The 144,179-nt window shown below is 38.7% G+C and overlaps 2 protein-coding genes across 4 annotated transcripts; one reads left to right on the plus strand and one right to left on the minus strand.

Annotated features, from left to right (window-relative positions):
* Positions 1–3,448: 3,448 nt before the first annotated feature.
* On the plus strand, positions 3,449–45,671 carry DOK7 (docking protein 7). Of its 3 annotated transcripts, none has more exons than XM_053458232.1 (11): positions 3,449–3,578; positions 3,708–3,753; positions 7,957–8,187; positions 9,326–9,526; positions 24,371–24,490; positions 26,270–26,368; positions 28,753–29,609; positions 32,328–32,367; positions 33,025–33,093; positions 40,707–40,859; positions 44,493–45,671. In XM_053458232.1, the coding sequence occupies exons 1-11, from the start codon at positions 3,525–3,527 to the stop codon at positions 44,627–44,629; spliced, it is 2,007 nt and encodes a 668-aa protein (XP_053314207.1). In that variant the 5' UTR covers positions 3,449–3,524; the 3' UTR covers positions 44,630–45,671. The 3 variants fall into 3 exon arrangements, with proteins under 3 accessions (XP_053314207.1, XP_053314208.1, XP_053314210.1); XM_053458233.1 differs by having other exon boundaries at positions 40,710–40,859; XM_053458235.1 differs by lacking the exon at positions 40,707–40,859.
* Positions 45,672–54,770: 9,099 nt separating this feature from the next.
* On the minus strand, positions 54,771–65,951 carry LRPAP1 (LDL receptor related protein associated protein 1). Its single transcript, XM_053457596.1, has 8 exons — positions 65,700–65,951; positions 62,757–62,901; positions 60,226–60,347; positions 59,109–59,229; positions 56,501–56,656; positions 55,699–55,781; positions 55,342–55,518; positions 54,771–54,889 (listed from the first exon to the last, which is right to left on the minus strand). Exons 1-8 carry the CDS (start codon positions 65,871–65,873, stop codon positions 54,821–54,823), a joined length of 1,047 nt encoding a protein of 348 aa, XP_053313571.1. The 5' UTR covers positions 65,874–65,951; the 3' UTR covers positions 54,771–54,820.
* Between the last annotated feature and the right edge of the window lie 78,228 nt (positions 65,952–144,179).

The raw sequence follows: 144,179 nt of genomic DNA on the forward strand, positions 1-144,179 counted from the left end.
GTGGCACATCGATTGCTGTAGCGTGAACACATAATGTAACCTGTGGCCTCTCATACCCAGTCGCTGGCTGTTCTTACGACATTAGGCGTCTGCCAGCCTTAAAGTGCTAGGGCCACCTTGTTATCTATATTGAATCCACTAATGCCCTGTGATGGAGCTTTACAAGCCTAGGAAGAGACTGTGCACTACTATTGAGAATGTTTCCTCTTTAATACCATCTATAGCTGTAAAAAATATATTTTGTAAAAAATATGAAATGAGAGCAGAAAGTGTCATGAACACAGAATAGCTGGGACTGGTACCGTGTCTCCCTCTAGCTGGCACTGCAGAAAGCAGCCTGGACACCCATCCCTAGTATGGGAAAGTCTCAGGTTGTTTGCTGGTTCCTTTCTAGGCTTGCGCAGCCAGGGAAAAGCCAGGGAAAAGAGGCTGCATTACCCTGCCGCTCCGATGCTTTCCCAATGACCCAGTGGTTATCGCAAGATGTGGGGTAACAATTAGCTGATCTGTGTCTAGAATTTACCTAGACCTGAAGGGCCTCATTCATGTCACAGTAGGGGTCAGGTCCTCCGTTGCCCCCTATCATGATGCTCCTTCCTTATTACAATCAATGTTATATATATACAGTATATCGTTTTACCAAATACAGACAGGGCTTTCTTTTTATATGTAAAGTTCAAACACAAACATATTGTCATCACATAATGGTGCAAGTGTTAGAAACAAAATCATTTGTCATATATAGCAAGCCAAGTCATAAAAATAGCAGAAACCCCCCTTAGTAAATGTATCCCATGTGTGCATTACGTGGGAAGTTCCCATGGTGATCTACCTGTAGCTTTTACTGTTTTGGAGAAAGGGGGGTAGTCATATGTGGGGCGTGGCTAGCCACTGTCTGCCTCCAGTGGGTGGGACCAGCCACTGTCTGCCTCCAGTGGGTGGGGCTAGCACACAGCCAAACCCTCCCTTGTCTGGACCTTTTTTTTTAAAAAATGTTGCTCTAACATTTCGCCTCCCCGTTTCAGATATGCTCCCTTCCTGTATTTTGTTATATGCCCTCACTCTTCTTTCCTCCAAACGATACATATTAAGGTCACTGAGATTTTCCGTATAATTTATATGCTGTAAACCCCTTACCATCTTTGTAGCCCTCCTCTCCAATTGTTTGTAAATGATCATTGGTCAGTGACCAATTAGCAATATCTTTACCACTAGAGCCTCCACATCTAGTGGAAAGACATGGTTTCCATATACAGTCGGTCTTACATTTACACAATAGGGAGGCTCATGAGCGGTAGCCCCCTGCATGATTTTTTAAATCCCCTTGGCCATCTTTTGTGACCCTCCTCAATTTTGTGGTAGTGCTGGGCTATATTCCCTTGGTAAGACTTACAGCAGCACAAAACGTAGATACATAACTTATGTTTTGAATGAGCATGTGAGAGAGTGAGTGAATGAGGGTCCATGAATTTGGGATTCATATTCTGAGCTTTTTGCTTAGTTTTTGTCTGATTAGTGCCCCCCACACTTTTTTCAGGGCTTCATACAAGTAGCCAAATTAAAAAAAAATGGTAAAATTCCAATTTGTACGAATCCAAAAGCACAAGTCTAATAGTTTCACCATTATTGTACCAGTCTATTCCATGGCAGGACATGGTTAGCCAGCTATAATTTATAGAGGCAATCATCTATCCTTCAGTTTAATTATTTAAGTGTTTTTTAGTGAATCACTCCCAAGCTTTATAATCAGCAGCAATTGCTTTTAAGAGTGCGTTTAAAAGGACATGAATATACAAGAAATGAGAGAGGCTTTAGAAACAATACCCGCGGCTGCAGCATATCAATCCAGTCTTATGTACACTAGTATTTTATATTTTTTGTACTACTAACTGTTAGATATTCAGTACTGACTAGCATTTTATTTTTCTGCAAAAATTTTCCAATACAGATCTTCGGGGAGAATATAAATTTAACCCACGCCTTGCCGCCAGTGATAAAAGGCACCTGTCTTCCGCGTGCAACTCTTGTGAGCTTTGCCTTTCTCAGGCATCTTCAGATAACTATAATAAAAAGTCTACGCAGCTGCTCAGCTCACTAATCTGCACAAAGACCAGAGGAATGAGCTCAGACTGACAGACTGTGGGAGATTTCCCCTCTCAGGGGGCATGGAGATTATTTTCAATATAACACAGACATGAGATGGAAATATGAGATTTTCAGGCCACATAAAAATTGTTGGTGCATAAACATTCTGAATGCTTATTCATTTCTTAATGTGGTTTGAAAAAGGGAGAAAGATTTGAATGAATCATTCACTCTCAATAAATATGTCAAAAACACGGGTCCCTTCACTAGTATGAGTGCCTCCTCTTTCCTCACTTCATGTGTATTGCAACTCACATTTTCTAAACTCACAAGAATACCCAGGAACGTCTTATGGTAGGCTAGCTGGAGAACCTCTTCTTCTGGGGGGAATGCATCCATGTAGGGGTCCATTGGTGTGCAGAATCGTCATATTCATTTGCCTCATTCCTCACCCCCAGCTACTTGGGCTTCAAAAGATGTGTGTTGAAAGGGTTTAACTAAAAATGCATTTTAAAAAACAATGCTGGTCCCCTTCAAAGGTAGGGTGACAACCCAACGTCAACCTAGTTTTCATTTAACTCTCATACCCTCACCTGAAATTCGCAAGATTTAAAGTAGCATCCACTTGCATGTACTCGCAAACAACCTTTGAATTAATAATGTACCAGTTGCTTTGTGAGTGTTACTATTTGAGGGCATACCAGTGAATTTGAGTCTGTTAAGATGCATTGAATCTGAACTTGGCTTTCAAATGTATCACTTTTGAATTCACAAACAGCTTTCAATCACATTGCTCACATATTGTAATATATAACCTAATTTATATTTTATTTATTTTATTCAAAGAATAGCTTCCGCTGAACTTTGCCTCCTTCATACGCTTTGGATTTACAAAAGGATTTGCGGAGGAGAACACAATACCAACATTAAATCCCTTGCTCTAAATGCTGTTTCTGTTTTTCTCTCTCTTCTGTAGCCCAGAAAGTATAGTTTCTTCAACTTAACAGCCCACATAGCCACCTACACCAGTAAGCCCCACAGATAAAAGAGAGAGTAATTAAGATTTACAGGGTACGTGTCTCAACAACATCGTACGCCTACTTAGATCAGAGCTGCCGAGCGTTCTGGATATCAAATAAAAGTTTTTAATGCTTGCATAATTCTTATCCTTAAAGGGCCGCAGGAGAGGGTTCAGTCTCTGTGCCCACTGGAGTGTCGGAGAAGCTTGGTGAGAGCCGGTGGGTGGTGGCTGCAGAAGTTGGTGACGATTTGCTCAGCAAGCTACGTGTCACTAATGTACCCTGTTTGTGTCTCCTGCAAGGCCGAGCTATTAAAGCTATTTTGAAAGTGACCCTTCAGCTTAAGTAGATTCAGAAACAGAGGGGAGAGAGGGAGAGAGGGAGAGAGGAGGGAGCAGCTGTTTGGAACCATGACTGAAGATGACGGATTCGGTTGTGGTGGAGGGACAAGTCAGATTGAGAGATGGAAAAAAGGTCAGCGAATTGGACATTTTTCCCCCTGGTCTTTGTCTATCCCCCGGAAAACTTTTTGCCTCGGAATTTTAAGGAATCGCCCGGACGGTCTTGTAATAATTCTCTTTTGCTTTGCTTTTATGTTTTCAGTGGAAGAATAGGTGGGTGGTGTTCAGAAAACCTTCCCCTGTTGCAGGTACAGTATTTGCCAAACGCATGGTCTGCTTGAGTGTCACCGCCTGTGATAGAAAGACAGTAGAGCGGAAAATTAGGATATTTTGTCTTTAGAAGTATTTATGGTCTCATTAAGTAGCAGTGCTTCTATTAACTGGGGGTGGGGGGGCATATACTATATATAATGGCATTTTTGAAATGGGATTTCTAAGTATTTACTATGATTCATCTATCATGTATCTCGATCTATTGGCAAAATCAGAAGATAATATCTGTGATATCATCAAAAATAAATTAAAGGGTGTATGGAGATAACCACTGAAACTTTACAGTTGTAAAAGTTATCTAGAATGTTTTTTTTTCAGAATGTATTATTTGTTAAATAAAAAAAAAAGTATAATGTAAAAAAAAGTGTATAGTAAAAAGTTAACATGTTTCAGCTTCACAAGCATCATTCATTATTTGGCAAGGAGTTTTACTTTTTAATAAGTTGGGGTTTTTTAGTAACATTTTGCGTGTTGTGCTTTTTTAGTGGGGGGAAAGTCTCGATTTATCTTATTTATTTACTATTTGCTATTTATTTGCTGAGAGAATTTACCGCCGCTTTAACAGTTTCTCTCGCATTCTGTGGAACCCTTCAAGCTGTGTCAGGGGTCTTGATTTCTTTGCAGTCGTTTAACTTCTGATTTTTGCACTTAAGCCCTGTCTTTCTAAATATGTCAATGAATTCCTGGAGCCGTTCGGTTTCTTCGAAACACATTGATCTGGCAATTACCGAGAGGGGATATAAAATTCTCACTAACGTGTTGGAGACCTGTAGGAAAGGGGGGGGGGGTAGGGAGGGGGGGGCTGGCGAGGCTATATTAGAGCATTGCTGTAGGTTTAGGGTTTCTGTCAAGCCAGGTTGGGGGGAGAAAGAATAATGCAATCCCTTATTTAACCCTTTTGAGTGGGTTGGAGGCACTTAGCACCTTTCAGATTTAATATGAATTTAATGACTTTGAAATTCAATATTAAGTGAACACATTCATTATATGAAATTATTACAAAATAATTAATCGAAGTAATTTTCAGTAATTAAGGCTTTGCAAGGTGGAAAACTCAGTGGTTACCAGTTTTTGCAGATGGTGGATTTTTGAATCTAGACTCATAGAAAATGGGGCAGATCAGAGTGATTTGTCTCATCTTGCTTGTCCGTTTTACTCTCTGCTGTAAAAAATCACACCTTCGGTCCTTAGGCCCTTATATTCAGTATGGCCTTATGTCTATCCCCCTGCATGCTTCAATTCCTTCGCTGTATTAATCACTTCTGCTGGAAGGCTGCTCCATATCTCCACCATTTCTTTAGCAAAGTAATATTCTCTTGCGCAACAGTTAATCTTCTTGGTTCAGACTATTATCTCTTCTACCAGCATTCTATAATAGATATTATATACTCTAATATATAATGCGCATGTATAATATATATATGGTAGATGTAGAACTTCATGTTATTTTGTATATGTGTATAATAAGGTCCCCTTTTCTACGTGTCCTAAAGGGGAAATGTAAGCAAACGTGGGATTTTATAGTATTACTTAATACGGTACTTTATGTGTTAAATCAGCATAGGTGGGTTTTGTATAATGGATGTCCTCTTTTTAAGCATCAATTATGGGAGCAATAGTTGGTGTTTCTTCTCTTTATTCAAGTGAATGCAAGTTATTGTATTTTTATGTGAATATAGAAATGCATAAGGGAGGTCCAGTCTGAAGCATGCTGAGATGAATATTTGGTAATTCATCGCCTCGAAACAAAAATGAAGCCCAAAATCTCTAAGTGCTTTTATTTATAAAGGCAATATGCGTTCTGTGCATTCTAAAACAGTTCTGTTATTTTACATAGTTAACTTATTATTAATACATTTACTTTTTGCATTTTCATCTCCCAACCTGCTGTATTGCAGAAATGATTTAAATAGTAGCTGTTTGGCTGGATTTTTTTTTTACGATAGAATGTTCTTTCCAATTTGTACTAAATTCTGCAGATGATTTTGGAACAGCAAACATAAAAATTGGCTTGAAATCCTTTTTTTTTTTAGTGTCAATGTAGATTTCAAAGTGGTGGTAACTAGCATATAAACACAGCGCCCCTGACTAAAGGCCCCCCCACCAGTGAATGATGAAATCATGTCCAATTGGACAAAAACGGTCACATGCCAGAATAACCCTAATCCCACAGTATTTATTTATAAAGTATCAATTATTTTATTATTTATATTTAGAAGTAAAAATTGCCAACTCCATTCTCTGTTGAGACGCATTGAGAGCTTCTGTGCTACGTTGATGCCACAAATGCAAAATGTAATTACCTCCCTGATTTTTGTGATCATAGCTTTATAAATCAACCACTTGGTTATTATTAATAATATCGTGTGCTAGAGGCGCACACACATCTGCTACTTCTACTTGGATCACTACTTTCTTCGATTTGCATGCCATTCCATAACAATGCCTTTTGTTGGAAGTTATATCCGGTACATTTAACTCTTTATAACTTAAAAATGGACCTACAAATAAAAGCAATAGTAACCAGGGACACATAGTTTTCGGGGCTAATAGTGCTATGTCTTAAAATAACATGATTTCCAAAATTAAGAGTAATACAATAAAATGATTAATAGAAACAAAACAAAATATATTCATAAAATGAATTAGCATAGCTTGGGAGGGTTTTAAAACCTCGTTATAAACAACACCCCAGTTTCTGCATGGCAGTAACAGAAGAGATGCTTCCCATTGACCATGAATTGCGCTCTAAATGATCAATGACTGCAAAGCTTCCGAAAACTAATAAAAAAAAAAAAATAATTCAACTGAGGAAGTAACGCAGTTTCCAGAAAGCATATTCCTTTCGTAGGGTATTCATTTTATGGTGAAGTGATATGTTATAGTTTAATTTTCTGTTCTGTTTGTTCAGCAATGCAGCGAGTAATGCATATTGGTAAACAGCTTGTGTTATATGAACTGAAATTGTAACGCACACCAAGACGGTGACAGATATACGAGTCTGTAGGTTTGTATTATATATGTAACACGGCCAGCTGGTTCATAAAAGGACAGAGAAGTGTTAAATGTATCAGCATCTTGTGTGTGTATACATCAAGAGAATGTTCACTACTCTGCCAGATCTACAAGCAAGTTTATTAATTCATGTTTTCTATAATTATGCATGCTTTCCTGTATGTGTATCGTATATGTATTTTGGGGAGTTTGTTTCTTTTTTGGCCAAATGTTGGTATTTACCTTCTGGGTTTTTTGTCCTGACCCCCTCCCACCTCAGGACTCCTAGAAGCCATAACTATTTCTTCTCTTGTAGCCTTTCTGTTACACTCCAAGCTGTGTGCTCGCCACCTTCTGTGACCAAGCACTAACCCACCCTCTGTTCATTTTATTTATATATCCTCTTCTGAATCCAGAGAACACTTACTCCTAATCACCGCTACAAGAGAGCTACTACTCCCTCTTTTCACCCCTCCTTTTGTTTCACTTACCCCTACTACTCCATTAGATTGCAAGGGGTCAAGCGGGGCCCTCAAAAGCCCACCAATCCTGCCAGGAACTTTGTGTAAATTACCATAATGCTAGATGACAAGCTCACGGGCAGGGTTCTTATCTCCTGAAGTGTCTGTATGTATTAATGTACATTTGTTATGTACTGTATGTGTTAACTGCCACATTCAAATTGTACAGCTTTGTGTAATTTCTTGACGCTTAATAAATAAAAGATAATAATAATATATACCACCAAGTTGTGTAATAAATGTTACAGCTGTAAAACATTAATTATTGTGCTCTCTAATCATACTTGGGAACTGATTGGTTTAGATCCGGAGCCTCCAGGTGAAGCCCTGCGTCCCCGGATCTCTGGACTGCTTTCTTCTTCTTTCTCTGGGCGGGGTAGTGAGGTGTGGCCACACCCACTCACCGCCCCGGTTATGCCTACACTCCTCCCACTTTACCCTGCTCCTCATCCATTTCCTTCTCGCTAAAGGCCTTTTGAGGCTAGCTCCGCCCTGTGCGTGGTTAACTCAGCTGTGCGCACAGCTAGCCCCACCCCACCCCACACAAAGCCACTCCCCAGAAGTGGGAGAGCTCGGAATAGCCCACCCAGGGAAGTTCTAAGTGTATAATAAGGGAAGCCTTTCCTGTAACTGTCTATTGAGCTTCCATTCCTTTGTTTTCAGATTGTCTGTTAATGCTGGTGTACAAAGAAAAATCAGAAAGGACAAAGGGGCACAAGGAACGAAGCAGCGTAACGCTAGAGGATATCTGTGGCTTAGATCCGGGGCTCTCGTACGAGGGCATGAACCAGACGCTGGCCATCATCTGCTTCTCGCAAGTTGTTATGCTCGGTTTTGATAACAAGGAGATTATGAACGCCTGGGATGTACGACTACGTTACAGTTTGGGTGAAGGTAAATCACTTCCTTCTTCACTACAACCAACCAACAAACTCAGAGTCACGTGACAATAATCAAAACTATAGTGCAACTCATGTTTTTGTGGACCTTGGTCAACGTTGGTCAACCTGTTATTTTGTGCGTAATACAGGAGATATGCCCTTTAAAGTAAATAAAGTCGTATAATGTTTTTTATATCATGGTGCATTTACAAAAAAATATATATATTAAAATAAAAAGTTAATCACCTTTTTTTATTGATTTATATATTCTACATCACTGTGCAATGGGTTAACTTGACATAACTAGACAGAGGCACCGAATGCTATTCATCTGCTGTCTTCTATAACAGGTAGTGCATCACATAACAATATGACCCGCCGCTACAATTTAACAATCTAAATTGTAACTTGATAATAAAAAGTAGATGCGACCAACCATTTCATTAGCGACTGCATTGTGTAATCCTCTTCATGCTAGACGACAGCTGTGGACCTTTTCTTATGGAGTCACAAAAAGGAAATGGGAGAAAACAATATATTGTAGAAATAATAATAATAACAACCTGGAAAAATTGATGACTGGTATTTTTTCTGAAAATATTGCTACCCTGTATCCATGAAGTTATTGCCCCGCACAAGCCATAGCTTTTATTTTAGGACTTTAATCTGACCATTAATCTGACTGCCCTGGTCATTGGGCACTTGTTTCGAGCAGACAACAATTTTAGCCAATACGGGACAATGTATACTATGATTTACCGGTTTATTTAGCACCATCGTATTTCACAGTGCTGTACAATGGTATAGCAATATATTATAAGTAATAGAATAAGTGTAGGGATTGAACATAAACCGGCCATCACAGTTTTCAGCATATTTAAATTCATCTTTCAGAACTAACTATATATTTTGCTTTAATGCTTTGCTAATCAGTGGAATTGTTATGAGAGTATTTTGCGATATTCAACAACTTAACGATAGTGTAGAGGTAACTTTATGGGGGTTCTGAGAACAGTAAATGAAGCTGGCTATTCTTATGGCATATACATTACATTGGTGTATTGAACGTATAGTATTAATTAAAACATAGAATTTGGTGAAAGCAACAGATTTGTTTAAGAACTCAATTAAATAATAAATCACTTTCTCAGTTCACAGATTTCATGTCGGAGTCCTGCCGGGTACCAAACTGGAAAGTGGACCTGCCACCCTCCATTTGTGCAATGACATTCTAGTTCTAGCGAGAGACATCCCACCGGTGGTTATCGGACAGTGGAAGTTATCTGACCTGAGACGTTATGGAGCCGTAGCAAACGGGTTTGTGTTTGAGGGTGGAACGCGATGTGGCTACTGTAAGTAATACTCATTATCATAATATATTCTATCATGTAAAACAGCACACGTTTCTTACCAGAGAGTATTAATATACTGTTCCATTCTGCGAATTGCCTTCAGATATATGATTTGTTAAATGAATGCATAAGATATATTGCAGATGTGAAAGTTACCTTAATACCTTTTAATTGGTGATGCAGTAGTATCTTAATATGCTGTTCGGGTTCTGGTCCATTGTAGGGACAAAGTTAACTGGAGCAGTGGTCTTTTGCATCGCTATGATGTCACATAGGTCAAGTGACTATGAAAATGTCTGGGCTGGCTTTGGCCAATTTTACAATGTAATGGATGGTTTTAGCGTGGAAAAAACTGCAATTTGTAATGGGAACGTGTGAATCAAATTTTTAGACCCATGAATATTGTAACTGGTGCCCACAATGATGGGTTATAGGCTGTTGTGACCTAATACAGCCTGGTTGCTCTGCTGAGAAACCACAGTAAAGAGAAATTGCACCGGTCCCAAGTAGACCAAGAGGATTTGGATGGTTTGCCAAATATATTTTTTTGAGGACCAGAAATAATGAAGCTTTATGGTCCCAATGAGAAGTTTGGTTCTGTATGGACAATCATAAAATTATGATGGCTCTTCAGACCTTAGGTAACCAAAAGAACCTACAGTAGATCTAGATTGCCAATGTATCCCTTATGCAGATCCTGGGACATTAAATGTAATGAGTATATTGCATATGGATGTCTCAGCTTTTCCTGCAGCCTTTAGGTTACAGTGAAAAAACTGTTCACTGTAGTTTGTTTTTTTACTTTGGCCATGTTTGTAGTTTTTACTTCTGTGCAATCTGTAGTTGACCACATAGTGCTCTTGAATGAAAAATGTTTACATTTCGAATGGTAAGCAAAGTGTGTAGCACAATGTGGGTGGCAAACACGTCTAAGGCTCTCTGACTTTCTGATTACCAAGACAAATCTCTTATTCATCTGGGGTCAATGGGTTCTTTTATTATAAGGCTAAAAACCTAAACACTGTTTAATACAAACAAAGATAAGGTGTTAAAGCTTCTCATATTCGCCCATCGTCAGGTTTTCAAATACATTGTAGCTCTTCAAATAGCCTTCACAGCTGCACGCCATGCATTTTCTACATTGTCCATAAAGTATCCATTAAGGTCGGCTAAATTTAAACCAATAGGTGTCGGAAAGAGGTCACAGTAACTGATCTAGGATTTAAGTGTATGAATAAATGTATGGTCACATAACATAACGAAAACTCCTACGGATTTCCACAGTAAAGATCTGATTGATAATCAACATCTGAGTGCCGAAGTTTGATTTTATTCCATCTAGAATATCCGTAGAGCTGGGGTTGCTAACATGTGAAACATGGTGCATTGTCACAAGGGAGAATACATTTTGCAATGGAATTTGAAGATGGAATGTAAACTTAACATTTTGCTAGCAACCAGCAATATGTTTTTAATAACAAATAAAACTAATATTGTCCTGGTAATATATTGCATCAGGATAGTAAAAAAAACAATAATATAGCTTATACTTTCTGAGCTTATTGTCATAAAAACAAAAGTCCACCTACAGTGGCAAGAAAAAGTAAAGTAACCCTTTAGATTTACCTGATTTTTGCATTAATTGTCCATAAAATGTGATGTGATCTATATCTATCTGTGCTTAAGCTAAAAACACACACACAATGCTAACATTTCACGTCTTTATTGAACACACTTATTAAACATTCATAGCACTGGTGGAAAAAGTAGGTGAACCCTTGGATTTAATAACTAATCGAACCACCTTTAGCACATCAGGCCTTCACAATGTTCAGGAGGAAGTTTGGACCATTCTTCCTTACAGAACTGATTAAACTCAGCCATATTATTAGGATGCCTTGTGTGAACGGCTCTCTTGAGGTCATTCCACAGCATTTCTAACGGGTTAAGGTCTGGGTTTCCGGCTCTGCCTTCTCCAAAAGGTGGATTTTCTTTTTTGTGATTGTGATTTACTTTAATGTTTAGGGTCATATTTGAGTGGTTTGTTTTATGTCAAAGTAGCTCGAAAACACACCTCCTATTCTGTTACACTGATTGGGCTCCAGGTTTGCTAACTTCTGACTCCAATTAGCTTTTGTTGAAGTGATTAGCCTAGGGGTTTACATACTTTTTCCAACTCCTACTGTGAATGTTTGAATGATGTATTCAATATGGACAATAACAATTCAATAATTTGTGTGTAAAACAGATTGTGTTTGTTCTTTTTTTTTTGTTTGTTCATATCATATTTTAAGACACATTTATACTTAAATGCTGGCAATTCCAAATGGTTCACTTGCTTTTCCGTGCCACTCTAGTTGGTGTATACAGTTAAGTGTATAAATGTACATTCACTTGTCAGAGTCTAATTAAATGCAGAGTAAATATATTCAAGTGGCAAGTACTGGAATTGTATGTAAGTATTTTTTCAATAAAGTGTACTTAATATTCGACTGTATTACACTTTAACACTTCAGCTGGCTGTTACAATATATCCAGCATAATTAGTACTTAGTGCCTTCTATTTACAGCCAAGTGATTGGCTTTGATCTGCCATTTGTTCTTTTATTTAAGGCTAACTTTATTTGAGACAATTATAATAGATTAGTGAAATCAACCAAATACCAGAACAAAACAAGACATCCAAAGAGCCATTGTACACATCATCAGGAATAGCGTGACTCTTGACATTTATGCTGCATGTCCGATAATATTTTAAATCTCAATGTCACCCTGAAGCACATTGTCATTAATGGATGCAAGTTTCTGATCTTATGCTCTAATGGGTCACGTTTATGAATGTCCTCTGTATAGGACATTCAAACACATGTAAGCGCCCTGCTAGCACTGATGTGTGCATATAGGAAAAATAAAACGGATTTAAAAAAATAACCTCTGCTGTGTATCCCGAAATACTAATGAATAAATTATAGAAGCTTATTTTGATATGGAAACACGCAGCAATACCAAGATGGAAAAACATTAATAACATTCCATTGGTTGTCAGTGATAACATTTTTAGAATTGCTCTTCATAAACATGTCCCATTGAGTCATCAGGAGTCCCGGGACATCATGTCACGGTGGTTTGGTAAAACGACAGTGTACGGTTTTCATAGATATGGCAATGAGAACCCATATGCTCTGCAGAAGTGGTGTGACTTCATCCTATAAGATCCCTAATTATTATGTAGGTGACCCTACCACCGCCTATGCTCAGTGACATATTATTGTTCATGTAGGCTAGGTCATGGGTGGAACATATGTGTGTGGCAGCCCCGGCCTATAACTTCATGAGTCAACTGGGACGATAAGAGATCTTACTTGTAAGCAGCACCTTTATACTACAGAGGTCTGTGCTTTGACCAACACAAACCCCTTTGTTGGTTTCATTTGTCTTGCCCAACAAGAACTATGAGGGGCAATGTAAATAAATGAGTTGAAAGCAGTTGAAATTGTATTCCCTGCACAAAGTCTATTAGAGCTTATTCTCCATAGGTTTGTGGATGACAAGATGATTTTACAGGTGATATCCTCACCTTTTACAATTCCATTTGGCCTCAATATAACTTTTCTGGCCTGGCTTTGTGTTGGTGAAGGGATGCACCAAGGTCACTTGGAATTTAATAAGTGTAAATTGGGATACTTGACTGACTTTGTCCTACTTAATAATGAATCAATTATAATTCCATTCACTGTAATTCATGTAAGAATAAATTACTATTAATCTTTAAGAACCAATTAAGCAGCCGCTGTTAGATTACAGATAGAAATTGAAAGCCTTTAGAGACAAATATCTCAAAAGACTACGTATGCAGTAGTCAGTTATAATAAAGTATTATTTTCTTTATTTTTGATATTAAGATTGACAATGTAGTCAGGTACTGCAAAACCTGTGAATCGCGGGGGCAAATAGGTTGTGATCTAATACTGGAAAGAAAGTCTCATCCTTTGCTAACACATAATCTGAATAAGGACTTCCCGGGCTATTAGGGAGAGAGTTTCTAGTGACATTGGGGTTTCAAAATGTTTAATGCATGAAATAGAACGTTTTATAAAATGCCTAGGCAGTTTACAGAACGTCTAGAATTGTATTTACTTATAGAAATATGGGTATTCTGTTTTACAAGCAAATCTTTCTCATACTTTTTCATGAGAATAGAATAGTTGTATTTGTTCCAGAGATTATGGTATTTTGCAGTGGACCAACATATCCAGAGTACAATAACATGTTCTCAAGACCACATAGGCCGCTTCCTTGGAAATTAATTCAATGGAAATTTAATTTTTAGACTTAAGTTTACTGGAAAGTGATTTTTTTATATGCTTTACATAGAAAGATATGTTTTTGGATTGCAGCATGAACTGCAGAATACTTTTAAATATTAAAATCAATAGTTGATTTATAACATTGCATCACATAAATATAGCGGAGAAAACAGAAGCATGCTTCTCTTGCATGCCTCACAAGGTAAAATCCCCAATCATAGATATGTCTTTCCTTTACAAGAGTGGTCATTTGAGGTGTTTGTTATTAAGAATAAACTCTGGAATCTATTATTTTGGTGTCCTATTTTCTGTTGTTGGTTATGATGGACTGTGGCAGAGCCTCAAGTTAAAATTACCTCTTCCTCTATAGAAGGAGTGCATGGGATCAGTGAGTGGTCCACAGTCCCATTTTTGGGACATGCATCTATCTAGTTTGTGGATGTAGGTAAATAAAAAAAACCCCAAATGAAACAATCTTTCCCGGAGAGAGGGAGGTGGTATTTTTAGTATTTTCAGCACAACTTCCTTCTGAAGTTCTGTACTTAATACAACGCTGATATGGCCAAGCATGGGCTATTTCTATATTTTCTTGAAAGTGAGAAAGTGATAATTTATTGTCTCCTTGGGAATTCCAAATGAGAATTTTCACATTTACCTGATTGATATTATTCCCCATATATTTTAAAAAATCCATTGTAAGATGATCGTACAGCCAGGCTTTGCTAATGACGGGGATTAGTCTCTTAGCGTCTTTGGTTTGTGTAGATTGCGTTTCCAGCAGGCCCTCTACACATAGAAAGAGAGAGCCTTGTAACTAGTAAACAGCTGCTGGATATTACGGTGACGGATGACATATGGAACTGAACTGCCAAATATTTGTGGGATGAACTCAGCGCTAAGACATTACTGAGATATGGAATAGTCATGGTAGGATTTATCAAACGGGACGGGATATACTTTCAGCATTTGTAAGGAGAGAATACATTGATAAAATACAGCCCAGATCTTTAACGCTGCGCTGGTTATTACCGACACTTCAATGGAAAACAAGTTATAGAAATGAGTTGTTGTGTTGTGAGCTACAGTTTACTTCCCAAAAGGAGCACGATGGCAATTCGTATTTAAACAAATATTTTTAGCTCTTAAAACTACTAAAATGCACAGTGGATTAGATTTTGCATGGACTTTCGTCATTATATTGTTTTCAATCAGTGCCGTATTTCCCCTTGCAGCTGCTCTAGGCCTGACCCACGGCAGCTTTACCAGCCGCCCCCTCTGCGCTGCCGTTCTTACTGGTGAGTGTCGGAATATGATGTCATAACCTGCCATTCCACTAAGGCTATGCTGATTCAGCACAGTCCTCGATAGTGTTAAAGTCATCTCCCTTTTAACCGGTCTATTGAGCATTGGTGCTACAAATAAGCCTGTTATGTGGCGGAGGGGCTGTTGCTCCACTGGACTGCTGCCCTAGGCCTGAATCTGCCCCAGGGTAATGCCATTTCTCTCCTGGATAAACCCACTGAATCATGATTTTCTAAGATTTTGCAGTTCAATCTTTCTAATGTTGATCACAGACATTATATATATATAATATACATACATATAAAGGCCTTGTTACCGTGGAAACACACTAGGCAGTCCTGAAAGTGAAGCGTACTATGAATCATATGCTATGACCTTTCCTGTCCGCTCCGGCTGAGAATTTAGACCAATGATCTGCCAGTAATTGGGGGCCATAAAAATAAGGAAAGCAATAAAAGATACAACTAATATGAGGAACAAAAGCAATGTTCATTTTAATCTACATTCTGAGAAGCATTGCATGGTTTTCTTAATCATTATAAGACGGGACATTGAATATTTACTGGCAAACAGTTGGTGTCTTGCCGTATCTATACAAAGGCTCTAAATAGGATGTTATAAGTTGGTACACTACCAAATCTAACCGTATAGAACACCTGTGTATTTAAAATAATATTACATATATATATATATATATATATATATATATATATTGAGGAACCTGCTTAAAAATGAGAGTCTTATTCTGATATTTACAATGATATTTAATGATACGCAACCCCATTTTAGATTTTCCTGGTTTTAATAGCATCGGTCTGTCGAAGTTACATGTAATGACAATTAATATTACATAAATTCTGGCAAGACAGGAATGCTGGTTATTTGTAAGATCTATGGCGGCTTCCACTTTTGTGGGTTTAATGGAACATGTCACACAGTATTTATGGTTTGGCAAAAGCATGCCGTTGCATTGGAATTATTTGTAATAGGGCAAATGTTTTTAACCTTTTAATTCAGGGCATCATGCAGAGCTGCGATAATTTTAATAAAACCCAAGGGTATATTATTTCCGTAAGAACCCTAGTCAAAGGTGAATGATTGAGAACCCAGAAAAATGTGCCGGTCGATATGAATAATCTAAAAAATTTAAATAATAATCATACAAGGTATCTCTCAGCCCAGATCCTAAGAGAACACGTTAATTAATATGTAATCAAGTTCACACAAAGTGTACAATCCTATATATTTTTATTTTGTAATGAGCCTATCCTATCCGTTGTTTGAAGCCTACGAAACACTAAGAGAAGGTCCAAGGTTGGAATATTATAAGTCCTTAAAAGTTATGTGGCCCCACGGAGCTCATTCCTCTGGCCCAACATAGACAGGACCTTAAGGATTTAAAACATTTTGGGGGGGGGGGTTTACCTGCGAAGCCAGCCTACCCATACTTGCAGATTCTCTGGATTTCAGCCCAGTTTAGGTATAGACGAGGAGACTTTATTATATGTAAGAACTGATTTTGTTGTGGACTTTTAAAACAATCTTGTCAACATACCAACCAATTGAATGTTTCAACAATCTGGGACATTCTATTGGTTGCTATGGTAATAAGTCCAGTTTTGAAAAGTTGTAGAAGGGTCCTAACCTCCTGATTCTGTAAGTCAAATTGTTATGTGATGCACTACTTATTATGCCCTGTTTACCCATTGTACAGCTCTGTGGGATATGATGGAGCTATATAAAACAATAAATAATAATAATCATAATAATAATAATATAACCTACTCTGTGTTTCCTCCGGAATAGTCTCATTTCTTTATACGCAGTATATTGAAGACAAATATAATGTATCATAGAAGAGAATAACAGCACACAGTTAACTTTATATCGCCTAATAATCCCTTTATTTGTTGAGGGAGCTGCTTAATACCCAGCAGTGATGAGATCTGCTTGTGTAGAATAATTCTTTATTATGAAAGATACAGGCGTAGCACAAATAGCAGGAAATGTTTACGAGCACAAATAGGTTGTATCGATTAGGGTATTCTTCAGAGAAGTCTATATATAAACTATATATCACCTCACAATTATTCTTTTGGGGGTGACATTTCATCCATGTAACGTGTATGAACCAAGTGCTTCAACTTTCAAATTGCAGTAAGGAGCACTAATGAGCAGTTTGGTTTGTGAACATCATACCATCTAGGTGCAGATCTTTATTATTATTATTTTTATCCTTTATTAAGCGCTGTACAATTTAATGGCACGGTTAACACATACAGAACAAAATACATTAATACATACAGATACATCACCATACCTGGGAACTCTCCGGGTTTGACCTAGAGATTGCTGGGTGAAACAGACATAGCTCTATTGCTAGGCAGTCTCACTTTCTCCTGTTAGCCTTGGGCAGGCCAGGACTAACTTCAAAGACGATGGATTTTCAAGTTGGTAACACCTCTATGTACACAGCTCAGCAGCTTAAGTGGTTGGTGGTCCCAACAGCTGTCCCAAAGTCATTTAAAGGCTCATCCTAAACAGGCTATGAAATCGGCAGCAAAACTGTGTGGAATGTACAGGAAAAGTACCAAGGGCACACTTGACATCATCCTTTAGCCTTCTTTCTATGAAGTAGCTAGGTAGGGCTCATTAATATTAATTCAACTTTTATAGAAAGATCACTTAAAGGATTCAGTGATGGTGGAAATATGTGTAACTGCCTTAATGAGAATACAATTCAATAGCACCGCTCCTATGTAATTTAAAGTGTTGAATTTGGGCCGAGGTAGGGGAGCATGGGATGTAACCTTAGAATGACAGCTACACTGGTTCTGGATTTTAGCCTCTGTCCATAATAGTGTTTAACTTCACCATTATGTTTAATACAAACAAAATCAAATAAATAATATTAGTTTAAAAGCAATCGGCTCTTCTGGCGTAGCAGTTAGCCATGGCCGAGAAACACTGTATGTAACTGTAAGTATGTTGTGAGCGTATGTGGCAGAATAGCAGCAATTCCACTTCTATGTATGAACATAAAGCTAGTACTTGCCAGACGCTGACGTTGCTAAATATAGATCCTTGCTAACAATGCAGGGAGCGTGTTTACAAATGCTTTACTCGTAGGCCAGCTATGCACTTTGCATGCTACGATACGCTACTTACATACAACCCAGCAAACATAAGCAAATTCTTCTTAGATCATTTTGCTTACCCACGGCCGGGCCAGCTATGACCCCCCCCCCCTGTTCCCTGACTTTGGTTACTTTCTCCTTCGTGAGGCAGATTTAAGGTAGTGATGTGGGGTACATTATTTTCTTTGATCCCACAAGAGTTGACATCTGAGCTATTGATAGTCTAGCATTGTCATCCCTGAGAATGTTTTAAATGAGTACACAAAACAAAGCAAGAATTCAGCGCATATACCATTCAAAAAACACCTACTTAAGACATAAATATTGGGGATTCCGTCACATTCTATAGCCATATATTGCTTAGCCCGCCACTACGTCAAAGTACGCCAAGTTTGGCGAGTCCTATCTAATTTTTCATCGCTATATCGCTTACCAAGCAGCTGGATCAGAGTGACTGCGCTGCATTTTAATCCAATAGAGACTAAAAAGCCCCCTCTGGACATCATTACTGAGGCTCCTGTGCGGCAGGTGGAGGACCTCAATCCTAGGGTTTGGTCAGAACCTGCTCATATTCACAACACAAAAATACATATAAAACAAAATAGAGGAGCGCACAGCCTAAAAAGCATTAAAGGCATAAAAAATTTGATTCTAGGGTTGCAGGTTCAATAATAATGACCAATAAAAACACACAACAAAGCATAAATTCAGCTGTGAGCTCATGCCCATCAAAAAACACCTGTTTGAGGAATAAATATTGGGTATTCCGTCAGACTATACAGCCAAATATCGCTTAGCCCTCCACTACATCAGAGTCTTATCTAATTTTTCAAAATTATTTTTCTAAATGAGTTCACCCTGAGACTCTTGTAATAAGGAATTAACCCTTTAACAGCCTATCTCAAAGATTCTGTTTAGTGACTATAATAATAATAATAAATATAATAACGCCACATTTAATAATACGGAAATCTTGACTTGTCATTATTTAGAAACAAGCTTATTTGTGTCAACTGCTTTATAAGCAGGGGAATCAACTATCAACCATAACATACTGGGAGCAAAAAGCACAAACCCACAGTCTTATATATACATACTTTAAAAATGTTTAAATTGATCCATGTCAGAATGGTGCAAATCCACATAAGAGGCAACATTCTAACTGATTTCATTTGATGTCATTTGATTGTAGTGACATAATGTGGTTAGAGGAGGAATTCCTATTGGGTTAACATACACACGGCGTAAGGGGGAGACCAGTATTTCACACATTCGCAGTGACATGTTCTGACATTCTGTCATTTAGATATTAAACAGGATACATATATGGACAGTGGGGGCTTGACGCATGTTCCTGGGGGAGTTTTGGTAAGGTGATCACATTGGCTGTTTTTTCCAGGGTATATGTATATTCAATCTTATTATAATATATGGTCATTATACTTCTTTAGCCATATTTTTCCCCAAAAAATAATCTATTGCATCCCCAGTAAAAGTAAATTAAGTAATTAAATTTAGATTACATTCAAATATTTAACTAAGTAATTTCTCTCTACTCGATCATCATTTGAAATCAACATTTTATAATTGAGAGGACAAAATTAACATTATTTCTGTTCAATGAATAGGATGATGTCTATCCCAAATGAATCCATCCTGGATTGTCACTAATAAATCAGAATCATAAGACTCACAAACACTATGTTAATATGTGTACCAGTTTGTCTCTTTCACTGATGTATAGGTGTCATTAAAATGACTGATCACTTGTTTATGCAATTTTGACATTTGCAGCAAAACAGGGTGTTTTTCAGACAGATAATGACTACAGATGAACAATTTGCAATGCTCCATCTTTCATAAGAGGTTGAAAGTTTAATGAAAGGGAAGTAATCCTTATGGCTTTGGATAATAGCGTGAAGCCAATGTGATCAATAACTAGCCAAATAGTTTATTTTATGTAATTATTTTCTCATCTAATACGGTATATACATTTCATAATGATTAGGAATTAAAGGAGGATATATCAATTTTTCCAATGTCATTTTCTTTTTAACATAAATAAACCATATCCTACACGGATTTTAAGATAGATGGACAGACTGATGGGAAACGTACATTTTGCATTGAGAGGTTTACTTTTACACGGCGGCCTAATATCCCTCTGGTTGTATATAAAGGGAGGTTCTGATGTGAAGGAATAAGGACCGCTGCCCAAGCTAAGAATACATTTCTTGGTTTTATCCTGCAGATTGCTGGCTGTCCATGGGCAGGTTCAGTAGGCCTGTTCATTAAACATTGCGCAATTAATTGCTGAACAGAAAACGTGACAAATAATCTTAAGGGATCTGTCCAAATATGTGTTTTATAATTTAAGGGATTATATGATCTGGCTATAAAATCGTTTAAAGTGCCTCATCTGTAGAATCAGTGCGACGCACCAATAGTGGATATGTTTTGGAATTAAAAGGCACTAGAAGTTCGAAGACCATCTGGGTTTTGTATGTTCTAATTGAATCAAACTTTAAGTTACAATATTGAGAGAGAATGTTTGTTTCTAGAATTTTATTTAAGGCTATGGTTAATTTGGGTATTTTAAGAGCATCATTCTAAAATTCAAGTAAAGGAGGGTACTCGTTCAGCAAATGGGTTGATATAGGCTTAATGTCCACGATGAATGAGTGCTCATTCTTCACTTGGCTTCAATCAGCTACAGACTCGCATGAAGCAGCGTGCTTATGGTTTAGCTACAAATGGGGTCATTTAACTACCCCACATATGTTCATGTTTGTTTTGTATTAAAAAAAAAGTGACAAACGCTCTTGGCCAATTTTAGAACAGTCAGCAAAATAAATGCTACTTCTGTCAATCAATAAGTGCATGTCTAGAATCTAGAACAATCCTGCTCTGAATTCCTAAAAGTGCTTCAGTTATGTTTTCCGGTTCCCTTAGAAGTCTCTGAACAGAATTGTGAATGGTGCATGCATTTGCTGTTTCATTTTAAAGTTGATATCTTCCCATTTCTAAAAGTTCTAAAAAAACGCTTTAGTTTTTAAGTATTTTAAGAATGGAGCATGAACCGCTTACTGCTTACTGATGAAATAATTTGCCCAACTTAACTCAGGTTGCGCAAACCATGTAGACGGCACTTGCTCTTATTCTAAGAAGACTGATTCATGAACTACTTCTGCTTGACGTCAGAAGGAATGTTACGGTCGGTCACAGCCAGGCCTCTGTCAGAGATGTTCTGGGCCTCAGTCCAAAACTAAAGCCTCGGTCCCTTACCACAATACGGGTTGCTTCATCTTATGATTGGGTCTGCCCAAAAAACCCTCTTAACGTCATGATTAAAAAAAGGGTTTAAATAGAAACCAGAGTATCTGTCGTATTAAACACTCGCCTCTTATTCAATTTGTAAAATAATTAAAAGATTCTATCCCACCTTTCACCTAATCGACAAGTGCATTATATTCTAGTTATTTAATGCTCCGCTGTATTTCAGAATACAGAATATGTTGACGTTGTATATATATAAAAAAAGGTAACAATAATAGTTCATTAAATATATTCAGGTTGTGAACTATTTATTTGTCTTGTTGGCCAGACTTTTACTTCTATTGCGTGACATGAAGTTCAACCATCAAAAGCTAAAGCATGGACTGTTTTCCATGCCAAGAGCAGAGGGAGTCGGGAACAATGCATATAACGCTATACCCTAAATTTATGTGTGTAATAATTACATCATAGGAGTACATGAATTCAGATTCAATGACATGTCTGCACTCTGAGGGTTATATTCACGAAGCCTCAGGATGATCCAAGGAGTTATGGAATAAAACAGAAAAACAAAATACATCTAGACAAGTCGTGATACATATATGTACTGTTCAGGAGCTAGTTTTGTATGTTCCCCTGTCGAAATAGTGCTAAAGAATTTGTCACTCTATAAATAAAATGTACTGAGAAAAAATGGTTACATAAGCACATGCACACTTTGAAGAGATTTAAAAATTGTATTATATGTTTTATGTATTATATACTATATATGCTAACTATAAAAAAAACAATGTGCCTATAATCTGTATATTACCTAGATCATTTATATAATAAATAATATACATTTTCCTATATTTTGTTTTAAAAAAAAAAACTGGGTATCCTACATCAAATCAATAATAATAATAATAATAATAATAATAATAATAATATTTTCTCCCAGCAGAAGACCTTTGCTAGTGTCTGACTTCACATAGCGTTACTATTCTGATTTAGCTCACATAAAACATAAATAGAGTTGGCGAATTATATCTTTTCTAGACTGCCTACAACAAACCAACAACATGACTAATTATACCGTGGTGGAACGCAACTTACTGCATTCATTGCTTCAGTACAACAACACAGATGGGACAGATAACATGAAGTCAAAGTGCATGAGAACGGCCCTAGAATACTTTGACCCTCTACGCTAGCGCTGCCTTATCCTCTCTCAAAATCCTAATAGAATATAACACAAGATGGGCCCTCTTTTTCTTCTGTACCATTATATCTTAACATGTGTTAATCTTTTTGTCAATTTTGTATATTGTCTTACTGTTATTGTTGGCTTTCACTATGCCGTATTGCAACACTGTTACGGAATCTGTTGACAGTCTAAAAATAAAACGTAATCTATAAATGTAATAATGAATCAAGCTGACTTTCGTGTTTTGGACTGAAATAAGAGGAGATGAATGTGAGAAAAGGGTATTTGGCTGTAACATTACAGCCATTGTCTTGCTTCTGGTACTCTTTGGATGCATTAGAGGAGGCTGATGGACTTTTCAGCAGCTAGAAGACTGAATTCAAGGACTTTATTCAAGGAGTGAAGGCAACAAACATACCTAGGGACCATATGACCGTGTGAAAATATATTATTAAGAAAGTAGCTCTTTCACTTACTTTGCTGATTTAAGCATCTTTTATATCTGAAATGCAGTATAAGAAGCAAAATTGCTAGTACTATTCAATGTCCCAAACCTCCCCAAAAATAATTCTTTAATTATGTAAACTGTTGACTCCACATTTTATTGTCCTGTGTGAAGCAGATGCAGATTTTGCCATAGGTTGTTCTTAAGTGATTAGACCTACAGAGGAAAGAGTAAAAAGTCAGATATGCCAGAGGTTGTTAGCATAAAATTAGCTTAACGGAACCTAGAAGAGAGCACAAGCAGCAAATTGGGGGGTTCCAAGATGCAATATTACCTACCTCCCAGTAAGTAAGTAAGGTGTGCATGAGGACAATTAGACAATCATTCTACTAGATCCAAAGTTTATGAAGGGGAGGACTGACCAGCCACAAATCATTATTGGCAATGGTGTATTCTGGCCTAGGCCGAGAGGTCCTGGGGAAGAGCAGAGGACCTGTCGGCCTAGGCCAGAATATAGGGAGCCCGTTGCCCCCTTGGGCAATCAGGCTGCCTGTAACACCACGGTGGGGCAGCGGGGCAGTTAAAAAGGAGATCTCCACCACGACCCACAAATGCTATGGATATCTGTGGCGAGTCGGCAAGACCTTCATGGTTCACTTCTGCCGGCGTTGAGCATCCTTAAAAGGTGAAGTGCCGGGATATGATGTCATATCCCGGCATTCAGCAATAAAGAGAGCACTGCAGAGGGGCTCCTTTAGTGATGAAGGATGTTATGAATAAAATGGAATATCCCTCCCAGTGCAATGGTGAGGATTTAGAAATTTGCCGCAGAATAATTTTTTCGTATTTCCTACTGTATATCAGTATAGCACGTCATTCTTTAAGTTCCGTATTAAGGGATAGGTTATAAATACATATATGTGTGTGTGTGAAGAATTCAATTACTGAATTTTTGCAAACTCTCTAATTATGGATAATTGCAAAATGTGCCGATCTAATCTTAATGCATCTATGATAAATTGTATTTGACTAATCAGACATTGTATAGGTGTCTTAAAACAAAATATATAAAACATAATTAAAGGTATTGATATTCAGCCACATGGGATATTGTTATATAATTATATATAGGAAAGTGTTACAAAGTTTTCCTGCCACCACAAAATAAAACCCTATTTGTTGCTTCAGGGGCCGGAGTATTCTTCCTGTCCTGCACAGAAGGAGATCAGATCAGCTTTCTCTTCGACTGCATTGTTCGTGGAATTTCTCCTACAAAAGGCCCGTTTGGTCTGCGCCCAGTGCTCCCAGGTTAGTACAAAAAGTGCATGATAAACGGGGAACACCAGGGATTTCCATAGATAACGCATACGGCGCGGGACATTTATAATACAATACCACTAACGGGAATGCTATTCAAGGAGCAAAATTTATATATTTTAAGGCTGAATAACCTTTCTGGTGATAAATGTATCCTCACATCTGCAGTTTACATTTTCAACCACTCGCTGAAAAAAGTGCTAAAAAATAAATCTTTTTGGACTCCCATGTTAAACTTCCGACCTGAAGAAGAGAGGATAACTCTCAAAAGCTTGTTTGTTTTGTTAGTCCAATAAAAAAAAGTATCACTGCATCTCGAAATACTTTGTTATTTGACTGAATAACACTGGACTTATACGGCTAAACCCATTTACTAATATATATATATATATATATATATATATATATATATATATATATATATATATATATATATATATACTGACAGTTATACCTAAATGCAGAAGTGACCGAGTTGGTGTAGTGTTGCACAGAGAGTAGACAGGCACCATGTAAATCAAATAAATGAAGAACGGAACATTCTAGAAGAATTACCACCTACTATTAATAGTGCCCGTTAAAACAGAATCTGGGTTTAATTACGTTTATTTTTTTCCTTCTTAACCGTGTTGTATAAAACATCCTGAAGCACACAATATTCACTTGGACTCCATGTGTGCTTCATGATACCCCATTGCATCTACCTGTAGCCTTCCCCTGACAACCCAAGCAGAATGATGGCTTAAAACACAATGAAAAGTAATTATTATGGGCATTTAGTGATGTCTGGCCACTGATTTACTGCCAATGAAACCTTCTGTGTAGATACCTTTGAAATGGCCAAAGAGGGGACACATCTGTGGTGAGTTGAGGCGAGTTGAGGCTTTACCAAGACTTTTTATGTCATTTTAGAACTTTTGGTATTTGGAAGCAGAATAATGTATTTTATGAAGACAATTTAATTTAGAAACATATTTACATCTGTTTTTATGTAGATCTGCGTAGGCTTATACTCTGAGTACCGCAGCAATCATCATCCAAAACAGAAAACACAATGACTATATTAGTGCTTAGCTTGTAGGCCACAGCTTTATTCAGCATTATTTTGTTGTAGCTGTTTAACCTTTTAACTGTGAACCGGTGACCATTATTCCCAATACAGCAAGTGCCACGAGTCGCCGCCTCCCCAAACCCATTTGGTTACTGTAAAAGTGTGTGTCGAACGAAGCACGGGCCAGGGTGGACAGGCTAGGAAACAGCAATACAGAAATAGAAAACCCACGTAATAATAGTGGGAGGTCAGGCAGTAATACTGCACCTTATTTCATCATACAGACGGGGAAATAAAAAGGTAGGATCCCTCCTCTGACATCATTTTAAGACCCTTCATGACACTGTTGCAGCTCTTGCCCCAGTAAGACTCAGGAGCTGCTCCAGCATTCATGCCCTCACTCTTATTGCTAAATAGAAGTCACACCCGGGAGGATCCCTTTATAAATACTTTTAGCCAAAACGTTGGGAGATATCCTGAGTCTTCACTCTTACTCTCTGTCCAATGGTGGCAGATTGTGCTTTTCTAGTACATTCCATCTATTCTTTACATAATTCAGTGTTCTATTAGACTCCTTTGGTATTGCTCCATGGGGAGGGGGTTTATAATTTATTCAATTTATAATTAATACTTTTAAGGCTATACAACACTCCGTAAGATGTACACTTTGTAGGTACACATGTATATTGTTCTAACTTGTTTTGAATTTATTGTCATAGACCCAAATCTAAACCCAGCCTACATGGAAGAAAGGGTGGAACATGAAACATTGCAGCTGGAGAAACGTCTCAGTCTCCTCTCACATCAAAGCCTCGGAGGTAAGATTAATAACATTTAATCTATGTTATCCTCTATGACAATATGGAAATTTTACAGATATTTGCAGGACAAGAGTACATTTTTTTTTCAAAACAATCTCTGATATTGGGTTATAATGACAAAACCTAAACTGCCCTTGTCTATTGATAAATACATCTGCACTACGCAAAGATAGGTAGCGTTCTCCTGGTACATGCGAAACCCAGATTCGCCTATTAGATTTCCAGATAGTGAAGTGTGGTTTATAACTCAAGAGAACTCATTTCATTGCATGTGCTGATGTTGCTTCCAGAGACCCTTTGAGCTACAGAGGACAGGCTGTTTTTACATGCTACACGTCTCGGCACTCTGCGGGCCGGCTCTGTGCATGGGCTACCACTTTGTGGCTGAGTAGCTATTACTTCTAGGTGCTTCCACTTCACAATAATAACAGTTATGGTGGACCAAGAGAGATCTAGCAGGGCAGACATTGTGATGACAAAAGTGGCATCTTGAAAAGCAGGGTTTACATCCACATTTAAAGTCCTCAAGCTCTTCTACTACCAGTGTGTGTCTATAGAAATGGCTGCCTATGAGCTTGACTGTATACACCTGTTGGCAATGGGTGCTGTGAAACACTTTAACTCAATGATTAGGAGGGGTGTCCACACATTTGGTCATATACTATGTATGTCTGAAGAATAAACACCCACAAAAAGGTGTCTCTTTCCCCCAATGATCAGGAGCTCGTCCAGGTATTTCTGTATTCCCTTAGGGTAATGGTCATATTGGCCCTTAATAAATGCCGTGCTCCCCCATAAAATGTGTAGAGCTGATATCAGCGCTTTATAAACAGGGAATGAGCTGTGGATTACCCTTCTTGCTGATTGCAATATCTGTTATATTGTCATCCACTCAGCCTGCACAGTGCTGATTCATCTAGTCCTGGCATCTCATTGAAGCTTGATACAGGGGCCACTAGCAGTAACAGTAACCCTGTACCGTCCCTTCTGAGACTGGCTTTAAATGATAGTCTTAACTATCAATCCTTAGCCATACAATTTGAAAACTCCACCTAGTTCTTCCAGTTCAAACTGGGACAACACATTTAGATCGTATTGCATAAAAATCAGATCCTTCATCGGTGTTGAGAAAACCAGCCCCCAACGAATGTGATATGATCTATAGTATGTTATATATAAATTCTTTAGCGTAGTCTGAATGCTCCCTGTGGTCACATATGGAATTGCAAGAATGTTGCGAGAAGGAAATTATTTCACACTTGTTCTTAAATACATCCCTACTACACAATTAAATAGTTGGCATAACATTACATTGTGATATACTGAGCATGGCCATTTGATGTCCCTTTAGTACTAAGAGGTGGATTAAAAATCTCTGTTTTATTAACATGACCTTTTATTATTATCAACCACCTACAAAATGAAAAAGTAATAATTTATGTAAAAGTAAAATAGGTAAGAATATATAGAAAGGCATTATGCAAAACTACAGTTTCCAGGAGTTCAAGCTCCGTGTCATAACATTACACTCGGATTTTACTTTGTTTTGCAGGCAGCAATCTAATTCAACCAGGGTTATAATCCAATTCTGGAGCAAAGTGGTAAAGTCATTCACAGAATGACAATGATAACACTTCCACAAGATGTCAACTTATAGACAACCACGTGACTCATGGCTCTCCCAATCACACAACTCACAGCGCATACACAAGAACACAGCTCACAATTCAGCTGCTCCATCGACTGAGTGCCTTGGTGTGGTGCCAGAAGAGATTTAAAGGACCATATGTAACTTGCAGGTCTTTTGTTTAACAACACTGATTTGGCTTCAGCTGGCCATCTGGCACACCTGGCAAATGCCAAACGGGCCACTGGCTTACAGCGCCTCACACTTACCTGATCTGCCGCTCCATGCACAATTTGCGAGTTTAAAAAAATGCCATGCATATCTAGCCAGCGGCAGCACATAGATTATTTGGCAACTGCTTCTAATTTAATGCGTATCTGATTTTCCTGTCACAAAAATATGGGTCTTCATAAAAGAAATAGAAATATACAAGGGGGGCACGCAATCTGAAAAGCATAGACATTCAGATTCCTGGGTTGCTGGTAGAATAATAATTACCAATTAATACATAAAACAAAGCAAGAATTCAGCACATACCCAGCCAATACTATTCAAAATACACCTGAGGCATAAATATTGGGGATTCCGTCACACTATATAGCCGTATATTGCTTAGCCTGCCGCTACATCAAAGTACCCCAAGTTTGGCGAGTCCTGACTGATTTTCCATTGCTATAAGAAAAACGTAACTCAAGCATGAATAATTATTGCCTTTACACATGTGTAAATGTGCTTCCCTATTACTTTATTTTAGGGGATGACAGAAGTTTATCAAGTTCCTCTACAGACACCAGTCACTCAGATGCCAGTGCAGGAAGTAGACTGACAATCTGGCCAGAGACATCGTCGGCCAGCACTTCAGCGGAAAGTCACGGGATGGCAGCAGCGAAAGGCATTCACCTTGGAGAAGATAAAGCCTATGCAGATGCTCTTCATTCTGCAAAGCCCCCTCCTAAGCCCGTAAGGTCTAGACAGTTGCAGGAAATAGGTCGTCAAAGTTCTTCTGACAGTGGCATAGCTACGGGTAGCCACTCTTCCTACTCCGGGAGCTTCTCTTCCTACGCTGAAAGCCTGGACATTTGCCATGGTGAGGAGTTTGGCTCATTGCTTAGCTTGCCATTGAACTTTGCTACCGACCAGAATGTATGTACTTGCCAACATACTAATCCCCAGAGAGGCTCTGAGTATCAGATTCCTGGCTCTGTAAGACATCTATATGACACACCCAGAAGTTTACTACCGGCAGCTGGTAGATGTACTCAACACAAGAGTTCAGATTCCACATTATCCAAGGACCAGTCACGTGCAACTCAAGGCATTAGTGATCCTAAGCTATTGGTACCGCACGTGGAGGCAAGAACAACAGTTGAACAAAGCCAAGATCGGAGTAGGCATTCATCCTTACTCCAAGAAAGCAAAGACGATGAGACGTATGTGGATTTTGTTCCAAGGTGGACTGCCACAAAACCTCCGTCGCAGGTTCCAGAAACAAAAAGTAGCGATGTGGTTCCGTCGGTTCCAGGGGCAACTGACACTTGTGAAATATGCAGTCCTCAACCTGGAATTACTAGAGCCCTGTTTGCAGCTTGTCCTGTCTGTGGTGGACTAAAGGTAAATGTTTCTTTTATAGGCTTTTGTGCAGAAACTATATCTAACCATAAACATCCTGATAATTATACTCACAAATTTGGTTAATTATTCCCCAGAATTTGACCTACGCAGGAGGTTATGCATTTCTTTGTAGGGAGAGGAAACGGAGACAGATTGCCCTATGAGGGGATTATGCTCCCTGGTGCACCATTGCACCATCGGCCTGTTGGAGTGGTCGGTGCCTAGTTGGCATAGCTTCCATAGTAATCTTAACTGGCTTAGGGCATCCATACGAGGTGGAGTGCCACCATATGACATCATAACCCAGCTTTTACGGAAGCTGCAGAGGCAAATGCTGATGGCAGTTGAAGAGCTGCCCGGGGTCAGGCCTAGATCGGTGGTGGCCCATAACGCCTGATCAAACCAGTGTCAATCATATCAGGACACAAGTTAAAAATATAATGCGGAGCACAACATAATATTACATACACAACATAGGGGTGGGGAGGGGACTAGGCACGTATGCTCTTCTAAACTGACCTAGAGTTGCTATCATCCATTGGACTTTAAGTTGCAGTAAAATATCCTTCACAGCCTGTGACGGGGCACACAAGCCCAAGTAACATGGAGGGAAAGGATAGGGAGGGCAGTAAAAAAGGAAGAGGAAAGAGACTAAACAGCCAATCAGAGCACACTCGATGACCTCAAGCCCTCCCACTCTTCCTGTCTGAGTGCAGATGGACACTGGGAGAGAGGAGCCGGCTCTGCACTTGATTAATCCAATGATATCTTTACTTGCTGTAGAGCAGCTCCTCTCTACCAGTGTCCGCCAGCCGTGTTCCCTACAAACCAAGCCTACTACAGCGTAGGGACTTAGGGCCCCCTAGGGCCCTGGAGAGATTGCTCCATGTGCAGCTTGGTTAATCTGACCCTGACTGGGTATCGTGGTTTGCAGGGATATCCCATAGAGGAAAGGGTCTCATTTTTATAGCGTTCACATCCACCCTGACAGTACCCTACGGCACCTAATGGGAAATCCAGGCCTGTGTGTTAGTAATCTGATTAGGAAAGGCAGCTATGCGAGAGGAATGGAGACAGAGTGTTACAGTATCTGGTGTCATGGAGATTGTGTTGTAGAAATGGTACGTATCCGTTTACTGGATTTTGTAAGTAAAGAGTTTTGTACCGAGTGTCTGCGTGTATTAGCACTGCTGAAAATAGACGGTCTGTTACATTATTCCCACCAAATTCTGCTACCGGCATTGCACAACGAAGCATTGATCATATTAACAGCTTCTACGAATGGAACACTAAATGATCATTCGATCGCCACCCTTTCAGTTCGCAAATAAAAACTTCACAGATCATATGAAGTCAATAATTATGAAGGCTGCATTTTAATTTAATGAGAGAATAACCTATGCTTGCCTGGAGCATCCCATGCCATGTGAAATATTTGCCCCAGCTTTGAATTACATAAATTACCATGGGTATTAACCCTTTCCATGCCTTGCTATGTACATTTTTGTGCATAGTATTTTGTAATATGGTGACCAGACTTCCTATTTTATCCAGGAATGCTTGTAAAATGCCTCACGCAGGGCTGCAATGACGAATGCATTCCTGAACTCTGCTATCCATAAACCTGCCACACGTGGTCCTGTTCCAGGAAGGATGGTCCAGACTAGGGCTAGCTTTCAGTCTCTATATATAAAAAGGGTGAGGGTGCAGCGAGGTAATGTGAGACTGGGACCAACGCCAGTTGGGTGCAGAAGGGGGTGTCGAATTGGGCAGATCAAAAGAACTAACATGGACCATTGTAATTGGCTGCTGTTTTGCAGCCTTTATGTTAGATCCAGCAGATTAATAGGAACCCATAAAACAAGGCCCATCATAATAAATAGGAACCCATAAAACGACGCACATCATTAAGCGTATCAGTCATAAGTCTATCCAATTGTCAATTTTGTAAAGTTGTGATGCTTGTGAAAAATTATATCACAATAGATTATTGTGCTTAAAAAGCATGCGACCAAGAATGATGTGATTAGTGATGAAGGGCAACCTAAACAATTTGGGTTATTTGCTTAATAAAGCTGAAGAAATTACACCTTTTCAGTTGATAAAATGATCAGATTTAGATTAATAAACCAGCAACTGACCTATGATAATAGAGATGCTGTGTGTAGTATGGTTAGTAATTAATTGTTACCATTTTCCTCTATAAGGCTGCTGTGTGTAAAATAAATCATTGATTTGGCCAGTACCCATGCCTGCCAGACCAATGCCCTAAACCAAATAAAAACACATGGCTACCAACCTTATAATGACATCATCCATAGCTTTATTCAACACAGTAAATAAAAGAATGCAAAGACGAGAAGGTGGGGGCATGATGCAAGCAGTGGGGAACGCAGGGTGTCCACAATAAAAAGAGGGCGAGCACCAGCCTACAGAAGGCTCTAAAGCATATTAGAAATGTAGAATTTGATGACAAATAAGAACCATTCAGCCCATCTAGTTAGTCTGTGTTTTTCTTGCTTCAAGCCATTGTATTGCAACACAGTAGCAAGCATTTCCCAATGGGAAAGAGGGGCAGATGGTGTGGGGGGGGGGGGGGAATAGGCCAGCAGCCATGCCCTCTTTCCCCACCGGTCCAAGGCGTGTTTTCCTTAATGTCGTTATTGTATTCTGTAGTTGCTGTTTTAACTGCATTGTAAACTTTTTGTTGTTCTTCAGGGCGCCTCTGGTCTGCATTCAGGACCTGCCCCTGCACAAGGTAAGATTAGAAGGAATCTATTCTGATTTAGGAACTGATTTATCCCGAGCTGTTCTTACATGTTTACTCACACGTACTCCACGACAAACATGAATACATCTCTATATATATTTATGTAATAGGACATTTTTAAATCACAGCAAAATACCTTGTAATAAAGAACAGTTTTTCAAGTAAAAAAATGTAGTTTCCTGAACTTTGTGTGTTTTTTTAGATTGTGTAAAACAAATATGTCCCCGTGCATAGGGTGCTTACTGTAACGGCTGTCTGTTTCCCTGTCTGAGGCACTTACTTCGAAGGTGCCACTAGATTCTTGCCATGCTGGCTTGTCACCATTAAAATCACAAACACTCCAGGAATTAGCGAATGTGACAAACATGTATCCCACTACATTCTACCTCAAACTGCACCCACCAAGTACGAGTTTAGGTCTTACAGCAGACCAGGTGAACAAAGTGGCTCACATCTGGTGTTAACGGGTCAAGAGCTTCTCGTCTGGTGTTTCTTTAATTCATATGTTTACTAGTGATTGCACTATTCCCAGTAAACAATGTAGCAGCCAAGTAGCCAAGTCATCATTGCTGTTGTTTATCTAAGATGAACATAACATTAATTATGTTGACTCTCTCCCCCATCTTTGGTGGGCTGACATTACAGGAGCATCCTCTTCATTGGTACCAGGAGCGGCAAGACCTCCAAAGGGACAAGCCACGCTAGCTAGCACAGGTATGTGTCACAGTAAGAGCCTAATGCCATTCATCACTGTGATGGTTGCTGTTTGTACATTAATCCTAGAAAGGTGCAAATATATCAGGACCAACCTGTATATCCCCAGGAGAAACATGAAAAAAGCATTGTCCATAAGACAGACATGTGTGGCTGACAGGCTGAATGTCAGGACATGGAGGCACGTGCAGCGATCATAGTTTGGAACGCTGTCATGGTTACGTGTGAAAGTGAGGCACTGGAGGGCAGTCAGTATTATTCAGTCTCTTAGGGTTTTATTTAGATAATCTGCTTTAATAGCATTATTGTTATTTGTTGACTTGCATGGCTCCATTGTGATGATAGTTTTGGAGACTTTCCGCAGCTGTGATTTTTTTGGAGATTTTTTGGCCACTCGAACCATCCTCTTCACAGTGAATTAAGACAACATAGACACACATCCTTTTCCGGGTTAATTCATAACACTTCCTCTTGACTAGAACTTCTTAATTATTGCGGTGATGCTCGAAATGGGCATTTTCAATGTTTTTGCTATTTTCTTATAGCCAATTCCCATTTTTGTGTAGGTCAACAACCTTTTGCCGCACATCACAGCTACATTCCTTGGTCTTACCCATTGTGATGAATGACTGAGGGAACTTGGCCTCTGTGTTACCCAATATTTATACCCCGGGTCATGGCTGAACATTTTCCTGTTCCTAGTCACCTAGGTGTACTAAAAAAAATGTAAACCATCAATAGGAATATACTTCAAATATATATATATATATATATATATATATATATATATATATATACATGTCTATGCTGTATATAACACCGTTCAAAAGTTTGGGGTCCATTAAAATGGACCCGTAACCTTTACCACAGGGTGCTTATTAGCAAATGAGTATCCATTCAATGACATATCATAGGGGGAAATGCCATGTATCATATTATTCCAGTAACAATCCATTGTTTAAATATAGGGAGCCTTCATTTTTCCTTATTAATGTTTTACCAGTCTCTCTCTCTTTAAATGTCTGCTAAACTTATTGAAACCATTTTATGCAAACAGGTCAACCGAAAACATTTACCCCCAGCAGTTTTTAAATTAACCCCCTTTCCTGTCCAGGTTCTTATACCATATACAGTATCACGGCTAGAGGATAGATATTCCACGGTTGCTGAGGATCATGGGGTTGTATGTCTGCAGCAGTTGGAGGTCTGCCATTTTGTCAGTCCAGTAAATTGCAAAAAGTATTTGGGGAGATGTATGGGACATGGCATTTACACAGATGTGGATATATACCAACTCTACCAGCAAAAATTAGTGTGGACCACCTATTATCTACAGGACATTACTTAAAATAAATTAATTTCAACAATCTAAACCACGGTTCAGAGACACATTAACAGCATTAGACAACCTCTGTACAAAATGTGGTGCTGTGTTCCACACTTTTCTTTTGAAGGGACTAGTCTTATTTTTTTTTAAGGATCCTGCTGCACATAATGTGACCTCGCCCTGAACACCTATCTCCAGGGTACGGAAACCAGCACGGTGCAGGTGCTGCTATTCAGCTTTTGGTAGTGCATTACCTATTAAATCTTTTATATTTGTGTGTGTAAGGGCAGTGTATACGTGTGTAAGGGCAGTGTATGTGTATATGTATGTTTATGAGCAGGTGTGTGTAAGGGTAGTGTATGTGTATATGTGTGTGTATGGGCAGTGTATATGTGTGTGTATGGGCAGTGTACATGTGTGTGTGTATGGGCAGTGTATATGTGTGTGTGTAAGGGCAATGTACGTGTATATGTGTGTGTAAGGGCGGTGTATGTGTATATGTGTGTGTAAGGGCAGTATATGTGTGTGTTTGTGGGCACTATATGTATATATGTGTGTTTATGGGCAGGTGTGTGTAAAGGCAGTGTGTATGGACAGATGTGTGTAAGGGCAGTGTATGTGTACATGTGTGTTTATGGGCAGGTGTGTGTAAAGGCAGTGTGTAAGGGTCCTGGGAGGGAGGCTAAAATTAGCCTTTTTTAATTAAAAAAAAAATATCTGCTGCTGTTGACTATTCTTCCAATGTTACTCAGCCAGCTTTATGGTGGACACCTGGCTGGCTGAGAATTGTAGTTCACAGCCAGCATCTGCACTTCCCATGATGCTCAGCCAGCATTATGGAAGCAGTATGTCTGGCTGACCCTCATGTGAACTGTAGTTAACGACAGATTTGGGGACAGGTGTTAGTTGTGAATTACAACTCCCCTGGTGTCTAGTCATGGTGGACACCTGGCTGGGTGAGCACGGGAATTCAATTCAATGTGTTGGTTATTTTTAATATGCATGACTGTGCGGACAAAAATGAAGTGTGTTTTAAGTGGCGATGCAAGCGCGACATTGTAAAGTGCAATTGCTTGTATTAGTGAGTTCAGCACGAGCGATTTAAAAAAGAACTGTCCCTCTTTCGCATTTTGAAGTGTTGGGAGGTATGGACTTGAGTGACAGCTGAAAATGTGGTTACCTGGTTGATTTTGTTTTAGAAAATCAGACTGAGAGTTTGTACTGATGCCCCCCTGGAGCTATAGACAATAATTTGTTGAGGTTATTCTGTTCTTGTTTTTCCTTATGCAGTGGAGTTCACTTTAGTGAGATTATTAGATGCCCAGGACAGGGATTTAATTAATAATTACAGAACCTAAGGCTAAGAGGTTATGAGATCAGCTACCCCGAAACATTAATTACCTCATTAAAGGGACACTCCTGCCATCAAATGGTATTTTAATCATAGAATGTCCCTTAATATAAACATGTTTTTCCTGCTTGCAAATGCATGGAGAGTTTTCCTCCCATCAGCTCCTTGTAGTGCAGGGGTAGGAAGGTGTGTGCGTTTTATTTTTATTTCTTACAGGTAAAGAATGCATATATTAAAGGTACTTTATTATGCATTCGTGATTGGTGGGGCTGTATGTGGCAGTGGAGTGTCCTGAATCCAGTGTAATTACATTAATTCATTATAATGCAGTGTCTCTGCACTCAAGAAAGAGAGCCTAATCTACTAGAAGAGGGCAAATAGGAAATCCTTGCTAAATAAACAGCAATCAAGACCTCGCCACGAGGCTGCTACGCTTGATTGCATGGCGGTAAATTAAAAACGCATACTTGTTATCGTTTATATTAAAGTACTTCAATTTACTAGCAATACTATGACAAATGCATATACATTTTAAATGCATTCATTTTCTTTAATCTGTATTGTTGGGATCATCAGACACTGACAATATGTTTGAATTTATATAAGGAATATATATAAGGAACCATCAAAGTAAAATACCAATTAATAAGTATAGTGCGTGTTTAACTAAAACCATTATGGGTTTTTAGGACACAACAAACCCATGTTACGGCAGATTGTTTTACTTCCTGCGTTACAGAAATCTGTAAGAAAGGTACAGAAATTCTTGCTGGCATCCTTGTAGTTCTCAAAAGATACTTTTTTAACATTTAATGTGCATCTCCTGCATATAAATCACTAGATTTCTCCTCTTTCTATTTTGATCATTATTGCTCCTTCTCTTTATCTTTCTTTTTATCTATTTGTTCTTTATTTCTCCTCCTCTTTCTTTCACATTTCACTTTATCTCTCCTCCTCTTTACCTCACCCTTTTTCACTACCTTTCTGTTTATCCCTCTTCCCCTATCTCTTTATTCCCTCTTCTCTTTATCTCTCGTTTCTCCCTACCGCTCCTCTTTCTCTTTTATCGCTCTACCTTTTCTTTGATCCCTTTCTCATTATCTCCCATATTTTTCTTTATCTCATCCTTCCCCGTTTTCTTTAACTGTCTTCTTTCTATGTGTTTCCTCTTTTTCTTCCTACCTCTATCCTTTCTCTATTGATCCCCCTGCTCATTAACTATCCTCATCTTCCTCTTTCTCTCTCCCCTTTCTTTTCATCTCTTTTTGTTCTCTTTGTCTCTAATCCTCTTTCTCTCTCCCATTTCTCCAATTTCTCTTTATCTCTCCTCCTCTTTACAGCACCCCTTATTCCATACATCTCCTCTTTCTGTTTAACGCACTTCTGCTTTGTTTTTTTTTTATCTCTTCTCCTCTTTCCCTTTCTCTCCCATGCTTTTTCTCTTTGTTTTCCTTCTCATTATCTCCATCTTTTCTCCCTATCACTCCTCTTTTGTCTTTTCCCCTTTTATTTGATCTCTTTATTGCACCTCTCCCCTTTCTCTTTACCACTCTCATTTCTCTTTATCACTCTCCTTTTTCTTTATCTCCCCCTTTCTCTTCATCTCATCTCTCCCCTTTCCCTTCTTCTATCTTTGTTCTATATCTCTCTTCCTCTTTATCGCTACCTCTCTTTTTTCTCTTTATCTCTCTTCTTTCTCATTATCTCCCCATTCTCACGATCTCTCCTCTTCTCATTATTTTTCTCTTCTTTCTGTCACTCCTTTTTTTCTCTCCAACTCATTGTCCCTCCACTATAGCTTTACCTCACTATCAATTCTATAGTATCTTACCTTTATGAAGTCTTGTGGCGGGAGCACATCTTTTTCTTACACGCCTCTGTTCAGGATTCCACTGTGGTGTGCCCAACCTTACTGCTGAGCGCCGCGACATGACATTGTATTCTGTCGCTCAGCATTAATTACAGGCAGCATTACAGGGGGGAATCAGTGAAACGCACCATATCCTGGTGCTCAGCAGTGAGGTCCGGCGCACCACTGGTTAAAGGGAGAGCTATGATTTTCCTTACTGGCCCTGCTCCTCCCGCAGTGGGCAGTCCAGTCTGACACCGTGGAGGCACCCCCAAATGATCTGCGCTCTATGCCACCCCCTACTTTGCTTATAGGTAGCTCGGGCCTTGGTGGTGACACTTTTGAAGCATTAGTATTATCTTCACCCATTTTTGTCTAGACTTACTGGTATTAGAGTGTCAGTTCCATTAGTATGGTACCTCCTCTGCCACATAACCAGGGACAGATTACCCTATTGACTCAGCTGCCATAGCAAACTTGCTTGTCTTCTTTTAACCCCTTAATGACAAAGCCTGTACATGTACGGGCTCAAAATGCATTGTTTTCAATGGGTTTAGGCACCGCCCATTGTCCTTAAGGGGTTAAATGCAGCTTGCCAGAATATAATGTCATGCTCTGGTGCTCAGCATAGAGGACAGCGGCTGAAGGGGTACATGATGGATATCTGTGGTGCTGCCCCCCGACCTGCTATGAATTTGAACAGCATTTCCAACACTGTGAAACTTCTTAAAGCTGTGTTGACAGCAAAATTGATTATATAGCAGAGAGCGTCTTAAAACCCAGGAAAATACGTTGTAACAAGTGAGACTGTATAAATTGTAACATCTTATTAGCATAATAACCTTTGATTTTTGAAGAACCTATATTGAGGTCTCTGAGAACAGAACCTTGGACTAATTATATATATATACGCACAGCAGGGAGTAAAACGGTTAGCACACACTGCTTACTGTATGTTTGGAACCCAGATCAAGGACTCAAACAAAATAATTAGAAAAAGAGCTGATCAATGTTGCATGTGCTATAGAAATTTGCATATAATCTGCCATAATTATACGTGTCTATGCTTAACGGTGTTAATAATTGAAAGATTAATGGTAACCTGTACTTGCTGGAAAAGCTCACTGGGATAGCCCTTAATATTTAAGGTGAAGTCAGGAAGCTGAAGTAGTTCATGATTGGTGTTAGAATGATGTAGCCCTGGAGTTTCAGCTTCATCAGCCCTATGTTAATCCGGACCATATGTGACCATATACTGGTCACAAATGGTCTGGATTAACATAGGGCTGATAAAGCTGAAACTCCAGGGCTACATCATTCTAACAGGCCCATCAGCCCAGCACCAACTTTCTTCCTGATATAAAATATTAACAATAATTAGTTATAGGCTGTTGTAAAAGCTGGGAGTGATATTGGAAGAAAGATGGTGTCCTCAGTGGTGGAACTACCGGGGTCGTAGGGGTTGTGACTGCGACCGGGCCCTGGAGTTCTGCCAGTCAGGGGGGCTAAGGGGTGCCGAGCGGTCGTTTTCAGCAACCACTCAGCGCCCTTCTGTCTCCTCTGCCACCGCTGCCTGCCTCAGCGCTGCCCTGATTGCAGTGTTGGGAGCGTGAGGTTTCTGAGGCGTCATATGCCGGTGCTCAGCAGTGAAGCTGTGCGCACCGCGGCAGAGCACCGAGTCAGAGGCCTCGCGCCCCCACCACATGACTGCACGGTAAGTGACCTACAAAGGGGGTAGGGAGAGGGTAGATAGTGAGAAGGGGGGTGGGGAGAGGGTAGATAGTGAGAAGGGGGGTATGGAGAGGGTAGATAGTGAGAATGGGGGTAGGGAGAGGGTAGCTAGTGAGAAGGGAGGGAGAGGGGGTAGATAGTGAGAAGGGAGGGATAGGGGGTAGATAGCCTGAGAAGGGGGGAGAGGGGTTAGATAGTGTGAGAAGGGGGCAGATGGTATGAGAAGGGGGTAGATTGGGGTGGGGGGCCCTTAACAGATTCTCGCACCGGGGCCCTGAGGCTTCTAGTTACGCCCCGGGTGCCCTCCTGGCTGCTGTGTATTGCTGTGCGGCTGTCAATTGTACTGCATTCCCGCCCGCCATCTTTGTTTTCTAAGGTGCTACCAAAATTTTCAACTCCAAGCCCACAAATCCCTTTATCTAATGTGCATTTCCTATAAGAAGTAAGCATGGGTGCAGTGAAATGATAGGGAAAGCACTTCAGCTAGGGGTGGTGCTGCTGTATATACAAACTAAATGTACTGAGTGACGTACAGGGTGCTTGGGTCACTTTTCTATGGTCTAGCGGGGCCAGCCACCTAATGAAGTAAATGTGACCGGCAGCTGGAGGTAACAGGCTCGGTGTGCCAGAGGGCCAGTCAGGGCCTGGAGACTTCTGTTAAAAACAGATGCCTCGCACTTACTCCTTAACCAGAGGCAATGTCTAGGGTATAAGAGAAGCCATTGTATGTGACCAAGCAGAAGCTACTTTTACTAGTTGGTTTGGAAATCATGGAGAAATATTTTTGTGTCACTATATCATGCTATGTGATGCATGGTTTGCCTTAAACCAGTTATCATCGAATACATTTCCTTAAGTGTAAGCTGCTTGTTGGAATGTAATAGAAAAAATCTGAAACTTTATGTGGTCACCCATAGACGGAAATGTGCCCTGACCCCAGCACTCAAAGGCTTAAATAAGCACTGGTTTGAGCATATGCGTGTTCAGAATAAATAGATTTAAATATGCAACTTACAACAAATATGACCCCTCTACATTTTCTTTTAGGAAAAACATACAGAGACTCCCTCAAACATGTTTATTTACATTTTCTGGGGTAAGGTCAAGGTAAACCCTGACATCCGGCTGTGAATTACCGAGGGCTAATGAGTATCCCCCACAGAATCCCCCATCTCAATGACATATTTTTATTTCCCTTTGTTTCCTTTGGACCTCACATGGCTATCCTTGGTGAGATATCCTGAACCCTCTGTTATTACTGGATCTATACTCATATTGTTGGGTGGTATACTTCAGCATCTATTTTGTTTTTACACTTATGAATTAACACAAATATGTCTGCTTCATCTGGTCAGCAGGGGCAGCAGGTTATCCAGCCGAGCCACTGGTTTCTGACCGACCTCGCAGTGAAACAGCAACATATGTAAATATTCCTATCAGCCCAACATCAAAGAAACAGATCCATTACACGGCATTAGAACTGCAAGAGCCTAGTACAGGAATAAGAGGTAACATCACTGGTCTCATGCAAGCAGATCATTTAATCTTCACTTTAACATCTATCCATTGTGAATCTACTTCATCAGCGCTAAGGGTCGTGTATAAAGGGTGAAGCTGGATCAAAGTTCTAACGTTATTTGGTCAACCTAATAACCATATGGTCCAGGTTGCAAACTTTGCACTAGAATCACTTTTTGTACATAACCCCCATTTAGACAGATCTAAAAACAGCTGTCATTCTTAATGATTATTTGGTTCCTTTGGACAGGTCTACTGAGCAGCAATCACTGTAAGGTTGGGTCCATTTCCTTTGACATTCATCTTTTAATTCCATTATTTTTTTTTAATGTTTTTTATGGTAGTGAAGTTCAGGTCTGGAATTATATCCCGTAGATATGCTCTCTACATCTCCTCAGTTAGTAATACAGGTAGTGGTGTCGTACGGATACAAGCGTGTCTAGATATCACCAAGCTAACTGGCACCGTGGAAAATGTAGCTCTAGACAACCTCATAGTTTATCTATCAAGATGTCTAAACCCGCATCTTCCTAATATTCATATGTAGTACTTTTGTTCCATGTATGTGTGTTATTTTTTCTATAGTAGGGGCAGTCAGAAGGCCAATTAGTTCACTACAGAAACACCAAATGAGGTGGGATCCAAACCCACTTCACTCTTAAACCAAATGGCATGAGGACTATGTAGTTCTATGTAACTGCTTACATTGAGCTTAATGTTAAGATGGACATCCCATATACTATATTATTATATTGACTTACAAACACATCATCTCATTCTACTTGAAAAGTTGTTAGGTTGCTACTTTTACAAGCTAGTAGCATTTATGTATTAGGAAACAACTGTATGTCTATACCATGGGAGCAATCATCTTAATATTTCATGACTTAATATTTGCGTCTTGGACGAGAGAAGAACATATATCAGCAAATCTATGACCGAGGGCTTGTGCTATATAAAGGTAGTTTTAGTTTTTGATTGACTTTTAAAGTATGAAATATGCCTCATTTTCAGTGTAATCAAGTTCAGATTTGGGGGATTTCTGGAAAAAATGGGTATGAATTTCCAGAAGTTGTGCAGATCAGAGAGATGTATCGATATGAAAACGAAATGTAAAATAATTAGTTCTGGTGTAGTTCATTATATCTCATTATCTGTTGCTACAAAGGGCACATCATTACTCCGCATATCACTGGTAATTTAGCTGCCTGACTGATTTAGAGAGACCAGAATGAATTTATTTTAATAATAAATAACACGTGGAAACACACATAACTGTGACAAATGATTTGCACGGCAGAGAAAAAATATTCACTTATAATGAGGAACCTTAGCATATGAAAATTAATGACACTCGCCCGTTTGTTCATCGCTGAAGTCATTGCAATAAGATCTGTTTTTGTCTTTGTTTTAATGAATGTCTTCTCTTGGTGCTACGCTATAATTGGCAACTTGTAATGTCTTCTTTGCACCCTTATTAAACCGTGACACCGGTATTCATAGAAGGTTAACGCAGATTAATGGAGTGATTAGTAACACATAAATAAACTGCCATGGCAGAGAAAAAGTGGTCCTTTATAATTCGTGCACATGTTTAACCTTTCGAGAGCCAGAGGGCCGACAAATGGATTTTATATAGATAGGGTACTCTTAGAAATGATCCTTATCCAATTGTTAAACATTTCAGTACTTCCTTTCCCTGCTCAAAATTAAACTGCTTCTGATATTATCCAGGTAGAAACCTAGACTTTTACATCTTGGTACACGCAATTGTCCGTATTAGCACAATGGACACCTTACGAAGTACTTACTAGTCAAATGTATCAAAACTGTGAGAAGGTGAGAATGGATAAAGTAACGTCATGGGTGGGTTGATACTAGGTTCCCAGCTACTAAGGGCATTGCAGTTGTGCATTTGTATATCTACATTCAGAAGAAGTAAAAGTCTTTTCATTTTACTGAGGGCCAGGAATCGGTGAGGCAAACACATTTTGCTTTGTTACTTTCCTTTTAATATTCCATTTGCTCACTGTAGTCATCTTTACTTTCATCATATGTGCAAATCAAATAAAACATTTTAATTGATGTTAGTGCATGTTGTTTCCACAGCAGAAGCTTATTGCAATCATTGTATCACAGATAGTAGTGAGGATATAGACAGATGCTGTTGAGATATTTCTTAAAAGTCACCCATACATTTAACTATACATTATGCAGGGCCAGCTCAGCAGTTCTTGCAGGAAAAGCCTATAGGGGTTGGCCCTTCACAATGCGTTGCAGGTTTAGTGACTTGAGATATCCAGCTTTTCCAGAAAAAACATAGGGATGAATTTTACAAATGTGCAAATTAATTTTACAATTTTTTTTTTTTTGATCGTTGCTGTCACAAATAAAGTTCCCCCGCCCCCATAATATAGGAAACAGCAACACATAAAAAGGTTTATCTGGTAAACTATTGCAACCAAAGTGGAAATAAAAATGGAGTAATATGTGCACATAAAACAATATGTTCATGTACTTAAGCAGAAAACATATGGTCATGCCACCACAGCAACCAATAGTATGCTATTCATTGGCCAATCAATTGGTGATAAGGTCACTTATCTAACTTTGCATTAGAATATTTTTTTTAATAAATAACCCCTTTTGTCTCTTGGAAAATAAATGTTAGTACGCGCCTTCCAATACAGCTGGAATTACAGTCTGCTGATGCCCAAGTACTTTAATGATATGCCTCTAATGCTTGTTAGCGTTAAGACTCATTGTCTTCAGCTGTTTAATTATGTTGGCAATGACTGAGGTCCTGAATAAAAAGAAACTGTAAATAATGGTCCACAATGGGAGAGAAAGCTCTGTTTTGCTGCTCTGCTGTTTAAAGTCTGAGTGATTTGTAAAATGGTCCATTTGAATGCTTTAAATCAATACTTGGTGTTGAAATCTGCTATAGTCATGGGTTTGGAGGCATAGATACTGTACTGTAGGTATATAGTTTCCATCCTCACCTATAAGTAAGTGGGCACCAGCAAGATATACACACCTGAATTGCTTTGGTGGGGTAAATGGTTACTCTTTATTTTTTTTATTTTTTGCCCCTTACAAAATGCATACTATGGTACTCCAGAGTGTGCTTCAAAGTTGTCTTCTTCCCAGTATCCTCTATTTTACCATTTCCCAACACTCTGCAATACCATGCACCATGAGATCCTCACTTCTTTCCATATGGTGTCATCATACCTGAGAACGCCTTGGGGTCAACCCGGAGTCTCCTGTTAAAGGGCTGCTTCCCTGGGCCTCTGGGCAGGAGGATGGTGTTTGGCCAACCCCTTCTCTTTTACCCTTCCTGGTAAAGGTTGTCTGGAGTTAGCCCTGCCCCGTCATGTGGGATGAGTAGCCTACCCTGTGAATTTTCCAGGTATTGCTTTCAATCATCTCCTCTCCTAACTAATAATTTAGGCAGAAATTGACCAATATTTTTCTCCACAAACATTACTTTATTACTTCTCTATATAGTGTCCCAAATATCAGAAACCTAAGCGACAATATGCAAATGTTTTACATTTTTGGAGCTAATCGCATCTTATGGGCAGAACTCCTGTTAATAATCGTGTTTCTTTGGTTTATAGGCAGTGGCTCCACCAAGTATGCGCAGATAGACATTGCCGCAACTGAGACGGCACACAAAGTGGGATCCCAGCATGCGCAGTCCAGAGAAGACCGCCTTCCAGAACTAGAACAGAGAAAAAAGGGATCTCAACCATGATGTCATCGGGAAGAGGAACTTTATATAATCTGATTTGGGGTGCTGTGGACAGTCAACTCAAGACTGGCCGTGTGTTCCATAGTCTTCTATTAGAGGCCTACCTATGGGATATGGGTTGTAATTACTCAGTAAGTTTCCTGAAGGATGTGTACGTCATAGAGGGTTGATTGTACATCAGATTTGGGCAACTCTTGCCCATTGGCTGTTGTTGGACTGCAATCAAGATTGACTATTGCTAGTGCAATATATGATATATATCAGGTTTGAGTTAACTGGTCCCTATCTGCGGATTGACTACAGTAAAGTAATTCTAGGGTGTATGTGAGTTGTAGTCCAGTGACAGCTGATCAGGGACAATGCTTGAAGGGCCAACTCCTAGCTATTCAGATCTCACTGTAGAAACTGGAACTGAATTGTATGTAGCATGTCGACAAAGGGGTCATTCCAAAGCTGATATTTCCTCCTAGAAATCAGGCAGATTAGTATGGTTGGTAAAATGCCCAATGTCTTGGCGACAAAATAACATTTTACATATCTGCTGGTATTTACATTTAGAATTCAGAATTTCCTGTAATGTTGCAATATTGTTTTGTAAGCGTATTTATTTTTTTTTGTCAATCACTATTTAATTTTATTTGTGTATCATTTTATACCAAAAACGGTCTGCAACATACCTCCTCAGGTTCATGGTCTTACACATACAGGACTTTTATTTTGTTTTTTTCCTTAGTAGAAATGTGTATGTTTCCGTTTTACTGTACCCATTAACCCCTTCATTTCCAGAGTGGGTTAACTCAGTCTGGCTCACTAAGGGTTAATATTCAATTTCTGGGGGCATTTATGTACAGTATTGATATCTTGAACATTTACTGTGTTTTGTTTTTTTTTTCTCTTGGTTTTAATCTCTGCGGTATTGACTTTTTTTAAATAATTATTAATTGTTTCAAAACAGAAAAAAAATTGCAACATGTAACAAATGGAACCGTACTAGTAATTTTGAGTAATTGTAAGATATTGCATGTATGTAATTTGTATTAAAATATAATGCAATAGTGGGAAAATGATTCATACATATGTGGCATGTACTATTGAAAACATACTTTTTTAAGTATTTAAAGGGAAAGTCACACTAAAAAATGATTACAAATATTTGATAAAAATATGTTTTCAAAAGTATTTTTTTAAGAAGTTTTTGCATAATAGAATGTTTTCCGGCAGCTGCATATTATCCATTTCTGTGTTATAGCCCTGTTATATTAACACAATCTACTAGACAAATCCCCTGACTTCTTATCATGCTGCCTGTGGCAAACAATAGAATGGCCCAGTAGCAATAACCCAGCCTGACACTCTAATGAATGGAGGAAAGAATTTTATTGTACAAATAGGACTTCATCTGCATTGCCATAAAGTATCGTACTTTTGGGCAAGGAATCCAAAAATATTACACGACTGACAACAATTGCAGCGTTCAGCGCTTCAGAAGTTTATTAGAACAAAATGAAATAAAACATACTTTTGTCCATGCTAACATATATATAACTTTCTGAAGCACTGTATGCTCAGAGAAATCCATTTTTTTATAATGGGACAGGCTATTTTAATACTGACAGCAGCTTTAAAATCCAGTTTTTAGCTCTAACGCTGCTGTAAGTGATTGAGATTGATTAGTGCAGGCAGAATTTCATACATACATGCAATTATATGTCAAAACAAAAAAATGTATTTCTATTTTTTACTGTTGTAGACTATTTTTCTACTATTTTCCTAAAACACATTCAGTAGATGATGGGTGTGAAATATATTGCTTGAACATAGGTTTCGTTGCCATCGGCTACTGGAAGGGTTTCATTATTGTAAAATATCATGATTTGTTTTGAAAATGATGTATACTATTTGAGATTGTTATATGTAGATAACACTATTGGAATTATGCATAAATATTTGTTATAGTATCTGCTTTTATCCTTTGAGGGCACTGTATACAGATTTTCACATGGAGCTTTTTCAATACGCCCATGGAACTCAAAGGGTTAATGGATTACTAATAACAATACTGGTTAACACACTGCCTCCCATTTGCTGTTGAACTACAAGTCCCACCATGCCCAGATGTCTTCGGCTTGCTAGGTATCATGGGAGACTTCTAGATGTGCAACAAATGACCGAGGCTATCAACATTTCAGTAATAGTGGAATCTATTTTTCTTACATGTGTTTGAAATCATGTTTTGCGTCATCATAAATATTGGACTTTTATGGAAACCTGCAATGCTATTTTTGTACACGTATTTTTTTTTGATCACAGGCAAGCACTGCATATATTTTCCTACTCACTGTTAGAACTGTAGAATTCTTGCATTGGATCTGTAACCTTTACCATATCCAAACTTACAATTTGTTACAATATATGTACTAGAACATACCTTATATACCAAAGGTGAAGCCATCTTCATGTTCTATTCTCAGAATGGGTTAAGCCACTCTAACTCCCTAATCTATATATTCTCATTTTCAGAAAATCTATTCAGGTGACAGTTACCCTGTAAGATCCGAAACGCATTAATAATTCTCCATATTGAGGATTTTTTACATTTATGTAGTCATTGAACAGGTGTATATCTGGTATGTAGGGTACATTCATCAAAATCCCTTTAATTTTACATTATTTGATCTTTGAGTTTCTTGATTCTGATATAAGCAGAACTGCATTGATTCAGATATGATTAGGAATTTATATATATATATTTATATGATATATATATGATTATATATATATATATATATATATATATTCAAATAGAGTACATTACATTGATGCACATATTAATAAAAAGAACAACATTTGCCCCCTAACCCTTTGTCATGTGTTCTCATTTTTGTTTTATATGGATTTTATTATGAACATCATCAGTGTTTATTAGCATTAGAGGCATGGTTTGTACCTTACGGAATTTTCTAATCACGGAAGATGTGGCCGTGTTTTAACAGTGAGCACAAATACATGCGCACAATTCTACACGACTCAGAAGAAGGGGAAGAAAACAAAACTATTATTCCTATTATCACTTAGTTCTGGAAAAAATAATAACTAATTTTTTAACATTTTTTGTTCTGTTTTTAAGTTATTTAGATTTACATTTCCCAAAATATTAGGGGAATGTTGTGTTATGTCCTGTGCTACGATGTGGTAACGTTTCCTGGACTATACTTATTTTGGCAGATTAAGCATGAGCCTCTAGCACAAGGTGTACTGTAGAGATATCACCACTATTATCTTAATAACAAATAGAATATTGATATTCATACGTAAATAAGGAAATTTTAAAGAAAATAATAAACTGGTTTTACATCTGTGCTAAAATTAGAACCGGGAAAATCTGAAATGTGACAAACAATTATAAAACCTTACCCGGCAATTTCTTTTTCTTGTCTGTTCTTTGGCAGCACGGGTGAAATACCGTAGTCTCCTCTCGTCTGAAGAAGGGTAGGAAAAGCAGAACTATAAGAGAGAGACCTCCCCTCCCACATACCCACTGTAATAACAAAGACCTACACACAAATATATTGTGTGGGAACCAAATATATACTGCCAAAGGATGGGCAAGAAAAAGGAATTCCCAGGTAAGAATTTACAGTTTCCATGTTGTCATACACAGCACAAGTGAGATGTAACAAAGAGAGGATATCGGATCAGGACATGACTGCTTCTAGAACTCATCTGCCAAAGGAGGACATGTCTAACTATATAGAAGGTGTGCAGATTATTTCATATCGCAGCTTTGCATATTTGGTCAGGAATAGATTCTGACATTTCAAAGGTAGATCCATTTAGCAATGGTGGGTTTAGAGATATTAAGAAGAAGGTGAAAAAAGTAGAATGCCTCCAGAGTCCTAGTCAGGTAAATAAGCAAGCACCTCTTGACATCCAGAGTGTGAAGAAGACTTTCCTACCTGTTCTTGGGAGATGGACAGAAAGTAGGGTGGAGAATTTCCCGAGACAAAGGAAAGGAAGACACAACTAAGTCTAAATTCTAGAGAGGCTGAAGGATCGCCTTGTTCTCATAGAAGATGTTAGGGAAGCAACCACCATCTCAGAAACCTCTTGACTGATACAGGTATCTGGACGTAGCGATCCAAGGAATTCAGAGACATATCTCATACATTGAATATGAATGATTGAAGGGCTATGCGTGGGTGAGTGCCCAAGCCACTGAGGATTGATTTGAGGTGATCAGGACCAATAGAGAATATGTGTCGAAACGTTGCCTGTGTGAAATAAAACTCACCTTATCAGGCCCAACAGAGACATCATGGTATCTCGTAAGATGCTTAGGGCAGAAACTTGGACCCGAAGGGTAGCCAGTCTCAGGTCCATTTAAAAACCTTGCTGAAGAAAGTCCAAAACACAAGGGAGAATTAGGTAAGAGGACACAAGACCTGCACCAGGAAGAAAATATTACCATAAGTTCGTATATATTGCAGGGAGGTTACCAGCTTTTTCTACGTAGCATGTATGTAGCATGATGTCTATAATGGAGGATGAAAGGCCTTTTGCTCTGTCCGTTCAGTCTCCAAGCCATCAAATTCAGTAACCAAGAATTGGGGTGTCGGATCTGTCCTTGATGGGGGAGATCGTCCTGATGCGATCTGTGGCTAATTGGAGATACTCCACCAATGCATCTGTGTGGTGATATCTGGATCTGATAGACCCTTTTCGCTGTTTGTTCAATCTATAGACCCAGGGGCGCCACAACCATGGTCACAGGGGTTGCAACTGCGTCAGGTCCTGCCCCTCTTGGTGGCCCAGGCGACCCCTGCAGCCACTTGTCTGCCCCCTCACAAAAAAAAATAGACCATGTTTTACAAATTGATAAGCCTCCCTTTTAGCTGCTGAAGCCTAATTCTATACTTAAGAGTACAGGAGATTTAAAACACCAAACCAGTTTTTTAACACATTTAGCGTATTGTTTAGCAAACAGATTTCATATCACATTGGGAAGTAGGTCAAATTATCAGAAAGTCTGTTCAAGTAATAGTTTGTATGGTGCCTGAACAAAGCAGAAGGAGCTATGTCACAATGAAAACCCCCACTCACAGCAGCCTCTAAAGCCATGAAAGTCGGTTATTAAGCATTTTAGCCACATTACCAAGAATGGCCTTTCTCTTTTTTTAAAGAAAGAACCTGAAACGATAGTAACAAAGCATTGCAGGGAAGCCATTGAAAGCCTTAAAGCTTTTCAGGTGTTTTGGATCAGCTGCAGACAGGGAAACTTTAATAAGCAGGACGATATAATGAGCTTCCTGGTAGGTTATCTAATCAGATAGGTATGAATTTTTGATGCTAACATTAGTTTCATTGTATTAAATGGTTGTGCAGATAGATTTTAAACTTACACCCCAAAAATTGTATTTGTAAGTATATCCATCATTGAACCAGCAACCCTTTTGTAGGTACTATACCTAACCACTAAGCCAGCAGGCAGCTTTAGGTTTGGTGGTCTTTGCCTCCCTATTGACATTGGCTGCATGCCTGCCTCTACCTCACTGGGGCTTGCTAGGTGATCATGGCCCCATATCTTCCTCAGCATGCCCCTAGCTCCTTACTAGTGCATTTGTTTCTGACCCTACTTGCATCTGGAGGCTTTTGATATTTCTGCTCTGTATTTTTGGATTTGACCCTTAGCGTGGACTTTGGCTCAACTAGCTTTACCCCTATGTAGTGTGTTTTGATCACCTGAATCTTGACCTATTTGACATGGACATCTCTTCTGGATCCTCCCTTGGTTCCAAGCTCCAGACCCACCTCTGCAGTCTGCACATAGCTGCCTGCTCCGCAGACCCTTTGGTGCCCCAAGGCTAGTGTCTACAGATGAGGCTAAAGAGAGCTAAGACAGACAGCCATCTGCAGCTGGACAAAGCAACACGTATCTCTCTTGAGCACAGTCCAAAGACTGATCCTGCCCCTAGACACGGACCGCCACCTGACCCGTCACCCATGCCCCTGACAATGGTAGGCGATCAACTCTGCCCTTCCCATTGGAGAGACTTGCTGGGATATCCCTTCATAGGAACATATAATTTAATGGCAGTTGAGAACCATTTCTCCCATCTAGTTTGCTTTATTGCATTGTCTGCTTACCTTTACAGAAATAATTACTCCTCAGCCACTCTCTTCCATTGTCACTGACATAAGTGCTATATTCTGCTATATTCTGCCTTGGGTTTTTTTTTGTCTAAGTCATTTTCCATTTGACTTTTTCTCCCGGAATGTCTACCCTGTTGCAGACCTTTTGTGTCATCTGAAAAGAGGACATACTATACCATTAAGACCACTAAAATATAATAATAAGCCCCAATACTTATCCCTGAGGTCCCATAGAGCAAGAGCAGAGATCTATTTTTGCTGGGTGTTCAGTTGTTTATATCCTTTAGCACTAAATTAAGATATTCTTTCATGGCTTTAAGAAATATTACTTGCTGGATGAAGATATTCAGCTCATGGTATGAGCACGATTGTTATGGCTTCTTCGTCTGCGGGAATGAAAGAACGTCGGGATTAGTAATTTAACGTTTTGGATGTGAGTTTTCAGTGCCCGATCGGTCCTGTACTTTTCCTTTGACATCTACCAATTTACTGTTAGAAATACACACAGCTCTGTAAGGTTTTCCCATGAGTTCTCATCTGTTGTGATGATGAAGACTAATTGTCTGTCTGTGCCCCCGCTGACAAATAGCAGTTGTCCCTGATTCTGAAGAGAGGAAAGGAGTACAATGCAATAATTGTATGGTGACTGGTTTGCTTCACTGATATCCATTTTCTTGTGAACAAAGTAATGATCAGCATAGAATTGTTGCTCATTTGTATTCCTACCCGTTACTACCTACCGTGGGTCTGCTGGGTGTTCATCAAAGCATCCCCAACCACAACCGTTCATGCTAATGGCACCTTAAGCCTGGTAGACAAAAAAAAAAAAGGAAGAGGTAGAACCCAAGCAGGTCTGCAGGTTACAGAAAACAAAAAACTCTGAAGAATCCGGATAGAAGAGGGGATAGATAGAACAAAGCCACAATAATATGAATAACGTAATCTAGAACCTTACATTTAATCAGTAAAGCTGTAATGATTAGTCTTCTGGATATCTTCTAATAAAAGGAGTCCAGAAAAGGGGCTACAGAAAATATGCTACAGGGCTTCATTAAGGTGTAACCCGTGGGTGTAACCGACACAAAGTGTAGAAACACCTTGAGGGAGCCCACGATAATATATACTTGGGTGAAAATCATTGTGTTTGGAGATTTAAAGACACCTTTTGCAGTGTAGTTGAACAATCCATGGACTGGCGGTTATCAGCAGCTCTTATACAGAGGCAAGGCAACCGGATTATGAACCCACTGGGATTGTGGCGACCTCCTGTTCTTTACTTTTAATAAGGTTTTATTATTGTTTTAATATATTTTTTTTTATACTAATTTTCACTAATCTTCACCAATTATATACTAATTTCCTGCTTACTCTCCTATCTTGCTCATTTGTGGAGTTACAGGCCATTCACAACTTAAACATAAGCGCTCTACGAGACGAAGTTCCACTTATATCACAGATACCTTAAAGGGCTGTTATAGCGCAGTATACTTTCCTCAGGAAGAGTGACTGCATATTTTTATATGTTTCTCACTACCTCATATCTAAACTAGATATATTACCGTTGTTGTGGTTTGTTTTCTCTTTTTCATGTTCTTGCATTCCCTGAATTATATAAGCGGAGGATTGAGTTTATGTACTACTTATTTGTTGGTGTGTAGATGTCAGCGCACTATTTACCCATAATTTAGGGTTCATGCAGCTTGAGCTTCTTTGGCATGGTTATCGTATATAGTTCATTTTACACTACAGTACTAGCTCATTTTTCATGTTTTTGCCATGTTATCACTTGCTTTCTCAAGTAGGGCTTTTAAAAAAATAAAACCATATTGTTATATAAAGATAAAATAAAAATAATGGATTAAAATATTTATTCAGTTTTACAGACATATACATTAAACACAGCAAATACCAAAAACATATTCATTGACCTGCCCTGATTTGGAAGCCACCCTATACAGCTAAATAAGTTTACTTTTATGCCTACCTTACTCTAATTTCCCACTACTCCCCACCATACTTTTTACACAATATTAACCTAAAAGTATTAAAAAAAAAAAAAAAAAAAGTATACATTTTTTAAAACCTGGGTTTTAGGGCCCAGTGAATTTCTATTTCTTACTGTGCTTACAACTGCCTTGGGTCATTTAAACTGTATTTGTTCTGGTGATTGTTGTAGAAGTGATCAACGAAACTTGAGACTGTTTTTAACCCACGACGTACCAAGGAAGTCATTGGTCCTTCAGGGACATCTTTTCACATGTACCTGGTCTCAAAGGGATAAAATGCCTCATTACTCCTGCTCATTCGGCAGATAAAAAGCAGCCAATCCAGTCTGTCTGTTTTTCCTGACATGGTATATGATAAGAACAAACACTGATTAAGGTTTAGTATAATTTCCTCAATGTATGGGCATCACATCATATCGTCTGAACTCACCAGTATCGAACCATTTAATAATGAAATAAAAACAAATAAAACTTGGTTTCATAAAAAAGTTTATTTCAAGATTTTAAAAATCTAATAATCGTGTTACAGCAAGTCATCTGGCACAATGATATACAAAACCTTTAGCGACTGAGAGAAGAGGCAATAAGCGGAATGTGAAATGCACTTCAAATTTATCTCATAAATCACCTAAAACTAAATTACATTACAAATGACAAAGACAGGAAAAAAAACGATGAAACCTTTGGCAAATCTAAGTTCCTTCTTCAGGCATCTTATATTGATTGATGAGAATATACCTGAAGAAGAGACCTACGTAGTCTTGAAATCTTTAACAAGCTTCCCACATCAGTATTACAGTGAATTAATCTCTCCCACTCTGAGAAGATGGGATAGTGTACCTAAAGCGAGTCGGGGGGCGTTCTGCCCCTTGGTGCCACTCATCAGGGGGGTGCCCAACGGCCCAACAGGTAGCCCGTTTTAGGGCCAGTGGCCTACCACGTCAATGTCTGGCTTAGTGCATAGTGATAGGGGTTATGCTGCACTAACATCAATATCTGCCTCAGTATATAGTAATAGGCGTTATGCTGTACCGTAACTGTTCAGTAAGTGTTATTCATTTAAACTTATAAGTTAATTTATTTTTTCAGATTTGTAGTTTTTTTCCAGTTGACATACAGTTTACAAATTTGTGAAATAAATATTCTTGCCCACATTCATTTGTGCAGGGGGTGCCACATCCATGATTTCCCCCGGGGGCCAAATACTCTAGGTATGCTCCTCACAGAATTTTAAGACTAAATGGCGACCGACAGCTTTCACCATAGCCAAAACAACCAATTAAAACCTACCTACACTTTGTGCGTGTTTGGAGATATTGAAAAGTTCACTTCATGGAAGCTGAGATTTGTGTCTGAGTATGACACGAACAACATTTCCTTATCAATTTCTATTCCCAAATAACCTTAAGGGTTAGACAGATGAGTGAAATCTTAATAGAGAACTAATCACGCAGATGGTGGGAAAAGGAAGTTAAGGTGGCTGTTCCTATGTTATACAAATAAGGTGGGTTTTTGTTATGCTTATATTGCCGATTTAGAATTTGTGAACACCATGACATGAGTTTAGTTTAGTCTCTAGAACTGTAAAATGTTGCATGTGGAAAAAGCTGGAGAGAATGGGCGGCCTTCCCTTGATCTGTGGCTTCATATCTACTACTATGAAAACTGGATTTCTGCTATAGTGACAGGTGGGTGTAAAATAAAATAAAAAAATCAGTGGGAAAAAGAAATGAACTAGCGAGGCACAAAACTGCTTTTTTTTATATATATAAAACTACAAATTTTGCAATATTAATCATGATGATTTTGTTTTGGTTTTGCAGAAATCCAAATGTGTTGCTTTTTGTAAATCAAGCACAATTTATTTTACTAATACGAGCAACTCTCCCACCCATGAAACAGGCAGGACGTTTAGACTGATAAACAGTAATGTTCCGCACTTTACACAATATTGGGTACAACTTGATGAAATGTATAACCTGTGTTTAGTTAGCTTAATTCTTCATTTTACGTTGATGGAATGGTTGCTGGGTCACAATCAGAGCTCATTGTGGTTCAGACCGTTTTTGGATACCCTGCTGGTTAAGTCTTGGAGATGTTTTTTCACCTGATTCAGAAGGAAAAACAAAGACATAGGAATTCAGTTATTGAAATGATTGACCTACACTGGCTTACAGAAGACTAACGAAACTAAACAAAATCTAACTAGATAAAGCAGAGAAATTAAAAAAATTAATGTAACTAAAAATCATGTTAAAAATGAACTAAACATTTGGCATGTTATTACACTAGAGACATTAGTAAAGGAAGGCCGTGTAGAGCACAAATAAGCATGTTTTGAAAAAGCCAACTAAAAAGTATCATTCATGTCACTTGCATGTTTCAAACCACACAGTCAGCTGTAGTCGGCTACAACAACAGAAGCCCTATCTCGTTAAACTGTCTGAAGCTGTGCACACCTAACCATTACACTTTCTCAGTAGTTAATTATACCTCATCTACTGATAACTAGCTTTATATTGTGAACTCATTTTGTAAGACAAAGCCATTTGCTCTCACCTTGTACCCCAATTCTTTAATCTTATCTGTTAGCATGGAGTGTTTTTCTTTACTCTTTTTCAGGTGATCCTTGTCCCCGGTCTCGGCAATATGCTTTAGCTTTTCGTGGGAGATTTCAAGCTGCTTCTGGTAATGCTGGTGTTTCTCAATTTTGGTCTCAAAATGCTTTAGCTCCTCCTAATACACAAGTCATCAAATAACATAATGCAAATATATATTGACCGTTCATTGGAAATATTTTTGCTTCTTATTAAACAAAAAATAAAAATACAACCCCTAAACGCCTGATCCACTCCTATCTAGACTCCCCGTGCATTGCAGAAGGGATTCTATGTGAAAAGGTTTCTCTTTTCTTACCTTAAATGATTCCAATTCAGAATCAGAAAAGTTTCCATCCTTCGCCATTTCCCATAAGTCGTTCACTCTAGGCTCATTAAAATCTGTAATAAGCGGACATAAAACCAGCAGAGTAAACGTAAAAGAAAACATTGAGCTTTATTTTAGTTTCTCCTTTGTTATAATAAACACAGACTAGTTGAGGTTTCCCCTGTTTTTACTAGCTCCTTATCCCACATTGCCCTGAATGACTCTCATGGGAAAATATGTCTAAGTATCAAAATTAAGCGTCAAACAGCAATGTACTTTGCTTTAGGAGAGAACAAATGTGAGTCGGACTTTTAGGCGGCTTTCCCTGCACCACATTGAGCTGATACTTTATGGCCATCCTATAGAAGTCCTTTCCTTAGTCATAGTTAGACTGTCCCTCTGCGTGACGGAGGCTGAACACAAAGCAAAATGGTGAGGAGTTGGCCTATTTGTCTAGCAGAATGGGCTTAGATAATCGAGCAAGAACGCATGTAAAGGACTGATATGCATCTGAAACATTATGTGCAAAATAGGACACAGAACACACTATAAGATTATAACTGTTTTTAATTTGGTACTAGTATTAAAAAACGGTGGCAGCTTTTCTTTAAGTATAGAATGCCCTGGATACATGAAAATATTTTATTGTCTGCGATTTAAGGCATGCCTACTGATGGGAATCTGAATCTGAGGTGCATTGAACTTTACAATGAAATTGAGAGATATACACACACAAATATAATAAAAAAAAATAAAAAAAAAAGCAAAGGTCTATGAGGTCACTGGAACCTACCCCGGCTGCTTGTGTAACCCTCGTGACTTAGTTTCCGCAGACGTTCAAATCCATGATTGATGCTACGTAGCTTCTCCTTGAGATCTGCATGTTTGCTGTGCAAGAAATCTTCCTTAACTTCATGTTCGTCCGGGTTAATTACATTTTTGTGGATCTCTATAAAATAAACCCAAAAACGACCAAGTTGGGGTAAATAGTGAAAGGGAAAATTGCTGCTTCCCCTATGGTCCAAATTCAATGTTTTCCGTGCAGCCGCTTCAAAGATATACATCTCTAGATATATGTTGATTGGTTTAAGCTATAGATATTACTTGGGTTTACTTAGTGAATTGAAATGTAAATGTAGGATCTGTGAAAAGTAATATATCTGCTTAAAAGCTAATAGAGTGCACTAAGCTCATGAAAGAGGTCATTTAGTTAGTGTGTGCATCATGATGAAGCACACCATCAGCCCCCGCTGATGTCAGTATCGAGCAATAAGATTGATCGCCGATTGATTGAACGCGTATCTAGATGCCCCAGTTTTCCACCTAAAATCATGCCTTCCGCATGTCTTAAGCAATTAGTCATCCTCTGCGGTAAATCAGCTACCCAACGTGATCCATGAATGTTTCCTTCAAAATAGTTGCAGTGAGTCACACAGATGCATTCAAAGGAATAATATATTTATTTTTGACAAGATAGGTAATTTATTTCTTATATAACCTCTCACTCAAACTCCCACTCCCCTGCAGAGTGTTAGCTGTATGTGAGAGACACTGCAGGAAGCTGCAGCATGCAACTTTCCATTAGATGACCTTCTTAGCAGGTTGGTCTGGAGATGTTTCACCCCGAACCCTACTGCTAGAGAAGAAAGCCTTGGCAGAATTCCCAAATTCAAGAGGCCCATGAGGAACGCATGATTGTCCTGGAGAATATGGCAGCTAGCGGCAGACCATGCGAAATACTTACCTCCGGTGTGTTCCGGTGATGGCTCGGAGAATGCCGCGAGTGGGGAAAGGGTTCTAACGAGATCGCTCACGCGTACGGGAAAGGAAAGAGCTCCCATTGATGTCCCAAGCAGCCAATCAACTCTCTGGGTTGGCAGTCCCATTTTTTGTGTTTTAGTTAAATGAATGCATATGCAAATCATTACAATGTACTTTCATATGCATTCAATGTTCAGATACTGTCGCCAATATGTTAGGGTCTCACGTACGGCACAATAAAGCATGAGAAGTCATTTAGATGACAAGGGAAAAGAGCATGATAATATATTGTGCACTGTTGGATTGCTGACATTCCTAAATTTTATATTTTTTAACCAATATATAACTCTGGTAACACTTAGCAGATGGTATATTTTACCCAAAATGTCAAAGACAATACTTTTTTTTTTTTTTTTTACACTATATGTAAAAATAAAAGCCTGCAACAAAAACAATTTTCTGTGAGTTGGCTTTAAGTAAGAAATGATTCAAGGACTATATAATGAAAGGATAAAAATGGCGTGGGCTTTTAAACCTTGTACATTTCATTGTTACACAGCTAATTAAAATAGTTAAAAAGAAAAAAAAAAAAGAAAATAAAAATACCACGCACAAGAAGACCAAGCTCCACCAAATCCATGTCGCGATCATTAAACCACATTAAGGCAGAACAGCCCGTAGGTAGGGGCAATTATCCCGCTAATCACACTGCTAATCGATCCCATTGGTAATAACTTCAGCATGCGTCCCTTTAGCCTTTTATTATTTAATTCCCACAAAAAAGAAAAGCAAGTGTGTTAAATATGAACTTTCCTACGAAGGGTTCAATTATTCCTTTTAATTTTCAAAAGAGTAATAATCTCAGCTTGATAACGTCTTTTTAACCAGCTTTCTCAAAAATACGTTCAATATAACAGAATGGCTCGCAGGACACTTTTATTAACGCCTCGAGTGGCGGGGGCCAGACATACCCCCCAGGTGGACCCATTTCCCCCCCCTGTATATGCTAAACAAAATAACAGTAACAAAACTAAATATTTTTATGAAAGGCTAGATCCGTCAGAGAATGTATTTGGTCGTTGATGAAGACAATACACAGTCCATATGCTATACTGGAGACGACGGTATGAAACATCACAGGCTAGATGCATAAAATACGCATTATATGCCTTTTACACCAAAAAACATAAATATTAGCATTAAATTACATTTTGCCTTCCTTTTTTGTACATCTGGTGCACCTGCTTTGTAGGTTATAGCTCCTATCCATATTCTTCTGAGAGTCTTGGTAGCTATAATCCACGAGAACTCGCCTGTCCTTTTTTTGTCACATAAAAGTATGATTATTGGTTAAATAATTTATGAGGGTTTTAATAATTGGGAAGCATGTACCACATCACAATGTCTGATCCTTCCACGTCAGCATGCCCAATCCCCCATTTCTAAATAGCAAAATGACAAATGTTTATGAATACACAGTAAACACAACGGGTTGAAATAGTTAATCTCCAAAGCAATTCCACCTCTCAAAGTTTTAAAGAATAAATCACCTTTTCACGTGATAAGCAGCAAATTTTTTTTTTTGGAGTTCAGAAAGCAGTAATTCAGATTTCCATGAATACGCAGAATGATTGAATTACCTTCCGTCCGGCTCACGGTATCTAATAGTATGTTATATTCATTTATCTTCTCCTTGTGATGCAAGAATTCCCGCCACAAGTTTTCTAACTCTTCTTCAGAAAATTTGTTAGATGCCTTTGCCTTAGAAAGCAAAAAATTCATTTATTTAAAAAATTATCCATTTAAGAACCTGAATATAGATCATCGCAGTTCAGTCTGCTGCGTTACCATTTGGACGGTCACACAGAATGCACACATCCCTTCTCAAAGTTTACTGGGTTAGCAGCCACAATTACCAAATATGTTTTAGCCAAAAAGTTTAAAAAATAAAAAATGAACTAGCTGAAAATTCGAAAAGTAAAGATTAAGATAAATTATAAATAACGCAGAACATTTTAAGAATTAATCGACCACATTTTTCCTTACTGGCTTCCTCTACATGCGGCCAAAATATTACATTAAACCCCTGACAAACCTCATATACTCTCACAAACAAAACGTCCAACTCCTTCCACCAACATTCTAGGCCATCATGAATAGGTGTGCTTTATATCCTATGGTCACGGCATAGAGCATCATGTATACCAGATGGGTTTGGGTGCAGGGGACTGCCTTGCAATCGAGACAGTCCATGGGAACCAATAAGCACCTGGCTACATCATGTGATGACTGGGACTGGCCAATTAATGAGTGATCACATGGCCCAGAAGCAATCATTTGTTGATTGTGAGGAGGCAGAATGACACTGATATTGGGGGGTGCAAAAAAATATATACAATGTCTCCAATACTGCTGAACCTGCTATAATGGCCAATCAGACTGTGACATCAGTGTCAGATGACACCTCTAGTCTCACCTTCAATGAGTGTATTGTTTGGCTGCGCCAGAAAGATGAAACCCGGATGCCAGCCAACACAGTGGTACTTAATCTGCCCTCATTTACAGCAATTCCTGGCATCAGTAGCCAAAAATGCAGTTTATGAGTCTTTAACTGAAAGTAATCTGTACACCAATCAGTCACCACCCCGAATCAAACAGGAAAAAGAAAGCTCAAGTAGGATAATGTACCTTGTATTACACCAGTTATTAAAAAGGGACATCGAGAAAGACAGTGTAGAAACATATGCAATATATCACCTTATTCCACAGCTTCTCCAGACGCGGATCACTTATGTCATCTTGGCTTCCATCTTTAATAAAATTGTTATCGTCTGTCTGAGATTTCTTTTTACCATCCAGTCCATACTTGGCCATAATCACTACAAGGAAAAGAATAATAAATATAAGAATCACAAGTAATACACCAGGGCAAAGAGACACAGAAGGAACCCCAACTGGAATGACATTTGTAGAATCTGACAGAGCGGAGGGGTATATTGTGACTTTAAAATATTTATTTGTACATAACACCTATTTGGACATTGTCATCTACGGGGGGGGGGCAGGGGGCGTGAATGACCCGGCTGTTCTATGTGCTACTTGAACGTTTTCTCTAACAGGGGCGTCCAACATGCTACCCGCGGGCACCTCGAGGTGCGGTCCGCGTGAGATCAGCAGCCAGGGCGACCCGGCCCTGCTACTTACCTGTGGGAGGGTCTTTTGTACTGCACAGAGGAAGAGGAATCAAGCAGAGTTCACGTGACATCACATGACTCTGCTCCAGTCCTGTTTCCTCTGTTCAGTACCAGAGAACGCAGAGGGAAGCCGCACCCCCTGCTGGAGTCAGTGAGTGGCATCGAGGAGCTGCAGTGCAGGTAAGGGGGAGGGTGTTTGAATGAGTATGCGTGATTGAGGGAATGAATGTGTATATGAATGAATGAATGTGTGTGTGATAGCATGGATGTGTAAGTGCTGGAACCTAGGCATGATGGGACTGTGATTGCTGTTAGCAATCACACTCCTATCATGCCAAGTCAGCCAGTACATGCTGAAACCTAGCTAGCTGCCCCCCTTGTGTATTATTATTTTTAAAGGTGGGGAGCCATTTTCGGTTTTGGCTAAGTGAACCTTGAATGTTTTGATCCCGAATCTTCATTTTGGTGCATCCCTACAATAAATAGAACTATTTCATTTTTAATCATCCTGAATTTGTAGTCACAACACTTTCGTCCCAGAAATCAGTGAGAGGAAAAGTAAAGCTTTTGCGTCATTTACTTTATTTTAATCTTCATATTTTATTAAAGGCCATATTTTCTCACAGTGAAAAATGAGTGCGGCCCTCGCACGTATACAATTCTGATGAAGTGGCCCAGTGCAGAAAAAACTTGGACACCCCTGCTCTATAAGGTACGTTTGTATCTAATAGGCGCCGTTACCGCATGGAAACCTTGGAACACACACATTATCAATTTTCCAAATCAGTAGTTTTTAACCAAAGCCACCCAGGCTCAGTAACCAGCCTGTGAAAAACATTCACGTTAATCAACGACTTCACAATGGAAAAAGTTTAATTATCAACATACATTAGAATGTCAAGTCTTCTGCGATCATCTGTGTTCAACCAACTAAAACAGCCCCTTCAATGGAACACCATCGTATCGTGAAAAGCCTCTATAATCTAATTAATGGCTGAAGTCTGCCACTTGTACTGCAACGCGGCTGAGGTTCATACCTGTCTGGAGAAAGCGGGGGGGGCTTTCTACCTCTCGGCTTAAGCCTTTCTCGTAAGACAGCAGAACAATGAGGTCTCTGTACGCTGCGAGTCAGATGATAGCACCGCTAATTCTTTTTCTACTGACTCCTAGCCAGCAGCGATCATTCAACACACTGAAGCCAATATCACCGGGAAGTACCGAAATGGAGATACACTTATTAGACAAACTAAACGGGTCCCAAAAAAGTATGGATTTAACCAAAGCTGTTAAATTCACAAACGTTTCCATTCCCTTGCCATATATTTATTTTTCCTTGTGAAACCCTGCTTTAGTTAAAAAAATACCAAATGCCCTGTATACTTTCCTATATCAAAGTGCTGAAGCAAACCACTATGGCTAATGCCCCTTTCCAAAGAAGTACTACGTCTATGCATGTTTGTGAATATATTGCTCGTTAAGCAATCCAAGGAACGTTAATGAGTGAAACGCTGCTGAGTGGGAGACAGGGCCAGTGACCCCCAACGCAGTTCACTTCACTCCTACCTAAGAGAAAACCGAAACTCTCTATAACACCTTAACGACGAAGGCTGTCTTTCATCTTTGTTACGTCCTTTAGTGAATAGATCAGGAGGTTAATAAGAGGCTGTCAGAGTAAGGGATTCTTTTCCTGAAGTGTCAGCACTCACATACCAGGAGAGGAATCCTCCACGGCATGTTGAGCTATACAAATCCAATATGTCCCGTGTAGCGAGGTCGGTTAAACATCAGCAGAGACCTCTCTTACTTCTATATATTTATACATAAGTTGTGGTGGGTAAACCTTCCCTTCCACTTAAAATTAAGAGGTAGTAGAAGTATTATTACACACTCATCTACAGACACCAGACACGCCAGAAGGCTTGTTTTTCACTCGGAAATCTCATGGTGCTGCCACAACCACAAGGGATTCTGGGTAGGCACATGCAAATAAGGTCAACAATGATCACCTTTTGCCTCTATATCCACTTTATACATGGACCCCTTGAGTAATTAAGTAATGGCCCGCTGTACAGGACAGCCCTGACATATATCTACCATTCAAAGATCGTCGGAGCTTCGCCTCCTTCTCCCCGTCATCATCCAAGCCTTCTGCCTTTAGCTTCTTCCAGTTCAGTTCATCCTTCTCTTGAATTTTCAGGTCGCTGTGAAGTTCTGCTAATTTTACAGGCGATAGCTGGAGCTGAAAGGAAATAAAATATCATTGAGCTTCCTTGCAATGAAACTGAATTATATTCAGGCAGAATAAATCGGCTCTCTGCAACAAAGACACCGGGGGTAATCTGTGAAAGGAGAATAAAACGCAAAGCCAAAGATATCACGGTATAAGAAAAAATAGTATTTAGTATAAGATGCTAGTATATTTTCCAGCTGCCCTTAACGTCGCATTACATTTTTGGAGTTTTAAGAAAATTATTACGCAAACCTTAATTATATAAGGGTTGCAGAAAAAAATAATATAATTAATAATAGACCTTATTATAGGACTGTACATTAAAACAAAAATAATAGATGTGGCGTCCGTAATGCAGAACAATCAGTTTCTGCAGCATTTGATGAATTACGGTAGTTCACAATGCGAAGGAATAATAATTACATTTTATTTGTTGATTATTTGTAGATTCTGTAGCCATTACACATTATATAACTTATATAACTTTTTTTTTTGGTTTGTTTTATTTTATATTTTTACTTTTTACATAGAGTTTAGTACACAGAGACAGTTTTTTCCCCTCTTGATTTTTCTAGGAGCCCGGAAGGAATATACGGTAAGCGATTAAATATGCATTGTAAGTATAACTAGTCGCCATGGTAACCAGGCTCACTGGATATATCCACACGGTGTAGGCGCTATAACAGACTTAAGAAGTGCACTTCCAGCAAAATCATTCGAAGACTATACAAAACAACAATAAATGCCCATATGCGTCCAGTGTGGATCCAATAATTATATTTACGTTGAGTGTATAGACGTCTAGGGATTGGAAAACAACTATAGAGTCCAACTTAGATGGAAACGACATTAACAGCTACCAAGAATTTATACCAATAATGGGGCAAACGGCCAAAAATACAGATCCATGTTTGTCTCTGCCAAGAGATTCATTTGTATTGCAATCACCTGCTTAATGTTTACACCTCGTAAAGTGTTGATTAGATGACATTTAAAGTATACGTTACAAAGACGGCGTACGCTGGATAAACGCGCCGCTCACTTTAAAGGGAAAACACCCAAATACGATGACCTTTTGGGCTGACGATCAAATTAATTATCCAAATAAAAGCACATTAACGGATTATAATAAGTGCCGAGCGCTCTGTATGCATCGCTCGTGTGGGTTTTGACGTTCTGTTTGCAAAGTGACTTTGATCCAAGACTCTTGGCCCAGACCTGATAGATAAAGCCCAGCTTAAAACACAGCCGATGGATCCTAATCCCGACCTTTATATCAAGCATTAACCTTTCTTAAGTCAGCGATCGCTTCCCGTCCTTCACTGTATAAGCAGTTTAGACGACAGACAGTATCCTCCTCCATCCATATCTCATTAAAGATAAAATACAAGACGTTCTTCCTATTTTAAATACTTTTTATAAAGTGGTCACATTACCATAGCAACCAACAGCACAATCAAAACGTCCCAAGACTTTTCTAACTTTGCACTATAAGAACTTCTTTCCTGGGCTGTTACTCTTCCGGGGGCATCCGGACCACGTCCTTTGTTTTTGGAAACGCCTGGGCAACGGACCCCAAGTGGCTGATCCCTGGCCACCGAAAGCAGTCCTGATGATAACTATTTATTGCTATATATAGCGCCATCATATTCCGTAGCGCTGTACAAAGGGTAGACAGGACATAAGCACTATATAACATAACAATTTGACTTACAGACAGACAGGTGAGGAGAGCCCTGCTCAGAAGAGCTTGCAATCTAAAGGATGGAGGGAAGTTATTATAGAACTTTACACCTTTTGGATAGGTGGGAGTCGCATCGCTTTGTAACGAAGCAGCATCTTCGACTCCCGTACTATAAAGGAGGGCAGTTAAAAAATATAGGTATAAAAGTCTTGTTGCTATGGCAGCAGATGAGGCATAATATAGATTTAGGCGTTCTTTATTTTAAATCAAAATAATGAAATAAAAAGGTATTCTTTCTTTTCTTTGCTCGATTACCCAGAGGACATTGTCAGTGGAACAACCCAGCGCCAGCTATTCTGTTACCGTATTGAGCAATGTGCTACAGCAAACAGTTACAGGAGATCATCAGATCCTGAGTCACGAACCGCCTCGTAACCAGCGGCCGTCAGACGGATCTCAGATCCACAAAGTATTCCATTAGCAAGAAACCAAATATTAAAAGCCCTTATATAGCGCTAAATCGAACTGAATTCATCCAATTACCTAAATCTAAACTTTATCAGAAGTTTGCCTTCCATCAACCAAGAAACTGCGTTCCATCTATATATGTTTTTTTGTTCCAAACAGAATTTTTCAAACATACATATGTTACACAGCATGCAAAGATAAACAACGCATTTATAAACAAACAAATAGAAAGTATAAACTAACAAACAACTCATCCATGCGGACAAACCGGCCAAAATAAGTTTTCACTCAATCGCTGTGCCGGTTTACTCTGCATGTTATAGGGTCCATTTAAATGCACCGCTGTATACATTAATCTTTCATTACACTTTCCTATAGTGATCATAAAACATCCACATATTGTGTGCAGCAGGGTGAAAGGGTTAATATTATCAGTGATTGAGTGGCACGCATGGGGTGCATGAGAGAAAGTGAATGAAGCTGCATCTCTGCTGGGTACCAAAAAGAAGAACACAGATACCCCCTGAACTGCGCCTCTGATACCCGGCGCAAGCTGCAGCCTGGGAGCTGATTACACCCTGCGGGGTAAGAACAGCCAGGAAGGGGGGGGCGCAGAGATTGCAGAGGGCATTTACAGCTCGGAGGAGGAACTCACCCGCTGGGCTTTCTCCCAGACCTGGTTCAGCTTCTGGATCCTGAACTCTCCGGTGTCCCGCTCCGACAGGTTCTCATTCTTCGCCCGGGAATACTTGCCGCCTTCATCTCCGGCCAGAACCCCCAGCCGGGGCAGAAGGCAGAGAAGCAGCAGCCTGCATACCGTAGATGGCATCTTCAGGGCGAGGAAACAGGCACAGTGCGGGCAGCAGGATGCAGCAGCTGAGTGCAAGGCCCAGCTCGCGAATGCTCGCTTCCATTGGTCGCACTACACTTCCATCCTGCCGGGGCACACGAGCTTAACGTTCATTGGTTAACCTCTAGAGTGTTTCCCCGCCCCCTGGAAAGAGTTAACCCCCCAAGCGCTATAAGACTCTGCAGCAGTGATTGTGTATGGCGATCAAGTCATTGTTATATAGGTCTGACTGTTAATATAATAAATACATAATAAAGAGTAGTAATATATATATATTCATTTGTTTAGTCAAAAATATAACAATAATGGTTACAGCTATGAGTTTAAAATGCTGTTGAATTAAGAAAATAAAAAATATTAAAAGACTACTACTAGACTCGCTACTTTTCTAAGAAAAGTTAAAAAAAACCCCACAAAAACATGGCAGATATTATAATGTTATTCTTTTCTTATAGGGGGTTTAATGACTTCGCAAAGTAACTCAGAAACCGTAAAGAAGTTTTCCTCGCCTGTTTATATCAACATCCAACCAGAGTGCGCCAGTACAAGCAGAAATACTGTAAACCAGGAAAATCCATACCGGTAACCTCCGCAGACTACAAAGTTAGCCGTCATTAGATGATCCAAAAGTCGTTTATTCTTCATGGGCCTAAAAGGACATCATGCAGGACATCACTGATAACAACGCATTCCGATGATGCACATTTTTATATTGGTGAGCTCAATAAGGGAGCCATCTTGTCCTCCTAGCCCTGAGTTTATTTGCCACACGTTAAAACCCCACTTGAGAATCTTACACACAATTGACAACATGTTACGAGGTACCATTTGTATCCAAAATAGTATATTTCCAGGGAAAGAGGAGCTCACATGATTGTCTGTCATGCCGGGCAGGGTTATACTGAGACTTTGTATATAATTTTGTCCTCTATCGATTAAGTATGTAATGGAGCGTGTGCATGCACAAAATGACGTGTGAAATCAGGACAGTGGGATTGCGGTCCTAAATACGGATGTCCCACCGAAAAGCGGGACAAAGTTAGAACTCGGTGGGACAGCAGGATAGAGCGGCAAAATCACTACTGTCCCACGTAAAGGCATGCCCTGTTCCCTAACACACACGCACTTGCTCAAACACCCACACACTAATACTATACATTAACTCACACACACTAACACCATGCGCTAAAACACACACAATCACACTCGCACACTCACACTATTACCTCACTCTTAGATGGTACCGGCTGAGCCCCTCAGTTATAGGGGTGCAGTGCCCCCCACCTCAGTGTGCCCCGTGTATAACCCCACTTTGTGTTTATACATGCATTATGGTAGCTCTCGGGCTATAAAATGCTTGAATACACCCATATCCAATAAAGAGAAGGGACATCAGGAGAGGAAATGGAGAAAAGGTAGGACACTTGGTCCAAAAAGGAGGCGTTTGGCAGACAGGACCGGACCGGCCCACAGGCCCACTGGGCAAATGCTCAGCGGACCTAGATTTAGCAAGTGGCTGGTATTGGATCAACTACCTGGCAGATACTTCGTGAAAGGCTCACACACTTACATGTAATGTAATGTAATGGATAGATTGTAACCAAAAGCCGCCGACCAACCTCTGACTTCGGCCTCTGGGTGTGCGATTAAGGGACACCCCAGTCTTTCCAACAAAGAATGCATGTTAAAGATCTTAGTTTGTCTCATCTTCATGCCACAGGGACATCTTCCCGCCGAAATCATTGAGAGTTCTTTCTTGTCCCGCACCCGAGGCGGTCTCGTTCAGGCCTCTGCAAGCCATCTGGCACATTCTGCAGAATCCTCCCCGCATTTGCAAAGGGGGCCGCATTGCATTAAAGTGCATATCATGGGTGGAATACCCCCTTAACCTCTTCAATGCACTTAACCCATTTAGCACGGCATTGCATAATTTGTATATGTACCGTGTGTTGTTGGCCTTTTTCAGGGCTTGAGTGTGAAACTTCCATCTGTGTAGTTAACCTATTCAGTGCCACCACTAGAGTACAAATCTTTGATGGCATGATATGTTAATGCGTAAAACTGACGCGTGGGTCCATGGCAGCGTGGATGTGGTGGGGGTCCCTAGGGCGCTGTTTTAAGAAACATTTTTTGTTTTCGTTTTGAACTTGGCAGAAAATCAATGAAAAAGTGTTAGAGTGTAGCAGCGACATATAATTTATGACCCACTTAAAGTATCAGAACAAATCTAAGAGCATGGAACTCTATGTTCATATCTTATTTTACCACAGCATGTAGAAAAAATACAACATATGTTACTTTATATGTTACAACATAACATTATGTGTGCCTTTTCCAGGGTTTGCCTCAAAAACACAGCAGCAGAACTGACCTTGTTTGATCTCTGCAGCAGGTTTTGATGACTTATTAGCTAGACAAATGACGACATCGTACTTTATTGGATATTTTTGCCTCTAAACCTCTGAACAACTGCCCATTTATTATTGTTTCTCTGTTCTCAAGCTAAAATTTAATTTCCATAACACTTTCCCCCTTGCTGTTATTATGTCATGAAAATATAGACCTATGATGTAATATTTGTAAGAAAATAAAACAATTCTTAGTATTGGAGAACGGATTTATTTGTCTGAAACAATATGCCTTGGAATGGCCACCTGAGATGATGGAGGTGAGTTGGAGGCACTGTATTTGCCCAATGTGACCAGCAGCCAGTCCGGGCCTGCTCACAAAAATAGGTAAGTCACATAAAAATCTTTATAAAGTTACATATTGGAATTTGTGGCCTAGTTACATTTATATTCCACCAAAATGTACAGATGTTTCATTCCGTTTGAGTCCCAGTGTTGGAGCAAAGTCACTTTAAACAAAAATGAATTCTGTGCTCCTTATTTAGAATGCAAAAGTAATTAAAAGTAACATGCAATTTGAGAAGTTCTCATTTTAGTCTGTAATTATGTTACCTTCGTACCGCATTTGGTGTCATTGGACTTGATTACTTGGCAGGACATTTAATAAGACAATTTAAATCCCTAATTTATTTATAAACGTAGCCAGCTGATATAATTCTGAAATTCTTTATTATGGGAAAAATGATATTGATCTTTATTATGTAATCTGTTCTTAGTGTGATGTGGATTTCTGCTATTCTTTTAGGGCTGGTTTTTCTAAACATCATTCTATGGTATTCTTGGCAAATTGTCCCTGAAAGAACATGGTTTCTAACCTGAAAGACCCTGCTGAACATCACCATTGAAGTCACTGCCTCATACTAACCCACCTCTACTCAAGCAGGCAGAGAGCATTAAAGGTGTTCTCCTTTCTGCCGTACTGGGGAACGTCACTCTATGATCATCAAGATACCTTGAGGCAGACCCATGCTGGCAGATGCTCAATGGGCCGCTGGTTATCAGCACCCTGTACTTACTTGATCTGCGCTTCAGCAGCTGGATATGTCACGCTATATTAGCATAAAAACCTAGTGTATTGCCTGGCATATCATTAATAAAGTGCCAGGGCCGCCCCATGATTGCCAATCTGGTCCTGTCTTGAAGGCATAATGTAGTGCTTTTTGGTATTGAATTCAAGTATGTTTCTACACTATGCGTTTGCCGAGTGTAACAAAGTTGTTATTCTTCTGTTCTATTCTGTTAAGTGATATTCATTGCCATTCCTTGGGAACAGTGTTTGTAGAAAAAAAAGAACAAAGGAAGACATCAAAACTCTCGGAATAGTAAGATTCTCGAACTTCTACACTGCTTTAATAATTTACATCCCCGTAACATACTTTCCAAACTGATGACCTTAGGGTTTGAAATCCTCCATTGACTCAGCCAACCAGCCGATAAACTTTTAACACCTAATCCTACAGCAATCTTCCAGCACAAATACTACACTAACAACCCTACACTATGGAGTCCATGGATCCCCTTCACGCATGCACATTTAATACTCTCATTTTAATGAAAAATGGACACTAAAGACGTTCTTCAATATGAATTAATTGATAAGGTTGTTTGGGACAGTAGAATATCCCTTTAAAGATTTGATTAGTGAATATATTGAAGCACCCAAGATAAAATAGGCCAAAATAGCTCTACAAAGCTACCCGACCGTACAAGACTCTTTGAGAAGATTATGTATTATTCTTAGGAGTGATGGCATTGCAATTTTATTACATACATTGATCTGAATTTAAATTTAATCGAACAACAGAGTATAATCTCTATACACAATATTGATCCAGAATGAAAATACCATCATTTGTATTCTATAGGGAGGCTCAGCAATATTCTAATTGATCCATTTAAAGACGAATATGTGTACACAAAGAAATTCATTTACTCTCCATCACTGCTGACAGATAAATGCTTGCTTGGTTACGTATGGAAACTGGTGTCAGATATAGCACAATAAATTATTGGCAAGGACACATAGGAGAGCCGGTCTTTCATCTATTGGCACTTACAATGTGACATTGGTCTGCAGAATTAAGCCTTACATTAAATACCTTTTTTTTTTGCCTTTCCGGATAATGGTAATTTGATTTCCCTAGACACACAATTTGCTTTTTAATTTACTCTTAAGAGAACACAACCTCATTCAGGTGTTCCTTGAGTTATTCCCAGTAAGACTTTTGACCTTTTCGTCTTACTCACATCAAAGGGTAAGAAAGCCAAGTAAAGAAGATAAAGTGTTAAATGGAAGCAAACATTCCTTATTAGTCTAGCCATGCTTTAACACATGTGAAATGCTCAATATACGCCCCATTGTTGGAGATCTGGGGTAACGGCTTTACCATGTCTTCTTAGGTGACTTTATGATTTTATATCACTAAGTAGGTCTTCTAAAACAAGAACAAAGTATCATGGATTATCTTAGTTCAATATAACCTAAGCAGCTTTCTGGGGCACCTACATTAGGGAGGGCACAGCATACCTCCCAACAGTCCTGATTTTTTTAAGAGTTCCATAAAGATGTCTTGCTTAAAGTCATCCAACTGAGAACTATGAGTTTGCAGCACAGACCTCTCAATCAAAGCTCCCTCTGCATGACCTGTTGAAGCTGAGCTCACTGGGACATCAACTAAGAGGAGAGAACGGCATTGCTACAAGTGCTGCACCAGGCCACTTCTGTGATCATGCCATAGCATGGTCTGTATATCCGACTGAAAGTGTTTACGGTAATGCACCGGCTGCATGCTGCACTGTTCTATAAAGTGGTTGTGCGTCTATCCAAAAATAATCCACATGGGGAGGCGTTAGAGAATTTCCCTTTTTGGGTGCTATTTGGAGTAGCCCCAGCACAGCAAAGTACTTTAATTAAACAATATTAGGTGGCTGAGCCTTTGGTTGCATTTTAGAAGCTTCTTTGTAACCGGTAAATCTTTGTGCTTTGTGTGGAATCCATCACCAGAGAGGGAATAAAAAAAACATGCGAAAAAAGATTAAATACAAGCCCCCATAATATTGTGGATATTATCCTAGATGTGCTCATCCCACTTAAACCAATTTTATATTGACCACACTCTATACACACATCACTCACACGCAAATACACCACACAACTACAAACCCACCATGATCACCAGTATCCTCCACATCATCTTCATATGATAATGTACATGCCCCCCAACACCGCTAGTGCCCCCTTCACTCACATGTCTATCATCCTCCATATACTCTACCATCATTCACTCATAATAATAGAGCAGAGTAACTTAAAGAGGGGGAATAATCATACAGTTCTTGAGATCCTGACATTAAGGTGGCTTCTCCCATGACATACACCTTTTTAGTACATATATTGGTTATTTTAATCTGTTAACGTCATTAGATTGCTTTATTTATTGTATTGAACAGTAAAATGCAAGGGGAAATTTACAGTTCCATTTTAAAGCTAAATAAAGTGATCAAATAATCTGTTGTGGTAGTGCTATTTAGTGGCTTAACCGTGGGCATCTCACAAATAGCATTTTAAAATACAAATTTTGGGGATTAAGTATTGAAATTTGGAATTGCTTGGAATAATAAAGCCACACTGAAGGTAAAATTGAGTAGGATCGCCCACCCACTTTATTAAATGCTAGAATTGATGATGTAATAATACTGCATATATTCTTCTGCATCCATCTGGATTAAAAATAGTTTCTATTTAAATGACGGATCTGCTAAATTTATAATAGATCTATGAATCAAGTATAAAATTATTCTAATGCCTCAAATACATCAGTATAATTTTATAAATAAGACAAGTTATTGTATTTTGATAATAATTTCAATAAAATGGATAACAGGCAAAGGCTAAAGGTCCATTTATATGGCCCAGTAATATAACATAAAAAAAAAACTGCATTAAAAAAAAAATGCATTAAGCAAAAAGACTAAAAATATTTAAATAATAGAAGCCTGGGGGCAATTGTCCCCTTAAAGATAAGATGTTCCTGATGGGTGAGCAAAAATCCTGATATTCTGGTGATTTATCATAACTATGACCACATTCTCCCTACTTTTAAAATGCTGATGCCAGAGATTAGGGAATAATAATATTATATAATATATATATATAATATATATATATATATAATAATTGGAAGAACTCCCAAATTATACACGCAGAACAGACAGATACCGTATCTCTGCACACTCGTTACAATATTAAACGCCAAGATCAGACATTAGCCTTCATTAAGCAGCATAACGGACATTTAATAAATATCGCACGTGTGAAGATATATATCTGTCTGGCTTTCATTGAGCAATCTGTCCAATTTTTTTCTCCCTTGCCCAATTGGGAATCAATCCAAGCCAGTTTTGAAGTCATACCGGAATGGTAATATTAGGGTATAGGAAATACTTATATCTCTAATATTTCCTTTCTACCTCCTCTGAAAATTTCCATGGATTGTTCTGAAAAAGGTATTAATAAGGAAAACAGAAATATAGCCATATACATCCAAGTGAAGATGGCGCCAAAGGTGATTCCTTTTTATTGGACCAACATAGAAAAAGTTAAGAAGAGACCTCTGAGTTCATGTGACCCTTCATATTATTATTATTATTATTATTATTATTATTATTATTATTATCTTTTATTTATATAGCGCCAAAAATGTACGCAGCGATTAATGCAATACATATATATTTAAGGGGTCTGACAAGACGAGAATTGACAGACTAAGACAAACCGATACATTAGGTGGAGAGCCCGGCTCGCAAGCTTACAATCTAGATATTTCTCTAAGCATCACCTTTGATTAAAAGTAAAACGTTGTTCGTGTTGGCGACTTACAAATCCTTGAAACTTTACTTTTTTTTACTCTTTTCCCCCAGAATGAACATGCCTCGTTTATTTAGCTGATTAGCTGCCTGACCTTTTGCTATTCATCCTCTTGTTCTAATCACATTGCGATCTATTTCTGTCTTAATTTGCCTATAGGAAGTGAATTCGTTACAAAGCGGCATTTGTCTAAAGAGTTTAATTAAACTCTGATGTTTTTAAAAGGATAGGATGCAGGTGGGAACGGGTACTTGTCCTGTGACCTTTCAATACGAAACTTTTTTTATCACGTTGGTTTGGTCAAACATTATTGCTGCTGCTTATTTCAATAGCTATTTTTGTTTGCCAGTCGTAATTATCTGAAATATACTATATGACTATATCAATCTACACTATGCTGTTGCATGGCTTGCGACGCTTGAATAGGGCTGGACTGGGGAATCAAATAGTACCTGGCACGTTAAGCCCAGTGGCCGATAAATGATATACATGCCGTCGAATCATTAAAACGCCTGGGTTGGTGAAAATGTTGGATCCAAATCAAAAGCTGTGACACACTTGTAAGAAAGGAGGTTGCAAATTTTGAAGAAAAAAAACTCCAAAAACAATGTTTGTTACCAAATACAAAAACAAAAACTGCATGCGCTTCTCACCTGTTTGGTAGGCCTCATATTTGTATTATTTGAGCCTGAGACTAGCTTAGCGCACCGACATTTTTTCTTTTCCAATGTTTGTTACCTATTTTATCACACAAGGAAATTTAAAATAATCCGGAAAACTAATGGATATTAAAAAAATGGTATTTTACTTTTTACATTCTGTTAATCAAGAATAATTGTAATTGTTTGATGCTTTTCTAAGGGATCTGTTCTATGTAATGTCAAAAATATTTTTAGCATATGTAATCTGCTATACGCACGGTACTTATATTTACATCGGGTTAGTTTTCAGGTATTAACAGCATAAAATATATGAAGTCTACTGAACTATACTATATACGGTTATGTAACAGCATATATATATATATATATATATATATATATTAATCATGACCAGATAGGTATATTTTATGTATATTTATAATTCGCAGTACAGTTAGGCTGTTTAAACAGAAGGGGGTTACTTTTAGCGGTAAAAGCACGGTAAATATGAAAGCAATATGAGGCGAGTTAGATTCTGCCATGCTGTAACCTGGGATCAGACTTTAAATGGATGTATTTAATGAGTGTATGTTCGGTTAATTTTGGAAAGGAGGTCATTAGGGCATTAGTGTGATACCGGTATAATCACCTGATACAGGTATAATCACCCGTCCAAACGTCTCTGTCTGTTGATGTGTATCTTCAAATTTCTTATATGAAAAAAACATGAAAGAAATACAATTTCCGTCTTGCAGCAAGAAGTAATGCGTCTTTATTGCACTTACATTAGGTTTGTGCGTAAGGGATGTCTCCTACCAGTATGAAGGTCGTGGCTAACTGGCTATACTGACCAACTGAATAGAATGTCCGGGTTTGAATAACTGCAGCTCATGGCAAGGACGTTATCAGTTAAAGACAGCAAGCGTCAGATCAGTCCCTGGTAATGCGTCTACATCCCTGGGTAATGAAAGAGTTAATTGTCCTTCTGGCTACCGTAGGGGTTCCATTTGAGTATCCAGATTTTAGGGTTCTGGGTGGAAGGGTTTCTCGGGGTGGTGATGACCAACAGGAACAGATGCTCCCAGTTTCAATAATGAAGTAGGCTAATGAACTGTTTTTGAAGGCATAATTATGTTGACAGGAGAGCTTGTAGAGGATTGGGTTTCAGCTCCTTGACTTCACTATACACTATGATGGACCAACCCCAGTGACCTTCTGCTGCAGGAAGAGCTTGGCTGGTCCCCGTATAATGTATAGTTAAATCAGGGAGATTTCTTCAAGGAGTCTTTAGGCATTAAATTATACATTATACAGGGCCAGATTAGCCCTTTACATGGGATAAACTTAGTAGTGTTGTGTTTATAACAAATAGTGAAGTGAGTTAAAACCAGCAACTCTCCTGCCAACGCTCCCTTTAGTGAATAAACCCCAATGGAGCTGCTTCACATTACATTGTATTATATAAACATTAACAGTACATCTCAGCTCTCATATGCACCTTAATGCAATAGAGTGTTATCTTGTAATTAATGTTTTTTTAATCCAAGTGGATAGAGGGGTTCATCAAATGCCTCTCTATACATTCGGTCTGTTTCCCCGTCCCCTGATCCTTTGCTCTTCAGGAGATATATTTGCTTGGATGCATCTCCCGCTCCGCAGTGCACAATACTTAACTCCAGCCCCGGCTCTTCCAATATTTTCCAGGGGCCAATCAGGCACTTCTGGCGCTCCCAATGTAAAATCATAATTTTACACCAAGAATGAACAAACCAGTTACTTATCCAATTAAAAATGTACTACCGAAATTACATTTTATGGGTACTTTTTCAATATTGTATTGTATATAGTTTTTGATCCTTTACCCCATAATATAAGTGTTTTTCCTTTAATATCTGAATATCTGTAACAGGCAACTTTTTAAAGAGATATCCCAATCAATGCCAGTATATGACATCATCATTTTGCTTTATAGAACTGATGTATAAATTACCATCAACTTCAGACGTAAATGGCGATTGTTAAAAATGTGTTTTTCATGTCAATCATACCCATCGTTTGTTGACGACGATGCTCTGATACTCTGTAAATTCTATGTATTTAAATATTTCCACGCAAATAGCTAAACTTTGCCCACTGTAGTTTGTTTGTTCAATTAAACTTCGTAGCTGGGTGAGTAAACGTTCAATTGTCAAATTCATTCAGGTGTAAAATGAATACAAAAGCTGTAACGAAGCTTCTCGTGACTTCCTATCAGAGAAAATGGTTTTAACTAAAAGTTATTTAAAATTACGTCGGCAAGCATCGTGAGTTGTCTTAAACTGAATAGCTGATGGCGCTGACACAAGATCTCACCGTGTATTCACCAGTCACAATATTTTAATGTTTTAACAGCATTTAATATGTTTTCACCGGGGCACAGAAGATATGGAATTAATACTGAGCTCATTTTATCCACTCGCCTAATGAAAGGCTAAAGAGAAGGTAGATATAATTAAATAAATTTAAATGCTTACACCGCCTTGGGCAAAGTTATGAAAAAGTGCAGAAATTAATTACATTTCAAACAAGGGATTAGTGTTAGGACAGTCAGCGTTTATTTAAAAATAGGGGTCAGGAGCTTGGATGTAAGTAACTTCTTGAAGTAGGACCTCACTGGGGTAGAGCATTCATAATATATATAGATATCAGATAGTTGGATATTATTTATGAAGAGTCAATCTGGGGTAAAGTTGCAAAAGCTGTGTAATCATTAGGAATATCCAAAGGTGTATTTTAGCCTAGACTGACTAGGACTAGCAGGCAGGTCCAAGGGAGGGCAGCCCCTCAGCCACAAAGAAGGAAACCCCAACACCCTCTTGAATGGTAAAGGGTCCCTGTAGCCCCTCTACTCAATGGGCTGGTTAAAAGGAAGATGCCAAACCACTGGCCCATCAACACCATGGCCGACTGTGCCAAGTCAGCAATGGTTTCCTTTTGCCCGGCTCCATGTGTCCTTCAAAACAGAGTGCCAGGATATGAGGTAATATCACAAACTCAGCAATAAAAATGGTGACACGGAGGTGGTGCTTCCCTTGGTTAGGCCTATGGCAATGACAATGGTAAATAAATACCCCTTTGGGAATATCCTTTTGGTTTCAGTGTTAATTGGACCACTTAGTAACTCCATTATTGTCATGACCAGTACCCTAAACCAAGAAAGAAGGGTGTGCTTGTACAGTACACAGGAATTTGTGCTTGGAAGGCTATGTTTGCCAAATGTTTCTTGAGCGATTTCAAGGTCTGACATCAAATATATGTCTCTCATTGTGTTCTTATTATTTCCAATTCAGGTAGTGTCACAGCATCTGAAAATAATGAGGAAATCCCGCAGGTATAATGGTATCAGATTAAAGGACAATATTTTTCCCTACCCATCTAGACGATTCCGAAGAGGCCGGCGGTGTGCGGAGATGGGGTTCAGACCATCAATACTCAGTAAACATGGCCCCACAGATTGTTATTACCTGCCGGCACCGGAGGACATTTTCATTAAAGACATGTTATCCGAAAATCCTCGCTTCAAGAGTTTAGCCCAGAGCAGATCAGACCAGTACTGGGGAGACGTTGCTGCGGTTATACCTCCGTATCGTGGTCCATGGGAAGAAAGTCACTGAGAGCTTAGCTTCAGTTTTGCATATGGTCCAGAAAATAAAAACTAAACCAACAACATTTTAAATATTCTATTTCATTCATTGATTCGGCTATCGTAATGTAAGGCTGCAGAATAATACATCCTGGTGTTAATCTATGAAGAGTGCAGTCCTATCAGGATGAGGTTGCTACTCTTTAACCATACAATACTTTAATCTTTAAAGCTAAAATTATTTAAAAATTTAATATAAAGGCTAAGGCTGGACCCAGTGACCTTTTCTTTCATATGTATTTTGTTTCTCTGATTTAACCCCTTGTTTTCTTATTTAAGGCCCATCGCTTGTCTTCATAGGACACCTAAAAACCTAGGATCCCGGCTCAGTAGGACAATCTGAGTCTAGATATAGGGCCAAATCTAACCTAATTAATACTAATCTAATAAACTAATATAAACATGAAACATGCTACAAGCTCAACATGTAGCATAATAAATAACTTTATGGACTAAAACAGAATATTCCTAAAAACAAATATGAAATAAAAAGCATGTTTCCTGGAACGATTATGGGGACGATCATTAGTTGTACAGGCGGCTATGGTGGCTCATTAAGAGCGGTAGAGTAGAAGTTGGACAGACCCGCTCAAACTCTTACTCTTGTTAAACATTTATATTTTGGTCCTCACAAGCATCATTTTGGGCACCCAAGAGAATAATATTGCTTAGCCTAGCCATCTCTAGTTATTTTGACATTTCTTTAAATTTCTTTCTCCCTTGAAAGCCTTGCTCTTATCTAGTTCTGCGTCTGAAGCACTTTTTATTATAGTAATTAGGTGTGCTGCAATGGCATCTTTACTTGTTTGTCAGACTTCTAGCTGTCACACGTCTGTCAAATATGTCCGTCATAACATAAAAGACATTTCAAGTCATATTTAATACAGTGCACAGGCAGTAGTGTTATTAAGCACAAGGGATAGGGCCACTTCTCCGTAGTGGGTTTAAGGATACATAGCAGCCATGGAATAAATTAGCATTCTAATTCACGGTGTTACTGGATAAGTAGGTAGCAAAATATGCAAAGAGAATATGTCCACTTCACATGATTAAAGGCACCCCTTTCCTCCAAGGGTTGAGCCATATCTAGAAAGGTTGGAACAAATATTTGGTATTTAGAGAGCCCATTTACTGAGAGACTAGAGACAATGAAATAGCACTAGAGAAAAGAGGGAAGGGGAATTAAAGCAATTAAAGGCAAATAAGATGATAGTTGAAGAATAAATTAGAGTTGTGGAAGGCACAACTAACGTAAAATCTCAGGAAAAATACAAACCTGTGTATAATATGCATGTATAAAAAAGTAAGTGTATAATATGCACCTATAACGCCAGCTTCACAGGTAGCTTCATGCACAGTTACATATACTCACACCTACATATACTGATACTTACACTTGTACGCACTTCCATATATAAGCTCACTCATGCGTCCCACACACATGTACATTGAGGGCCCCCTCGCAGCTTAGCTACCTTTATAGGCTCAGGAGGAGGCTCTTCCCTCTTGTGGTCCAACAGCTGGAGATGGCTCTGGTCTTCTGCTCCCTCGCAGTCCTCACATGCTGCATGCATCTGGGCTCTGGGAAATTACGTTATATCCTGGGGCTCAGTCTCAGGCAGGGACCGCAATCATTAGGAATTCAATATACGGATAATATGATGCCGACAGAGGTGCTAGCAAAATATTCTCTTACTTTCATTTTGTGTCTGCACACAGACGTTTTCTCTTACACTCTTTGTCCAGATCCCTATTCGTAACTTCCTGGCAATCTCTGGTGGTCCTCCGCATCCCAGGCAATCTATGATAAAGGAATTTTATGCTTTTTGATTGGTTGGCAGAAACTATAGGCAAGAAAATGATTAAAGTAGCCAGAGGGGGGCATTTGCCCCACCTGTGCCTCTTGTAGTTACCCGTTATGGTTTTTTATTAGATGACAATTGTTTAACTTAATTGGCGCAGTAAAAACAATGCATTCTGAAATGTTATATAAATTCCAGTTTATGTGTTTGTATGACAATTATTATTCGAACATGTAAGCCCATTAAATACCATGTGACCATAATGGGAATTATATAGCCAAAGAGATTCTCGTGTAAATATTTAAAAGTGGAATATTTCTCCTGGACGGACAGTTTTATTGGTTACTATGGTTAAAAGACCACCAGAATCGCTTTTAGATAGTCCCAGTGCCTACATTTCTATTACCATAGTGATTTTTGGCTTTACTATTATAATCAGTTAATTCATCAATATTTTCCATGTGCGGGATAGGTACAGGTGGCATTTTGTGCCATTTTAATTGATAAACTGAGGATTTTGGTTTTTTTTTGGTTTATTTTTTCTATTTTTTCAAACCTTATTGAGGTGCTCTTGGAAATGGAGGTTGAAGCAACCAATAACAGAGAGGACCAAAGAAAGAATGAATGTGACCTTTAATCAGTTTTAACTTATGCAACATTTAATAATTTGCTAAACTTTTCCTTTCTATGATGGATTAATCTTTTACTATTCATTTAATGAAATATTCAAACTTTAAAAAAGGTCATCTCTCGCGGTGTGTCCAGCCTGTGCTACACAGCTCCTCTCACCAAGTGTGAAGATTGATAAATGGGCTTTATCATTTATTGTAGCCCTTGCGATAAATAAATTGACTTATATTATTATATATTATTATTTTTAAGGCACAGGGGGGCAGTGTGACTCCATACCACTTCGCCTGGCTTCAGCACGCAATTATTAATTTTAATCTACAAATAATTTTACATAAACAACACTCGGGAATAATATTGCCCTGCATATGGTACTTTATCTCTTAAGGGTCACATATCTACGGGAGTCACGCGTCTCAGATGAATGCTCTTATAGACGGTGGTTTTAGGTTCTATTTCATCTACCTCGTGTATTTGCCATTGATTGGAAGGTGCAGTGAGACAGGCTGTGTAATATTGTAATAAAATTGATGTTTTCAAAATTATTGTAATTCAACACAAAAAAAATACAGCTACAAGTCTTCATATCCAAGTAGTCAGTATTCTATGTCAAACATTTAGGATATTTTAGCTCTATGATTTAGTTCCGAGCAGTAACATGATTGATATCTTTGGTGGTTTGGAGTCCTCCCAGCCCACTTGCATTGCTTCTCAGTTGGCGTATCTGGTAATAGCCAGTGGTATCTATCTACTGTAGGACCTACCAAAGTGTCCCAAGAAATCCTTTGCTCTTTGCTGACAAAAAAAATAAAAAATGCCCGTCTAGAGCTCATGTTTTAGTAGTAGGGTAGGAGTAAAGATCATGGTTCTCACCTGTTCTATGTAAGGCCAGGGCACCAGGTGGCTGACCTGAGCTAGGTGAGGATGCTGAGATGGAAGATGGCACTGCCATTGTGTCTCTCTTCAGTTATTAAGCAAGTGCTTAGAGAATGAAAGAAACACGTAGTTTGCCTATAAAGCTGGCCATGTGTAGACCACATATGTCCACCCTAGACTTTATCCATTGCCTTAGAACCATGCTCCCTCATATAGGGAGTAATTGTTTTTATAAGTCGTGTAGATGTGCAAAGCATTTCTTTAGAAAGTTAGGGAATTTTCATGACAATGGTGTTATTACCCAAAGAAGCAGCTCTTGATCACTGTGATCTATAACCTTCAGAATGAACGGAATGCTTTACAATACTATTTTTAAAGTAAAAGGGAAGGTATATGTTAATCTTCCAGTATTTAGATCCTTGAAAATGTCATTGTTCGAAACTCTTGAGACCGAATGTTCTTTGAAAAGTAACTCTTCAGTTACTCAAACTTGGTGAGTGGAGATGAATGATTGCAAAATTAACACATTCAAGGCCATTTTGTTCTATTTTCCCATGGTTATTCAGTAAGGAATATATATTAACCACTTTTCCCGTTTTAAATTGCTGTTACTGTGTAACTTTATGCTTAGGCTAAAAAGAAAGTTTGCCTATTTGGACGCAGAAGGCTTAGTTAATTCGACTTGGTTATACAGAATACAATCACTCCTTATGTGACATCAACTTACAGTAATTCACTAACACTTCCATTTAAGAACTGATCTCACATTATATGATGACCCTGACTTCTTTCATTCTTCCACTTTTTTTTTTTTAAATCTCTACAGACAGTGACATATTACTATTCATGCTTCGCTGGGCCCGACCTTGGGCAGTGTGTCCAGCCGTCTCCTCCTCAGTTTGTGTCTAAACCAAATTAAAAGGGGCACCGTGACTATAAGACATGGCGTGCCAGGATATGATGTGCCTTTTAAAACACTCTATGGATGCTGTGCTGAATCCTCACAGCCTTCATAGTGATTGCCAAAGAATGACCTAGGTCCCCCAGTTTGATAGCTACTGTCTTCTGGACCTGTCGGCTTAGGCCAGCATACCGCACTGTCTATAGAAATTAAAAGCTTTAAAAAAGTAGGCATTAGCATGAAACTATTCTAAAATTACACAAAATAATATGTAGCTGTTAATTGAGTAAAATGTTGATTGCTTAGCGGCAGTAAATATATTGATTTGCTTGAATTCCCCAACATTCTGTTGTTAACAAAGTGGCTTTTAGTCCTTCTGTTTAAGCTCTGGTACTTCTCCTTGGTGGGCCCTGACCGTTAAAATAAGGAAACTGTTTCTTACCACGCATATAATTGATTTCTCCCTGGATCCAAAAGTAAATTGCTATTGAAAAGAACATTCCATCAGTTAAGTCATGGTATATTGTGTTTTTAAATATCCTGTCCCCTGCGGATTTATATTGCTAACAGTTTTCTGTAGAAGTTGCTAAGGTCCAGGCTTGCTGTTTGTAAAACTGGGGCAGGTGAGGCCTACAGAAGTCATATTAAATTATCTTTTGGAAACCCGGAATCTTTGAGATTTTACCGAGCTGTCTCTTTAGTATGTTTCACAGTTTTTATGTTATTTTTTTTATTATTTCATTTAAGTACACTTTTAATACATAAATGTGCTGTTTACAATTCATGTTTTGTATCAAAAAACTGAGCTGCATATACAAATGAACTCTAGCTAATGGTACCTATAGTGACAAGATAACAATCCTCAGTCTTGCTTCGATATCTAAATACATGTCCACGTCTATGATGTTTGCTGTTGCGGCTGCTACTTGATATTGAGATCGAGTCATGTATCTAGTAAATCTTCTCCAAATCTTCTCCAAAACATGACTTCCAGTCTGAGCTTATACGTAGCATGGTTTGGTTATATGAAATGGTTTACTTTATTTTTATTAATGATAAAATATTAAAATATAACATATGACATAATCTGCCTCTTTTCCTATTTGATCAAATACCCTAACAACAAAGAACAACCTTTCAGACAGTTTATAACAGCCTACACAATAGTTTCATCTGTGAAAATGTAATTGTTCCTTAACCTCTGTGTTGAAATTCTATGGAGTCATTAGAACGATTAAAGGGTCCCAGACAGCCTCCTAAACAAAGAATGCATATTAAAATACTTTTGAACTAATTGCAACTCCCCCTCTGTGGCTTGACATTTCACTCCACTAATTGGCTGTTGAAGCACCCAATCAGTGACAAGAAGGGGCTCCTACTGAAATCATTGGGAGTGCTTTTTGCACAAGTGAATGGGGGGGTCTCGATAGCCAATAGTGTTCAGTGTTTCAGTGTTCTCCTGTGCGGCATATAATTGGGGGGTCCATACCTAGTAAGTGAACACCACAAAAATCTAAAGGGACCAATCAGCAATCAAATGCATTGAAGTGGGTATGATGAATGAAATTTAAGCCGACAGCTTTTTAGCAGACGCTGATCACACCGGAAAAAAAAAGTAGAACATACACAATAACATTTCCCTCTTTCAATAGCAACACATAATATACCAACTGTTGTTGAGTGTTTATTTAAGTCTACTGTTGTTACAATATCATAGAAAACACATCATCCACTATACATCTTGCACGAGCCAGGATAGGAAAATTGAATCATCCCAAACATCAAAACAAACACTGGAAGGCTGATCATTGCCATATAATTCCATTAAAACAAATGTTATTGTGGATACTTTATATTTAAAAGGATTGTCCTTTTATAGGTTCACGTCTTGCGCCGTTGTAACTAGATACTGAAGAATGCCTATCGGGCATCATTATTGTGTTGTCATGGCAATTTGCCTCGTAACACAGCAGAGAATACTTTCCGAGAATCGTGTTTTTTGCTCAAGGATAACAATATAGATTTTGTATTACACAAATACATGGCACACACACTTTATGGCCATTTAAAGATAAAAAATCATTTATGGTCCTGTTGAAAGACGGACCTTAGTTGATCACACATAATTAGACTTCTAGTTCCCAAATGTCAGCAAAATTTATGCCATGTCTTAGCCGGTACTTTATGAACTCCGAGGAGAAACCCATATCTTGCACATTTGCCAAGAGACGGATATCATTTCTTTACCTAAGAAATATAGCAAAATGTTGTCACTTTTTAACTGAGAAGTGAAATGATGTCAGTGTCCAGACTCCACGTCTACAGAATGAAAAGTTTGTCCTATGAGTGATACAAAGTAAAATGATATTTATTGTGTCCCCACCAGGGCAAATACGAAGTTATAAAATAGGACTGATGTTCCGAAGCACAGTTTGGATAAGGGAGGTTGGTTAAGAAAAGGAATTACTAGGCCAGATTCCATGACTCTTAATAGGATTTAATGAAGGTAAATAACTTATGGTTTGTGATTCAATGACCTGTCTGGAATCCAATCCACAAGCATAGAAACTAAGATGACCGGACCTAGGCCAGGATACTTCGCTAGTTAGGGCAGGTCCTTCTCCCTGATTAATATGGAACACTAGGACATAAAATAAAAATATGATATATCTTACATAATCTTGATACACGCAAAAGTATCAAAAACATAGCATGTGGCTGTGCGTATCTAGCCAGTGGCCACATGTACGTCATTTGGTCTTAAAGTGCCAGGTCCACTTAATCATCCCCAGTACATCCGTGGTTTTCATTGACTTGAAAACACTAAAAAAGAAGGCATTTTATTTTACAGAAATAGCCACAATCTAGATATAACCACATCAAGCACCGTATAAACATCTTACAAGTCCAAACATCTTAGGTCCGGTGCGGGAAGCAGCTCTTTGAGTGTTTAGGTGGATTGTGTCATGTTGAAATATCTGTTCTGTTGTTCAAAGTGTTGGCGTTTTATAAGCTGGCACGTTGAATGCTTTTCTTCATACGCTGTCAAGTGCTCCGCAGACGCATTTCAGCAAAAGCATGTCAAGGAAGTGCGAGCCACATCTTCACTGAGAGTTTAATCAAGAAAACATGCCCCTTAAGTGAAAAGCAATGGTCTGTTATAAATAAAACATATAGAGAAAGCCTCAATGCAAATCAGAGCTTTCAAAAGCCGTCAACGAAAGAACTGCTAACTGCAGATATATTCGCAGTATCTTGGCAATGATGAGTCTGCACATTTGTTTATTAAGAGCATTTTGTGAAAGGAATTGTTTAATTTTTTTGTTTTTTTATTGCCCTAAAGCGATGACACCTTGATGACCTTGTAACCAATTACTTTTTTTAAGTTCCCCAAGCCAGAGGTATAACATGGAGTGATGGGCCCCTCTGCACTCTCTTTTGGGGGTCCCTCTTCTTCATGTAGGTATTCTGTTTTGGCTCTTAGTTGCTGTTGCAACATTTCCCGATCCATATGTGACATAATGTCTGAATTACACCACTGTTTCTAGCCACTAATTGAACACATAGGCATAAAACAGAAAGTACACATAGACAAATGTCACCTGGCCGATGGGCATACCTGGGAACTTCTCGGCTCCGGCTACCCGGAGCCTTCCCTTGCGGGACGCGGCCAGGACTGCCCACTGACGTCAGCAGGCGGTCTCGCTGACGTTGATGGGCGGTCCCACTGACGTTGATGGGCGGTCCCGCTGACGTCAGGGGAGTTCCCGCTGATTATGGTGGGCGGTCCCACTGATGTCGGGGGCATTCCCACTGACATCGGGGGCGTTCCCGCTGACGGCGGGAAACACCCCCATTTAAAGGAAAAAATGGGCAGGGAGCGGGGCATGTCAAGACCCCGCGACCCAGAGGATTTTGTCTTGACCCGGAAAACTGGAGGAGCAGCACTCACCCGCCAATCTCCGGGTCAAACCCGGAGAGTTCCAGTATGCTGATGGGCAAACTGGCTAACTGCTCGGTGAGCTTGAGACCGATAATCTCCACTGTTATATCCATTCAGGTGGTCAGTGTGATACTTTAGTATGTGGCTGCCAGCTCGGTACACCTAGTAAGTCTTCCCCTTCTTTGAAATAATTGTCCCTCCTGTAATTTGTTAAATTCATGTAATTAAATCTATTTGTTATGAAATGTTTATGTATCAGAAGCATGCTGGTAGAATTGTTTAATGCATTGGACCATATTTATTAACTGCATATTATTTCAAAGCCCCAATTTACTTTCAAGTCTTGGAAACTTCTCTGCACAATAAGATTGAGTTAGAAACTGCTTGCGATGTGTGTTACTGTTTGCCGTTTATTTCCAGAAAGCATGCTACTAACAATACTAAACCTCTGGATACAGATAACAGAAATGTGCTGCTTCTGCAATATCTACTTTATAGTTTCAGCACATTCACCCTCATGGGGTTTTTGCATCTCCCTGTTACATTTATTTATTAACAATGTCTGGCTCACATGAAATACTTCCGAATCTCTGCCATGCAAGCACTCTGTGCCATCCCAGCATAATCGCGATCAGTAAAAACCCATTTTGGTGAACTGGCTGAAAGATGCAGGTGTGTATAAATGTGTATAAATGTAATACCATGTGCGTAAAGCATATTGATGGACTTTGGAAGGATCAGCATCACTTTGTAAGTAAGTAATTTTTTTTCCAATAAACTTTTTAAAGTAATACCTAACTGAAATATTTTTCTTTTTTTTTCTTTGCCTAATAGAAGTACTTTCTGCAAACTACATCTTAACACCACCTCCACAATCACTGGCAGGAACGTAGGAGGAACAGAAGCACCAAGTGTGTGTGTGTGTATATGTGTGTGTGTGTGTGCGTGTGTGTGTGTGCGCGTGTGTGTGTGCGCGTGTGTGTGTGCGTGTGTGTGTGCGTGTGTGTGTGCGCGTGTGTGTGCGCGTGTGTGCGCGTGTGTGTGTGTGTGTGTGCATGGAGGCATTATGTTAGATCCCTTGGAAATCCTGGGCAGGCAGTGCAGGGCTGGCAGGAGGTACCTTGAGCATGGACACTGCTCGAGGACTGGGGAAACATCCAAAAAGGTGTAGAAATGATTCTGATCCCTTTGGATGGAAACAGTTAATTATAAAGTAACCCCCCAGCCATCATGTGCATTAAATTGAGTATCAGGGCTGGAGTAATCCTTTGACTGCTGTGCTGCTCAAAACAGAGGGGATCTCTTGCTATAACAGTCTCCAGCATAAATCAATACATTTATTAAAACAATGTAATTTTTTTGATGGTATTTTATTTAAAAGATCAGGTCATGGAAGTTTAAGATCAGTGGCAGCATGTGGCAGGGCCTTCATTCATTAACTAATTTAATCTCCTCAACCACTCTTACAAAGCCTGCCTGAATCAATCAACAACAATCAGCAACATAACTATATGGCAGAGTCAATTAAGGGGGATGGATACTCATGTAGATAACAAGGAAACAAAGTTACCATTGCCTCACACACAAGGTGGGTTTTTAATATGTATTGTACAGCGCTATGGAATTTGATGGCGCTATATAAAACAATAAATAACAATGTATATATTTCTTATTTTAATATGTAAACAGTAAAAAGGTAGGATTTGGGGAAAGTGAAAGTAAAAAAAAAAGAATAATTATCTGCCACTCAAATTAAAAATCAGGCTGGTAGAATATATACTGTATACTTACATCACCATTTGAATGGTGCAACAGTCTACTAAATGAGGATATAATAGAATATATATAATATAATATAATAGAACTCATTTGCACTTCTATGAAGTATACTGAGGATGATTTCAAGAACAAAAGGTCCCGGGTAGGAGAAGAGATCGTATCGTCCTTATAAGTGGCCCCATCCCTGTACGTTTCCATGTTAATTAATTAACCTTTCCTTTACTCTTAAATGTCCTTTCTTCCTCTTATTATTTTATTACACATACATCACAGATGCTTTGTTTAATATTTACTTATAGTTACTAAAGTAATTTTTATAAAAAATGGTATATTGCGTTTTCGTGTCCTAGTTATGCAAAAGCACCGTCAGCGCTGATTAACTAGATTCGTAGCAACAAGCTTAATCAGGAACTTTTTACATCAACTCCTCCACCTAAATAATCAACAAGAGAATTACGTTGCCTTTATTTTTAGATTGCTAGTGGATTCCATAACGCACTTCTTCAAATGGGAGACAATGAAAAGAGGTCTGAATTGAGTAAGGGAACCCATATCAAGAAATCATCATTATCTACTATTATCAAGCAAAACTACTGCGTTGTGATTTTCACTGTTGAAGTCAAGTTGGAAGGTCAGCAATCACTTAAGTGAAATGACTCTACTCCTTGCACGGCTTTATCATCATAAATCATGGCCGGTTTAAACGTCTGCCTTCTCCCTTATGTTGTAGCTGGCCGCGACACCTCTATCATACAAACTTCCAGAATCACTATGAATCTGTGGTATACAAAAGATGAATAAGAAGGGAATGTAGACAAGAACAACAATACATAAGGCACACAGTCCAGAAGGATTCTGAACATATGCTTCAAAACTCCATGTAGTCAGAAAAACACAAGGATTTTCCCATTCTTTTTGTTTCATTTAAGATCAGAAATCACACTTTGCATTTATTAAATCTGGGACATTAAAAACATGTTGTTTTTTTTTTTAAAGATCATGTTCTAGACTATATAAAGAACTCACAAATAAACCAGTGAAGCTGAATGTTATATTTTCTTTATATATAACCATTGGCAACATTTTTAAAGGTTCATTGGCGTTCATCACTGTACAAGGAAAGGAGTAGTATCTGTTAATCTCCATGATTATCCTGCATTTAGAATAAAACACTCAGTCCTAGATCAGTATTTGTTAACGGCTACATAACAACTAAAAATGGAGCCTAATAATTTAGTGATGTAACACAATAGATGCTGGGGTATTTTGGTGCGGTTGTGCAAAAACCTCTAAGGCTAGGTTTCCACTTGTTTTTTTTTTGCTAAAAACGCCCATAGAAACGCCAATTCAGCCACACGGTGTTTTTTTTGTGAAAAAAACGCTGCGGCCAGATGTTAGCTGTTCTTCAATAGGAAATCGCACAATGCCATATCCACTTGGCGTTTTTCTGTTTGGCGTTTTTCTGTTTGGCGTTTTTTCAGTCCTCTTTGGCGTTTTTCTGCTTTTTTGGGCTCTGTGGCAGTTTTTCAAAATCGCAGCATGTTGACACTCTGGCGTTTTTTGCAAGGAAATCTTGGCGTTTTTCTCCAATAGAAGTCTTTTCCACAGTTACAATGCAGAGGATGGACCCAGTATCTGTGTGTCCTACGAGAAATAGGCTGAAAACAAACAGTTTCACACAAAACAAAGTCCTGGACTGGTTCATATTGAATTTTACACCATTTAGAACAAACATGCCATTACAAACAAACATACCCGACGCATCAACTGGATCCTGCGTGCCAAAAGCAACAGCAAACAATTTGCACCATCATTTGGGGCCAATCTTTCCAGAGGAGCAGACATTTGGAATAAAGCATGCCTTACAATGCTACAATGCAAAGAGACAAAAGGGTCTACCAAGTAAATGACATCAGGAGAGGGCAGATACTTGCCAAAAAAAAAGCAATTTCCACAGAAAGGCTAAAACGCCAGAAAAAACTCCGGGAAAAACGCCAAAACGCAGGTAAATGCAGTGGCAGTTTTCTTGGCATTTTTCCTGGCGTTTTTCATCAAGAAAATAACGCAGGACAAAAACCCAAGTGGAAACCTAGCCTAATGATTGCATTCAGCCAAAATACAGCTGGATGGACACCATTGCTCTAGTTTATCCATGGAGCCTGTTTATTTAGTTGAATGTTTTGAACTACTTGATATTGTAGAATATACATTTGGGGCTACAATTTAGTATAATGGCATTTGCTGGAGCATTACCATTACTTTCTTACAATTAATAGAATGCAGTAATGAGCATAAACATCACTCACCCAAACAGCCAGATACAACACGGATACTGCGGAAATATATTTCCTTATTCAATTATATTCTGATCTAAATGCAGTGATGGTTTGCATCAAATCACTTATGTCTTTTCAATAATTCAGCATTCTTCCTGTGTTCTAGATTGTTGACAATGCAAACTTATTAATCATGAGAACTTCACATTGATGACAGTTTTTAATAAACAGGTATGTGAGAAGAAGAGAGAAACATTAGCACGGTATTAACTAAAAATGGCTTTAATCGAGAAATGATTAGAAATAAAATTCTCTAAGTGCCAACAGTGATTTCTGGAGGGTTCTACTAGAGAGTCGTACTTAGCAGTTTTAGCATCCCTACCAACATTTCAGGTGTCCATATTGGAATACCCGTGCTGGGGGGTGTTGCAGGAGGGGGGGGCAGTGCCAGAAGTGGGTGTGGTCAGTGGTGGGCAGGGCCAGAGGTGTGGCTGTCCACCCACTTTACCCAAAGAGCCACCTTACAGCGCTCATGTGTCGTGAAGAATAATGGAGGTCTCTGCTGCCAGAGCTCAGACCTCTATTGATTTCACAGGAAACTCAGGGGGGATCAGAGGTTCTCCCTAACTTGCATTACATGACATTTATTTATAAAGCATCACCAGATTCCGTAGCTCTGTTCCAATCAGTGGGATAGTTTAAAGTCAAACACAATAACAAACTGGTAAAAAGGAGAAGAGGGCCCTGCTCGTGGGGTGGTTGAGGGGGAGTGAAACAGTAGGAGAGGACTGCTTGGATGAGGATGAGTTGATACGAAAGCCGCGTACAAGTCAATTTCACAGAAGGAGTACAGCTTGGGTGAAATCCTGAATATGGGACTTGGAAGAAGTAATGACAGTTAAAGAGAGCTGCAAGCCGTGAGAGGAATGAAGAGGGCGTTTATGGGTGTATTTGGATAAGAAGATGGAGATATAGTGGGTGCAGAGTTGTTAAGGGCTCTGTAGGTCAGGATTCTGAAGGGTTTGGGGAGCCAATTAAGTGATTGGCATAGTGGAGCAGCAGATGATGCCCATCCACCCCACTGCCTGGGACATCTACACAGGATAATGGGACAGTATCCAAAAATCATGACTGTCCTCTGAAAAGTTGGACTGTTGGGAGGTAATATTTCAGTACTGACCAGTACCAGACACGTAAATCCAAAAACTAATCTACTATAAATAAATGTTAGTTGAGTGACAATTATTTACATTTCATCAAGTAAGTAAATAATGAATGCAATAGGCATTCTTGTTTTAGCTCTACTCTGGGTTAAAGATGACCATTGCAAAATGATATTACTTTTTAACTCTGTAATTCATCTTATTTGCTCGATTATAAGACAAGGTTTTTTCAGAGCAAATGCTCCGAAAAAGGCCCCTCGTCTTATATTCGAGGTCATCTTATAATCAGACTTCACATAGAGGTCTGACTATGCTGCAGGGGATCCTCCTCTCTGGCAGCATGATGAGTGCAGACCACCTCTGCTATTGCACTTCCTCTGGGGCTTCTATGACTGAGTGCCAGCATCACATGACCTTCATTCATAGAAGCCCCGGTGGAAGTGCTGCAGCAGCAGTGGTGGTTGTTTGTGTGCATCGTGTAGACCTCCACCAGCTCCCCCACTAGACACCAAGGAATCTGAAGCATGGAGGACAGGTCTAGGGATGCACTGGTAAGTCGGGGGGGGGGTAAGAGTGGCATATGTGGGGGTATAAGGGCTTTCTGGAGGCAGAGTGACATATAGGGGGTTAAAAGGAATATCAGGGAGGCAGAGTGGCATAAAGGGGTGTATAAGGCATATCTGGGATGCAGAGTAGCATTTAGGGGTGCATAAGGCATATCTGGGAGGCAGAGTGGCATATAGGGGTATAAGGCATATCTATGGGGCAGAGTGGCAAATAGGGGGGTCAAAAGGCATATCTGGGAGACAGAGTAGCATATAGGGGGTATACGGCATTTCTGGGGGGCAGAGTGACATATAAGGGGGTATAAGGCATATCTGGATGTGCATAACTGGGGGCAGGTTAGCAAATAAAAGGAAATAAAAACAGAAAATGCATTCTTCTCAATCATAGTTTTTATTAAATATGAAAAAATAGTTTATATGTGAACTAATATTTACTAGTAAAACGTTTTCCCTATAGGGTAGTCTTATATTCAGGCTTTTTCTTTTTTTCCTAAATTAATATTCACAGTTTTTGGGGGGGCATCTTATAATCAAGGTCGTCTTACAATTGAGCAAATACGGTAAGTATCAGAAATATGAATATGGATTTATTATAATTGCAGATTGACTCCGTGAACTTCACCAGCTTACTGAAATTGTTTGGGTCAACTTTATTCACAATTTCACCGGTCAGGACTCTTGAAATATAAAATTACCTTTATTTGCAGATAATCAATTTTGCAAGCAGCACAATTTTATATAATTATGAAATACTGCATTATTTCTCTAGAGTATAAAAATTCAATTTTGTTTTCTGTTCTACATTCTAGTATTAATTCTTATTCTCACATCAAGTGTCTGACTTCATTACAAATGCTTAATTCTGTTTTAGAAGGCTGCTACTTTATATTCCGTTATGGCCACAGAGATTCTTTTTTCTTTATTCCCTGTGTGATTTAACTTTTCATAGATAATTAAGAAATGAATCTAGAGTTAAGAAGAAGCAACAAAAATATTTATATTAGGGGTCTTGAAAGGTTCTTAGAACCATAGTTTATGAACTACTCTTTCACAGCACCAGGAGTCCCAGGTGGCTATCTAGATAGCCTGAATTGGGTTGGGGTCTCTTCTTCCTAGGGAGAAAGATCTGAAATGGTGACAGCCCCTAGGACACTTTACTAGAGGCAGAGCTCCTTATTTGCTCTGAAATCCATCTTCTTCTCTTTCCTCCTTCCTTTTCTAAGAGTTCAGAATGTTTGGTGTATATTATGGAATCACAGTGTTCTTCAGCCCTAAACAATAATGCGACAGCAAGGAAAAGCAGATAATGTGTTTATAAATTAAAATGTGTAAACACAAAAAATGTGGGAAACCCCCAATGATAAAGTAATAATCTAAAATGAAGAAAAAAAAAAGACTGGGGGTACCAATGAGTATACTTGCCTGGCTATGACCGGCTCTGCACTTGCACAACTATACGTTTTGAAGAACAAGAGTAACAAGGTCATAACAGTTAAAATATTCAGCAGTCTATGAATACAAAAGAACCAATTACTTCTAGCCCTGGGCACTTAATAGGGGCTACTGGCCAAACCGGTCCCCTCAAACAAATAATGTATCAATAAGAAACTGCTATAGCTAACAGAACATGGTCATCTAAGAGATCTAAGAGATCTTTGGTGAGTGCTGTTGGCTTTATCAGTTTTAAATAGTCAACATCTTTAACATTTACATTTTCCCTGTCCTCGTGAAATACTCTTGTAGAATGAACTCAGTCCTTGGTTATTTCTTGATGTTCAGATGTCTCTATTGCATCTAAGTTAAGAAGTTCTGAGCATTGGAACATGTCGTTTCCAGTCTTCCAAACCAGGATATAAATGATCTTTATGCATTTAAGAAAAATAGGCATGCTGACAGCAAACCAATTTAGCTCACTGACATAAGTACATATTATCTAAATTACCCACGACTTTGTACAGGAGGACGCTGTACATTTTAAAAGGTTTCCGGATTAGCAGAAGGATCCTTAAGTCTTTAGCTGTTAATACCTTCAGCTCCATGCAAAACACTACTGGCATCTAAACGCCACATCAAACAATGTTGTCTTAATGTTCTATTAGCGGATATTTAAATTAATCACACATGAATCATACATGCAGTAAATAGCACCCTAGAACGTTTTAACAAACTTTGACAAGTTTATTTCAGCCTTCAACGCGCTGGATGAATAGGAAGCATTTAATTAACTGAGCATATGTCTCTGCCAATTTATTTAAATTGGATTTTTGGCACACATTTGTACATGGGAAAATCCACTCGATTTTTTGTTACTTATTTAATGAAATCTAATGACAGTCCGTCCTTAAAATTCATGCTTCAACCAAAGGGTGGACATGTTGAACCGGATTAAGGGCAGGCAATGACAATATTGAGACGATAGCAGAGAAAGAGAGAGTAGGCAAAACAGAATGAGAGAATAAGCAAATGGATTATACTTAGTGCCCAGTGTCACATCGAAATCAACCAGGCAGAAGGGAGATAACATTTTGAGGTCATTTATACAATTTACCCATAGGAATATAGATTAAGCATTTGAAAAAGGCATCTTGCTGCACAGATAGACATGGCTAAGTACTGTTCTGCCTCTGATGTTTCACTGTGAGGCTCGGGGTATGCAGACAGGGTGTCCCTATAGAGTCTGCTCTAGTACATCCTAAACATGCAGCGTGTACCTGCAGTCATTATCGAAGAGAGAAGAGAACCTAGCACTGACACCTCCCGATCTTAAAACTGAATTAAGCCCCCCCCGGGGCCTCTAGGCCATGTACTGGGAGACTATCGATTAGTGCACCAGAGTCATCAAGAGCTTGGAGATCATTAGGTATGCGTCTACTGTGCCTAATGGATAATCCACCACTGGCTAACTTGGTTAAAATAAGCCCCTTCGGACATAATATTATAACCTTTGTAAAGTGACCCAAATAACCATTTTGTATTTTGTCCAACAGGACACATGAGATGTGTCTAATGACAGCTTGTAAGCAGGGGGAGCCTATGCGAATTCCAAAATGGTTATTTGGGACACTTAACATAAGTCTTTATTGTAAGGCCTATGTGGCTTTATGTGGATTGGGAGTTTTTTCTGGTTTTATTCCATTTGAGTACAGAATATTACATTTTAAGCAGATATGATTGTAGAGAGGTCCATGGAGGAGCTGTTGATAGAGTCTGAGTCAGCAGTTTTATTCAGTCTATAAACTGACATTGTTGCAAAGGCTTCAAACGCCGGACAAGCGTTCCGGCTGACTTGTCAGTTTTGGATTTAATCTTAATAGGAAGGTCCCTGTCTAGATTCAAGAAATTACCATCTTATTTATTTACGGTATTCAGCTATTATGTAAGCTTGGCAGAAGTCTGCTAAGAAAACTTCACTACATGTTATACTGTATGTTATACATTACTGTTCCATTTTGATTTCTGTTTTAAAAATTAGGTATTTATGTATCACAGTTATGTAATATAAATGTGGTTTATTTACTAAAAAACGAGTTACTATTCGTGTCATAATTCAGTTTAACTCACCTTCCTAATTTTGAATAGCTGCTATACATTTTACTAGAAGTGGAGTAGCTGTTGGGTTGAGATCAGTATTTTTAATCTGAAATACTACACCGATCAGCGTGAATAACACGGATAATCTTGTTATCATGGCACCTGTCAGTAGCGTGGGATATATTATACAGCAAGTGAACATGTCCTCCTAAAAGTTGATGTGTTAGAAGCAGGAAAAATGGTGTAAGAATCTGAGCAACTTTGACAAGAGACAAATTGTGATGGCGAGAGGACTGGGTCAGAGCATCTCCAAAATGGCAGCTCTTGTGGGGGGGTCGCGGTCTGCAGTTGGGGGACAAAGGCAGACGAGCTACTGTCGCTCAAATTGCCAAAAAAATGAATGCTGGTTCTGATGTGTCAGAACACACAGAGCATTGCAGTTTGTTGTGTATGGGGCTGGGTAGCCGCAGACCAGTCAGGGTGCCCATGCTGACCCCTGCCCACTGCAGACAGCGCCTACAATGGGCTCGTGAGCATATGAACTGGACCACGGAGCTACAGAAGAAGGTGGCTGGTCTGATGAATCACGTTTTCTTTTACATCACATGTATGGCCAGGGGCACGTGCCTTGCTTACCTGGAGAACACTTGGCACTAGGATGCATCCATGGAGGCCCCAGCCTTCAACTTACAGGACTTAAAGGTCCATGCCTTGATGGGTCATGGCTGTTTTGAAATCAAAAGGGGGACCTAGACAATATTAGGGAGGTGGTCAATGTTATGGCTGATCAGTGTATATTATGTAAACAACTAAAATGAACAGTGGAGACTCCACTCTCAACCTTCATCACATGTGTGCACAAAAGGGTACAATACTGGGTCCAGGGCTCCACTACTCCTTCCATGAATCAATTGAGTGGGGCTTGTAAGCCTGACCTCATTGGCTACCCAGCGTGTGGGGTAGAGTGGGGTCACTGCAATATAGCAGATACCATTAGGTTTATTGGACAGGAGCTTGCCAGAGATCCCCTGCCCATTCCTATTGTCCCACGTGCTGCTGGACAGGGGCTATTTATCATGGACTAAGCTGTAAATGGCTACCACCACTGTTCCCATTCTAACATGTTATTATAATTAAAAATAGCCCAACTAGGAGTGAACAAAGTCAATTGCATGCTGTCAATGACATCTGAAGAGTGCGCCTGAAATACAGACTAATCTTAGTTTAAATATCCTTTCATCACCGCTGATCCAAAAATGCTCCGTTTTATTCCACGGATAAGGAACTAAAAACAGTAGATTGTAAGAACGCCAAACCAAACGCAAACATTCTGAAGAGAGAAAAAGGATCTGTATACATCTCTATATATCATAGATTATCTTTGTATATTTATTAAATTATATATATATATATATATATATATATATAAGAAAAAATCCACTTTAGTATAAAATCACTGATCAGTCCATCTTAGTTTTGTTTTCCAACTGTATATGAAACCTGGGTCTATATTCTGAACGTTACAAATAACTATTTTAAAGCCCTTTTTACTAATTCCTACTTTAAAATGTAGTCATTTACCATAAAACATGCCTCCAGTTTGCCCTTTATATTGAAATACTCCTAAGCAGATGAAATTCGGTTACACAACATACTGTGTAAGAGCTACTTTAAGCTCGGTGTCCTTTTCTACAATAGAATTCAAGGCAAGGTTATTTATGTGAGTGGTAACGGTGGAGGACATTTAAGATCAATTTTCACAATAAATGCTAGATGCTTTCCTTCACTTAAACAATAACATGGGGTCATCTGGCACCTAATATGTACCATTGGAAAAACCTTATGAAAAAAATGCCATGCTTTGTCCAGGCTTTGGACCAGATTTACAGATGATATTAGGAAAACAATGGCAATAAAATCCAGTAGATAGCAGCTACCATTTTATCCTGCATTTCACTCTATTTTAACACACTACAGTGCTTCAAGACAAAGAGACAAACAGGCAGGCAATGAAAGGAACACCAATTAAGACTTAATTGCAAATAAATGCAATGCTCGCCCCCCAAATGTAGATCTGTTTATTCCAACCCTCATCTCTAGAGGAGGAACTAAATAAGTGCTTGGTTACTTATTGCATCTGAGAACCTTCTTACTTGCTGTTTGTTCCATGGCTTTTAAATTGCGCCTGTTATATAATTGTAATATACCGTATTTGCTCAATTATAAGACGACCCTGATTATAAGACGACCCCCAAATCTTAATATTAATTTAGGAAAAAAACAAAAAGCCTGAATATAAGACGACCCTATAGGAAAAAAAGTTTTACTAGTAAATATTAATTCATGTAAACAATATTTTCATATTTAATAAAAGCTATGATTGAGAAAAATATATATTTTTTATTTCCTTTTATTTGCCAACCTGCCCCCCCCAGTTATGCACATCTGACCCCAGGGTTGCCACTCTGCCCCCAGAAATGCCTTATTCCCCCTATTTGCCACTCTGCCCCATGATGTGCCTTTTAATCCCCTATATGCCAGAGTGGCATATAGGGGGTTAAAAGGCATTTCTGGAGGTGTGTGTGCTAACAACCTCCCTATGCCATGCTACCACCTCCACTCCCCTTACACATCCATGCTATCACACACACACTCATTCACAAACATTTAAATACTCATTCATTCCATTAATCACACATACTTCACACATTAATCACAAAAACCCTCCCCCACCCCCTTACCTGAACTGCAGATCTCTCACTCCAAGACTTCTGCAGGGGTCCGGCTGTGCGAGCAACTTCTCTGGCCCCGCCCCCAGAGGAAGGAGGGGGGAGGCAGAGTTATGTGACACTCTTCTAGCTTCCTGTTCTCCTGCTGCTCGCGACCGAAGCCCGGTAAGCAGCATGGCCCCAGCAGACATTTTGAGGTCTGATTAGAAGACGACCTCGATTATAAGACGAGGGGTATTTTTCAGAGCATTTGCTCTGAAAAAAACCTCGTCTTATAATCGAGCAAAAACGGTAGTTTAAAAGTTATTTAGTATTAATCCTCATTTATTAACTTTATTAAATTTTACCCAGCTGGGTTATTCTCAACTACACCATTTCTCCTGCTAAATACTTTTAATGTAAACTAATGTAAATGTATGGGAATTTACACTTGTCTCTTCTTTCATCTAGGAGGACATCATGGAGAGCCAAGAACCCAAGCTACTTTTCTTCCTCGAGCACATACTTTGTCAGCTTGTACTATGTGTGCTCCTCGGAATAAATCTAAACGGTTCAGAGATATGTCTAAACCATAATGATTTTAAGAGTTAATAGCATGTAACAGAAAATGGTACAACATGATCGGTGAAAGACTGATATTGGTAGTAATTGGTTGACAGATCATGACTGGGCTTCACGTTTGTCCATAAAGCAGTGCAGTAACATTTTTTTAATAACATTAAGTATATATATATATATATATATATATATATATATATATATATATATATATTATATTATATATTATATATATATTCTTATTGCAACTATTATTATGTATGCTTACATGTGAGGAAATAGAAAATTTAAAGCCAGAAAAGAACCATTCCACCCATCAACTCTGCCCCTTTATTTCTGATGTAATAAGTTTTTCAGTCCTTGGTCTCGTCTTATATTTGGAAACCATAAGCTGATCCGTGACAGACGTATTCAATATCTTATTCTTTAATGGTTTGTTAGGGGTCAACAAAAGCTAATCCATGTCTCCATCCTTGCACATTGCACACTTTTTCTTTCTAAATGTATGTTCCCTTAGAGATATCAACTTAATACGCTTGACAAGTGGTGCAAAACTATTGAGGAGATCATTTTATTCAATACTATTGTCTTCTTTTTAATTTAATATTGGAGAGTGCACCATTGCATGAAACATTTAATTAAGGATGTGTGAAAATTGTAAATGCATTCTTTAAAGCAAATGAAAAAACCTAAAAGCTCATTAATAAGTCACTGAATTGCAATTTCCTATTGGGTCTTTCTAAGAGCCGTGTGCAGGCAATTACATACCGAAGGATAAGATTGTCGAAAATACAGAAATATGAAAAAAATTATAAAATACAACCAAACAACCTGGAGCACCACCAGAGAAATTGATCTACAGGTGATGAAACACAAAAACAGACTTAATAATGCCACCATGAAGTATCAGAACAATGTATAGGGGAAATAAAGTGAAATCCAATATAAAGAAGCCAAATGCTCATTTTTAAAATAGGGAGCAACTTGTTGCTCACCAGATTGCGCATAGATAGGCGCACCACAAGTTGAATGTAGAAACTTCAATTAGCAGCTCAGAAGAAAGGACCCCAAATTATGCAAACCAATGAAAAGTGCTTTAAAAAAAATTTCCAACCCATTTCCAACCCAAAATGAATATTCAGCTAGATGTTGTAGACGTAAATTCACGCGACTCCGCTGGGTTCCTGGGTGGAACAAGAGAAGAGATGCTGTGCGGGAGCAACGCGAAGGCAGCCTTGCTGGAGTGCGCAGGATTACTGGGACCCGCAGATACATTGCCTGACTGCCCATATCCGCCCGCAGCACCAGAAAAACCACCCGCGCCTGCAAGTTTTTCCATGAGTCCAATGAGACCCGCATCCCGCTGGAGTCCCCTAGCATGTGCTGTTTGTTCGTCAATCAGTGTTACTGTATTGGAGATATTTGTTGACCTTTTCACCTTATGGAAGCTAAGATCATGGTAACCTTTGCTACGACCAACATCATCCAACTGATTTCCTGTCCTTAAGTTCTCTCCCACATGCAGGATCATGGAGATGCTGAAAACAGGAAGATAAGATATAAATCCTCTTGGTTTACGCATAAGGATTTTTTTTTTCGCTTAGGCTACTAAGTAACAAAAAAAAACTAGATTTACATTTATTTTGGGCTTAGCACATTTTGTGTCTACTTAGCCAGCCCTGGAGTTCAAGTGATGGTAATATTCCCACATTGAAAACCAGCTTTGAAAACATGTTAAGTGCTGCCCCCTGCAGTATGCAGGATGTACACACATGGTCTATGTGGTCACCCTTCATCCTACACATTTCTGCTCACTCCACTATGACTTGTGATAATCTTTGGGGCAAAAAGGAAAATAAATATGTATATTTATTACCTTTTTCAGTATAATTAGTGTGAAGAATACAATGATCGTTACCCGTGTTTTCACTTGTCATTAACCTACATAACTGTAACTTTAAAATAGAGTGTTACCACCTAATATACTCTCTGAATAGTTACATTTGTTTATTCTTTAGTACGTTTTGCATTATATCTTTATATATATAAATATAAATGTACTATTTCTCCGAGTATAACTGTATTACAGAAATCCATGTAACATAAATGGGAGGCATTATACTCATTTTGATGTTTCCATTTAACCCTATTAAGTTCTAGAAAGGAAAATGTTGATTACTTAGGGGCCTATTGCTCATCCCCAATGAACATAGAGGGTTAACTCTGTTTCTACCTAGCATGCAATCTGCTGATGAGCCATAGATCATGAGCTTTTTTAGACACAAATAGTTGGTATCAAATTTACCGTTTGTTACTGAGTAACACTTGCGTGTCGGTTATACAAATAGCTCACAAATTACATACTAAATCAGGATTACGTGATGCAGTCCTGTCCGACAGATGTAGCAACAAAAAACAAACAAAAACAACTTTGTGTTAGAAATGTATAATCCTTACATATATATATGAATTTGTGCATTTATAATCTTTCTGAAGCAAATATAAATAAGCAGCTAGATGAGTAAGTCATATATAACAGCCAATAATGTGAGGGGAGATTAGTAGATCGTAATTTAAAGAAATAATCATTCCTATTTTCTTTGTTTGCTTTACTAATCCCTGAAACAAAATGTTTGTTAACCAGAATAAACACAATTATCAGGCAAGCTTGCTAACTGTTGGAATAATTCCAAATAATTCCATAATAGTATATTACAGACTTATACATTCGGATTTATAGAAATTGCAAATTTACTGAATTTTGGTAAATTTGGCGATTTGTGTAAAGCCCCGAAAACAAGGCCAGACCGTCAACAAGTGGAACAAAATTGAAGCTATAAAGCTCAGAATCTCTGATCTCTCATTCTTGTTCCTCAAAACGGTGGAGAGGACGTCACAGAAAGTGCCGTCATTTTGCCCTAACGTGAGCTGAGGGCAATATGGTGGCATGTTTGGTGACGTCTTCTCTCAACTGAAGGATCGGGGAGAAAACGTCACCGGACACACTGCCATATTGCCTTCGGTTCACGTTAGGGTAAAATAATGGCGATTTCCGTGACGTCCAAATTTTTGGCCAAACCAAATGGCCAAGGAACAAAATTTGTTGCCTGAAAACGAATGGCCAAAAAAACCCCAAAAAATCAATCTGAATAGTTCTTGGCACATTTGCACATTTCTAGTATATTACATCATATGCTAAAGCAATCAATGAAATATTGCCTTCCGGGGCAGATGCTTTTCTAAGTTACACATTTGAAACATATGCCACATTAGAAACACCACTCATAGAAGTGTTGAATGTCCAAACACTTCCCAGAAAAAATTATTTGACCAGGTACAATTTTGCCTTATCTACGTATCTTTGACAGGAATATTCAGTTGTCATGTGACACACTTTCTGGCACTGATAGTTTGCTGTAATACTAGCTAAATATACTAATACTAGCTAAAGATAAAAAATGGCAGATTCCCCTTGAGTTAGGTCCAAATGGAGGCCAGACAAAGGCTAGCATATTTAGCCTAGGGGGCATGTTCAGCCAAATGACTTAGTAACATTGTGACCCAAAACCTGGCATAGTTAATGAGCACTTTCTGGTTCTGTAACACAGTTACAGAAAGGGAATGTACAGAAAACTCATAAAGCCCAGAGTAGGGCAGATGGCAGATCAGACTGTCCACTCCATGGAAATTAGGAATCTCCTTTGTACCGGGTCCATTCCCCCCCGTGGAGGTCATAGCATGCTCTATCCATGCATTGTGTCTAAGTGGTGGAGTGTCAGGATACGATATCATATCCTAGCACAATTGGAACAACTACAACTTTGCAAACTTTCGCGCCTATAACACCTTTTGCACCTAATCCTAATACGACACAACAAATGTGAATATGTCTATTTCTTGGAAGAGTTATAAGATCAGTAGTGAAATATCTTTCTAAATATGAACAAGCACTGTTTGCCTGTGCATATTTTACTTGTATTAGTGATGTACAGTATATGTGTATCCATGATATGGAGCTCAATTCCATCCTTCACATAAGTATGTTTAGAATGTAAGTTCCATGGCTTCCTCTACATATTTATTCAGTCTATTCAGATGAGGCAAGCAACGTCACAAGCAACGTCTTCTTCCAAGCTGCTATGCCCGGATCAAGCCACTACTGGTAGCTTTTGTCTTTTCTTGCTATTGTGTATTTTTCCACTGGCGTGTAGAGTAATAAGCTTCTTCTGCACCATAGAATGTTGCAAGCTGCTGTAAATTTTGAGAATGCCGGAACTAACAAAATGTGAGCACTCAATATCTTTGGCACGCCTCTTTCCTCCATGCTGTTTCTTACTAATCTAGGGGATAACATGGTGGAAATTTCCACCGCCATCTTAATGCCCTATAAGTAGCGTAGTAATGGCCCTGGAAATATATAATTTTTACATTCACTAATACTAGCCAGCACTTTTATTTCCAAACCTCACATTAATCCATTTTCTGTTTTAATGGACTTTATTAAAACAAATAAGAAAAATTAATCTATCCAACCACTGTACATTAGTCAGAAATATGATTTTTTTTAATAGGAAATTGCTCTGTGAAATTGAATACATTCTTAATGAAATGGATTGGAGATTGCATGGCTTATTGCTTTACGTAATATCAGGAAACTGAAAATGATCATTCATTTCACTTCTGTATTGAATCTGGAGTTAATTGAGGTTAACTGTCTATTTATGCAGAAGCATTGTGGTTTATATATTGTCGTTAACGATTTTACTGCTCTCGTTCCTTTGGACTAGGTTTCACAAATTTGTTTATGGTGTTGAAACACATGTCCGTGTGATCAAGCGCATGAATTATGTATGTCACAAATACAAAACAGAATAAACTAAGAGTTAATGGTTAATGGTTATGCATTATGGGTCCCAATTAACCTTTCAAAACTTTACATTTCAGATTCTGACTTTATGCTTAATATATGTCCTTACTGCTCATGTAATTGTGCTCCATGCTCTCAAATAGCAAACTCTTATGAATAAGAAATGAGATCTGGAATCAAAAACAATAATAAGAATTAGAATAATGCAATGGAAATGTTCTGAATATTATTTGTGCAGCATTTTAATAGTCTAATACCACAGAAAGGTGCGTAACAAGGCCAGAAGGTAGGCAGACATTCACAGAGTGTGTGTGAGGGAATGATAGTGTGACAGAATCAACATTTCTTTGTTTTTTGTTTTCATTTGTTTCATAGTGGGCCTTGCCCTGTTTTCCAGGATTTGTATGAATTGACAAAAAATGCAAATTGTATTACATTTGTATGAGTCCGAATGCACAAGTCTACTCTGTTCCATCTAGTCATCATTCATGCATTGTGGCGTACAGACAGACGCCATAGTATCGCCTGTAGCCAGGATCCTCCCTGACCTCCTCGGCCGGGTTTCAGTTAATTGCCCGATCTTTTGTTCACCATATTACGTGCTGCTTCTTCTCGCTTTTGGAAGTAACTCATTCTTATTGTAATACAGTTTGACTGGTGGTATGCTACATATCATTAATGATGTGTGGGATCTCGAAATTACCTTTAAATTTATTTCCATCATTCTTTCTATGTAGAAGTCATTTTGACAGCATCTTGAAAACTGCTAACGCTCAACACTATTTCCAGGAATCCCATTAAGAAGCATTTACTGGCTGTAACTCATATAGTATACTTCTAATAAGCTCCCTTTACAAACTGTTTTGTAAGAGCGTATAAACGAAGGCTACCTTTTCATTGTCCTGTTATCCAAAGAGACAAATATTACGCACCTGCTGTCCTTTTCCATAGGAAGTGTACATTTCAATTTTAAGAGTCATTTTTGGTAATCTCTTTTTAAAGAGTATGAATCGAGTACATGTTGGTAATGAATGAGAAATCAATTTAAGTAACACATTTGCAGAATGGTTATTCATTTTTAAGCTTTCCATGGATTTGCTCCAAAGCCTTGCCGGCTGTAAAGTGCTGTGCTGGCACCAGTTTGCTGTTCCTAAAAGATGTTTCCAAAATGTACTGCATATATTTCTTAAGCCAAACATTAATGTTCTTTTATTCTTTGGAAATTTTAGTTGTAAATATTCTGGATGACTTCTGTTTAGAGTCAAGAGTTCCATATAAGACAATATGTATGATAAAATATTTTTTTTCTTAAATTTGGCTTTTAAAATGAAGAAGAAAAGATCAGTAATAAAAGGTAAAGGATACACTGCAACTGATGAATATACAAACAATGATATTACAGACGAACAAGCTTTTTCTTGTTCATTCCCTCTTTAAGATCTAGATGGAAAGGTACTGAGCAAAAGGTAAATAAAGGTTAAGCATAAAGAAAGAACAGGTTCCACCATTGCAGTAAGAGGACCCAGTATGGAATCCAGAAAAAAAATAATACTATTGGGAAAAGTTGGAAATGAATCACGAATGAGCCAGGCTACGAATGCCAAATGGAAAAGATGGATGTAGTCAACTGTGTCAAATGAAGCAGACAGATGTAAAAGAATGATAAGTTAAGACATATTCTGGGATCAGGGCATATTTCTCATTGGGTCAGATCTCATATATTTTTGTTTATTATAATAAGTTTGACAACCGTATAAACGGTTTACATGTTATGTAGGAAAACCTATATTTTTTGTTATTCATAGACCCCCCCGTCTTATATGATTTTCCTTTTCAAAATCAGTTTAAAGCAGCCATATTCAGCTTAATTTTACTTTTTGCATACACTTAGTAAAGATGTGTATCTTCGTTTGATGGAAAGCCAGTGATGTTAACATTCAGGCAGTGGTTTTCCTCTTTAACGTAGCCTCGCACTGAGCTGAGTCCTGTTTTTATACAGGATATTAACATTGAAAAGTAATTGAAAGTATCATTTAACACAGAACATTTATAAATGTTTTAATGTTGAAATTAAAAATACATATCACAGTTTAAAAAATACAATATTTATTCATTATTTACAGTATGTCTACCAACAACATGGGTCATTTATTTTTAGATCACAGTAGTACTCAGTATAAATACTTTATTTCTAAGCCTACTAAATATTATATATACTTAATTTAAAGGATAGCAGATAACAAAGGATATACCTACCTTCTAAATTGCTAGGATTGTCTTTATTGTTTTACCTTTTGATCTTTTATTCATAAATACTCTGCTCTCATGGATATCAAACAATTGCAAACACAACACATGTTTATCCAAAGAAAAATATCTTTTAGTACACCTGGGTGACAAGGAACAGTATATTGTTCAACCATGACTTTCTGTTTCATAGGGATATAAATATTGGGCAACACAGAGGCCAAATTCCCTCAGTCGTTCATCACAATGGGTAAGACCAAAGAACATAGCTGTGATGTGCAGCAAAGGTTGTTGAGCTTCACAAAATTGTAAGTGGCTATAAGAAAATAGCGAAAGCATTGAAAATGCCTCTTTCCACCATCTTGGCAATAAATGAGAAGTTACAGTCAAGAGGATGTGTGTCTATGATGTCTCAATGCGCTGTGAAGAGGATGGTTTGAGTGGCCAGAAAAATCACAGTTGGAGAATTGCAGAAGAATCCGACATCACCTACACTCCTCTACTCTCATCCCTGTCCCCTGTTTGAACCCCATAGAAATCCTGTGGGGTGAACTGAAGAGGAGACTCCACCAGCGTCAACCTCGGAGTTTGAAGGATTTGGAGAGACTCTATGTGGAGGAAGGTTCTTGTATCCCTTGCCATTTGTTCTCCAACCTCATCAGGCATTATAGGATAAGACTTAGAGCTGTTATCTTGCCACAGGGAGGTAATGCTAAACTAAAAGGCTGCCAAGAATTGTACCACACATATATTTATCAATTTTATGTGGATTAACTTGTGTGGAGTAAAGTTTGCAATTGACTGATATCCATGAAAGTAAATTATTTGTGTGTATTTTTGAGGAATTAAACAATAAAGACAATTTTACACAGACTGCTTTGCTCATATTTACCAAGGGTGTCAACATTAGTTGAGGGCACACTAAACATTTACAATACACATGGCTACCACAAAAATGATGTGCCTTATCAAATGACAGAGTGCAATTCTTTAAATTCTCATAGATCTGATCTGGTTGGAAGAAGAACATTTAGCAGTATGGTGTAAGGATGGGCTTTGTTAACATAAACATGTTGGGGGCCAGGAACCAGATGAACACAAAACATAATGTGCAAAATATCCTTATTGTAACAACCAAGCAAACAAAGCCAAATCTTGAGCATAAACCAAAAGATAAGCCGGGGTCAGGAAACAAGACAGGTACTCAGACGAGCCGGGGTCAGGAATATGGAGATCAGCGATGTCAGGAACAGGCCAGGAGGGACGTCAGGGAAAGCCAGGCCATGCACGGGTAATCGGGAACACAGGATATTGCACTTGCAGCCAGAAACAACACAAGGGCAAGTAGGAAATGGACCTAGCTTTTTCAATAGCCAGGAATGGGATGGCTGATAAAAATCAGGTGAGTAACCATGGTAACAGAGAAGTAAAAGTGATTCGTTAACATTAGTCAGCCAGACAAAGGGAAGAAATGGCTGCCCGTTATTCATTACCTGAGTAAAAAAACACAGAGCAGTTCAGCCAAACCGTTACAAAACAATAAATATTTTTTCTGTCATGGCGCACCTCATTCCCGTGGGCTCACAGTAGCCCTTAACAAACACGGTTCAGTCTACATGCCAAAACCAGCTAATGTTAAAACAAAACTCTACCGGTGTTCACACATCTGAGTGGATTACAGTAGTAACAGATCGAATAACAAAGTTAATTACATAGTCCTGAAAGGAGACATACTGAAGCTCTGATGATGAAAAAAAATGTCTGGCTGTAGCTCAAAAATAATAATAAAAAAAATATGAAGAATCACTTAGACTGAGGTGGTGTCTGGGACTTCCATTTAACACACAATCTTCTAGGGTAGGAAGGACACAGAGCCATGTCTGCTTAGCCCTTTCATAGGCCACAGGGGGCCCCAATCAATTTATCAGATACCTGAGTCTCAGTCCTTAGAAAATATGAACTGGGCTCTTTATCCTGTTATTGAGATGGGAAACCAGCCCACCACCAGCTTTTCCAGATAATCCACCCGAGAGACCCAAAATACACAGAAGAAAGAAAAAAATATTATACCATACTCTCCCTAGGGCTGTACTTTCCCACTATACAGGAGAGAAACTGACACCATACCTTTCACTCTGTCACAATATGTATACAGGTTTGGGTCTAGGGTAACAGACATTTGGGTGCAGTATATCCATAACCAAAACACACACTCACACTAACACGACAACTTTCTCTAATAACACCCACACATTCACTCTCCATGCAAGCTCCCATGCTACCACTTGAGAGTCACGCAACGCGTGTTACAGATACTGAGGATACCATGCCCCTATATGTATACCATGGGTTCAGCTAACTTAACCACCTGTTTTCAGAATTGTGTTTATTTTTTTCTTATCTTAACATAAATAAAAATGGTTGTGTCAGTTTGATCACCTGTTGACACCTATGTTACTTTACTCAAGCTCAACCTGATTTACCTTTGAGTGCTGGCGGTTGGGACACATTTTATGGAAAGTTAGGCCAATATTCATCATTTTGCTATACTTACATTCAAGTAAGATTTAACTGGGGAAGCCTTCACCAGATAAAATGATACAATGATTATAATACAAAAACCCTGAACACCTAATCCTCCAATTTCTCCTCACAAATTCCATAACAAATAGTAAAAGTAACTTAAATATTTTCTGAAAAGTCCCCCCTTAGTAAATATATGCAATATATGGCCTATGTGGGTGACAGTACACAAACTATTGCAGGGTAGCACACATAAAAAGGGGTTAACGTCCACAATCATGCTAAAGGAACTAACTGTTGGATGAGAAGGCCTGGCTCGCAATCTCTGTTCCAGTTCATCCCAAAGGTGTTCAATGTGGTTGAGGTCAGGGCTCTGTGCCGCTGGTCAATTTCTTCCACACCAAACTCATCCAACCATGTTGCTTTGTGCACCGGGGGCCTTCCTCAAACAGTTCCTGCACAATTGGAAGCATAGCATTGTCCAAAATGTTTTGGTATGCTGGAGCGTTAATATTTTCCTTAACTGGAAGTAAGGGGCTCAACCCCTGAAAAACAGACCCATACCATTATGTTTTCTCTACCAAACTTTACAGTTGGCACAGTGGAATGAGGCAGGTAACGTTCTCCTCAAATCCCCCAAACCCAGACTCATCCATCAGACTGCCAAACAGAGAAGTGTGATCCATAACTCCACAGAACACATTTTCACCGCTCCGGAGTCCAGTGGCGGGTTGCTTTATACCACTCGATCCAACGCTTGGCATTGTACTTGGTGATGTGAGGCTCGCATACAGCTGCTCGGCCATGGAAACCCATTTGATGAAGCTCCCGCCGTGCAGTTTTTGTGCTGATATTAAGGCCAGTGGGAGTTTGGAGCTCTTCAGCTATGGAATCAGCAGAGGGTTGGTGACTTTTACACACCATGCACCTCAACGCTCGGTGACCCCGCTCTGTGACTTTACGTGGTCTTCTGCTTTGTGGCCGAGTTGCTGCTGTTCCTTAATGCTTCTGCTTTCCAATAATAGCACTTACAGATGACCATGGAATATCTAGGGATGAGGTTTCAAAAACTGACTTATTGCAAAGGTGACATCCTATCACAGTACCACCTGGGGAAATGGGTTTTATATATATATTCCATAATTCTAAAAAGGAGTGATATGTTTACTATCATTGTCCAGCTTAAAATATTCTCTTCTTGAGAACAGAAAACTGTGAAATATTTTTTTATATTTTTTTTTTAGCAAAATAAAAACACGAAGTTGGGCTCATCTTTTTTTGGCAGCAATATTACAATTTAAGAAGCAATACAGTTTACTCCCAGCGGGAAAGACAATAATTCTGCAAAAACCAAAGGGCATGCAGTTGATTATATTGCGAACACAGACAAAACAGGCTGGCTATAGACAGATAAATGGAGCTGTGAAGACAACATGACTGTGCTGCTCCTGTAGAACTTATTAAAATATGTACTTTTATCTTCTGCCACCCGTGACCTCACAGGACAAGGAAAATAATGTGAAGATATAACTCAGATTACTTTTCTTGTAACAAATACAGAAAATCTCAGTGTGAAGGAGACATTGGACAGCAGGCGTACTCTGGCTGGATTTTTATGAAGACCTGTCTGTACCAGGGTCCTCCACAATTGATGCAAGACAATGCTACAGGCTCTTATGTGATCATCCTTCAAAAAGGCTACTTCACCTTACTTATGATAATGAATCTGACAGCTCTGCGTGAGGGCTTTTCTGCTATTATGTGTAAGAAGTAGTATAATAATGTGTTTTTTTTTGCCAGTTTTTATTATTTGAACAGTTTTTGTCTCCATGAACCTGGTGTTTCTACAACATATAATATCAGCTTTTTATAAAACTGGTGGTCCCAGCTTTTAGGGCCTCTAAAATACGTTCTCTCTAACCTGTGTTGATCTCCTTTTGTTGACCATTACCATTTTAATTCAGTTTTCTTTTATTCATGCCCTGAGTGGCCTGTTTACTGGATTCCAAGCTTGTGATGCTTGTCCTGAGGTCCGCCATCTGTCTGTGACATTTAAATACATGATTTATCCTTTAGGTCATTAGAAATTTGGCAGGTGCGGAGAATCCAATTTAATGATACATTTACCTATCCTATGACTACTTTAAAGTTGACTTGTCCTCCATTAACCAGGTACACATCATACACTTTATTGTGCGCTGCACATGATTGAACCGTTTATAGTTACCCTCTGAGTGGACTGTGAACAAGGCCTTTTAATTTTGTGATATCTTGAGATATTTTGGGTACTTATATTCCTTTATTGTTCACGTTTGTAATTTTCATCTTTATGAAAGTTAATACAGAGATAACTGCTAGATCAAACAAGTCCAAGTTTAGCCCAATGTACCGGTGAATACATTTACCCTAGAAGGGGCTATGTTGTCTTTTTTAATGATAAACGGACTTAAATATTGTAAGTGTCTGAATATCAAGCCAAACAATATTTCTTTGTATTCCAGTATTCTGCATAATTATTTCTAAACCGGAATAAAGTAATTAGTTGCTTGTTAAGGGCATGTTAACGTTGTATAGGCGACGGCACTTATTAGGAAAACTATTATTATTATCTTCATTAAAATTCAAGGATGAGCCGTGTGAGTCAAAGATCATGCCTCTTACTTATTACCAATCTGTCAGTCTTAGAACACAACATAATATTGTTAATTTACCGTCACTGTGTGGGGAATATCCTTCAACCTACACAATGCTCATTCAACCTTAGTTATTGTCCTTGGAATAGTAGGCATGGCGTCATCAAGATAATTCACAATTCAATCAACTACAGGAACTTTGTAAAGTAAGCAAAACATTGGTTTTTTTGCACACGTTTATATTTTTAAAAATCCACAGAGCAGGTCTATAGGTAGGGGATTCAACCCTGACAGACACTTCTTAAAATATAATCCCCAAAACACTCCATGATTATAATGTGTTCCTTAGTTTATGTAATTATTTTATCCCTTGTACTGTAGATGCCCCCCCGAATCTTTTTTTTTTTTTTGCGTTGGGCCCCTAAAAACCTTAAGCTGTCCCTGGATCCAGTTTTTTACCCATTCCTACATTTTTTTTCGAATTAAATATTTAGAATATTATTTTATTATTGAGCAAGTAAAAAAATGTGTTTGAATGTCTACTTTTTTGGTTTCAGATGGATGGGCTGTATAGTGCTTTGCCATTCTTTCTAGAATTCAAAGGGCGAAATAGTCCATCAATATGTTTCTTCAGAGGAGGAAGAATAGCATGTGTCATAGATTATGTTGCATTACTTTTCATTCACATGCTGATTTGTTTTGTAACTTTCAGATGTAGAGACCAAATGTATCATCATAGAGACGGAACCCTACAAAGGATACCATTTAAAAATCCTCCGTTGGTGTCAGCAAGAGCCGCAATCAAGCAGCTGGCAGGATGATTCAAATTTCATCTTTCGTGGTAGCATCAGTGACATATTAAATTTGGCTTATTAAAGGAGAAATGTCATCTGGTTGAGATTCACATGCAAATTTCTGTGCAATTTGTTATTGTGTGTTATTCAGAATCATCCAAGATTAATCAAGCACTTGCAGATAATGTAAGAGGCAACGATATTTAGAACGTATTCAGTAATAAGGATGTTATAACCAAGGGTCTTATTGATGGATAGTGATTGTAGTTTTGTTGGACTACACTGTTGCATTGAAATACAATTAATATATGTATAAATGTATATACTGAAGCACCATCGTATTCCACAGGGCTTTAAACAGGACATAACTAGTAGTGCATCACATAAGAATTTGGACACAAGGTGAGAAGGCCATGTTCTTCACAAACTGTTATTTGCTCTGTACTGGAATTTATATCTCAAACTGCATTCACCAAGTTGGTAGTTTGTAGGAGAGTAGAATGTTGTCACTATGCATTATGATGACCCACTTCCAGTGAGCTTCTTCTACATGGCTGAACTGTCCTTGTTTAATGGATAATTTAATGGATAATTAAGATGACTTTCAAGACCTAGACTCACACTGTCCATGTATTATGCAGCAAGCTCAGTCCTTCTTGGTAAGTTGAAATGTTCAACTCTTTTGGAGACCTCCTGGTTTGAGTACACACCCCAATGTGTATTAATAATACATTGTGTACATACCTCAAAGTCGCACCAAACCATACACCCAAAGGTGGTTTAGGGCAAAGATTTGAAGATACCTCTTCTATCACTTAAGTCTTTAAGAAGGTTAGAGAATAACTAGAATAAGGAATCTGAAAAAGACCTCATTGTGAGGTCGAAACGTTGTTTTTCTTTTTTCCTCTAATAAACCTGCCTGACGCTGGAATCCTTGAGTGCCTGGAGCCTTATTTATCTTTTTAAGAAGGTTAGAGACATCCTCAGTTAAGAAGTTTTTTCAAATTGTTTGCTGGTAGATAGTAACATTGTAACATAATAATTAAGGTAAAAAAAGACCTAAGTCCATCAAGTTCAACTTCCTGCTTTTGATCAAAAAAAGGCAAACCCCCCAATAATCCAATTAGGGTATTTTTTGGATTTTGCCACTTAGGGGGAAAAAATTCCTTTGTCACTCCAAAAGGCAATCAGATTTTTCCTTGGATCAAGAAAGCCTAAGATAATAACGTTTATCAATCATTTATAGCCCTAGATGGACATAATAATATTAGGTAATGCCGACCTATTGTATTAAACTACTTAAACATTACGGTGAGCTCTGTATTATTTCATTGCATTAAATGATTACATGCCAGTGCTAACCAACATGTTCTCATTCTCTTTAAAAATACATTGTTCTTCATAATGTACCCTGTTGGATTTGTTGAGCTGTTTTCATAAATATGTTGGATTTTGTAGTTGGATACACAGAATATGTTTGTGTCATTCCCTGTGTGTTATTTTGTCAAATATATAAGTTGTCACATTGTAAGGCTGTGTGGTTTGATAGGGAATAGCTTAGTGCAGGGGCGTCCAACATGCGGCCTCGAGACCTCGAGGTGCGGCCCGCATAAGATCGGCAGTCAGGGCAACCGATCTTACGCGAGCCGCACCTCAAGCCCTGCTACTTACTTGTGGGAGGGTCTTCTGGACTGCACACAGAGGAAGCGGAGTTCACGTGACATCCTGCTTCCTCTGTGCTTTAGCAGAGAAGGCAGAGGGAGGCCGCGCCCCCTGCTGAAGTCTGTAAGCGGCATCGAGGAGCTGCCTTGCAGGTAAGGAGGTGGGGAGGGTGTTTGAATGAGTGTGTGTGATTGAGGGAATGAATCTGTGAATGAATGATTATATGAATAAATGAGTGTGTGTGTGTGTGTGTGTGTGTGTGTGATAGCATGGATGTGTAAGTGCTGGAACCTAGGCATGATGGGACTGTGATTGCTGTTAGCAATCACACTCCTATCATGCCAAGTCAGCCAGTACATGCTGAAACCTGGCCAGCTGCCCCCCTTGTGTATTGATGCTGCCAGCAGTATGGGGTCTGCACTTACAGCCACCCTGTACCAGCATGTACTGGCTGACTTGGCATGATAGGAGTGTGATTGCTAACAGCAATCACAGTCCCATAATGCCTAGGTTCCAGTATTTACTGGATGGATGTGTAAGTGCTGGAACCTAGGCATGATGGGACTGTGACTACTGTTAGCAATCACACTCCTATCATGCCAAGTCAGCCAGTACATGCTGAAACCTAGCTAGCTGCCCCCCTTGTGTAGTGATGCTGCCAGCAGTATGGGGTCTGCACATCACTTACAGCCACCCTGTACCAGCATGTACTGGCTGACTTGGCATGATAGGAGTGTGATTGCTAACAGCAATCACAGCGAGCACAGTCACATCATGCCTAGGTACCAGCATTTACTGGTTGCCTGGGTTGCCAGCATTTACTGGTTGCCAAGTCATATTGCTAATTTTGTCCAATTGTGTTACCTACTTTTATTAAAAATGTGAGTTTTTATTATTATTTTTAAAGGTGGGGGTCATTTTCGGTTTTGGCTAAGTGAACCCTGAATGTTTTGGTCCAGAATTTTCATTTTAGTTCATCCCTAGAATAAATCTAGGGAATCCTGAATTTGTAGTCGCAAAACTTTCTAGGCCCAGAAATCAGTGAGAGGAAGAGTAAAGGTTTTGTGTCATTTATTTTAATCTGCATATTTTATTAAAGGCCATATTTTTTGTCACAGTGAAAAATGAGTGCGGCCCGCGCACGTATACAATTCTGATGAAGTGGCCCACTGCAGAAAAAACTTGGACACCCCTGGCTTAGTGTGTTATCCGCTATCATTGTGCATTACAGATCTTTGAATGGTTTCCTAATTACGTTTAGTTGCAGATTTACCCATGGGATTCGTAAACTTGTTAACTTTTTCTTGTGTTGGATTTCACAGCATTGAACTTATAATTGTGTACTCTTTATTTGCAAGCCCTAAAGTATCTTATCCAGAAATACTGCATGAATTAACACATTTTCAGCAGGGGCCTGAGAAAGAGGCCAGGATGGCAGATTTAGAGAGAAAGTAACCCTATAAATAAGCTGGTAACATGCTATGTCAAAATGTGTTTTCCATGCAAGCAATTTTATTTTTTTTGTTCTATATTATTAACAAATAGTAACCGTTCTCATGACATAAATAGGAGCTATGTTTTTATTATGGTGCATATTTTGTATTTCGTATAATCTTTAGTGTAATATACAATTTTGGGGGGTTTCTGGCTTAAATTGTATGTTGGAATTTTTTTTCCCAATGTGTCACTTTAATAAAGGGCAAAATATATGATAAATATAATGCTGTATGCATCCACTAATATTTGTCATGAAAGTACTAGACAGACACAGAACCGTTCCCCATGAATATTTTGTGTTTGTTCTACCTATGCTATCTCAGCTTAATTAGTTTTTGTTTTAACTCAATGCTTGTGAATCAATGACCAAACCGTTGACCTTCAGCCTGTTCATGTTGTCGGAATTCTAACTGTGCTTGGAACTTTTGCTTGGAACCTTTTTTCATGATTTGTGTTTAAAACTTTATCTTTGTTTAGCATCATGACAAGTATGTCCCCACGGCCAAACATAAGAGTGATATCAGCGAGGAGAAGTAGGCAGTTTCCCCCAGATTCTGCATGTGTCTGTGTTCCTATGGGCGTTATAGCGGATGGGGAGAAATATGTAAGGTTTCTGCATTTTTAATGTTTACCTAGCTATGTCCATCAGGATCCCAATTCGATTAAGCATAACGGTATCTAACAGAAGTCCAAGAACTGATTACCATCACATAAGGAAAAACGGGCAGGCTAGATGGGCAGCATGGCTCTTATCTGACATCTAATTTAATGTTAAATTATAAATAAATTCAAATATAACAGCAAATGTAAGGAGAATTTCTTACATCTGGAAAAATATCAATGCAGCTTAGGAGTTCCTCTAAGTTCTTCACAAGTTTCTATATAAATTCCTATATAAATAAGTTCTATACTTTCTTTCTTTACTTATTACTGTATGTTGTTCAGTCTCCATTTGACCTTTTTAAGCACTCAATGGGTTTACTTTTTCCATAAAAATTTAACAGCAATACACTTTTATTTTCTTGTTTTGTTCAACAGAAATATAGAAACAATGAAAATGATTACATGATTAGCATATTTATAAGCCATTAAACATAAATAATCATAAATTAACAATAACATTAGTATTCCGTCAAAAGAAAAAAATATATCAGGGAATTAACTAGAATACATTGTAATAATTCCAGAAAGAGACACCACAACAAGCTTTAATAGAGACATTTAATGGAAAATATTGTTCCACGAACACAGTAGTGCATTAATAATCATACAGATGAAAAGTGGGAAATACTTATCAGATCCGCATATATCAGCACAAATTGAAATAAGTATATCATTGTATTAAAGTGAATAAAATTGGATTTCTTTGTAATGTATTGTTAACCATGAGTTAGGGGTGAGTACTTTTATACAGATAAAACACCCAAAATGGACAAAAAGGTTTTATACTTTGAACTTCCTTAGTAGATGCAGGGATATTGGCAGATGTTGTAGGGTAAGAGAAGCATAAAGAGTTTTGGATTAAAACTCAATAAAGTTGCTTTCATAGGATCAGGCCTTCGGCCGGGGGGGGTGGGGAGGGGTGAATATATAATATAACAGAAACAGATGAAGGAGGAAAATACATAACAGGGAAAAGAGATGGCAGGGGTGGAGGAGGTCAATTTAAAACATAACCGGCTGAAGGAGAAGGCAGGCATTGAGTAATTTATAATTCATGTCAGACATAATGGTGGAAAGAGACGTCAGGCATTGAGGAATATAAACAAAGAAGGGGGAAAGATGGTAGGCATGGATGAATATCTGCCTTCTATTTTACCCCTGTATGCAAGACATAATGGTGGAACGTCTTCTCCTATATGGGGCCAGGTGTGCTTCCAAGTAGTACGATATATATATATATATATATATATAGGAACATATGACACACAATTCCATCATATACAGTACAGTAATGCACCAAAATAGAAACCCAGTAAATTAAATTTGCCTTGGTGCATCGGTTTCAGCGTGGCATTGCTGTATCTACAAAGAAAGTGTCTATTACTTACATTCCCGTTATTTTATAACGTTCATACTGTTGAAAACCCTAGATTTTCACGTAAACCTCTCATTAACGTCTTAAACTTCACAGCTCATGCTTCACGCTTAGACGACTGGCCAATTTCTTCCCATTGTGAATGCTTCCTTCGGCATTTCTAGTAACTAACACCTCAGATCCTGCCAGAACGCCGCAATTTAGCACAATTCAAGTTTACAGGGACTTTTTAAATTGTTTTAACAGAAACACATCGAGGGCAACAGTTTCATTTAGAAGAAACATAGGGGGTTAACTAGCTGATAAACAGCTAGACAAATATATGGATGGATAGATAGATAGATAGATAGATAGATAGATAGATAGATAGATAGATAGATAGATAGATAGATAGATAGATAGAGCGAGCAGGGCCCACTTCTCCTTTTGCACCAAGTTGTTTGTATATATGACTTTAAATTATGCCACAGCGCTACAGAACCTGCTGGCACTATATAAATAAATGTAATAGATGCATAGGTAGATAAATAGATAGATAGATAGATAAATAGATAGATAGATAGATAGATAGATAGATAGATAGATAGATATTCTCTATATCTCTTGTCCCATACTACATTCTTTGCATTTCAATTTTTCAAAGAGAATGCTACCAAATCCTTTATATCTACACCTCTGTCCTAGGCATTATATCTAAGCCAAAGGGAGTTTTGGGGATTCAGTTCTAAATACCTTCGATGAATGCCAGTGAATCTGTGTCCACATAATAAGTTATAGTGCAGGAAAAATTGGAAACTAAATCCTTTTAAATCTACCCTTATATATAGTTCACTAGTCATCAGTCAAATTCACAAAGTCTAAAACGCTATGTCAGGAAGTAATTAAAAAAAATATAACATATGCAAGGAACAAATGTATTCCTTCACAAGAATTCAAAACTGCTAAAAATAATATTAAAAACGGAATTTTTTATTAATCGAATTCGATTTAAGTTTTGAATATGAATGGTATAAGAAAAAGACAAAAACAAGACAAACTATTAATTCCATGTTTTGAATTATCAATCATTCTAAACCTATTGCCCTAATAATCCAAGGCCATATAATTATCAACATTCTGTAAGAATTATTATGTGATTAGGAAAGAGCTGCCGGTAAAAAAAACCAGGGTTGCCCCAGGAAAGCAGACTCCGGCCCCTGGCTCTACACCTGAGGGCCCAGCGGCCATCTGCCTAAACAGACCCGTTCCTACTTTTGTCTCATGGCCCTGGGCCCTTTTTGTCATACACTATATGAGTTTGTTATTCCAAAATCATAGGCATTAATATGGAGTTGCCTCACCCTTTTCAGTTGGAAGAGACTCCATTCCTCTGGGAAGGTTTTCCACAAAATGTTGGAGTGTGTCTGTAGGAATCTGTGCCCATTCCTCCAGCAGAGCCATTTGTGAGGTCGGGAGCTGATGTTGGATGAGGACTGGCTTGGAATCGGCCAATTCATCTAAAGGTTTTCAGTGGGGTTAAGATCAGGGCTTTGTGCAGCTCACTTGAGTTTCTCAACACTAAACTTGTCAAACCTTAGGAACTTGCTATGGCACAGTCACGCTTTAGTACAACCCATTCTACTACTGTTTGTCTATGGAGATGGCATGCCTATGTGCTTTATTTTATATACCTGTTAGCAAAGGGTATAGCTGAAACACCTGAACGCAATCATTAGGACTCACTCCAAAATCTTAATGAAAAGCCTTCCCTGAAGAATAAAGGCTGCAAGAGGGTGGAGGGTGGCAAGTCTACATTAATGCTCATGATTTTGGAATAGGATGTCCAATAAGCTCACATGGGTGTGATGATCCACATATTTTTGGTCATATGGTATAAGTTGAAAAGCGTATATGGACATCTTTTTCTAAAAGTGTCGTCATGGCTGTCTAAAGGCTCTGTTTGTTAAGTTGGATACTCACTAAAATTGTGAAGGGCCAACCTCGCCTCCCCATGATGGAAACTCCCTAGGGTCTTTCATTACCTTTGTGGAGATTGTCCTAGAAAAAAATGAACATTTTTACAAGATGCACATATCTTGGGAAATGTGTTGGTAGTGGGCCTGATTGCTATGATCAGCTGCTTTAGAGGATATAGATTCAATGATTCACATTACTATTATTGCATATCAGTGGTAAGACATGTTACACGCGGACAATGTTTCCTTAAGCTCGCACTTCCCAACAATCTTTACGCTAGAATTGTTATCCTTGTCCTTCCCTATACAACAATTCAATGTCATTTTTTTCAGTACCTGATTTCTCATGATAACGTGTTCAATTAGTCTCCTACATCTGCCAAAACTCTGCCCTGGGCCCATGTGCTCAGAATGGTCGACAATTAGTTTAACGGCATTCTTGGTTTGTTTTCCTTTGTCAAGTTTCCAAAACAAATTCTGTGATAATTGAAGTGATTATAAAACATTCTTTTCAACCATAAGAACTAGCGGTTTAATATGTTGTCATGTACTAAACACCAGTGTGTCTGCTAAATTACATTTAGGTCAAAGGGAGAAAGAGCTGGCTTCCTGGGATACTATTTGTCTGGTAGACGCGATGTAATGAAGCTCGGTAACAAGTTACAAGTAACAACTTGAATACATACAAAATAAGACAAGATGGACTAAAGCATTTTTAACAATTCTCTTTTGATTAATTTGAAAGATAGCATGGCGGAGGTTATAGGGAAGAGATATCCCATTAAACAAATACTTTTTTTTTTTTACAGTCAGGACATGAATGCCCAGCCAAATTAAGTGGATTTGTTGGATTTAGTTACCACTTTCAGAGGCATTTATGGTTACAATTTTTCAGCTTGACCATAGGCAATATTGTAACAGCATTTAATATCCTGGCAACGGGATGCAAAACAACCACATAAAAAGGTAAAGGAGTATTAATGATGGTCAATGCAACAAACAACGTTGTTGTGCAATTGTTATGGCGCATGTTAATGACAAGGCCTATTTCCCGCCTGCCTAACTCATCCACTGCCTGATCCTTAATTCGCATTTGGACTTTATTTTGGTGTTAAAATCTGGCACTGCTGCTGGGATTCATCTCCAATACACCCAACACAATGTATCCTGCAGGCCTGTAACATACTCTGGCTTATTTATCCTAAGCAGCGGCTTCACTCAACTCCATAATCGAGTGGAAGAACTCGTTGGCGCTCAGACACAAACATTTTTAAGTTCTCATCTCTGGGTTGGGCAGCGGTTCCTTCACTTATGACTCCCGTTTCTCGAGAACAGAATCTACTGTGATAAAAATAGTGACATATTCCTATATTTACCTTAGGTAAAGAAATAATTAACAAAGTTAAAAAAAAAGTTTTTTAACTAGACTTAAATATTTAATATTATGGGTTTCGAAGCAAGAATCAATAAGTCAAAAGCTCCGGAAGTATAAGTAAAACTTGTGGTATCCCTATATGTATATATATATGCACCTGGGGTGCAAAAGAAGTTTGACACCCTAGCCTCAAAAAAGTTTGTCGTATGCATTGTTGTTATGTATGAAATGTATGTATGAAACTTGTGTTCAGGGCCCATTCCAGCCACCTGTCTGCATGCAGTTGTTTGTCTTGAAACGCACCTTGTTATTATTCACTAAACAGTATATTGTTTTGAAGAGCACTTGAGACTGGTGAATGATTTTCAGCTTCAGCAACAACTGAATTTTTTCTCTGGCAAAAGCTAGACTTTGCAAATTATCAACTGCTGCTCTATATTAACCCTCGCACTTACTGCAGTGACACAATCAAAGCTAAAAAAATCTGGTGAATCTGCAGTAAAGGTTATTAGGGGCCAACAGTCCACTGTCTTAGCCTATAGCCTAACATTCACTGATAATGCACATTGTACCACCTCTACTATCGCATTTAGCCATTGGTCCATTGACTTTTGAATGACCATGCCCTAAAAGATCAGTATCAGTCATGTCCCTCTGAATTACTTAAAGATAAGCTGTACCCAGGCCTGCACTGGACATTTGGCATACATTGGCAGACAGCACCCCGTACTTACCCGATCCTCGTTCCAGCAGCCGCAGACAGTGTGCGGCAGACAGCTGTGTGTTAAGTATAAAAATCTTGTGTCATTTGGCAGCCCCTGGAAATAAAGTGCCAGGGCCGCCTCGTCATCACTAGTCCGGCTATGGATGTACCCAATGAGTGGATATTCTAGACTATTCTTTCGGATGCACTGATACCACAAAGAAAGGAGACAACAAATTGTACAGATATCCACTACACCCTTTCAATCACCAGCTTTCCCTAACAGTTCCCCATGTCAGTCCAGACTTCAGAAGAACCAATGCAGAGCAATGCAGCCCAGGTCTCTCACGCTTTGCTAAAGAAAAAGCCCTGGCTCTGAAACTCTTAGCACATTAGAGTGAACCCTAATATAGCAGGCTTCCCAACCTGGCCTAGCTGCATTTTAGTCGCCCTCACTAACCCTTGGATGTCCTTGCCATCTTTGGTAAACCTTATGATAAGAACCACAATGCAGAATTGCAGGCCAAGATGTTGGAACCCCACTTCAATTATAACATAGCTTAAACATACTTCCCAGTATGACTGGAGGGAAAGGTTTATGGATTAATTTACAATTAGACTCTTAAAGTCTCTGAAGAAACTCTTCCCAATACAGTGAGACAAAATGATTTGCAGCAATGCCCCATTAGTTAAATACCCAATATCCATTTGTTACAGAGGTATTTCCTATGGTAGGATCTCTAAACAACCAAAACTGAAATATACCTTGAAATGGCATAAAGAATTAGGATAATAATACTCAGAAGAGGACTTGAATGAGGTTTTGTATGTATAAATAACCTTGTACTCTACCACTATGGTCTCTACATAACATGTTCCTAAATATTACATGCTACATGTTGAGGGAAATGTGAGAAGAGGGGCAGCTTGCTCTACATCTGTGGTATTGCCCCCAGGAAACTCCTGTGTGGATGCACCTGATACCTAGCAATGCTAGGATTCATTCCTGAGGGCATTTCCTACCTATTGTGCTAACTACTACTTTACATTCACCACAGGAGGGCATAAGTTAGTTTCCATTTATGTGGTAGTGCTTCCTGCTTGATTATGGAGATAGGGAGTGCTCACCTGTTAGCTATCTGCAAACCTCCCAGTCCTATATAAGCTCCCTCTGATCTCCCTTGTCCGGCCTAGCTCCTAGTTTCAGTGTCTCATGGCATGGTGACTTGGTTTGCTGTATTGATGTCTGGGTCGTATTGTGTCCTGAGGGGCCAAGTGGATCATCCCAAACCTACTCGAACCCAAGGACTCAGCCTGAGGTATAACTGGTTGAAGGGTGAAAAACTCCATTTTGGTCTTGAGGGAAACATTAATTTGCTTTACAGTCCAGCCATTTCACATCAAGGGGTCTACCTCCGTGGAAACCTCTCTCTGGATGTAAAGTATTTCTCATCTTTAATCCATTCAGTGTCAACTGATTCCTAGCAAACACCCTATGTATCTTCTTTAACAAAGCCACGAGTAAGCCATTACTGGTTCAGGTATTGATTTACTCATGACCATTGTTTCTTTAAAGGATCTTTTAATTTAGAATCATGATAAAACATGAGCTGCATGGTTCTTGGCTACCATTGGGAGCATAATATATGTACAATCAGGGACATATTTGGAAAGTGGTCAGTTGGGGGATCAGAGCTGTCAGATCTGTCCCCTAATTTTGCAGGAGGGGGGACTGCCGCCTCCCTGGAACTGCCACCCTAGGCTGGAATATGTACAAGTCCAGTGAACTTAATTAATTTTAAATGATATATTACCTCTCTTCAGATGTGACCTAGCTCTTCTGATTTCTTAGCTCCATTTATAAATTGGGATGCTTGTTTGCTACAAATGGTGCCCTGTCCTCAAGAGGGCCACCAACTGCATATAGCACCACTCTTGTTGAAATGTTTACTTTATACTGTTTCTCCCCCAAAAAATACTATAATGATTTTACGTAATCCCAGGTAAAAAATTTACTGCAGAGAGCAACTACTCTGCTGCATCTAGCTTGATAAAATGATCTTTGTCCACTTATACTGTTCATAAAGACTGTCCTGTGATAATAATTTAGTCTCATAGGTTATCTTACTTAAAACGTTATGGTCATTGTACGTACTTTCTTGGAACATTGACAATTACCCTGCACATTTCATTTAATTCCATTCAACTCGAACATTATTTTCATTTGGTTTGAGAGACTTGGGTTTAAGATTCCAAAAGTTCTGTAGGACACTATAATTTTTTACAGCTGAATGATACAACAATGTTTTAACCCATTCTTTGTAGCAGAAAGTCTCTGTCTGCTTTTTCCAAGACATTAATAATATCTAGAAAATACATAACCTCAATAAAACATTATCACTGACTTAGGTTACAGTGTTATTGATCTGATGACATTTTATTTTTTTCGTAATGAATAACAAAACTGATCAAGGAAACCCACAAGATGAAACCGTTTCCAAGAAAATATATTACCATGACCTACTGAACTCAACCTCTCTCTTTCTGTATATAAAGTATTTCTCATCTTAAAACATGTCAATTGATTTCTAACAAACACTGTATGTATCTTTTTAATCTATTGAGTTTAACAATGCCATGAGTAAGCCATTACTGGTCGGGGTATTGATTTACTCATGACCATTGTTCTTTAAGGAATCTTTTCTTTTAGAATAAGTTTTAATAAGTATTAGCCATGATAATTGGTATTGCACTGGGCTACCCATTTTTTTTATTTGAAGAGGAGAGTTTTGATGTCGCACCCTAGAGATACATTTGTCAGCTCACCAAGAACACATTTAGTATATTTGTATCATACAATTTAAAATAAAGAAAGGAAAAAAAGAAAGTACATTCATGTTTTGTTTTGTCCTCTTATTTTGCTTATCAATTACATTATTCAAAGATGAATGGTTTTATATTCTATATTTTATATATGGGTAAAAAATGACCCATGCTAAATCATCAAAGCAACTGAAGCAATGGTCCAATTAGCAAGAGGATTCCATTGGCAGCAATTATACATTAAGTGCTCATATTTTTATATGTAACTCACACAATGTTTTTCAAAAGTATGTTTGGTGTGTGGTTCCAACCCAACCACTCCATTATGTATTGAAGTTAGTGAATTGGAAGTTGACAAGTTTCTCCTGAAAAGAAGACTGAGCTGGCCCTACATAATTCATAGTTCAATTAGTGAAATGTCTTTCATGAAATCCCAGTGATTGAATTATGGATATGCAGGGCCAGACAAGTTCTTATTTTCAAAGACGGATGCAGGAGTTGACCCAGGTAAGGCTCAAAATCAGGTGAGACCCTGGGGCGCCGCCGTTACGAGCGTAAAAATGTGGAATGTATCCAGGGTTCATTTCCGAATGTAAATTGGCATCTGGTTTTCCTCCGAACAGAAAGAACAGGAAACAAATTTGTTTATATATATACACAAATGTAAGGGAGCATGTTGAAGCCCTTTGCTACCAAGAGACCTGGGCAAATACCCCTTTGCCCCATTGGTAATCTGCACCTGCATTGCCCCTTCAAAAATAATGCACCGCAGTTAAGTCAAGGAGTTGGAAATCCAACTCATCTGCAGACTCCCCTGTACGTAAATGCAGATGCTGCTCTAGGTCAGGGTAAGGGCTATAGAATGCTAAATGGTTATAGTGGTAAAGCATTTCTATAGACAGAAAAACCACCACAAGATGATCATATTCTCTTCGATTCCTTTTAGATTGCATTAAAATGTAGTAATATTTGACATTTGTTAAATGTCAAGTGTTGTGAGTGCCTTTTAAGAGTAGTGATTTAATGACCTTTTAAAGGACCAAGAGAGCATATCTCAAACTGATTGTACAAGATTTGTATAAAAATTATTCTTCTTCCCTATATCACTAGGGTTTATTAGATACAGGATTAGTCGTTTTTGTAGACTGGGGATTAAATGTTCAACACAAAATATATTTTGTATTTTTACTCAATCTAAACTGATCCTGAATAGTAAATAATTCAAGTAGTGAAAGGGGGAGTTTCAAGAAACCTCACTGACCTACAGGGACAACCCAGCTCTTCTTACACGACAGGCTCATAATGGGGGCCATCATAATGTTTAGTAAAATGAGTGAGTTTTGTGAATAAAGCCCTTAGCAGGCCCATACTGGTCATTTGTCACACATGGCAGATGCCTAGTGGGTCGTTGGCAGACAGTGCCACACATTCACCCGATCTGCCACTCCAGGGGTAGTACTGTATTGTGCAGCGGCTGGCTGGATATGCCTGGCCACATGCTATGTGACCATAAAAACAGAGTAGGGCTACACATATCTAGTCATCACCACACTTATGTCATTAGGTGGCCACTGGCCAAAAAGTGCCAGGGGTCTCTTATCATCGTCAGTCCAGCCCTGGCCCTTAGTGAAGATGCGCGTTACGTGTTTGAGCGCTTGAAGAGTCTGGTAATTACTAAACATTTCCAAACTCCTGAGAATTGTAACAAATTATACAATGATTGATTTCTGTGGTTTTTTTTTGTATTTTTTATTTCCATGTTTCACATGTTTGAAACGTAGTTTACCTTTTTGTTTGTTCTTTGTTTTACCTATTTTGTGTCTTCTGTCAAACATGAAGAAACCAAACTTTGATAGACTTCTGTGTTTTGAAGCCCCAATTAGTGTCTTATTATAATATAATGATCTTCTACCCAATTATCTCAGTCGAACACTTCTATTCTCTTTGGACATCTATGATCATTTGTCTGCTCTGTCTCTTTTAGTATAACGGTACAAATGGAGACAGTTCAGTTTTCTTATCACTGATGAAGATCTCATACTGGGAATAATTCACCAATGTTTATCTGTTTTCAGCAGTGTATTGGAGTATATTGCACAATAATAATAAGTTACAGTTATCTTCTGCTATTATTTCAAACTTTGCAGTTACCGGAAATAATAATTTAATTTTTTTTAATAAAGCATTGTCGCTATGTGGTCACAGGAGATAGTGGTTGCGCAACCACTATCTCCTGTGACCTCTAAGTTATTTACCAAGCCAAGAAGAGGAAACCTTGGCGAGTGGGCTGCTGCTATTTATAGGACTATTTATTTTATTGCTGTTTTTATTGCTCTTAGCGCTTTTACCTTCCTATTTTTTGCTGCATTGTCACTATGTGTAGGCATTACAAAGAACCGTTGTATCCTATAAGAGTAAATATTTATTTAACATGAACGAGTTTGAAATTAACATAATAGAAATTTTGTTTTCTGCCGTAAAACACTTGATATATTAGTGTGTTTTAGATAATCATAATCATGTTGAGGTGATTTTTAGGACACCATGCACATCATGCCGCTGATGGAAATCAATGGCTTCTTCACTTAACCGGTTCTGAGTGCCAATGTCACTTTTATTTACATAATAGAAAGTACTGGATCAACTGTTTGGTAGTACAAAGGAAAACATGACTTTTCCTCCCCTAATGGCCTAATCAGACCTGGGTGCTTACTTTATTAAAGGTCTTTTTATAATGAAGTGCAATAATAACATAATTCAGAGACTACTAAATGCCCAAACCCATTTCAGAAATGCTTAATTAATTAAGTAAAATTTCACCCTATTCATATTTTTTGCTGGGAACACTTACTTGCCACGTGATTCAAAAGCAGGTTGTATCCATACAAAACGGACAGTTTTGTCTAAGAGGAACAGCATCTTTACCCATTAAAAAATCTTATTGGAGATAAGGTCCCAGGTTCTTATACTTAATTAAAAACATATTATGGTGCAATAAGTCCAACCCATTTGGCCAGGGCTCCCAAATAGTAGCCTAGTTGTCAATGGTTCTACCTGTATGGATGTCCATTAATGCAGATGAAGGTATTGGCCTATTCTATCCATGCCAGGCCCATAAGGGAAATAGGGGTTGATAATGTCCCTTATGTGAATTTATTTTATTATGCATACAAAATTAGAATAATACACAACCTGTGATTTTATCTGTGTGTCTGATGTTGTGTCTTGGTCTATACAAAAGTGACCGATTGCAACTGGGCTGCCATGTTTAGAATGAAGAGTGTCAACAGTTGGACAAATTCAACAAACCTGAACTCGACTGTCAAGTTACAAAATATGTGTTGCTACCTAACCCACATGGACTAAGTTCCAATTCTGCTTATGATTAAAATTACAACTAGCAAATTCAAGCTGAGTCGGGCGCATGCTAGATGGCAGGTGACCTCTCAACTCGCCTACTCAAGAGGAGGCAAGTAAATAAAAAATATAATTATATTTCAATAACAAATAAGTGATGCTTGGTATCGAACAATTCATTAATTACATTCTGCTCCCAAATCAATCGTCATTTTTTGTTAGTTGCAAAATTAATTTGAAAATAAACTGTAGGCTATATAAATGTGGAACTTGAACAGTTGTGGAGCAAAACGATTCCTCAACAGAAGAGTAAGCGAATCGAAAAAAGTATGCATGGATTCCAAGAACACACTGTTTGTATGATTGTGTATTTACTAAACAAAAACTAATATATTCATTGTTTTCAATAGTACTTCTAAGAAAAGTTTCAAGTGACAAGATAGCATTAGCCTAGTTCAGCATCTCTTAATGACTCCTTTAATAGAGCAATCAACATCTCATCTTGTACGCGGTTGGTTCTGCTTATGCTTATTTTCTTCCTTAGTGCTCACAGGAACATTATGTAACTTTTAGCGTTACATCTAATCCCACACTTTCCATATTCCAGCAGACTCATCAAAGTAACTCCTACTCTTTTAAATACACTTGTCTCTCTGACAACAAACATGGATAGATCTTTTTTCAGTGCAACTCCTAATCCTGAAACAAGCGACATTGTTCTGTTAAGTCTTCATTCTGCTTGCAGAGTAAAGTGTAGTTGAAATAAGATCTTAACCAGGGCTCACTCAGGTTATGATTCGCTGTTCTGTTCAATAGCCCTCCTTGTCCAGTGTAGAATGGTGTTTATTTTCTGACTTGACCCTACCCCAGTGCTTATTTCCATGTCCCGTTCATGGTTTTCTATCATTTGGACTGACCTTCAGGTTTTCCACCATGGACTGTGGACTGTGGACCATCACAACTAATACTTCTAACTGTGAATCTGGTTTATCTGGTTTATCTTTTCACTTGTTTCCATTCATGTCCATATAAAATAGATTAATACATTGGGACATGGAGACAGAGCACGGTGACACAGAGAACCAGAGAGGCAGCAATTCAACTGGAGACTCTGGGCAAAACCTGGAGACTTTACACATATGGTAGTTATGCAAGATTGGCCATCACACAACATTCTGCTCAGCTGTCATACAGTAAACAGTCTTTACATTTTAAACCAAATGCCTGTAGAAAATGTAAAAAGAAATGCTTTATGCTGTAATAAGTAACCATTTGTTTACAGATTCATACACTTTGTGGTTTTAAAAAGTCTTAATAATGATATGTATTAAGTTTGAGAACTGTGTTATGTCTGAAAATCTGTGTACCCTTCTCAGCGGCCATATGTCCTGTTTTAAATAGAGCTCTGAGCTTTTTTATAGGGTTTTGACATTTAAGTTGCTAACGCATACTGGCAACATCCAGTTGTATGCTTTCAGGCAGTTTTGTAACAAATATGATAGGAATAAAAAGTCTCACGAAAAAAAAAAAAAAATTTCACTTCCAAAATATATGCTAAACAAATTTATTTAAAAGCCTTTTTCATTGAAATGTTATTAATCAAATGTACCTAACAAGTATTTAGATTAATTAAACAAAATATTTTGAAATATGGATTTATTTGTAATTTTATGCATACATATGTGGTATTTTTTTTCCGGTCATAATACATTGATTTTTATAAATGATTGTGTTAAACAAATTTCACATGTAGCGAAAATGTTCTCTATTTTGATAAAAAAAATATTTTTTGATTGACTGAGAAAGTGATAGATAACTGGAGCAGCCTTCCATCAGGAGTGGTAAAAGCGAACACAGTGAGAAAAAAATAAACATGCATGGGATAGGCATATTGCAGGGGCATAACTAGAAGCCACAAGGCCCAGTGTGAAAGTTGCCCTGGGGCTCCTCAACTTCACCAAGCAACTTGTCCTACAGTGCCAGCTTTCCCCTCAACAGCTTGTGAGTGCCATCTTAACCCCCAAACAGCTTATCTGTACCATCTTTGTCCCCAAACAGCTTATCTGTGCGATAGTTGCCCTAAACAATTTGTCTATGCCATTGTTGTCCCCATGCAGCTTGTCAGTGCCCCCAACAGCTTATCAGTGTCATATTTTGCCACCAAACAGTTTGTCAGTGCACCAAACAGCCTGCTTGAGCTATCTTTGCCTTTAAACAGCCTGTCGGTGCCATCTTTTACCACCAAACAGCTTGTCAGTGTTCCCAGTTTGTAAGTGCCATCATTGTCCCCAAACAGCTTATCAGTGCCCCAAACAGCCTAACTGTGCCGGTTTTGCACCAAATAGCCTGTCTCTGCCGTCTTTGTCGCCAAGCAGCTTGTCAGTGCACCAAAGCAACTTGTCTGAGCCATCTCTGCCACCAAACAGCTTATCAGTACCCCCAAGTAGCTTGTCAGCATAATTTTTGTTCCAAAACAGTTTGTCTGTGCCATCTTTCACTACAGTTTATCAATGCCCCAAAACAGCTTGTCTGTGCAATCTGTTATGGTCTGGCTCCTTTTCTGCTTACTATCAGAGCTACTCAGCTGAAGGCTAATGAACAGCCTGCCAGATTTACCATGGCTATGCTCCTTTTGACCAGACCATTATCCACCATACAGCCACCCCCATTCAGCAAAGTTTCACTTCCTCCTTGCCCTTTTATTGTTTCTGGCTGCAAGTACATTATCGCGTGTGTCTGATTACCTGTGCATGACCTAGCTTTCTCTGACTTTCCTCCTAGGTCCTGACTCATGGCTTGTTCCTGACATTGCTGATCTCCATATTCCTGACCCCACTTTGTCTATTGATGTACAGTCCTAGATTATGATTTGGTTTTGTTTGTTTGGTTATTACAATAAAGGTGTTTTGCACTTTATGTTTTGTGTGCATCTTGTACCTGGCTCCTAACACCATCTTTGTCCCAAACAACTGGTCAGTGCCTCCAAACAACTTGTCTGTGCCATCATTTCCTCCAAACAGCCTGTCTATGACTCTGTCCACACCACTTACCCGCAGGTGTGGTCTGTCTCTCTTTGGCCATGCTATGTGCAGACGGATCTAGCATGCAGGAAGTGGATGTGGTGTATTTGTCCCCCAAACAGCTTGTCTGTGTCATCTTTGCTCCCAAACAGGCTGCCTACGTCCCTATGTTAACTGCAGAAGTGGTCTCTCTTTCTCTGTGCTGTGTGTAGACTGATCCAGCATCTGGAAGTGGATGTAATGCCACTTGGTGCACGCTGAATCAGTCAGACACAACGCGTAGGGAGAGAGTGTGGGATGGCTGGCACCTTTTGGTCTGGCCCCCATTGGCCCTGTGCAAACCCCTACTGGCACACATTTTACATACTTTCACAGATACATACTAAAAGAGGTATTGAGTTGTACCGTGTTAGCCATAGAAAGAGAGAAAGCAAATTTAGTAAAGATAATATGCCTGAAGTAGATACCCACATAATCTTGAAAGCTTGCAATCCATTGTACGTCCGTTAGCAAATAAAGGTATCCTCTTTACTAAATTTACATACATACTCACACATTCTGCAACATTAAAGGGGGTTTTAAAGTTACTTATTACCTACAGCTACACAAACATTGTTTTGGCATAAAAGTTATGATCCTTTTTACATTTGAAGTCTGTATTAAATGTATTTGCAATTTTATAGTTGTGAACAAACAAATTATGCATCGTGCACAGCACATGCAATGTTTACAAGCAGCTAGCAGCAAATTAAAGGTTTCCATGGAAACCTGACAGCTATGACTACAGATTTACATTTATAGAAATATTCTTTCTTGTGCAGCAACAGGATCTAACAAATACCCTGACTCTGTTAATGAAGGAAAACCTTGATTTTATGTGAAATGTATAGGTTGAAAAATGAAGTACAGAGAAAAGGTCCTGTCATGAAGTGACTGCGCAAGTGCAGTATGCTCAGAAATGCATATGGTTTTGGGCATGCATCATGAGGGATATAATGCCTTTCTTTTAATTAGAGCTATTTCTAATTAAAAATAATACATTTATATATTATAACAATATATTATATTTGCTCGAATATATGGCAACCTATTTTCCAAAAAATCAAAAAAAAAAATCAACTTTACCTTATATCGTCACATATAGCCGATGGAGCTTTAGTCACAAACTTATCCAGAAGATAACATGATTTCATATCTTGGCCGTACCCACTCATACCCGCTCACAACCAATTTTCTCTTCTGCTCCCTGCTTACCAAAAGTTGTCTAAGATTGAAACAGCCGCAGAGCACTGGATGGCGTACCTTGGGGTGTTCCAAGGAATGTTCATATACATTCCTTAGTTGTCTGCTTCATATTGCTATTTAAATGCTAGTGTGGTCCTTATTAAGTCTTTCTCGTCATTCTTTTACATGCAGTGTGTGATGTGTCTATCCGATTCCATATATAGTGTTCCAAGAACAGTTACATTACAATTACTATGAAAATTCCTAATGGATGCCCCACCATTGAGACCATGGAGAGTTCCCGGTATGTTGGCTGGCCATGAGTGAGAGGGGCAGTGAGGAGGACTGACATCTTTTGGCCTGGTGGACTGCCTGTATAGCATTAGACCTTGTCCCACCTTCCTAGCTGTCCCCAGAACAGCCCTTTCTAAAAGTTGGGAACCAATCAACCAAGAGCTGCTGTTGGGGCTCATGGTTCAAAGAACGGATTCAAAGCATACTATGGGCAAAATTATGTAGACTGGCATCCATATTGCCCTATATTTCCTTTTTTTTATTCTCCATGGTCATTTTATTAGTACATGAGACACACATTTTTACACAGGGACAATAATGTGTATTTATCACCACTTCCACTCCTGGCTTCCTTTAGTCTGCCTGCTCTGCATATATTTGGACCGTTATCAAAAAGGGTATTCCTATCCCTGTGTTTGGCCTTAATTTGGCTCTGTTGATAACTCTCAATGGATATCCCCTTTGCAAAAATCTAGATCTCAAATTCTCTGTCTGACTTTCAAAATGTAACATTGTTGAGCAAAGTCTCCTAAGATGTAGGAATTCCCCCCAATGGAATATTATTTACTAGATAGCTCGGATGACAGCTAAAGTAATGCAACGATGTATTCTCTGCTGATGGTTTCCTATAGCCTGTAGTACAGATTCTATTACACATAGCACTGGATAAGTTTATTAACTTCTAAAACTGAGATGCTCTTATGATCAAAGTTCAATGTAACCTCTAGATGTAGAATTTAGAGAAGACCACTGTAGTTTAAAAAAAGTTAAATACTGTGATAAAGAGTCAACATTTCCTATACAAATTAATAACAGGCCATCTATAGAACCACTAAACCAAACAATAGATGACCTGAAGGGATTGGAATCACCAACACTTGTAACTTTAACGCAACCTTCATCCTTCAGTTTAGTAAAAATTGGTAGACGGTAATAAAATGCACCTTTATGCAGAAGGTTATATTTATTAGATGATGCAATCTCTCTGTCTTTATCATGGTAATTTTGATCAATGGCACTTGAATAGCTTTGAATAGATGAATATATGGACTTTGCTTTCTCCTCCTACATGCTCTAAACTGTTTGCCGTCACTAGCAGCCTACTGGTACTTGACCTTTGGCTCTTTTGAATAAAAATCCATTTTAGACAGTAAAAAGATGGGTAAATGAAAAAAAATGAACGAAGCAGAAAAAGCTGAGTACAGCTGCTACAATTTTCATAAAGAATTGATGGGTTTAGCTCTTGAGTTAATTTTGGATATCAAAGAAAAGACTACATGTTTTTAATGGCGGTTGTATAAGGGAGAACTAGATGTTTGTTTTGTTTTGTTCAAAAACAATTCATGTTAACTACACATCTGGGAATCTGGTGCACATATTTGTTAAAGTGTTTTTGTATGTTCATGTTAACCCGTTTTGTACTTTTATTATAAGGTTGCAGCAAACATGCTTTGCATATGCCTCCTGGTTTTCTGTGAAAAGTTCTATGTGAACAATTATTATCATTTTTTATGTAGAAAGGACTGCAAAGGTCAGGAATGGGTAGAGAAATAGGGGCCTTGGCCAGATATACCAGCTCTGACATCATAATGCTACTAAAATAACAATCTTTTCTGGGAATAATTCATATGTTTTAGTATATGGATTATATAACAGACAATCACGCACCCCAGGTTTTACCTCTCGCCTCCTTCCATTCTTAATCTCAAAACATGAAAAGCTACGTCTATATTAGCCTGATAATTTTCTAGCTATATTTCCTGGACAGAAGACTTGATCCAATTTCTTGGCAATCTGTTAAAAAAAACTACTTGCATTTAAAGTAGAATGTGAAAGATACAAGAGGCTAGTTTGCCATCTGGATGTTCTGGCTATGTACTCGCTCACATAATGCATTTGTCTTAGTAGGTACCCCCTACTAAGTGTTCTCTCTCACGGAAAACACTGGGATGATAATTCTGAATCCTTAAGTGAAAACTCCTACTAGTATCTGTCAAGTAATATTTTCAAAAATATTCTGCTGTTTTCTTTCTTAACACAGTTTTTCGTCTTTGTATAATATGTTTTCAGACAGCTAGATATTAGTCATGAGTTTAAATCCTAGTTCTGTTTTTCTAGCCCAATCTACTAGGTAACGACATGGACTCCTTATAATCCTGCCATTTGGTAAACGTTAGAATGCTCCAGTCTTAATCACCCAGCCGGACTACCTGAATACTAAAAACCTAGGGAAAAGGGGACTTCAACAGAAAAAAAAAAGTGCTTCACTAGATTTGTCATAAACAATTAGCTCAGTTTAGTTTTTTTTCCCAAGAAACTTTCCCTTTATGTGATGAAATTTACTTAGTTTTCTACAGTAGATTGTTGGTAAATGCTAAAGTATTAACAACAATTTTCCTTTTTATTTAAAAGTATTCCCTTACGTTATTGGCAAAATGTCAGTATTTCATTTATAATGAAAGTAACCTGTAGCTTTGACCAGAGGTGTATCTAGAAACGGCAGGGCCGGAGTGGAAAAATTGCCCTGGGGTCCCTCAACTTCACCAAAAAACATCTCCTACAGTGGCACCTTTGCCCCCAAACAGCTTGTGAGTACTTCCTTTGCCCCCAAACAGTTTGTGAGTGCCACCTTTGCCCCAACAGCTTGCCTGTGCCACCATTGCCCCTTGCCCACAACATACACTTTGGCGCACATGTTTAACTATACTTGCACAAATTTACACACGTGCTCACTCATTCTAACACAAACATTCCATCTCACACCACTAATGCTAACACACACACTTCATCTCACACCACTTACACATACGTGTTCGCACACACTTACAAATCTATACTCGCACACGTTTACATCCACATCCATGCTCACGCACACAGCGCAGTCCAGGTCGGAACAGCCCTTTCAGAACAATTTTGAAGGGGTATGAAGAGACAGGAACATGTGGTTGCAGGTTATCCCCTGTAGTTACGCAACTGGCATTGACTACATAATATGAGAAGCGATATGTCACAGGAATTAATGACTAGTGGAAATTATCTCAGTAAAATAAATCCTCATGCAAGTCATACAATCAGGTACTGTAAATAATAAGAGACAAAAAATAAATCAATTCTAACAGAAAATCTGAAAGTGGAAATAAATCCAAATGGTAATCACTTTTATAAGATGCCTGGTGTCTCTATCCAAGAACCTCCTTGATGTTTGTATCTACAATTTTCTTTTATCTGTAAATGAACAAAACGGATAAAAAGATTTTGCTATAAACTGCTAGCTTGATTTTATAGTAAACATTAAGGGGGAATCCTGAATTCCAAACCATCTATCACTATTTTTATCTTTATTCAATGTTCAGTTTTTAAGTTAAATTTGTGTTTAACAGCTCACCAAAGGCATTGTCTGGAAATACAAATACCATCCTCCTTTTCCACATTGTCTTTTCCCACCATTTAGTGAGCCCAGCTCACACTTCCCTCAAATCAACCCCTTACGTTTTTGAACCATTACTCTTTTGGCCTTTTCCCTCGTTCATTTTACTCCTCAGCTCTTGGTTTCACTCCTTTGCTTGTTTCCCTTACTCTTATCTCGTAATCTTGTCTTTTCTCTCTCCCTGTTATCTTTCAGTTCTCTGCTTATCTCTTCCTTTCTTCCTCCCTTTCTTCACATATCACAACTCACTTCCTTATACCTATAATACCTCATTCCCATCACATCTCACACCCATCACGCTTCACTCCAATCACACACCACTCGTATGGACACTTAGCTATCACAAATACCAACCATTTCACCTAGCACACACATCACACCTCACTCCTATCACACCTCTCATCATACTGAACTATCACACATCACACATTACTGCTTTCAAAATTCATCCATCCCAAATCACACTCCACACTCACACACACGCTAACTCCCTGGGCCACACCAGAGGAAGCAGAAATGGAAAGGAAGGAGCCTGTCAAAAAAGATACTCAGGGAGTGGCTCAGAGAATGAAAAAGGTGGTAGATGTCTACATAGTCCCTTACCCATGTCTCTATTGGTATTGGCCGTTTTAGAGGGAGCTCCACCCTTTCGAGGAAGCTTGCTCCCACCCCTTCTCTCAAAAAAATACACACTTTGCATTGGCAATATTTTACTTATGAAGTCGGCTTAGAGCGAATCACAAGATGTGTTGGTACCTGTTGGTAACATTTATCCTCTCAGCAAAGCAAAACCTCCTTACGTCACATCTAAGTTTTTGACTCTCCTAGTTTTAGACCATGACTTCTCCTAATATTCGCGTTCTATGAAATATACTTCCCTCTTATATTATTTCAAATTCTTTTGAGGTGTATTCACTAAAGGGAAAGATGGCAGGAGAGTTGCAGTTTTATCGCAATGATTTCACTTTATATGTCAGACCAGACAATGCTAGTTTAATATTATGTGAAGTAGTTTTGCAATTTTTAATGAACATTTTTAAAACGAGTGCTTAACATTTGCTCGTGTTAATAAATAGAAATCCACATGATGTGAACACGTCAGCTTCTTCCACCACCAGTTCGAGTGACAGCTAAGACCTGAAGGAAAGAAAAATGTTTTGAAAGGAAAACAAAATTGTGTGAACAGTTCAGCAATATTCAAATTATATTCTTTTCATTTCTACACCCTCTCATACCAATTAGTGCAGGAGTAAAGAGTATACAGCAGGCAAAATAAGTTCTAAGTTTGCCAAATGAATACAAAATGGCATTAAACCCCTGCCCACCCCTTCCTCTGTCAAAAAGCTGCGAAACCGAAGATGACCGTCCCATAGGAATTACTCAAAACTGAAACGGGAACCAAATCCAGAAGAACAAAAGGTGTCTTCAATCAGAACCCCACCTTCAAAGGCAAATATCAAAAACCATATCAAAGCATAGAACAAAACCTAAAAGGGAAAAGGGGGGGTAAAATAATTGCCTCCTGTTTTTATTAAAATTTGAATTATTCAGACACCAAAGTTAAAATATTTTTTTAATTTTAAGGCAAGACAGGAGAACACAGAAACAAGAGACAGGGCTGCAGAAGACAACAGTCAAAAGTAGAGGCACATGAATAATATCAGCTAAAGAACCCCCAGCCAAGAAAGCAGCTGCTCTCCCCTAACCGAACATGCCCCAAATGCAGTTAGGAGCCAGCTAACCAGTGTGGATCTAGTAACCGGTGGATGCAGAAACATCCATACTCACCAGCACTGGCGGGACCTCTAGGGAAGCTGTGGGCACCCTTGCCACTCACTCCACTTCTCTGGAAGAGCGGTGGTAGTAGGGTCCTTAATATGACTTTGTAGCCTAAGCAAAGTTTCTGGAGCCTGCGAAGGAAGAGCGGCCGGAAGACCTGGCCCCGCGGTCATCCAGCCCTGGCAGAAAAATGGAGAGAGCTCTGAAAGACTTTCGTCATGGAGAGTTCAGCCTTGTTCCACAATGTCATCATGGAAACGTGTCTGTTCAGCTCCTTCACAAATGAGTCCCCGTATAACAGTCCATTGGCGGCTGGTCCCAAGTCTTTGGATCCTAACTCCGCTAGGGGTCTATTCACAAGAGGGCCGCCTTGTGGCGTTCAGTCGCTAATGCCATGTTAGTGTTGCCCAAGAGGGATACAATGCATAGTGCCAGTCTCTGATCATATTGGCTGCCACCTTTGATAGAAGAGATTCCACTGTGATGGAGAATTTAGACTTCAGCCAGGACACAAACGCATCCTGAGATGGGGTGTTATCCTGAGACGCAATGCCTAGGCAGGATCAGTGAAACACTGGTGTGAAAAAATCAGGGGCTCACCCTGTAACAAGGTCACAATGCTCTGTAAAATCAGAAGGGGCTCAGTGTGGTAGTGTGGTAAGGAGTGCACCCTGACACACTGATATCACACACTAGTTAATTCTAACAAGTGTTAGGTGATATAGCCCACAGTGGGAGGGATCCATAGGTGGGAGGCTTAAATACCAGAATATACCTTTAATAAGGGTAGTCAGGAGGCCACAGTAATATAATCACTACAGAGGCTCACCCTGAGTGTGGAGAAAACAAACCATAAAGGTAGCAACAAGTAGCCAGTTGAAACCAGAGCAAGGGCTCACCCCAATGTACAGAACAGGTCTATGAAGAGTTGACAAGGATAGAAGCAATTTGGTCTGCGTCAAAATGACAACAGCCGAACAGGAAAAAACAAGATCGCGATGGGCCCACGCACAGTGTGAACATGTTGCCCTCCAGTGACCTAGGACCCCCAGAACTTAAAATTCACAGCTGTAACAAAGATGTCTGCTGCAATAGGGGAAAAATGGCAGCAAGTTCTCGCTTAGCAAAAAAAGAGGAAGAGGAACAGGTGGGCAGGGGTTTTATGCTTCATCTCGTAATTCTATTGGTTGTTTACAGTTAACTGCTGCAATTGGTCAGAGTAAAGAGAGAAATGCAAAAGAGGCACCTCCTGTCTTGCCTTAAAATTGATTCCCTTCCATGAGTTCATAGATCCCACATTCGGCCGTGGCAGGTCTTTACACATGCTGTGTGTCCTAGAAAACATGTCTGAAGTGGACACTTGTTCAAAAATAAAGTAAATCACTAAAAGTGACTTCTTATTTCAGCTCAGAAACTTCACTATGTATTACGAAAGGGTGACCTCAGTAAGCTTTTCATGCCCCGAGCCAGCCCTGTGTAATGGATAGTGAATGCAGGGAAATTTCTTGGCAGTTCACTAAGTTAAGTATACAAATTATTCAAGTTAGCCCAGACTTACCTGCAGCAGATGCTCACCTGGACTGACCCTGTCAGAATATATATATGAGTAACTGTTTCCAGTAGAGCTGTTCAGACAGAGATCCCTGTCTTATTCCCATTTATCAATGCAGCCAGGCTATTCTGTCCCCTCAGGTTCCAGTCTCGGCATTTAAACACGGGTAATAATAAGCTTAGCTCTGAGTGATGAAGTTAACACGGATTGACTGTCTAATGAGACAGCTGAGGCTTGTTATTTTCCCTGTACCCTTGTGCCAATTATTCATCTAATATTTGAAACCCAAGCTGTGTTTCCAGCTGCACATTGGCCTGGGTAGTTTATGCATCTTTATAAAGCGAGCGCTTCTGTATGTACACCTGCAATACAAAGTAAAGGATATTACCTACAGTTTTATAATGCACATCATGGAATACAGATGTCCTGTGTTTTGGTATTATCAGTAAGGTTATTCCTGCTACTAACCTATTTAATATTTTAGAGGGGGAAAAAATGAGAATGCAGCATTTTCACGGATATGAATAAAAAATAAGTACATTTGGTTATTGAAACTACCCATAGCCTCCACCTTAATGCAGACCACCTACTTTCCTGCTGTATGGAGATGGATTGTCCTTTGCCTCTCTCAACTGAGCTAACACGGGAGAAGACTGTCCATGATCGAGGATTGAAGAGATTTACCAGAACCTGACGAACAAATAAAGTGAAATTTAAAGAATCTGCCCTACGCGTTTCATCTGAGAACTAGATAGACTTCATCAGGTTTTTTTTTTTTTTTTTTTTAATATGCCCATGCTAAAACATATACCAACTGACTTAAATATAAAGTAAAATGCCTCAATTAATGTTAAACCAATTAATTTACAGAAAATCTCTGATTCAATTACAGCAATGATTCAAACTTGGACAGATGTTACATACATTAATCGAAGTAGGATGGTACATACAAAAGACTAAAACCGTCTTGTTATAGGATTAATACATTATTTGGGTAAAAATGCTTGATAGAATTCATTATGAAATATTAAAGTAATTTAAACATGATGATTTTATATAAATATATATTGACTTGAATGGATTGGACCTTTTAGTCAGTAAGTGTACATAATATCAAATTCATTCCAAAACATAAAAGCTTGTTTTGATTTTTTAATTTATATTTTATAGATATAAATCTTTTAACTCACAAATTACTTTTGAAACTTGATATTATTAATCAAAATCATCAATTAACGTTATAACCATTGACCTCTCACTAATGTCTATGGAGAACTTCATTAGGATTGCCATAAAGAATCAGCTCAGTATGCTGTTTGATAAGGGAAGCCACCAAAAGAATAATCACACAGATCCCAAGAACAAGTTAATATGGCGCTACCACAAATAAACACACGGGGTGGGTTATATACTGCTTATTTTAATATGTACTGTATAGGTCACAACATGGGTTCATTATATGTATAGAGCTGTAAAATATAGAATTTGGGGGAAAACAAAAGATCCATTTTAAAAGTGGTCTAATCATTATAACAACCAATATCAACAGAGTGATTTACAACTGGACGATTGCTTTTTTCTGCTCTTGATCACTAGAGAAGATCTGCTTATTAAGCAGTTAGTTACTGTCAGTGGATCACTGTTTGCAAGCAGGCGGTGCCAATGTCACTGAGAAAACAGCTGTACAGGCTGCTTTTTTTTTTTTTTTAAAGGGGGTATCATTGGAAATTAGCTTTGGCATCTTAAAAAGTAATTTTTTATGTTTACAGGTACGTTAATCTTATTGTTGGTTGAATTAATGGTCGAATTCTCCTCAGAAAGAGTTTCCTTTAATTAGATCATGCGCATAATCGAGACAAGGCACACAACACACAAAAGTCGAAGCGTTGTCTAATTACACATTAAGATTACATGGTTTATATAGCATCTTATCTACTTCTAATAGCATACTTCTTTCTGATTGGTTACTTTTCAAGCAGGTTACACCTCTTTAAGCTGCATAATTAAGAATGGCCTAGACTTGACCCTTTGCACATATATATAGAACAACATAGAGTAGGCGTGTTGGCGGGAACTCGTGCATATATCATAGACTAGACATTCTCTGCTTTCTGATGTCTTTGTCAGGAATAATATTTACGATAACATAAACATTTTTCTAACACTTATTCTCATTGCTTTTCAACTGTTTCTAAGATAATTAATCTAATAAGTGTTCAAGGATAGCCACAGACATGTTTCAATGTGCACATCTTTCAGCAAGAGAAAAGATCATAGAAAAGGTGAGTGAGGGAATTAAAAAGCACAAGGAAAAAAGTGACACATAGGTCATTAAAAGAGATGCAAGAAAGTACATATATAGAAAAAGGAACCATACTGTCAGGATTCAGCCCCAGTCCTGCAAACAGCTTGCTGTTTGGTTTACTGGTATGACTGAACCCTACCTCCCTCACCTGAAGCCTATTTTATTAACACACCTGACCTAATCAACAGGCTTTATATCCCTGCCTCTTAGTAACGCAGGTTCATTAAGTTACTTTGTCTGAAGCTATGGTTTATGCCCGACTCTGGATCTGACTCTTGAATTTACTATTTTGCCTGCCTGTTACCGTTTTGACCTGGACTGCCTATGGGATTCACCCTTTTGCCAGCCTGTTGCCTATTTGACCTGGACTGCTTACTGGATTTACCCTTTTTACCTGCCTGTTATCTTTTTGGACGGGACTGCTTATCGGATTTACCCCTTTTGTATGTTACCAGTCCCAAACCCTTTTTGGATTGTTACCTGTGTATTCTTACACTCCTGCTCTCTGGACTCCAGCATCCAGTCAGGGCTGAGATATTATGAGCATGACAAAAACAAAAATCCGAGAACAAAAAAGGGAGAGAAAACGATCTGATTTCATATGAGAAAAAAGGCAGAAAAAAGGGGTACAACAAAATAGTAAAAAGGGATAGGAAAGAGGCAGAGCAATTTTTTCTACCTCTTTTAATGACTTCTAGTATTTCAAGTTGCTCTGCTCTTCTCTATACTTTGTCTCTTGCTGTCGTTTCTATTCTTGCTTGCCTGCCCCTTTCTTTGTTTCCCTACATCTATGTATCTTTCTTTAAAACGAAAACCCCACCAGCTTCCCAGACAAAGCCACATCGCTATTTACTTCCTCCAGGGTCCTACTTGTAACCTAGTAGTCTCCGTGACCGCATCGTGTTCCTGAAATGACATCACTTTGTAGTACCTTGTACCATGTAGACCATGTCACGGTACCAGATCAGGACATTGCGACGTGGCAGTTTTTCATTTTCTGGTGGACCAAGTGGACACCAGCAATCTTTGCAGACCACTATAAATGTTCTTATCAAAAATACATACATGATACTTAATCAATGCAATTAAATAATTTTCCTTAATGTGTTTCTAGAAGCATCACAAGTAAAAAGGGGGGCTTCTTAGGTCCTTTTGTACTCATTTGCCAAAGTGCTAAAAAGTTGCCGTGAACCAGAAAAAAGTAGAGAAAATGGGTAATAATGGATTTTAACACCTTTATTCAGCCAATTTTATATTACAAGAAATAACCGGCTCATTGTGTGCTAGAAATGGATGCTGCATTATCCCCTCCATTTATATGATTTATAATGTGTAATATTTCCCAGTGCTGTCATCACAACTGTTCCAAAAGCATTAGTTTGCTAGCAATATTGGTCTTTTTTTTATCATCTAATCATTTTAATTTAGACTCTCATAATCTCACAGAAAAGCTTTTGTTGACAAAACATATTGTTTGAACATCTCCCCAATACATCCTGATGAAGTTCGGAGTATTTCAATTATTTAAAAGATTTAACAAAGTATAGGAAGGAAGTACATTTTAGAGGATGAATATTATAACAGGGATGTAGCTAGGGTCTTTGGCACCTGGCCTAATCCTATATTTGGCATGCCTCCTTCAGCCCCCTGCCCCCCTTACATACTCATGCCAAATGCATACACATGCATATACTCACTTACAGACTTAAACCCTACACTCATGTTAACGCATACTTCCTCTCGCACACACTTGCACATACACATCCATGCTGACATAAACATACACATTCATGCTATATATAAATATATAATATATAAATTCTTACTCACACACAATTACACAGCCATACTCACGCACACTTACACAAAGCCATTCATCCTTACGCACATGCTTACACATTCATGCTCACACACGCTTACACATGTACATCCATGCTCACACACAAACATTTACCAATCCATGATCAGACACACTTACACATTGGTATTGGATATTACTGAAGGTGAAAGATTGGGATCTAGTGATCAATCTGTCTATGTGGTTTAAAATGCGAACAGTGACACATCACACAGCAAAAGCTCGCGGCCGCACCACGTGAACGTTGCTCTGCCGGCCCCCGCACCGGCCCACCGGGTGGGCTGGCAGACCAACGTTCATGTGGTAGTCAGAGCCGGCCTTAGGTGTTCTGGCGCCCTGTGCGGACCACTCGTCTGGCGCCCCCCCATCCCAAAAAAAGAAAGGAATCAAAACTTGTAACAAAACCCCAATCACTATATACTACGCCAAACATTGATGTGGTGTAGGCCTACCACTTCATTGTCTGGCTTAGTAGTAGGGATGCACCGAAATGAATTCTGGACTGAAACCAAAAGTGCAGCATTTACCTGGCCGAAACCGAATATGACCCCCCCCACACCATAACACATAACAAAACAATTAAATAACAATATATATATATGATTAACAGCAATCACATTCTTATCATGCCCGCAGATTCCAGGATGTACTCGTAGACTACTTGGCATGATAGGAGTATGATTGCCCTATGTACCCCGTCTGACTCCATTCTCCCTATCTACCCCCTCCTAACTATCTACCCTCTCCCTCTTTGAAGTTCACTTACATTTCAGAAGTCCTGCGGTGAGGGTGCAAGGCCTCTGCCTCCCAGCTCTGCCACTGTATGGAACAGTATAGAGTGATGGGAGTTATGATGTACTTTAGAGCATAATTATATAATGAAAAATACATTGGAAATGGTACAGCATAACACCCATCACTCTCACACACTTACCAATCCACACACATACACCAATCCACACATATACACCAATCCACACATATATACCAATCCACACACACATACACCAATCCACACACATACACCAATCCACACATATACACCAATCCACACATATACACCAATCCACTCCACACATATACACCAATCCACATATATACACCAATCCACACACACATACCAATCCACACATATACACCAATCCACACATATACACCAATCCACTCCACACATATACACCAATCCACACATATACACCAATCCACTCCACACATATACACCAATCCACATATATACACCAATCCACACACACATACCAATCCACACATATACACCAATCCACACGCATACCAATCCACACGCATACCAATCCACACACGTATACACCAATCCACACATATATACCAATCCACACATATATACCAATCCACACATATACACCAATCCACACATATACACCAATCCACACATATACACCAATCCACACATATACACCAAACCACACATATACACCAATCCACACATATACACCAATCCACACATATACACCAATCCACACATATACACCAATCCACACATATACACCAAACCACACATATACACCAAACCACACATATACACCAATCCACACATATACACCAATCCACACATATACACCAAACCACACATACACCAAACCACACATATATACCAAACCACACATATATACCAATCCACACATATATACCAAACCACACATATACACCAAACCACACATATACACCAAACCACACATATACACCAATCCACACATATACACCAAACCACACATATACACCAATCCACACATATACACCAATCCACACATATACACCAAACCACACATATACACCAATCCACACATATACACCAAACCACACATATACACCAAACCACACATATACACCAAACCACACATATACACCAATCCACACATATACACCAAACCACACATATATACTAATCCACACATACACCAAACCACACATATATACCAAACCACACATATATACCAAACCACACATATATACTAATCCACACA

The sequence above is a fragment of the Spea bombifrons genome, chromosome 1 (genome assembly GCF_027358695.1).
Source record: "Spea bombifrons isolate aSpeBom1 chromosome 1, aSpeBom1.2.pri, whole genome shotgun sequence".
Classification (NCBI taxonomy): domain Eukaryota; kingdom Metazoa; phylum Chordata; class Amphibia; order Anura; family Pelobatidae; genus Spea; species Spea bombifrons.

Excerpts from the sequence above, each read along its gene's own strand:
- DOK7 (XM_053458232.1), top strand. The coding sequence starts at position 3,525 with ATGACGGATTCGGTTGTGGTGGAGGGACAAGTCAGATTGAGAGATGGA. Across the intron at positions 24,491-26,269 it reads TCTGCGCCCAGTGCTCCCAG|ACCCAAATCTAAACCCAGCC; the intron begins GTTAGTACAAAA and ends TTATTGTCATAG. Across the intron at positions 33,094-40,706 it reads AGCCACGCTAGCTAGCACAG|CAGGGGCAGCAGGTTATCCA; the intron begins GTATGTGTCACA and ends TCATCTGGTCAG.
- LRPAP1 (XM_053457596.1), bottom strand. The coding sequence starts at position 65,873 with ATGCCATCTACGGTATGCAGGCTGCTGCTTCTCTGCCTTCTGCCCCGG. Across the intron at positions 60,348-62,756 it reads GCTCCGACGATCTTTGAATG|TGATTATGGCCAAGTATGGA; the intron begins GTAGATATATGT and ends TTTTCCTTGTAG. Across the intron at positions 55,519-55,698 it reads CTGAATTGGAATCATTTAAG|GAGGAGCTAAAGCATTTTGA; the intron begins GTAAGAAAAGAG and ends CTTGTGTATTAG.